The 137,284-nt window shown below is 42.9% G+C and overlaps 2 protein-coding genes across 4 annotated transcripts in view; one reads left to right on the forward strand and one right to left on the reverse strand.

Annotated features, from left to right (window-relative positions):
- The window catches only part of SYPL1 (synaptophysin like 1), a 9,917-nt gene extending 1,673 nt beyond the window's left edge, over positions 1-8,244 (forward strand). For both annotated transcript variants that reach the window (XM_038418705.2, XM_043497153.1), the window contains exons 3-5: positions 1,339-1,543; positions 5,164-5,352; positions 6,823-8,244. In XM_038418705.2, coding sequence (XP_038274633.1) covers positions 1,339-1,543; positions 5,164-5,352; positions 6,823-6,954 — 526 coding nt within the window. In that variant the 3' untranslated portion in view covers positions 6,955-8,244. The remainder of the gene's footprint in view (positions 1-1,338; positions 1,544-5,163; positions 5,353-6,822) is intronic.
- Positions 8,245-35,993: 27,749 nt separating this feature from the next.
- On the reverse strand, positions 35,994-108,673 carry CDHR3 (cadherin related family member 3). 2 transcript variants are annotated; one of them, XM_038373993.2, is made up of 21 exons: positions 108,602-108,673; positions 102,304-102,506; positions 99,444-99,612; positions 94,550-94,641; positions 87,490-87,584; positions 87,275-87,379; positions 82,367-82,515; positions 75,020-75,209; positions 71,365-71,533; positions 69,010-69,109; positions 68,765-68,863; positions 64,824-65,050; positions 57,824-57,995; positions 55,100-55,344; positions 49,836-50,008; positions 48,111-48,124; positions 45,742-45,773; positions 43,657-43,705; positions 41,490-41,590; positions 40,220-40,268; positions 35,994-36,934 (listed from the first exon to the last, which is right to left on the reverse strand). In XM_038373993.2, exons 1-21 carry the CDS (start codon positions 108,669-108,671, stop codon positions 36,546-36,548), a joined length of 2,892 nt encoding a protein of 963 aa, XP_038229921.1. In that variant the 5' UTR covers positions 108,672-108,673; the 3' UTR covers positions 35,994-36,545. The 2 variants fall into 2 exon arrangements, with proteins under 2 accessions (XP_038229921.1, XP_043353094.1); XM_043497159.1 differs by lacking the exon at positions 40,220-40,268 and having other exon boundaries at positions 35,994-36,833.
- Positions 108,674-137,284: the final 28,611 nt, after the last annotated feature.

Consider the following 137,284-nt stretch of genomic DNA (forward strand, 5'->3'; position numbering starts at 1 on the left):
TGGATTCACTTGTTACCCATGATAATATGGAGGAATCTGCCTTTTTTTTAAAGTCATATCTTATGCTAATTCAAACATCCTGCAATGTATAGTATGTTTTTGAGAAATCAGGGCACTAACTACTGAAAGCATGTCTGTCTCCAGCTCTATGCAGATTATGTGGCTGGGAAAAGAAATTATATTGCCAAATGGATATGTACACCTTCTGGATGACTATCATGAGCTGAAAGCATGTACTTTAGTGGTGTATGAATCATTAAACTATCTCTAGACTCTTAAAAAAAAGGTTACCCTTAATGTTGTCTTCATTTTATCTCAATACTAAAGTACTGCTGATCCTTTAAACAGAATTTTAAGGGGATTCTAAAATCTTTAACAGATGCTTTCTATTTATCGAATAATTCTAATTCCATTGAGGAATCCAATTTAGACTTTAGGTGTAGCATTTTGCTTAAGTACTGAATAGAAAAGCTCACCTGGCATTATGTGCACCAGCAGTTGATTTCTATATGAATATGATAAATTAAACTTGGTAGTTGCCCATAACACATTGCAGCAAAGACAGAACAATATTTCTGTGGGAATATAAGAGGGAGACTAAAAAACACTTGACTAGAATCCCAGCCAAATATAAACAGCAAGGTTCAGAGAAAAATAGGGAAGGAAGAAGAGTGACGCTTCCTCCTCTTTCTCAGCATCCAGAAGGGGCCCTAATAAACATAGGCCTCAATCCTGTAAACTGCTCGACAGGTATCGAGGGCTGTAGCTGCGCAGAGCAGGCTATGGGATTGGAGCTTTAGCAGATGGTGAAGGCTAGTATAAAAGATGCAGGACTCCCTGCCCCAAATCAACATCCAGAGGGGGCAAATCTATTGTGCTGTCCATTCAGTCCACTAGAGTTGAGTTGAATCTCTCAGCAGAACTATTGGGAGCCTAAATATTTGCATTTACCTACAGCTAATGATGTAACCCTCTGGCTGGCAAGCTCTCATCTAGCTGTTTTAGCTTAGGCTAGCACATTTAAATTAAGTACAGTTAAATTAGGCTTGTTTCCAAGTCTGAGTGGCTTAAACTTCAACTTCCAGGTTCTGAGTTAGTCTTCATTTGTAACTTCTATTTAAGTGTGGCATGCCTTGTGGCAAAATCTAAGTCAAGGTGGGGAGGGGAGTATAGAGAGAGTATTATGCAACTTGAGTTACTAGTCAACGTATTCATCTAAAGAATGCCTTATGCAGTGGGAGTGTTGATGATATTTTTCTCATAAAATGCTAAGATACTGAGGTTTCCACTTGTGCAACAAAGTCTTGCTATGGAAAATGCACTGTCTTTCCCCCACAGGTTGAATACAGCTGTGTTTAGTGCACCAGATCCAACCCGATGCGGTGGCACTTGGACTGACTTTCACCTTGTGGGCGATTTCTCCTCTTCTGCACAGTTCTTTGTAACTTTTGCAGTCCTGGTATTCCTTTACTGTATTGCTGCCCTTGTACTATATGTTGGGTACATGCACCTGTATCAGAACACTGGCAAAATCCCATTGATTGTAAGTAACTAACACTAAGCTATTTTCGTCTTTTGTTTTTAAAACCACTGAAAGGAAAAATGATTTCTGCTCAGCACAGACCTGTTTAAGTGACAATTAAACTTAAATTGTCACATTGTGGTGCAGTGTGGAATGGTTTAAAATCACTTGGGTTTATTAAAAATCACTAATTAAAAAATTTATCGAGTTGCTGCTTTGTAAAATTAAGTTGAAAACTGTTGCCACTACAACTTTAGATTAAAATATAAACAAACTAAATTTATAAATGGTATGGCATTTTAAAATGATATTTACTGGAAGGGGTTTTTTATTAAACTTAACAAAACCAATGTAAGCGAAAAGGAAAACCAAAGATGAAGGCACAGATCCTGCAAACTCTTTAACTGGTGTGTAACTTTACTCACATGAATTCCACTGACTTCAATGGGACTGCTCATGTTAAAAGCTAAGTATGTGCATAAGTGTTAGATTTAGCCCTTGACACTGCCATCTTCATTAACTTGTAGTGGCAGAAAATATTGACGCGGTGGCAGCACTAAAAAGTTACTTTCAATAAATCAATGACACTATTATGAATTGTGTACAGAAACAGGCAAACACAAAAATAGGAGCCTAATGTTTGCTTATAAAGATTTTGTTTTGGGGGAGGGTTCTTTTGATTTTGGGGGCAGGAGGTGCTAAGTGCATTAAAACAAAAGACACACAAGTAACAACGCAAGTCGCATTGACTTCAAACTACAAAACAGGACAAAGGAATGTAGCCTGGTCAAAGCATTTCAGATTTCTTGACTTGTGGAAGTTCAATATATTGAAAGGAGTTGTTCGCTGCAGACCAACTTTATTGCTTATGAATCTTGTCTCTGTTTATCAGAGTAAGGACGTTAGCGAGGCCTGGGCTTGTTTCAGCACAGATGAGCACTCTACAAATTTTCTTATTAAGAAGTTTCAAATATCATTTGAAATTCTAACAACTGGGAGACAAGTAAAGAACTTCCACTCTACCTCCTTTTTCCATTTTACAGTCTTAAATTACTAAAAAACTAACGTAAATAAAATCTTAAGCCAATTTTAGTTTAAAATTATTATCCTTCTTTGACTGAAATCTTCTGACTAGTCAGGCGTAATCATGAATAGGCATTAAACACTTTAACAGATTGGGAATCTTAATACAAGTATGGTTCACAGAAAACAGGCATTTCCTATTGATTGCTGCAGATTTAAATGACTAAGAATATAGGACCTTGATTCTGCAGTTGGGTCTACCTTGGTGGCTGGGTGGAGACAATGGAACTTTGTGGTTTCCAAAGTTTGCTTGTACAATCTGATTGCAAAATGTAGGCCTAAGTCTGCAGTGTGAAATACATGCAATAAGTTTAGACACTTATGTTTTAAATGTGCTTGTGAAGGTCATCTGATCTTTCCTTTCTTTGCAGAATGGCTATAATTGGACTCTTTGGTTTTTTGGATCTTGCTGCTTAAAATAGCAAAACTAGTAAATTAATTCTTAGTCTAAAGGATCACAGTCAATTTAAATCTCACTTTTAAATATGAAAATATTTCACCTACTAGTGTTACTTTTAACACCTAAAACTACAGACAAATATTTGGGGTAACTTGACAGCTCTCTGAATATTGTCAATTCTGCAGTTTCCTCTGGGCAGGCTTTTTTCACAAGGCAACAAGAGATGCAGTTTTGTTTTGTGTGTTTTTTGTTTAGGGGCAGAAAGATTTAGGGGTCAGATATACCACCTAAAACTACTTATTTTAATTTAATGTCCATATTTTAATTTTTACTACCCAAACTCACAGTTTCCAATTTGTCAAAATGGCATTTTAAGACACAGTGAAAGTCTCCCAGGCCACCAAGTCCTATCTGTAAAAGACTATCTTGTGTCCAAGGGCTAAACTAGAAAGGGCTATGTTAGTATAGTTAAAATGGCAAACCTCCTCACCTATTTCCATGTGTGGATGCAATTTTAACTGTATAAAAGTACTTCTATAGGCATAGCTTTTTTTTTTTTTTCACTTCCCAAAATGGAATAAGTTATATCAGTATAAGGAACCTTTTAAACCAGTAACATCATGTTAGTACTTATACCAGTATAACTGCATTAATGTTTAAAAAATATTATATATACACCACAATTGACATGCTGTTATAACTCTTCTAGTGGTCAGGCCTGGGACTTGGCTTGGAACCCGGATATTAGCTTTTCTGTAGACTTTCTGAGTGACCTTAGGCAAGTAACTCTTTTCCAGCCTCATGGGGATTTTATGAAGGTAGTCACTACTGTATAGACAATTCTCTGAATAGTTCAGAGTCTACGTATTGGACAACTTAAAAACTGCAGCACTTCAAACAGCAGAATGACACTTTTTTTGGCTGTCAGTGTACCAAGAGATTTAATATTAAAAAATATCAGTACTGCATTCTCAAGCACAACTTGATTCTCCTGAGCCTCTTTGCCAATTCTGGGAGGGTGGTGAACATTTAGGATAACTTATCACACTGAACTGTACCTAACATTCTGCCCATGTTTTAAATAACTTTTGGGGAGTGCAGGCCTTCAGATTAGAGAGGTAGATTTCTTCTATCTGAATTGTGTTGACAAATTGTAGTAATTGCTTGACTACATTTGGTTAGTTATTTCATAATGAAATATACTTAGACTAAATAACCAGTATCAGTCAGGTTTATTAATGTGGTAGGTACAGGAAAAATGTTCTATACAACACCAATCTCCCCAGAGCAGTCCCGTGCAGCGATATTATGTTCACCTTACACAAGGTGTGCTCTAAGTTGTACGTTTCAGCTGATATTATTTGACAAGTTACACATTTTTTTACACGTCACTAAAATCCAACCCATCAGTTTTTGTTCCAGTTCCCTAACTTGTTTTGTTCCTTATCTTTTGGATACTAGCATTTCAGGCACTGATAGTGCAAGCTACGAAGGAAGTACCTTCACATAAGATACAGAATGAATGTATCTTGATTTTTACAAGTTTCCTGTCTGCTTATTCCAAATGCTTACTTCAGCAAATGCAAGGTGTTATGGGATACTTGGCATAAGTGAATAGGATTATGGTATAGGCAGTTCAGGCTAAATTACTGTTAGTGTTTGTACTAATGCATACTAATATATGGTGTGGATAATACCCACTGTATTATACTATCTTTATATGCTAGCCAGCATATTTTAGTCATCAACTGCTAAGTTGAATGTTTATAACCTTTTTAGCATAGAAGGGGTGTAGACAGTTCCAGTTACAGTACTGTCTGTGTAACTTTTATATTGTGTTCACAAAGAAAACTAGTATCTGAGACTGCTTAACTAAATTGGCTTAATATGTTTGCACAGGTAAGTCAATAGCTATGGACCTGAAGAAGAGCTTTGTTTAGCTCAAAAGCTTGTCTTTCACCAATAGAAGTTGGTCCACTAAAGATACTGTCTTTATCACTGTCTAATAGTTACCTCACTCACTGTCTAATAGCTACATATGCCAATGTTGTATCTTGACAGCAAGTCTGATGCATTTTTTCACTTTTCCCTTAACTGGAAAATGTGTTTAATTCTGTTGTGGAAGTGGTAATTGACTGACAGTTGTTTTTTGGTATAGGACTTGGTTATTACTGTCATGGCAGCTTTTCTGTGGCTAGTCAGCACTTCAGCCTGGGCTAAGGCACTTACTGATATAAAAATATCCACCGGTCCCAGCATTGTTCGGGAAATTGCGTCCTGCAGATTACCAGGATCAACTTGTTTGTTTGCCTCTGTTACCAGCATGGGAACTCTGAATGTGTCCGTGGTACGTATGTCAAGACTTATAGCATCCTTGCTTGTATTGCACCTGAACTTACAATACACACTTAATGGTATTCTATGTAGCACCCATTTTTAGTTTTACTGAAATTCCATCATGGGTTACCAGTCACCCATGATGCTCATCCTAAGGCAGATCACTCAGAGGCGGATTAAGGTTTCCTAGGTCCCTGGGCCAGAGCAAGTGGGGGGGCCCCTCCCCACCCCTTCCACATGTGGTCTTACCTCTATTTTGCATCCGATCTAGCCCTTGCACATATGACCTTGCCCATGGCACCTCTTTATGCCCCTTCCCTGGGGTCCTGCCCATTTTGCCCCCAAACTGTGGCCCCAAGACCAGAGAAGCTCTGTTCCCCCACCAGAGCCCCAGGCTACAGCAGGTAGCAAGAGCTCCTCCAGTCCTAGGGCTGCAGCAGGGATCCCTGTTCTGGGGCTTCCCTTGCTCCCCCTGGCTTCTGCTGGGGATGGGGGTGCTAGGAGCTTCCCCTGCTTCCACACCTGGCACAGCTACCAGGGAACAGGGTTGGGGGCATGGGGGCTTTTCCCACCAGCCCAGGGCTCTGGGGTCCCCCCATTGGCCAAGGCCCCTGGGCACAGGCCTCATAGGCCCAGTGACTAATCTGCCGCTGAAGGCACTAACCAGAGCAACAGCTGTTTCCTCTTAAACCTGTTCTTGGCAAATCTGTGTAATTTAATTTGCAGAAAGATGCCTTTCAAAGTCATTTGGGAATCTCTCTTCCAGGCACCTTTCTCTTAAGCTTCCATATTGCTTCTCTCCATAGCCACTCTCGGCGAGTGCGATTTGTCCAGTAACTTTATTTAAGTTCATGTGGGGTGTCTTTGGTAGGAGTAAACTAGCTACTGCCTGACATTTATTTATCGAACCTGGCCTTTGTAGTAACTGTTAACCTTCATCGCATACCCCAAAACAAAGACTTAAGGAAAGCTCTTTTTAGGGGCTGGGAATTGCACGGTATTCTTGTGGTGATAGATAACGGGCTTCTCCCCTACTCTCCCCCTTTTACTAAAGCATAAGGAGTGTGGCAAAGAGTACTTTGTATTCAACTGTAAGAATCTGGGTTCAAAAGTGATCTTACACTTGCTCACTAGGCCAGTGGAGATCACATGCTTAATCCCTTAATGCATGCCTGCAGGTTCCATCTAATGAATGGAGGAACTTCATAATTCCTTGCATATCCATGACTGTGGTCCTACATCTCTATAATGAGGATGTTCATTTGCCATAACTCTCACTGCTAACTCATGGAGAAATGGACCTACTCATTAGTAGATCCCTGTGAAAAGAGGATCAATTAACTTAATATTTAAAGCACTTTGCAAGTATAAATCTCTAAAGGAATGTTGCAAGCCAAACTGTTTGGCTTGCTAGTTTCAAATTTGTGCGCTACAAGAGTTTAATTTATATAATCTATTTTTAACCTGTCCCCCCCACTAGGTTTTTGGATTACTTAACATGATTCTGTGGGGAGGAAATGCTTGGTTTGTATACAAGGAGACCAGCTTGCATAACCCATCAAACTCAACTCCCCAAAGCTCAGGAATCTATCCACCTACAACAGGAATATAATTAGTAAGATGATGATGTTGATACTTCATAAAGAGCATCCATTTTGCATCCTACAGCCAACAACTTGGAGTCACTGCAGTTTATTTTTGTAGTAACTAATAGTTTAAACAAATTAGTGGGTAAACTTCTGCTTTGTACTTAAAGCATGTCTCGCATAGAAATATGGATGTAAATTTTCAAGTGTTTTACAGTGAAATATATTATGACTCTAAAGTGAGTGCAGTTTCTTCATTAAAAATAACATTCTTCAGATCCTCCTAAGACTCTTGGCAAATACACTCATGTGCACACCTTTTCAGGAAGTGGTTCAGTTAACATTTGTGGGAAGAGACTGATTTGGATTCTGTAACATGACTGATTTCTCAATTGAAAAGACTACTTAGCTTAGGATGTTTGGAGTTCCAATATTACATTTGTCATTCAGAAGTTGCCTACTAATAACTTTGCACAGATAAGCTTTCTAAAAAAGTTTAGTCATCTCTGGTAGCATGATTCTGGCATTCTGTAATTTTCTTGTATATTGTTGGGTTTTTTTGGAGGGGGAATCTAGTATAGACACTTTCTAATGTTGTACTTGCAGATAGACACTTAGACTTGTTGGGTGTTTATATGTTCATTGTTACTACTTCATGATTCGGGACAATCTCCAAAAACACTTAGTAAAGCTGCAAGTCACACTTCTGTGGCATAATTTAAGAATAGAAGAGTTAAGAAATTAGGTAGGGTGGGGGTGTTTAAGTGCATCTGAGCTACAAAGCATTGTTGTAAGTTTGAGAGATACTGTAGATGCTAAAGCTGACTCCATCAGTAAACTTATTGTTTTCGATTCAGGTAAATGAGTCCAAGCAGAGCAATGGGAGGTGCACAGGACTTACCTACCTAGTGACACAACAGCTGGAGATGTCTGTCTCTTTATATATAAAATCTTGTTTAATAGTCAAATCTTGATCCCACTAAATAGACAATCTTCTCATGAGATATTTATGTATTCAGACATCTGACTTACTGTTACCTCATTTATTTCTCTATGTGAATTGTCCAACAAATATGTCTGTCATGGTTTCTGCAAACTTAATAAATATTTAAACAGTTACTGGGGCTATACTCTCTAAACAGCAAATATTTCTATAAGCTTTCTTTCAAAGCTGGGACAGGTGTAATGGTACATACATCTCTTGATCTTTCAGTGTCTTAAGTCTCTCTTTCCAGCTGTAAAGACTTAAAAATAAAATAAAACAAAACAAATTTACTCTTGCAAAAACAGTCTCTAATAAAGATGGATTGCTGTAACTTTTAGTCTATATACTCATTTTTCTTCCTTGCTTGCTTCTGTGAGCAGACTTCCCTAGCAATTCTACCTCTGGCTGTGTAGAAGAGGAAGCCGCCTGATGGAATGTAGCAGTAAGAGCAGGACCTTGGCCTGGCTAAAGTGAGATACCGTAGTGTGGGTGGATGGAGAGACCTAATTGGTAGAGCCCCACAAATCTGCAGATATCCGCTTTATATTCATGGATAGCCATATCCACAGACCATGTTTGTGGATTGCAAATCAGAGGCCTATTCAAATTTTGTATCCGTACAGGGCTCTACTAATTGGGACCCAGCATGTGCAGAACAAACTGGGATAGGGTGAGTAAAGAAACAGGAACACTGAGACTGGACTCTTGCCTCCTTCAGAGTATAGGATGAACCTAGTTTAGGGATGAATGTGAAACACCCAGATACCATGGGGATAAGCAGCAGATAAAAGCCCAGCAGGAAATCAATAATTCTGTCTTCAGAGTGGAATTTGAATAGTGTGCAATAAATAAGATGTGACAACCCCTCCCCCCCCCACACACACATTATTTACTCTCTTTGACATTTCACAGGTGATGGTCCTGTCTAAGCCACTTTACATATAGGAGAATGAAAATGAAAGCTTGGGCAGAGTGTAGGGGAAATCACTTTATCAACACAGCTGTGGCTCTTTGATTCACTAAAAGAAAGCTATTCAATGGCTATAGTTATTTTCCCAAATAGAACTATTTATTGACTGCAGAAAACCCTAGTCAGACACTTCTCTAAATCAAACTGGGCTATGTTTGAAGTAATCAAGTAACCTAAGCCAAGGACTTGACTTTTCAGCAGTTATTAGTTCAGGCTCACTGCCAAAGTTTACTGTATATACCTATTAAATGTTTGCAGGTTAAATGTACTTTTTCAACTTTAACCCAAATTCTCTTTGTAATATATATAACTTTTTTTTTAAATCTCCCTCTACAAAGCCTAGCACAATAGAAAAGTGGTCATGAATTTACCTTAAAAAGATTCACAGGAGAAGTTTTTTAAAACAAACGTTCCCTGGACATCTTTACACCTTAAGCAGTGTAGTATTCTGCTGGTAAATGAGAATGTACTTATATTTTTTGCTTAAACTGATAATGTACACAAAGGAAATAAAGAGTAGTATAAAGGGTGAAAAGTGAAGTCAAATTTTTAAATTCTTTGTTTCAAGATTTTATTTACACTGTAAGGAAATTTTGTTTTCTTAGGATATATTTTTTTTACCCTGACTGCGTCCCTGTAAATTTAATTCCCAGCAAGGGCCCAAACCTGCGAACACTTATATATGTGCTTAACTTGACAATTGTGAATAGTCCTATTGAAATCAATGCTCATGCTAATGCTAATCAGGGCATGATTACAAGAGTGGGTCACAAGGAAGCAGGATTTATTAAATTAGTGCATGCATCACTGGAATTTTGGAAATAATCCACAAGTGGAATTAAGCTGAGTGTCCTGTGTTGATTCTTTCACTGTAATGAAATATGGGAAAGAAACTTGCTGTAACTTTGTTTTAAAATGCTTCCCTAAAGAGTCATTATTGTTTGGCAGTAGCACTCACCATTAGGTGGGCTCTTTTCAAATATAAGAGAAGACATGTTCTAAAGAGTTTGCATACTGAATGATGGACAGACAAAATGGTAGAGGAAAAGGCTTAAATAATTATTTTTGGTAAAATAAATGGATTTTCACTAAGTGCCCACAACCTAGCCTTAGTGGGTTGTAACAAAGTGAAATAATAAATGTTCTTTTGGCCTCAGACATTAACTGCTAAATACAATGCAATTGTCAAGGAATCCCTGGCACCAAGTAATTCAACTGCCTAAGTTGCTTATTTTATTGTTAAGAAAGCCAGTTCATTTTTAAACTAATTACTTCAGGACACAAGTTTTATACAACTAAATGTCAATAGGTTGTAGTTCCCACAGACTTTGACTCTGGGCTGCACTGAAGTCCGCTCAGTGTGACTGAGGTATTCCAAAAAGAAAAGGAGTACTTGTGGCACCTTGGAGACTAACAAATTTATTAGAGCATAAGCTTTCGTGATGCATCCGATGAAGTGAGCTGTAGCTCACGAAAGCTTATGCTCTAATAAATTTGTTAGTCTCTAAGGTGCCACAAGTACTCCTTCTCTTTTTGCGAATACAGACTAACATGGCTGCTACTCTGAAACCTGAGGTATTCCAGGGTAAATAAGACAAGTTTTTAATAGAGGCTCTTATATAACAGGGGTAAGTGGATCTGAGTCACTCTCCTTCCTAGAATAAACATCAGCTGCTTCCCCTTCCATGGCTTTCTGTTCCCCTACAGAGGGGAGTGTCTGATGTAGAACACTGCTTGCACTGACCTACCTGATGGAGTCCTGCAAATTGAGGAGGAAGAATTCAAGGCACCATGCCACAGTAGCAGTCAGCTTCTGCAGGGCTGCTGGATGGAAAAGGAACTGCCCTCATTTGCTCAGGAAGCTCACAGGTGGTAGGAAGCCAGTCCTTGTCATTTTGCTTTTGAAGTTACATCACCTCTGTGCTGGCAGCTGTGAAATGTTTTTGTGTCTTGTTTATGCACTTGTAAAAAGGACCCTCCACTGGCTGAACAGCATTTTTTCTGACTGCACAAGAAGCACTGAAACTAATAGGAAATGTATAGAGGGCCTGATTGTATCATTCTGACAGAATAAAAGAGCTGGAAAGCTGCCAGATCTCTCTAGGTAAGATTCTCTCAGCATAGGGTATCTCCAGCTGGCAGCAATTTCTCAACCTCTGTCAGGGAAGCTTTTTTTTTTTTTTTGGTCAGGAGGGTGAAAATCCTCTTGCTCATCACCTTTGTTCCAGCTTCCTCTAGTGAATCATCATATTAGGGAACTAAAGCTTATTAAGAACCTTTTAAAGAGTGAAACAGAAACCTAAGGTATGAAAACACTTCAGAAGAAAGGGAGATTGGGGTGATGGTTGTAGAGGGGGAAAAAAAGAAACTCTGCGGTCATTCATTAAAGATCTGGGAAAGGATGGATAGTCTTATGAATGGTATCACCTATTTAGGGAAGGGAGCCTTCTGTGGTTTAGAATGTTCCTACTATTGATCTGAGAGCTGGGCCTGTCCCAAAATGATTAAAAATGCACCTGTCCCACTAATTGATTTCCAGAAGAGATCCCTGGGCCTGCCTCAGCTGTGGGACCAGTAAAGCCTGTGTCTCTAAATTGCTGGTTAAGATTTTTGCTACCATGCTGCAGGCAGTGTTGCAACAGCTTAGCCAAGGGAGATTTGGCAAGGTGAGGTTACCAGTTGCCATTTCAAGGAAGTTACTAAATGGAATCCAGTGAGATAACTGTGGACAGGCCCCCTGCATTAGTCAGACCTCTCACCCCAGATGTATAGCAGGGAACTCTAAAACACCCAGCAAAGGGCCTGTGTTAATAGCAGTTATTTATTTAGACCTATTCTGAGTGGTGTTTTATGACATCGTGATAAAATCATCTGAGCTTGGTCTACACATGTACTTCCGCTGTTACTACCACCAGTGAAGTTGCAATGGTGGGAGATTTCCTAAGAAAGGTTGGTGTAGATACAGCTAGGGGGGCACTTGCCTTCCTGACATCATCTCCTAATGCCTTACTCGAGTCATGGTCTCCAACACGGTCTCCTGGATGGAAAACCCTGAGAGGGTACAACCTCTTCCAGCTTGCCCCTAGATTGGATCAGGCTTCTGCTGCCAGGGAACTCAGCCCTGCTGTGCTGAACTACGCTGCCTGCGGGTGCACAGCGACCCAGGATTTGGTGCCAAACCCAGCTGCAGAATCCTGGGAAGCTGAAAAGAGAATATACCCCTTGAGGTGGTATTAAGAGAATCACTAGCCTTCACAAATGACAGATTTCAGAGTGGTAGCCGTGTTAGTCTGTATCTGCAAAAACAATGAGGAGTCCTTGTGGCACCTTAGAGACTAAAATTTATTTGAGCGTAAGCTTTCGTGAGCTAAAACCCACTTCATATTTTCCACTCTGCATCTGATGAAGTGGGTTTTAACCCACCAAAGCTTATGCTCAAATAAACTTGTAATCTCTAAGGTGCCATAAATACTCCTGGTTGTCTTCACAAATGAGTGAGTCTAAGCAAAGCTGTTATTTCCCAGTTAGACATTCTGCTGTTCCACTGAGTTTATTCTCTACTTCATTTCTTGTGTCAATATTTAGTCTGAGTTCATTTCTAGCCATTTTGCATTGCCCTGTATAACCTAAAACAGATTAGTTATTGCCATATGTAAGGACAGTCCTTATTATTAATCATAATTAAATATTAACCTGAATCATGATAATGATTCAGGAAAATGTTTACACAGGAGCATTGTGTTCCCACGGTTAGGTGTTCTGTTGTGGAGGCAGTGTTAGGGTGACCAGATGTCCCTATTTTATAGGGACAGTCCCGATTTTTGGGTCTTTTTCTTATATAGGCTCCTATTACCCCCACCCCCGTCCCGATTTTTCACACTTGCTGTCTGGTCACCCTAGGTGTGTAGGTTCCTTCAAGTCTCAAAGCCAACACTAGGGAATAGGTGACACCTTTCTTTTTTACTGTATCAAGTATGTTTCAATCGTATTGGTAAAGTGTACAGACACACACACACACACACACACACACACACACATGTGTTCTAATGGTTATAACAGGAAACTAGGAGTCAAGATTTCTGAGTTCTGTTCTGAAATAGCAAGTTTCTTTCAGTTTTTTGGATGGGGTGCCAGTTCCAAAGGATTTGCCAGAATTCATCAGGGCTCTTTCTACCCAGAAGATTTGCTTTACATCACACGTTTCATTATGAAATCCATCCAGAGCCAGGAAACACTGCTTTAAAACCTTTGTGCTCATCTGGGGACAGCAAAAGCCTTTGTTTTTAATTTCACCAACAGGATTATGGATCCCAAAAGAGTTGTACGCTAAACTTGGCTAGTTGCATTTCCATTTCAAACCCCAAACTAGCAGAGCATCGTGTGGGTTGGAGTTTTTTGAAAGAGTCCTCCAGTCAAGGCCTCTGGCCTCTTTTTGAGACTGCTCTAATGTGTAACAAAGAGGGATCTCCTGCTGCAAGAGAGAAATTAAATTATTACATTCTAGAAGAACCCATTTTCTATAGAAAGGGGGTATCGCACACATCCCCAGGTACAGGAGGCTTGGGTAGAAATGGGCCAAGACAGAGCCTGATTCACTGTTCCCCTGCACCTGGTGTGGTCATCTTGGTCTAAATCAGAGCAGCAGAATTGTACTCTCTCTGTACTGGTGTAGAGGACTGCACAAAGCACAGGGCAACTGCCAAATGCTTTTGCAATTTTTATGGCTCGTTTTGATTGCATTTCCCGCGGTCTCTATCTTCCAGGAGAAATAGTTTCTCTTTCTTTTATTCAATTTTTTTATATTATAGTTTGCATCTGTGAGGTTCTAAAAATTCCCCTATATAGTTGCTGGTGCTTTTTGTTATGACCAAGGAAGATCTGCGGGATTGTTTTAAGCCACCACTCATCCCTCCACAGCTTCAAAAGCACACATTTCCTTCTGTTGTAAATCAGTGGAAACCACTCATACGTTGCTTTGTTGGGTCAATGCACCAGGCTGCATGAAGATGATTTTGTAATTAAATATTAAGGGCCAGATCCTCAGCTAGTATCAATTGGCATGGCTCCACTGATGTTGGATTGATGCTTGCTGAGGATCTGGCCTTAAATATTCTAGTTCAAGCAAAGCATGGAACTGGGAAAGCAGTAAAAAAAAACCCATACCAAGTAGCTGGAAAAAAAACATATTTGCTGATGCTGTGCAGTGTCTCCTTTGTCTATAAGCTTGCCCTGAATAAGAGTTTTTCGTCAGAAACATCCTTATTAAACCTGGCATTCTGGTTTGGCTCCATCTGAAGAAATGTTATGCATGGAACTCCTTGCCTGAGCAAATCTAATAGGCCCCTGACTATCAGATTTGTGCAAATCTAATAGGCAGCTTAGTGGGCTGAGCTGTACAAAAAGATGCTATTATGACTTCAAATTCAACTTGTCATGTTCCTGCACAAACATTTATTATAATGTTGTGCAACAGCAGCTACACAGTTCAGAAGGGCTTAGGAAGTTGCACAGATGTGAAGTAGTTAATAGTCTCACTGGAATAAGACATATTTTGCATCATGAAAACAGCATGTTATTAAACTGCACATTTCACTTCAATGCATTTCAAACTAGATAACGGGGAAGAACTCCCTGAAAGAAAACATAGAAGTTCTGAGAAGAGATAAGTAAGCAACACACTCATAATGGATTCAACGCAGAACCACAGAGCTGAGACCCTTTGAACTCTGGGAAAGTTCAGGTCTGAACTCCTGATTATGTTTCCAGTAGTGTCCACAATGTGATAGGCACTTTCAAGACACAGGCTAGACATATCACTGAATGCATTTTTGGAAGATGCTCAGACCACCGTGATGGGTGCAGTATGAAAACCTGAATAGAATAAAATAGGAGGCACAGTCCTTTCCCTAAGAAGTTCACAGCCTTAAAACGGGCAGATGAATAGTAGTGATTGGTGGGACGGGATGTCATGTGAAAGTAGACAGATCAAGGTGGAGCTTGGCAAAATAAAGTTAATTGTTTTTTACATTTGTCACTAGTTTCCCCAGAGGCAGCACACCACAAGTGGTTAAGGAGGGACTTATATGCAGAGAAATCAGGAACCTATTAGATTTGTTCAGGAAGGGCATCCCATGCATAATATCTCTGTAAGATGGAGCCAAGCCAGAACGCCAGGTTTAATAAACAAGTTTCTAAAGAAAAACTCTTATTCAGAGCAAGCATATAGAGAAAGGGTTCATGTTCCTGCCACGTCCCAAGCCCCTGGCATCTCTTAAGTACTGAGACTTAGTAGGTCTGTATCTCATTATGAGCTGTATTGATCAGGGGCTAGAACTCTTCCTGCCTACGTAGAGATGGGTGGGTCCAACACCTCAGCAGTATTATACCCCTGTACCTAGACTGTACGAGAGCCCCCGCACAGGGACTGGATGCACAGGTGAGGAGTGAGACGGCCAGGGCAACGCTGGAGGGGACACAGCATATCCCCTTCCCACAAGGGAAGTTGCAGGGCAGCCTCTCCGCCAGGGAGCTGGAAATGGGAGGGGGGCCAGAGTTATGAAGTTACAGGGGCCACCAGACAGAAGACCTTGGCTCCACCAGATCCCCTGAACCCTCTGCTCATTCTTTGGGGTCACCATGGGGGTGGATGTCGTAGGAAGAGAGTTTGAAACATAAGCCTTTGTATCAGAGGCCTGGTATGAGGCAGGACTGCTCACAAAATCTAACAAGAATAGGGCTAATAATGCAAAAATACACATTCCTAAGAAATGCTAAGCAAAGTACTCACAGAAACACATCCTGATATCAAGTGGTACCAGAACGTACTGATATCAAGGATGGTACAAAAACATTCCCCTTCCCAGAAACACACTGACCCCTCCTAAAAGATAAGGTCAGGATAACAGTATGTAATAAAAATATTTTAAACCAACATGTACAAGGTAATCAGCAATAATTAGCCACATCAGAGGGCAGTAACTAACTATGTCAGAGGCAGTACTAACTTGTTTTTATCAGGGTATAAAAATGTATCCCAGAGAAAGTATCTTTGTCCAGCCGAGGGGGGAAATGGAAAGTCCCACCATTCACTGAGCTGCATCCACGGTCACAGGCATACATGTCTTAATATCCTCGTAGAGTCTGCCAGGTGCTATTACCGTACTTTGTCAACAATAAACCTGGCCTGGTGCCTTCGTATCTTAACGTATCTTGTGGTCATTGGGCAGTTCACCCAAGTTCAGCTGTGCTGGCTGTCTGCGCAGAGCTGGGACAGCACACAAGGAAAATACACACAGCCGAATATCTAACCACAGTGGGGAGCAAAGTATCCTCCTCCTATGAATTGATCTGGTGTTTGTACAGCCTCTAGCACAATGGGGGTCCTTATCCATGACTGAAGCACCTAGGCATTAAGATAATACAAGTAATAAACAACTCCTGAGAGGAACTCCTATAAGTGCAGGAGATCATTGCTGTTGATACACCAACATTGATCCTCATTTACCTAATAAGGAAGAGGCAGGTATGAGCCAATAGTACAATTTTGTGCATTTAATCTGAATTTTTAAAATCTATAAATTCACTGCAGCTGTCTGCTTTCTAGCATGTGGTAGAGGTGGCCTTTTCAAAGCTAATTACCTCCTCAGCTATAGGTAGTTGCAGGGCCTCTGCAGTGTGGATTCTGTGGCTTTTTTCTCCCATAGACCTTGAACCTAATGTGCCAGTGTCTACCACCATGTGCAGTCATTTATAGTGATTGTAAAGTGGGTGCAGTATGTTACCAAAGCAGAATGGCAGAGTTTACAGCCATATTTCATCAGCATGAATGACCGTGTGAGGTACAATGCTCTGGAAAATCAAGCTCTTTGTCTGTAATATGGCTGATACCATGTGTAATGCTCTACTGCTACAGAGAGTTAAAAGAAACATAATCTACCAGGCAACAAGGTAAAACCCTGCATAATTAATTAAGGTTGAGTCCTTGCTGAAGGATGTGTGGCTGCTTTACTATTTTGCTGAGTGGATAAGTTTATGCTGTTAGTTGCAGAGAGAAACTGGAATGCCCCAGTATTGTTATTCCCTTTCCTGAGTCAACAATAGTGCATGATCCTTCCACAACCAAGTGATGTCACTATTAATTGAGCCCAGGCTGTATGGGAAATCTTTGAGCATATCTGTCTTTGCTCCAGCTTGTCTGGCAGAATTCTGTCAGCAGCAGTGCCTGCTCAAAAGAGAAGTAGCTAGATTTATTGATCTGAACTATCAATGATTTTCATTCCTGGATGATTTAGTGGGCTAGATTCTTTCCAGTGTCCAGATTCTACAGGCACAACATAGGAGTGGGGGTTAACTAACTAATTCTGTGTAAAATGTCTGAGAAACTGGTGTCCCTTTAAGAGGGTTATTGTGCACTTTGTTCCCCTTGCCACAAATTGAAGTCAAGTGACGGGGATGAGGGCTTTTCTCTGTGCATGCTGGAAGGATGATGTTTATTGTATTAAATTTTGAAGTGTGTAATATTTGACTATTCCTAAACAGAAGGGGTCAATATTAAAAGGCAGGAAAGATGTACAGTCTGCAGGAAGAAGGAATGCAAGATGAGGTTAGATCTTATGGTGACTAGTGCTTTAGCAATATTACAGACAGCTAAGGTCTGGTTCTCAACTATCTTTGTCTTGTTTAGGTTATGTCTACCTTTTGTCAGTTTTCTCCCTGTGGCGGGGAAAACACCACAGCAGCCCAACACTGTAGCATTTAATTTCAGAAAGGAGAACTACACAAAAATGAAGGAGATAATTAAAAGGTACAGTGCCAAAAATGAAATCCCTGCAAGCTGCATGGAAACTTTTTAAAGACACCATGATAGAGGCTCAACTTAAATGTACACCCCAAATTAAAAAAACATAGAGAACCAAAAAAGTGCCACCATGGCTAAACAACAAAGTAAAAGAAGCAGTGAGAGGCAAAAAGGCATCCTTAGAAAGTGGAAAGTAAATCCTAGTGAGGAAAATAGAAAGGACCATAAACTCTGGCAAATGAAGTATAAAAATATAATTAGGAAGGCCAAAAATGAATGTGAAGAACAGTTAGTCAAAGACTCAAAAAGCAATAGCAACATTTTTTTAAGTACATCAGAAGCAGGAAGCCTGCTAAACAACCAGTGGGGCCACTGGACAATTGAGATACTAAAGGAGCACTCAAGGATGATAAGATCATTGCAGAGAAACTAAATGAATTCTCTGAGGAGATCTTCATGACTGAGGATGTGAGGGAGATTCCTAAACCTGAGTTGTTCTTTTTAGGTGACAAATCTGAGGAATTATCCCAGATTGAGGTGTCACTAGAGGAGGTTTTGGAGGTAACACTTACCTGGAGTGGCTCCGGGGTGGCAGCGGTGTGCACTGGGGCCAGGGCAGGCTCCCTGTGTGCCTGCCCCGGCCCCACACCACTCCGGGATGTGGCCGGCACCACGTCCCTGTGGACCCTGGGGAGAGGAAGGGCAGAGAGCTCCGCGTGCTGCCCTTGTCTGTGGGTATCTCCCCCGAAGCTCCCATTGGCCATGGTTCCCCATAGTGGTGGATGTGGTGCCGGCCGCTTCTGGGAGCAGAGCGGGGCCCATGATGCCATGGGGTGGCAATCCCATGGGCCAGATCCAAAGCCTTGAGGGGCTGGATCCAGCCCACAGGCCGTAGTTTGCCTACTCCTGTTCTAAGTAGCACCAGTGAAGCATTTGGTCAGCTTCTTGAGATGGGACTATTCTCAGTAAGTGCCTAATCAAGAAACACTTAGCTGACAAAGAACTTTGGGAGGCACCAATCCATATCTGAGCTTTCCTGGGAGTGTTCAAACTAACATGTAAACAATAGTGTCGGCCTGTAAAGAACTGAGTCATGCATGGACATGTGGCTTGCCCACGTTACTCCAGGCTACATCTTGCTGCTGTGATCATCCACAGGGCAGAGGATATAAAAGGCTGCTGCATCTCCTCCATTTTGTCTTCAGTCCTGCTTCTTGCCTCTGGAGGGACTTTGCTACAAACTGAAGCTCTGAACAAAGGACTGAATGACCCATCCCAGCTGTGGATGTACTCCAGAGACTTGATTTGAACCTGCAGTTTATTCCATCACTGCTACAAGCCTGAACCAAGAACTTTGCCATTACTGTATATAATTTAACCAATTCTAGTTCTCATCTATATTTCTTTCTTTTATGAATAAATCTTTAGATATTTGATTCTAAAGGATTGGCAACAGCATGATTTGTAGGTAAGATCTGACTTGATGTATATTGACCTGGGTCTGGGGCTTGGTCCTTTGGGATCAGGAGAACCTTTTTCTTTTACTGGGGTATTGGTTTTCATAACCATTCATCCCCATAATGAATGGCACTAGTGGTGATAGTGGGAAACTGGAGTGTCTAAGGGAATTGCTTGTATGACTTATGGTTAGCCAGTGGGGTAAAACCAAAGTCCTCTCTGTCTGTCTGGTTTGGTGTGCAAAGGAACCCCAGCCTTGGGCTATAATCACCCTGCTCTAAGCAATTTGTCCTAAACTGACACTCTCAGAAGTGTCCCACCAAAGGCAGCATCGTTACAGGGGGTCAACAAACATGGGGACAAGGGGGATCCAGTGGATATAGTGTACTTAGATTTTCAGAAAGCCTTCGACAAGGTCCCTCACCAAAAGGTCTTAAGCAAAGTAAGCTGACATGGGATAAGAGGGAAGGTCCTCTTGTGCATTGGTAACTGGTTAAAAGATAGGAAAGTGTAGGAATAAATGGTCAGTTTTCAGAATGGAGAGAGGTAACTATGGTGTTCCCCAGGGATCTATACTTGGACCAGTCCTATTCAACATATTCATAAATGATCTGGAAAAGGGGGTAAACAGTGAGGTGGCAAAATTTGCAAACTATACAAAACTACTCAAGATAGTTAAGTCCCAGGCAGACTGCGCAGAGCTACAAAGGATTTTTCAAAACTAGGTGACTGGGCAACAAAATGGCAAATGAGATTCAATGTTGATAAATGCAAAGTAATGCACATTGGAAAACATAATTCCAACTATACATATAAACTGATGGGGTCTAAATTAGCTGCTACCACTCAAGAAAGAGATCTTGGAGTCATTGTGGATAGTTCTCTGAAAACTTCCACTCAACGTGCAGCGGCAGTCAAAAAAGCTAACAGAATGTTGGGGATCATGAGGAAAGGAATAGATAATAAGACAGAAAATATCATATTGCCTCTATATAAATCCATGGTAATCCCACATCTTGAATACTGCATGCACATGTGATCACCCCATCTCAAAAAAGATATATTGGAATTGGAAAAGGTTCAGAAAAGGGCAACAAAAATGATTAGGGGTATGGAATGACTACCATATGAGGAGAGATTAATAAGACTGGGACTTTTCAGCTTGGAAAAGAGATGACTAAGGGGGGATATGATAGGTCTATTAAAATCATGACTGGTGTGGAGAAAGTAAGTAAGAAATTGTTATTTATTCCTTCTCCTAATACAAGAAATAGGGGTCACCACATGAAATCAATAGGCAGCAGGTTTAAAACAAAAGGAAGTATTTCTTCACACAGCGTACAGTCAACCTGTGGAACTCCTTGCCAGAGGATGTTGTGAAAGCCAAGACTATAATAGGGTTAAAAAAAGAACTAGATAAATTCACGAAGGCTAGGTCCATCAATGGCTATTAGCCAGGATAGGCAGGGATGGTGTCCCTAGCTTCTGTTTGCTAGAAGCTGGGAATGAGTGACAGGGAATGGATCACTTGATGATTACCTGTTCTGTTCATTCCCACTGGGACACCCAGGGCTGGCCTTACCATAAGGTGAACTGAGGCGGCCACCTCAGGTACCTGGCAGCTACTTTAGCATCCATATCTCCATCTCAAATGGATGTAACCATGCACATTCCTGAAGAAAAATGTAGATCAGAGAAGAGTGTGGTGGAGGTGCAAGAAACAGCTGCTGCTGAGTTTAGTTCCATAAGTCTAGATGATCCAGGATTGTGGACCCACTTGAGTAGTAGCCTGAGGGACCTCCTTGTACTGCATGGGTCACAGCAAGTGAAAAACTTCATTTTCCCCAAAACCAATGAAAATAGAAGTTTCCATCCGACACATTACTGGCATGAAATCCCCAATGGTGACAAAGTGGAGAGGCCATGGCTTATGTACTCAAAAACCCAGAATGCTGCATACTGTTTTTGTTGCAAACTCTTCCATTCTAATGTTCCAGCCACATTGGGTTCTACAGGAACAAAGGACTGGAAAAATCTGGTTAGAAATCTGGCATGCCATGAGAAGGCAGCAAATCACCAGAGAGCATTCCATAGGTGGAAAGAGCTTGAGATGAGACTAAGGTTAAAGGCCACCATAGATGATCAGCATCAAGAGAAGATTGCATCAAAGTCTCTTTACTGGCAAAACGTTAGATGGGGTGGGATCTGAGTTACTACAGAAAATTCTTTCCTGGGTATCTGGCTGGTGAATCTTGCCCATATGCTCAGGGTTTAGCTAATCGCCATATTTGGGGTTGGGAAGGAATTTTCCTCCAGGGCAGATTGGAAGAGGCCCTGGAGGTTTTTCGCCTTCCTCTGTAGCATGGGGCATGGGTCACTTGCTGGAGGATTCTCTGCTCCTTGAAGTCTTTAAACCATGATTTGAGGACTTCAGTAGTTCAGACATAGGTGAGAGGTTTTTCGCAGGAGTGGGTGGGTGAGATTCTGTGGCCTGCGTTGTGCAGGAGGTCGGACTAGATGATCATAATGGTTCCTTCTGACCTTAATGTCTATGAAAATGTTCTGAAAAAGCTCGTTGCCATTGTAAGAATGCTTGCTACCCGGAACCTTGCACTGCGTGGCACTTCAGATCAGCTGTATGTGCCAAACAATGGAAACTTCCTTAAAATTGTGGAGCTGATGGCTGAGTTTGATGCTGTACTCGAGGAACATCTAAGAAGAGTCACCACCCAGAAATGTACACACACCACTACCCTGGAAAAACAATTCAATTCAAAATGAGATCATACAGTTACTGGCAACAAAAGTCAAACAAGATTGTGGCAGATCTAAAGTCAGCAAGATATTACTCTGTTATTCTGGACTGCACACCTGACATCCGCCATACAGAACAAATGACTTTAATGGTGCATTTTCTAACAACAACAGAACCTAGTGAAAATGTCCCTGCAATGGTGACTGTCAGAGAGCATTTTCTAGAATTTATTGACATTGATAATACTACAGGAGCTGGTATGACAAATGTGCTTCTTATAAAGCTGGAAGATACAGAAATTGCAATAGCTGACATGAGAGGTCAGGGCTACGATAATGGTGCCAACATGAGAGGAAAGAACAGAGTGCAGATACGGATCCGAGAGTTAAACGCTCAAGCTTTTTTTGTCCCATGCAGTTCTCATTCATTGAACTTGGTGGTCAGTGATGCAGCATCAGTTTCTAGTGAGGCTGCTGAATTTTTTAATGTAATTCAAAGCATCTATGTATTTTTCTCTGCATCAACTCATCGATGGCAAATTTTTGAAGCAACATCCTCTCTGACACTGAAACCACTGAGTGCCACATGATGGGAAAATTGAGTAGAGGCAATAAAGCCTATCAAACACCAAATTGGGAAGATAGATGATGCCATAGTTGCCATTATGGAGGATAATGCTATGACAGGAACTGTTTGTGGGAGAACAGTGGCAGAGGGAAATGGAATCACCAGAAACATACATAACTTCAAATTTCTGTGTGGCTTAGTGTTGTGGCATGACATACTGTTTGAAATAAATGTTGTAAGCAAGAGACTCCAAGGTGTTGACCTTGATATATCTGGAGCAATGGAACAACTGGATGAAGCAAAGTCATACCTACAGTCTTACCGGTCAGATGAGGGATTTCAGAATGTTCTGGAGAGTGCACAGAAGTTGTCAGAGGAACTTCACACTGAAGCTATTTTCCCACCCATTCAAGAATACAAGAGTCATCAAAGAAGAGGACATTTTGATTACAAAGCATGGGATAATCCCATAAGAGACCCCCAAATAACAATTCAAAGTTGAATTCTTTAACCAGGTGCTAGATTGTGCAATACAGTCAGTTGAAGAACATTTCATGCAGCTCAAGGAACACAGCAGTATATTTGGGATGTTGTATGATATTCCAAAACTCCTCACTATATCTGAAGAAGACCTACACCAGCAATGCAGGGCACTAGAGACAGTGACACATGATGACATGGGCGATATTGATGCGAGTGATTTAGATGATGAACTGAAAGCCCTTTCAAGATATTTCAGCAGGATCAACTCCAAAGGCTGTCCTGGAATATATGTGCACAAATAAGATGACCACCCTCTTTCCAAATGCTTTTGCTGCTCTGCACATACTTCTAACGCTTCCTGTAACAGTTGCCAGTAGAGAATGCAGCTACTCCAAGCTGAAATTAATAAAAACACATATATGCTCCACGATGAGGCAGGAGAGGCTGGTTGACCTTGCAACCATCTCAACAGTTCAAATCTTTGCAACCAAGAAGGCACAGAAAGCACCTCTTTGATTATTCAGACAGATAAAAATGCCAGTGTTTACTATGCAGACAAGAAAAGTTGCATTTGCTGTTCAGGCATTTGAAGTTAAGTGTTACTTAAAATTTTTGAACAAGGCATTTTAAGTTGTTAGTTCTCTTTTATTGGGGTAGGTAGCAGAGCAGTACCATGAGAGGCGTAGAACAGAAAGAAGGCAGAACTGAGGCCTTTCAAAGTTTTGACCCAAGCAAGGAGGCATGGGGGTGTCATTTGAGCTCTCCGCCTCAGGTGCCAAAATGTGGTGGTCTGGCCCTGGGAGCGCTGGCATTGGCCACTGTCAGAAGAAACAGCAGAGTCCTGTGGCACCTTTATAGACTAACAGATGTATTGGAGCATAAGTTTTTGTGGGTGAATACCCACTTCTTCAGATGCATGTAGTAGAAATTTCCAAAGGCAGGTATAAATATGCAAACAAGAATCAGGCTAGGGATAAGGAGGTTAGTTCAATCAGGGAGGATGAGGCCGTCTTCTAGCAACTGAGGTGTGAACACCAAGGAAGGGGAAACTGCTTTTGTAGTTGGCTAGCCATTCACAGTCTTCATTTAATCCTGAGCTGATGGTGTCAAATTAGCAAATGAACTGAAGCTCAGCAGTTTCTCTTTGAAGTCTGGTCCTGAAGTTGTGTTTTTTCCCCCCCTGCAGAATGGCTACCTTTTAAATCTGCTATTGTGTGTCCAGGGAGATTGAAGTGTTCTCCTACAGGTTTTTGTATATTGCCATTCCTAATACCTGATTTGTGTCCATTTATCCTTTTATGTAGGGACTGTTCAGTTTGGCCGACGTACATAGCAGAGGGGCATTGCTGGCACATGATGGCGTATATTACATTGGTGGACGTGCAGGTGAATGAACCGGTGATGGTGTAGCTGATCTGGTTAGGTCCTGTGATGGTGTCACTGGTGTAGATATGTGGGCAGAGTTGGCACTGAGATTTGTTGCATGGATTGGTTCCTGAGTTAGAGTTACTATGGTGCAGTGTGTCATTTCTGGTGAGAATATGCTTCAGGCTGGTGGGTTGTCTGCAGGCAAGGACTGGCTTGCCTCCCAAGGCCTGTGAAAGTGAGGGATCATTGTCCAGGATGGGTTGTAGATCACTGATGATGCGTTGGAGAAGTTTTAGCTGAGGACTGTATATGATGGCCAGTAGAGTTCTGCTGGTTTCTTTCTTGGGCTTGTCTTGCAGCAGGAGGCTTCTGGGTACACGTCTGGCTCTGTTGATCTGTTTCCTTATTTCCTTGGGGGGGGGGGGGGGGTAATCCGAGTTTTGAGAATCCTTGGTGAAGATCTTGTAGGTGTTGGTCTTTGTCCTTCTGATACTTGTCAGAAGACTGGATACTGGGCTAGATGGACCTTTGGTCTGACCCAGTGTGGCTGTTATGTAAAACTTTTGTTGGTCCTTCTCCAGCCTACATACCTATCGCCACTCCTTGGCATGGTGTAATTATGCCAATAGGAGAGCTCTCTCCCGTCAGCATAGAGTGACTGCGTGGGAGACCATACAGTGGTGCAGCTGCAGCAGTACAGCTGTGCCGCTGTTAATCTGACATGTAGACATTGCCTAAGGCCTTGTCTATGCCACACGGTTTTGAAAACAGTGGAGTTGTGCACACTACAAAGCTACTTTTGGTGGCAAAACTCCACTGTTTTGCTGCCAAAACAAAACCATCTTGACAGGAGGCATACAGCTTTTTGCAGCAAAATTCAAGTGACTAAGCATCAGTGTAGATGCTGCCTTTTGTTATGTCACTATAACTGGGTCCCCCATATCCCACAATGCCCACAGCGACCACTCTGCTCACTGTTTAGAATGCAGCTGCCCTGCATCTAGCTACTCAGGTATGTGCCCAGTGGTGAGCTGGAGCTGGTTCCCACCGGTTCGCTAGAACCGGTTGTTAAATTTAGAAGCCCTTTTAGATTGTTCTGCGAGGGACAACTGGTTCGAAAAGGGCTTCTAAATTTAACAGGCCAAAAGTGACATCTTAGGTGCCAACTCCATGGGTGCTCCAGCCCTGGAGCACCCAAGGGGAAAATTTGGTGGGTGCAGAGCACCCACTGGCAGCTCCCCGCCCCATCCCCAGCCCCAGCCCACCTCCGCTCCGCCTCCTCACCTGAACACGCCGCCCCGCTCTGCTTCTCCACCCCCCGCACTGTTCACGTGGGAAGCTGGGGCAGGCTGAGAAGCAGACCGTGGCTTCCCGCTCAGGCCCAGGGAGGCAGAGGTGAGCTGGGGCGGGTGGGGGTGCGAGGAGGGCCGCCCATGCTGCAGCACCCAGGGAGTCAGCGCCTAAGGCACCACTTTTGATATGATCAGTGGGGGAGCAGCTGCTCCCCCTGCTCCCCCCCAGCTATGCTACCCCAGCCCTAGGAGCCAGAGGGACCTGCCGGATGCTTCCTGGGAGCTGCCCCAGGTAAGCACCTCCAGGACTCCCCACCTCGCCCCCCGGCAGGTGCTCCTGGCTCTTAGGGGTGGGGTGGGTACCCACTACGGTGGCCCACGAGACCCTCCTGCCCGGTTCCGGGGGCAGTCAGGGGAGGGAGGTGGATGGGGCTGGGGGCGGGCGTCAAGGAACGTGGGGGGGTTGGATAGGTCAGAAGTCCCGGGGGGGGCAGGGGTGGGCAACGACCCTCTAGTGGGGTGACGAGGGAACCCATTGTTAAGGTTTTGGCAGCTCATCACTGCACGTACCCCTCCCCTTTCAAAGCTCCAGGAAGCTTTGACATTCCTCAGCGTGGAGAGCTCACAGAGCTGCTGAGGAGGCTGTGGGAGAACTCGGAGGGAATCACAGAACCATTAATGTAGAATCCTACTCTTCCCGGCACTGGGAACATGGAGGCAGGCTGCTGGTGCAGAGACGGGGGGAGTGGGAGAGACTACTGTACTGTGCAGAGCTGGGAGCTGATGGGGGGGGGGCTGTCCCCCTGCCCCTGCCCCTGCCTCAGGATTGGTTGCTCAGGCCAGGGGTGCTAGAATAGAGGGAGTCAAGGGGCCCATCCACTTTTCACCACGGGCCAGAAACTGGAGCCCGGTCTGAGTAAGAGGGATCTTGGGGGGGAGGGGGGAAAAGGGGGTGGGGCCTCATGGCCCTCCGCCACTTTTAGGAAGAGTCCATCACCCCTGGCTCAGGCTGCTATCTAAACTTAGAGACAGCATGCCAACACACTGTCCTGCAACACACACTCTGTCTCTCTGTCACATGCACAATCTCTCACACACTTCCCCAATACACACACACTGTTTGTCTTCTCCCCCCCACACACAACCTGTAACACACACTCCCCCTTTTTCTCCCGCCACATACACTTCCGTTGAAAAGTGGCTGGCAATCTGCTAGGATGCCCCTGGAACGAAGGGATTGAGAAACCTGCATAATGTGATGCTGTACCTTCCCCATGAGGCATTGTAAACCCTTCCCAAGGCAGCCTGTGGCCAGCTGAACCAGGGGATAGCTACTCAGAGTGCACTGCTCTCTGTATTGATGCAAGAGCTGCTAGTGTGGATGTGCTCTGCAGACACAAGGAGCATAGTGTGGACATGTAACAGTGGTGTAATTAAAGCGGCATAACTTTTGTTGACAAAAATCTGTAGACCTTAGTCTTTTAACCGTGTGAAAATTGGGTGTTGAGCACTTCCATGTTGGGCCGATAGAGTTTTAACTTACTTTGCACAGATGATAAATAATTAATTGGTGGAACATAGGAGGAAACAGGCCTTTAGTCTATATATGACTTAAGGAAGGATTTGATTAGGTCTGATTAATTGGAAAGTTTAAGAGAAATATAAACACTTGTTATATCACATTAGCGAAGGTAACTCAATTTATTCTGGGGTATCTAATGAGATCACCAGTTCACAGAAGGCAAAGAAAGAATCTGTTCTACTGGCTGCCATCTCTCGGTATCCAAAGCCCCTTCATTTTCCCCAGCATTTTTTAAGAGCATGATTCTAGGCTGAGATTTCAACTCGCATGATAGCCATGGAAACATGGTGAACCTACATATTCATCACTTACTGCCCCCCCACCACCGCCACATGCACACCTTGGCTTCTCTAGTTGGGTTACCTTTCAAGGGAATGTGTTACACTTGGCATGCCTTCCATATCTAATTTTACATCTACACAATCTCCCTTTTTTTTTAAATAGAAAAATGACTGATCAGTTTTTTCATCATTAACCTGATGCACCACTAGGGGCCACCATTGTTCCATAAAACTTAAAACAACCCAGTATTTGTGGGCTCTTGCCAGTCGTTTTCCATCAGCACTTCTCATATATCTAGCAATACCACGTGGCACCCTTGGGCTACAAATTTTTAAATCCTGAGAAATGCTATGACTCAAACCACAGGGTTACTTCCCTTGAAAATAGTAAAAATCATTCTATTTCCTCCCCTTCTGCTTCAAAGAGCAGTACGTTCTCTAGAAGGGAATGAGTGCAGCAATGCACACAGGACAAGATGAATATGCTGGTAACATTAACCTGCTTTCCCTGAGGTTATTGGGTAGTTCTATCATGAAGCATTTGCTGCCTGCTTAGATGTTGCGGGATAAATGTGCTTTTACACTGAAGTACAGAGTGAGGCACATCGGTGCCTTCCAGGCTCTCAACTGGCACATTTTTAACCACAAAGACAATAAATTCTGAGATCACAGTTCACCAGATGATGCTGTGGTGGCATCTAAAGCAGCTCTGCTTTCGAAATAACAAGACTTTTCTTCTTTGACAGTTCTGAGTGAATTGTAATCTCCTGCTTGGAACAAGAACTTGGAAAATGAATCTTTACAATATGGGGATGGGAACCAATCTGTGGGACATGAAGGAAGAGTCTGATCCTGAAAGGACCTGGGTAACTCTGAAACTCCCAGGGACCACAAAAGAAGCCACACAGGTGCTGAGCACATCTTAGGATCAGGCCAAAATGTAAAAAAAGGCCTGCTACCCAAAGGCTGTGGGGAAATACTTCCTTCAAGAGTTTAAGGAATTGAGGGTGACCTGTGTGTATGCATGTGGCTAAAACAGCACAAAGGATTACAGGATATAGTGTCATAAAGGGGCGGGGGGGGGGGGGAAAGAGGTGTGAGCCATGAGTAGGAAAAGTTGGAGACACCTAAAGAGACATGATAAAGAGGGGAAAAAATAAAAATCTGGTTTTGGAAAAAGTAATTGCTTGTAGATGAAACTCACCCCTGTGGATAGGGCCAGCCGAAGGCCCAGGTTCCATACTTTGGGATGTGAAATGGTACTCGAATTTTGCATGGACGTTGGGCTGGAGCTCTGCACAGAGGTGAATTACACTTCCCTGTGTTACTAATAACTTAAGGCTTGAATCACTCTCCCCCAACACACCTCTACTCCGGGTACATATGTGTGGTTTGTAGTTTGCACGTCAATGCATTCATGGACAGCTCAACTAGGAGCCGGGAGTCAACCCTGGAAGAAAATGCCGCGGGGTTGGTACTGTGACAAACCCCCAAGTGAACTTTCCTCCACTGGGGGCCTTCAGCCAAAGTTCCACTAGTGGAATCTGGCCCTTGGACTAAGTTTTGATATTGTCAAAGCCACCAAGGGGATACAGATGTCCATTTCCCATTAATTTCCCAAATCCCCCATCTGGCTTTGAAAATCTTGGCCTAAACTAGCAGGGTATTTAAAATCTCTTCCATTTATGCAGTTTGTTTAATTTCACATTTGACTCTTCTAGGACAGCAAACCTAGCTGAGTCAGTTTATATTTAATGTCATTGAGAGAGGGATAGCTTAGTGGTTTGAGCACTGGCCTGCTAAACCCAGAGTTGTGAGTTCAATCCTTGAGGGGGCCATTCAGGGATCTGGGGCAAAAATTGAGCAGGGGGTTGGATAGTCTACCTCCTGAGGTCCCTTCCAACCTGATATTCTATGATTCATATCCCTGTGGCCTGTTCCCATGTGCTAGCACAGTGCAGCAGATATAACTTGTTCCTACCACCAGAGATTGTTAAACTCTAGGAGGTGAGGGAACTGTATGAACTGAAATGTACTCTCTTAAACAAACAAAAGACCTCATATATGTTTTTATTAAAAGCAGCTTTAATGGTACCCTTCTCAAAACCAAAACCTAACCTGTGGTCTTAAATGACTTGTGCGCATGTTCGCTTTCCCTGTAGTTCTAGTGTCATCATCAGATTTGACCATGGTTGTATTTATCCTAAAGAAACCCCCAACAAAGGAAAGGGCTGCACAGGAGCAAAAAAGATTTTTAGTTTGGTTGGTCAGAAAAATCTCCAGAAACCCTCCCGGAAAAGAGCCATGGCTAAGCCACACAGAATAGGAAGTGTCGCTGCTTGAAGAATGACTGATGCTTCACTGCTGTGACAGAAGCAGATCTGTGGACAACCACAGACTAGTAAAGACTAGAGCTGCCATGATCAGGAGTCCTGAGTTCTCTTTCTGACACTGCCAGTTACTTACTTTATGACCTTGAGCTTAGACTATCTGTGTCTCAATTTCCCTATCTGTAAAATGCAGTTCATGAGACTAACCTGTCTCATGTTTGTATTCATATTTGTATTTGTATTTCAGAGGCCCCAATCAGGGATTTGGGTCTCATTGTGCTGGGTGCTGTAAAGACATACAGTTAAAAGTAGAAGTGCAAGGTATTAAGTATAGGGCTATGTAAGATCCCAAACATCATTTTGCAATACTTGTCTGAGCCACATACAACATTGGAGGTCTTCTCATTAGCATCTGAAATATCTTTTGAGGAATATAAATGAAGATATAGTAGGACATTAATATGGCATGTATGATCCCATCATTTTAACAGGGCTAATAGTGCTACCATGTTGTGCTATAATAGAGACAGGTAAGTCAGAAAATGCATTTTCCATCTCCTGTCTGAGGCTGTTTCAACGGCAGAATGTGGCTTTGGTTTTTGTTTGGGGGTGGCTTTTTTCGGGATAGGGGGGAGACTTGCAATGTTCCTCATTAAATACAGTGGTATGTCATTGCATTAAAACATGTACGCTGTGTCTACACTATAGCCATCTGCTGGCATAGCTGTTGGTCAGGGGTATAAAGAGGTGTGATCTCTGATTGACAGATGGATGAGCAAATGCCCTTAGCGTAGAAACTGCACATTTACCGGTACAACCTGTTTCTCTCATGGGGGTGATTTTGCTCTGCTGGTACAAAGCACATCCACAGTAGAAGCACTGTGCCAGTCTAGTACACCAGTAAAGTGTTCCTAGTGTAAACATGGTCTTAGCAACCATTTGATTATCTCCAGCTATAGTCCACTGAAAGGTATTGGGGAAATAAACAAAACTCTTCAAGTGGAGTACAGCCTTGACAAGAATATGTTGTCAAAGATCAGCCTCTCTTGATTCCAGTAATTTAATTTGGGAGTCCGGTCTGATTTTTAAACACCAATGTTCACTGGGTCAATTAACAGTGGAAGAAGCATATGAGTAGTGGCCATTGGCTGGAGCGTCCCAGATGGGTGATGGAACCCCACATCAGACTATTTTATAGCTCAGTGGTGAGAGCAACCCTCTGAGAGGTGGGAGATCCCTGTTCTTGAACCTGGGTCTCGCGTATGCCAGCTAAGTCCTCTGCTAAGCTAAAGTTTATAAGGTGGGTTCCTACTCACAAGAAATGACTTAGCTTACTGAGTCCAGGAGGGGGCATCCTGGCTGTGGATCACTAAGCAGAGATATGCACCTCCCTGAAGCCTTGACTTTGGCTCCAATCTCAGAAAGGACAGAACTTATGACACATCCCTCTGGTTGGCATCTCCCATTGTCGAGTTTAGGCAGCTCCCCACTTAGCATGCTGGCTTTTGTGGATCACATTCATAGGTACCTCGCTCTCCTAAATAGGGAGCCTAGGCACTTAATTCAGCCTTTGGGGATGGTGTTCCTGTGACTTTCTAGATGCTGAGCGTTGCCATGCCTACGTCCCTTTGTGGAGCCAGGCCATCATGCTTTTCAAATGTGGACTTCCTTCTATGAAGTAGGGCCCCTGATCATTTTATGGAAGGGCAAGCTGAGCTACAATGAGGTTAAAATGATTTGCCCAACAATCCTACAGTAACATCAATAAGCCTGATAGCCAGGCCTGTGCTCTACTCCCAAGGCAGCACTGACTCTGTATTCTGCCACTCATAAGAATCTAATGAACGCTAATGAATCTGCTTTTTGGTAAGAGAGCTACATATTTGTTCTTAAGAGGACATTTAAAATTGCAGACATAGAAACAGAATGACTATTGCTGAATAAATCATAGAATCATAAACATGTAGGGCTGAAGGGACCTCAAGAAGTCACCAAGACCACTCCCCTGTGCTTTTGCAGGACCAAGTAAACCCAGACCATCCCTAACAGGTGTTTTTCCAACTTGTTTTTAAAAGTTTCCAGTGACAGGGATTTCACAACTTCCCTTGGAAGCCTATTGCAAAGTTTAACTAGCCTTATAGTTAGAAAGTTCTTCCTAATATCTAACCTAAATCTCCGTAGCTGCAATTAAGCCCATTACTTCTTGTCCTATCTTCAGTGGACTAGGAGAACAATCGATCCCTGTCCTCTTTATAACAGCCCTTAAGATACTGAAAGATTGTTATCAGGTTTCCCCTCAATCTTCTTTTCTCAAGATGAAACATGCCCAATTTTTTCAACCTTTCTTCATAGGTGAGGCTTTCTAGACTTTTTAGCATTTTTGTTGCTCCCCTCTGGACTGTCTCCAATTTGTCCACATCCTTTCTAAATTGTGGTGCCCAGAATTGTACACAGTACTCCAGCTAGGAGTACTTGGCAATTGGGAAAGATAGTTAATGTGCTCTTTTTTTTTTTTTTTAATTAGATCAGCAAATAAATAACACTAGCTATGAGGTCCAAAAGGTCACTTCTGAGTAGACTACTATGGCCAGACACATTTCAAACAGACCATGGACAAATACAGTAAAGGCATTTTTGCATTCCTTGATAACTATAGTTATTTGGCCAGCAGCAAGCTGAGATTTATCATGTTTGTATTTTAAATAGTAGTTGCATTAACCATGAAAGCTATGTATTTATGGGTTATAAAACTTTTTTTTCCTCAAGAGAAAAGACCCCAAAAATCTGCTAATATGACCACAAGCAAACTGTAAATCCTGATTTGTGCTCTTATTAGAACAACATTTGCAACTTGTATAACAAGTTTAAACCACAGTTCTCAAAGCACTTCAGCAACATGAATTAAACCACACAATATTCCTGTAAGATATCACCATACTTATCTTGGAGATCAGGAAATAGAGGCACAATGACTTGAAGCCCAGTGCAAAATTATTGTAATAAATAGCAAGACTCCTATTGACTTCAGTGAGTGTTGGATCAGACCTTGTGCATGATCACAGCAAATCACTGGTCAGGAGCTCTGACTCCCATTCCCTGCTATTCTAGCCATTAGATACCACTTCTTCTCACTATAACGTCTTGTAGCTGCAATCAATGGTATCTGTCAGAAATAAATTGTGCTAGAATCTTTCCTCCACCCTCTTATACCATATCCATTGCTGTGTATATTAATAAATGTGTAAGGAAAAAAGTGGCAATTACAATAATCTAAATTGACATCCTGCATAGCACAGGCCATAGAATTTCACCCAGTAATTCCCACAAATTGTGGTTGAGCTAGAGTATATCTTCTAGAAAGAGACAAACACTCCTGATTTAAAGACTTTGAGTGATTGAAAAATCCGTTACATCCTGAAGGAAATTGCTCCAATCATTAATTAACGTCACTGTTAAAAACTTGCACTTTAATCCAAGTTTGTTTGTCTAGCTTTAGCTTCCAGTTGTTGGCTCTGTAATATCTGAATGCCTCCCAAATAGAACAAATGCAAGGATTAGTCCAAAATGTAAACTAGATGTCTTCCTCCTCCCCAAAATATGGCTAGAAGCTTTATTACATAGTATATTGTATTATTATTAAGGTGTATACCTCTTCTCTTCATTCTACTGTCTTAGCTTTAAAACTGTTGTTGTGGCAAAGATAGGCTAAAGAAGTGGATTTTCCATTTTTTTCCCTGAAAGTGGGGAGACCCATAGTCATTCTCAACTCCTCCCAGCAGGGAGGGAGTTCCATAGCACTGGGCCAGCTGCTAGAAAAAACTCTATCCCCTTGGCATGAGGTTGACCCTTTCATAGTCCTGGTGAAACTTAGCTCCTGAAGGAACTTGGGGTTCCTGAGCAAGAGGCATTTTTATGTAGCTTGGTTCATGGTCATGGAAGTCCTTAAAGAGGAGGACCAAGTTGAAGTGTATATGGAGTGTTCCGTGTGGAGCCAGTGTAGTGAGCAGAGTACTGGGATGAGGTATATTTAGTAACTATGGTGGCTAAGGATGCTGTGTTCTAGAGCAGTTGGAGCATTATGGTCAGTTCACTTGTTCCCAAGTACAGTGAGCTGCATGGGACTCACAAAGGCATGCTTTCTGCTGTGCCCAAGTCTCAGCCCAGCAGTATGGGGCCAAACCTCAAGCCAACCTCAAATGGAAGGAGGAGTCCTGGGAGCCAGAGCTTGTAGTTTCCAGTAGCAGTGGAGGGTCAAGCAGAACCCCAACCTTTGACTATTTGGGGAATCTCTAAAAAGGGGGAGCTGCTGTTTTGGTGACTAAACCTTCAAAACTTTTATGGCTTCCACCAACACAATTCTGTCTCATTGAGCCAAATTTCAGTCTGCTGCTTTTCATTCAGTTCCTGATCAAGTAGCTCATTGCCTAGGGTGATGGTTCTATTAGTGGGGGAGGTGAGCAAGACAGAGCTGGGTGTCATCCATATTGCTGTTGCAAGCATAATGTTCCACAATTTTCTCCCTAGAATGGAGGAGTCATGTGGTTCAGGCACAGGACTAGGCACCAGGAGAGCTGATTTTTACCCCCAGCTTTGCCACAGGCTTTCTGAGTGATGCTAGAAGCTATTTGTGCCCCAGTTTCTCCATCTGTAAAAGAGGGATAATGATTCCCTACCTTTCAAGGGTGATGTGCGGGACCTTCAGAAACTATAGTGAGGAGCACCATAGGAATGCCAATCAGGGCAAACTGAAAAATGCAGGCTCTCTTCTTATAATAAGTATAATGCAATTCAAAATTTTCATCACACACAGAAATGAAGTTTCTTTATCAGTGACAGGTGTACCTGTGGGTATCTCTGAACCATGCTGATAAAAAGATAAGAGTTACAATGCCAGTACTAGTTACTGCAGCACTTCTTATTACACTTATTACAGCTCGTGCAGAAATGGGATGTATTTTATTTACATGAAACCACTACAAACAATAGTGGGCTGGAGCTCTGAATAGGTGACTAGTAATGTTGGTGCTCAAGGGTCAAGCAACACTATAACAACCAGCACAGACACAGTAACTGGTAACATGCCCAGACTGTGCAAAGGCAGTGAATCACTCTTTCCTATTTCTAGCATTGTGTTGTTAAAGATAAATTAGGCTTCTAATTGCTAAGTGAAATGTTGTCATGACTGAACTTTTCCCTGCTTTCTTCTTTTCCAATTGCAGTTGGTGTTTCCTAATAAAATAGTTCATGAGTCAAACCCCTCCCAAGCCCTCAGAAACAGCGTGCTAATGCAACACCACAAGGAACAGCCTTACAATTAGTAGGAACCCAACCAATGAAGTTGTCATAGGTCTTCCACTGCAAGGGAATGGAATCAAGTCTCGTGTGCTTTCCCCATCAGTCCTGGAAAATCAGACTGCTGTTTCCAGATTTGTATCTGGAAATAAGGATCGTCTCCCTTTAACATGGTACAGACTGACACATCGGAAAAGTTAAGATAAAATAAAATTAGAATTTAAGAGCCTCACCTAACTTAATCCCAAACATTTTCTGCTGCAATTGAGCTGATCACATCATTCCCATTGTACTCAAGAGCAGAGGATTTCTGAAAAATAATTCATTCATAAATATTTTTGTTTGCAAACTAGCAATTCCTTGCAATGAAGTAACACTTTTTTCCCTGTTTCAGTATTGTGCACAGCATAAACTTCATACATTATCACACTAGACCAGTTATATTGTAACATACATTGTGAAATCATTTTTTCTTCTGGGTATATTCAGCATGATTTTGCAAAATACAAAAAGCACAGAACATGATGAAATTGAACAATAATAAAGTTACAAAAGCAAAATAAACTATGAACTTTAACAGGAGGACCTAATACAACAAAAGAAGCTAAGGATTTTTCCATGCAAAAATATTTTCAAAACATATTAATTTCTAAGTCATAAAAGACAGAGTACAGATAAAAATCATGTGTGAAAAGCACTTCTGTTACCAATAAAATACTAGACTATTTAAACTTACATTTCTTTTTTCATGATAATAATTTTCTTTTAGCCGCTCACTCAGTTTGGACAATGAAACAAACTTGTTCAGTTTCCTTGCGTTGTTTGTTTGCGGGGTTTGTTTGTGTGTGTGTGTGTGTGTGTGTGTGTGTGTGTGTGAGCTTCACTTTGTGCTTTTTCTAGCATTTTTAAATCATTAACCTCTCACTAAGTGGTCTTAGTGTCACTAGATGGGACAAAACACCACACCCAGGATGTGTGTGGGTTACATACACGCGCATGCGTGCACACACATATACATACACAGTGTGTCAGCTGCTACATGTCCTAAGGATGTGTAGTATGTATCCCTTCTGTGGCCGTGGCCTCACCTCTTGCCCATCCTTTTTAGGGTAATTCGTGCTTCCAACTGCATTAGCCAACAGTCTTTGTGTTATGGGGAGCATGAGGATTGCGTTTATGGTTTGGGCCTATGTGGAGTGACACATAGGGGAATGGGGAAGCTCATTGTACCCTTTCCTCTTCCCCCAAGTTCATGCACCCAGGCAGGCGCAGGGACAACCTGGCCCTACATTTGGGTGCAATTGACATAGTACTGTCCATTTACCACATCCCTCACACTAAGAAAGGTGTTGAGTAAGAAGCACAAGCCCTTCTTGTCTGTGGAATCTGTTAATGTTGTACTGCCGTGGTGAAGGTTTTTCCCATGGAGCACACAGTTGGGATGGCTCCCAAAAGCTTCACACCACATTCTTTAAGGCTGGCTTTGGCTGTAACTGAGGGTATATTTTGGGAGAGGGGACTGGTGATCTGCCTGGTGAGGATGATCCCGTGCCCCCAGCTCCATCTTTTGGCTTCTGTAATTTCAGGCTATCCTGGCTAGAAGTTTCTGCCTTCCTTTCTGAGGGCTTTGTTGCCATGTTGTTCTTTGCTGCCAGCTCTCTGCCATTTGGGCTAGCTTCTTGCTTGCTCGGAGTCCCCATTCTGTCTTTCCCTTCACTGCTGTTTGCTGGGGCAGTTGAAATTACCTGTGCAACCGGATCCTTTATTCCTGGTTCAACTGTCTCCTTCGTATCTTTCCACCTTCGGGCCCCAGATTTTGAATTGTATTCATACATTTTGCCAGTGACTGGGTAGGGGGGAAAACACAAACAGTTAAACTATTTCTCCTTTAAGCAGACTAATGGAAGGAAGTTCCCCTCAGTGTGTCAGTTAACAAGGAGTAAATCTCACCAAAAGGCCAGGAAGCTCCAGGCAGTTTAGCAAGCCCAACTTCTTCATCTAAGTCCTAGATTTGCTATTTTAACTATACTGGTATAGGAAAGCAGCTAAACTGCCCTACTGTGGATGCAGTTATGGAGGTGTAGTTATAGTCCCTAGTTCCCCTGGTCCCATGTCCACTTAACAAGTAAGGAGTAATTTAGACAATAAGGTAATTACAATGGACACCAGGAAATTTCTCTACATATCCATGGAGAGTAAATGAGCTGAAGTAGTGGATGCCTGTTTCCAGTGTACAAAGGAAGAGTCACTACTAAAGTCTACTTTCTAACAAAGCACTATTGCACAGTGCACTAAAGTACCAAAGATTTGTGACTGCAGGACCTGTAACTATGAGTTCCCCCCGGCATGTAAACAGAGAGAACACATCGTCCCATTATCTTTCACTGAAGTATAGAGCATCTGTCAGGGGGAAAGCATTCTAGGCAAATTAAAAGTCAATGAATAGGCCAGATCTTTGGGGATACCAGATCTCTAAGCCTGGGGTGAACTTAGACCAACTAACCTGAGTTTAAAGGTGTTAAACGATGTCTACAATAGATGCCATGTGGTGTTTCAAATTGTTTGTTCAAATATTAGCTACTTCGAGGTAGCACACCTATCGCACACAGAATCTTTCCTAGTCTAGACAAGAGTGTGTTTTAGGGCTGGTCTACACTAGATCGTTATACCAGGATATCTACATCAGCTAGGGGGGTGGGGGTTTTTTGTTTTTGTTTTTTTTAAACCAATAAACTACTACAACCTCTAGTGTGGACACAGCTATACCCACATAAAGGTGCCTAATAGTGGTATAGCTTCTTCATCTTCCTAAACCTGGTTCCCAGCTGGAAATGTTTTTCCAGAAAGGGACTGAAGCTATAAAAAGGAGGGACAAACACCCCAACGCACCCCCTCTCTCTTCCTGCCCATCGCATTCATGGCACTGAAGTGATATAGGAAACATTCTTTGGGCACTGGAAAAAGGGATCCTGACCTAAGAAGTTTGGTCAGCAAGACTGCTGAAAGCATGTGGTAAGAACTTAACATAGTTTAAGTTACGCACCAGTGGCATTTTATCATTATTATTTTTGACTTTTGTGCCTTGTATCTTGATTATCACTGCAAAAGTTTTTTTTTCTCCTGCTGATAATAGCTCATCTTAATTAATTAGCCTCTTACTCCACTTTTTCATTGTGTGTGTGTGTGTGTGTGTGTGTGTGTGTGTGTGTGTGTGTGTATGTGTATGTGTGTGTGTGTGTGTGTGTATATATATATATATATATATATACACACACATTATATATGTATGTGTGTATGTGTGTGTATGTATATGTATATGTGTGTGTGTATGTGTGTGTATATATATATATATATATGTATATATACACACACACATTATATATGTGTGTGTGTGTGTGTGTGTATATGTATATAAAATCTTCTTACTATATGTTCCATTCTATGCATCCGATGAAGTGAGCTGTAGCTCACAAAAGCTTATGCTCAAATAAATTTGTTAGTCTCTAAGGTGCCACAAGTACTCCTGTTCTTTTTAAAATCTTTTGTAGTTAATAAACTTGTTTTATTATTTTATCTAATTCAGTGTATTTTAAATTGAAGTGTCTGGTAAACTCCATTTGGGGTGACAAGATGAATAAGTTTATTTCTTTAAAAGGAATAATATGCAATTAACTTTTATTGTCCAGGAGAGGGATGGGCAATATAGGACATACATTTCTGGGGGGAATCCTAAGACTGGGAGTGTATTGGGGGCACCCTGAAGTATAACCAAAGCTGGGAAGAGCCAGAGTGTAACCCATGTGTGTCTTCAGGCTTCAGTTACATGTAGCCCCTCTGTGTGGCTTGCATGCTGGAAGGCTGTTTGTGAGTGGCCCAGGTGGGAGCTACTTCAGCAAGGCATTGTAAGGCAACCAAGATTGCAGGGCAGGAGTGACACAGCTGCTAATTAGTCTGGATTGTACCTGGTATGTCACAGGTGGAGATTCCATAACCTTCCTAGGTAATTTGTTCCAATGCTTAACTATCCTGACAATTAGGAATTTTTTCCTAATGTCCAACCTAAATCTCCCTTTCTGCAATTTAAGCCCATTGCTTCTTGTTGTGTCTCAGTGGATAAGGAGAACAATTTATTATACTCCTTTTTATAGCAACCTTTTAGATACTTGAAGACTTTTATCATGTCCCCCCTCAGTCTTCTCTTCTCCAGACTAAACAAATCCCGGTTTTTCAATCTTCCCTCATAGGTCATGTTTTCTAGGCCATTAAACATTTTCGTTGCCTCCTCTGGACTTTCTCCAATTGGTGCACATTTTTCCAGCCTTTCTATGCATTAAGGTATAGATCTCACAATGGCCACTCGTTTAGGCAGAATATCAGTACTACAGCTTTTGACTCTATTCTTTCACTCTTCTTGTCTGTACTACTGTTTTCTGAGAGGCAGCCTGACCTGTAGGTTTCTCTGTGTTTGCTGCCTGTTAATTTCACTGTGTGACCCTTTGTTCTTGTGTTTTAGGTAAAGAAGTAATAGCACTTATTCACATTCTCCACACCTTGCATGATTTTATAGATCTCTATCATATTGCCCCTGATTCGTCTCTTTTCCAAATTGAAAAGTCCCAGTCTTATTAATCTCTCCTCATATGGAAGCTGTTCCATTCCCCTAATCATTTTTATTTTCCAATTCCAATATATCTTTTTTGCAATGGGGCGACCAGAACTGAATACAGTTTTCAAGGTGTGGGTGGGCCGTAGCTTTACATGGAAGCATTATGATATTTTCTGTCTTCTTATGTATCCCTTATTAATGGCTCCTAACATTGTGTGTTTGCTTTATTGATTATTGCTGCACATTGAGCGGATGTTTTCAGGAAACTACTCAAAATGATGTCAAGATCTCTTTCTTGAGTGGTAACAGCTAATTTAGACCCCATCATTTTATATGTATAGTTGGGTTTATCTTTTCCAATGAGCATTACTATGCATTTATCAACATTGACTTGAAATGTAACTCCCATTCTCCTTGGAAACAACAAGCCTTAAATATGTAATGCAAATATCTAACCAGAGTTAAACTGGATTGGTTACCTTATTTCAAGCCAAAGATTTAAATGCACTTATAATTTTTCTTTACCTGGGTCTCTGGCTTCTCCATCAAAGACAGGGTTTATCTTGGTCATTTCCTATGAAAAGACACACAATGTGAAATCAAACCTGTGAAATAATTAAAGAAGGAGGAGAAGCTGTGACTTGGACATTTTTATATGACCTGCATGTTGCATTAGGGGGAGTTTAATCAGAACTGACAACAAAAGCCATTGTGGCTTAGGGTGTTGCTACCAAATGTTCAGAGGAGAATTAATCAGTTCTGATGTGCTCAATGACTCCAAACATGCAGTCACAAGAGGGGCATCTCCAGTAGAGAAGAGGTTTGGGAATTCCTTATGGTAGAGCAAAGTTCAGATCAAGCCATACAGTTTTTTCCATTCTAATTCATAAAAACTTGTGAAACCCCCTGTTCATATTTATATCCCCCCATTATTTTAATGCAACCAAAGGGTGCAATTCTGCCTTTCAGGCACTGGCCCATGTTGAGGCAGAATGGACGCACGACACTTTCTGGACAGAGAGAGAGAGCGCGTGCGCGCACGCGCACACACATATATACATACATACATATATACAATGTGCCAGCTGCTATGCTTCTTATGGAGATGTAGTATGTATCCCTTCTGTGGCCAGGGGCTCACCTCCTGCCCTCTCTTTGTGGGATAGCTCATGCTTCTAGCTACATTAGCCAACAGTCTTTGTGTTGTGGGGAGCATGAGGAATGCATTTATGGTTTGGGGCTATGTGGAGTGACACAAAGGGGAATGGGGAAGCTCATTTGTACCCTTTCCTCTTTCCCCCAAGTTCATGCACCCACACAGGGGCAAGGACAACCTGGCCCTACATTTGGGTGCAATTTACATGGTACTGTCCATTTACCACATCCCTCACATTAAGAAAGGTGTTGAGTAAGAAGCACAAGCCCCTCTTGTCTGTGGAATCTGTTAATGTTGTAATGCCAGGGTGACGGTTTTCTCATGGAGCACACAGTTGGGATGGCTCCCAAAAGCTTCACACCACATTCTTTAAGGCTGGTTTTGGCTGTAATTGAGGGTATATCTTGGGTGTGTGGCCTGGTCACCTGACTGGTGAGGATGATCCCCTGCCCCCAGCTCCATCTTTTGGCTTCTATAATTTCAGGCTATCCTGGCTAGAAGTTTCTGCCTTCCTTTCTGAGGGCTTTGTTGCCATGTTGTTCTCTGCTGCCAGCTCCCTGCCATTTGGTCCAGCTTCTTGCTTTCTTGGAGTCCCCGTTCTCTTTCTCTTCACTGCTATTTTCTGGAAATTGAAATTACCTGTGCAACCGGATCCTTTATTCCTGGTTCAACTGTCTCCTTTGTATCTTTCCATCTTCGGGCCCCAGATTTTGAATTGTATTCATACATTTTGCCAGTGACTGGGTAGGGGGGAAAACACAAACAGTTAAACTATTTCTCCTTTAAGCAGACTAATGGAAGGAAGTTCCCCTCAGTGTGTCAGTTGAAAAGGAGTAAATCTCATCAAAAGCTCTGGAAACTCTGGTCAGTTTGGCAAGCCCAACTTCTTCATCTAAGTTCTAGATTTTCTATTTTAACTATACCAGTATAGTAAAGCAGCAAAACTCCCCTACTGTGGATGCAGTTATAGAGGTGTCAAAATGATTATCCTGGCTCATTAAGATGAGTAAGCTATACCACTATTAGGTACCTTTATAAGGATATAGCTGTGTCAACACTAGAGGTTGTAGTAGTTTATTGGTTTAAAAAAAACAAAAACCAAAACCCCCCACCCCCCTAACTGATGTAGATATCCTGGTATAACGATCTAGTGTAGACCAGCCCTAAAACACACTCTTGTCTAGACTAGGAAAGATTCTGTGTGCGATAGGTGTGCTACCTCGAAGTAGCTAACTATTTGAACAAACAATTTGAAACACCACATGGCATCTATTGTAGACATCGTTTAACACCTTTAAACTCAGGTTAGTTGGTCTAAGTTCACCCCAGGCTTAGAGATCTGGTATCCCCAAAGATCTGGCCTATTCATTGACTTTTAATTTGCCTAGAATGCTTTCCCCCTGACAGATGCTCTATACTTCAGTGAAAGATAATGGGACGATGTGTTCTCTCTGTTTACATGCCGGGGGGAACTCATAGTTACAGGTCCTGCAGTCACAAATCTTTGGTACTTTAGTGCACTGTGCAATAGTGCTTTGTTAGAAAGTAGACTTTAGTAGTGACTCTTCCTTTGTACACTGGAAACAGGCATCCACTACTTCAGCTCATTTACTCTCCATGGATATGTAGAGAAATTTCCTGGTGTCCATTGTAATTACCTTATTGTCTAAATTACTCCTTACCTGTTAAGTGGACAAGGGGAACTAGCGGCAGTGCCTATAATTAATTAAACATTATTTTTACCAGGTACTGTGAGACAAAAAGTCTTTTAAGGATTGGCGAGAGAAGTGGAGGTTCTATGCTATACTTAGTATTGTATCAGGATTAATGGATCTTAACACATTAGTGAAATTTGGGCAATTAAAGATAAAATTGGATCTCTCCTCACATGATTTGGCTACTTACAGATTAGGCACTTTAGAATAGAAAAGAACAGGGAATGTCTAATAGCCCTATATGTAGCTACCAGCACAAAAGGTGCTGAGGTTACAGCCTGAAAATGTGGATGTTTACATATGCTCCAGCAGGGCTTTCATGCAAGGTTTAATTATTGCACCAGTGGAATTTCCAGCTCCTCTTGAGTCTGCTGAACTAAGGACTTATGAATTCGAGTCTGGCAGGTGGGATGTTGTGGCACTGTCCCCAGGATGTACTCATTCATCCCAAAGAGCACTCGCTCTGGGAATAATCCCAGTGTGCATGGCAGTTTTCATTCTCAACCTGCACACACCTGCCAACACAGCCCCCAACCTCTTCCAGGCTGCAGGAATGCACTCCTAGTGTGCACACACATCTCTGCTGCCCCTGCAACGTTGTACTGCAGCATAACGTTTAAGTCATGGCATAGCACAAATGTCATCCCCCTGTAGTGCTTTTCAGATCTTCTGAACTCTGTAGCTAGAGCCTGAGCCCAAACAGCTTTGTATTCGTCACGTTTAGATATAATGTTTGTAGACATTGTTCACAGAGCCGTATCAGTCCCAAGATATTACAAAGACAAGATGGGTGAAGTAATATCTTTTATTGGACCAACTTCTGTTTGTGAGAGAGAGAGAAGCTTTCGAGCTACTTGGGAAGAGGAAGAGCTCTGTGTAGCTTGAAAGCTTGTGTCTCTCACCAACAGAAGTTGGTCCAATAAAAGCTATTACCTCACCCACCTTGTTGCTTTAGAGCTAAGGTAGTCAGGAAAGCCTAAAGAAAGGACATGTCATATATTTGTACACAATAGGTTGTGGGGCTGCTACAAGGTAACCAATCCAGTTTATTTCAAGCCAAACATTTAAATTCACTTTTAATTTTTCCTTACCTGGATCTGTGGCTTTTCCATCAAAGACAGTGTTTATCTTGGTCATTTCCTATGAAGAGACACACAATGTGAAATCAAACCTGTGAAATAATTAAAGGAGGACTTGGACGTTTTTACCTACATGGATTGAAGCAGATTTATATGACCCGCATGTTGCATTAGGGTGAGTTTAATCAGAACTGACAGCAAAAGCCATTGTGACTTAGGGTGTTGCTACCAAATGTTTAAAGGCGAATTAATAGGGTCTGACCTTCTAAATGACTCCAAATGTCATGTTAGAAGTACGCAAGTCTCTATTACCTGGAATTAATCACGTCATTTTGCTGCATCATATCAGAACTAAAAAATTTAGAATCCGAGTCTCTTCTCAGTTACACTGCTGCTGGTCAGGAGTAACACTGTTGAAGTCAATGAAGTTACACCATGTAAAATTGGTTTGAATGGAGAAATAGGCCTTTTGTTGTTCTCCTTCTGCTTGGCCTTTGGATAATAATCTCCTTTCTGACCCTCGTGACTCCACCTCTCTTGGGTCTGATTATAGGAGGATGGAAAATGTAGTCTGTCTGGGGAGTCCAGTCCATAGAGGTGAATGGGGGGATGATGCACCTGAACTACAACTCCCATGAGGCACCACAGTGGGATTTCTGAATAGACCATTTTCAGGTTTTGGCCAAAAACATTTTGATGTTTGGGTGTTTTTGTTTGTTTTGTTTTAATGAAAAGTCAAAATATATCACGGAAACAAAACTTTTCATGAACCGTGTTTGCTTTAGTTGAAAAACCAATTTTCCCTTCTAAAGCAACTTTGATGGAAATTTTTCGACCAGCCCTAATGACAGCATTGTGTAGCCTAAATAGCTCAAGATTCCTTATTTTCAGTGCCTGCTTTCTCAGTGTTTAATATCACACATTGTTTTTGTTTTTCCAAAGTCACTAAATAAAAACCCTGACCTGGGTTCACCCCATTTCCATCTCCTCATCCAATCCCTCCATAAATCAGAATGCCTTTCACCATAATCCTTTCCTCAGGTAGGAAGGTAACAAGCTAGATGGTTGAAAATCCTTACCCTAAAGCCCCACAAACAAATCACAGACCTAACAAATCCTGTTAAGTGTCACCATTCAGTCACTCTGCTTCCCACTGAATCCTGTTACTCACTGTATTTTGTTTGTCTGTCTGACTTGTAAATCCTTTCAGGCAGGGATATGGGTGAAATCCTGGCCCCACTGAAGTCAATTGGAGTTTTGCCATTGACTTTAATCAAGCCTGGATTTCACCCCTCCTCTATAAAACACTCAGCACACTGTTGGTGGATAAGGAGCTTCATGCTTAGTAGACTGGGCACCAGACTGGGAGTCAGGACCTGCACCCATTCCCATCTCTACCATTGACCTACTATGTGATCCTGGGCAAATCACTTCTCTCTGTATCCCTTCCTACTCTTTGCCTGTCTTCTCTTTAGGTTGTAAACTCTTTAGGGATGGGATTGTCACTTGTATATGTACAGCATCTAGCACAACAAAGTGTCAGTCTGAGCTGGAATCTGAGTGTTACTGTTATATTAATAATAATCCTACAGTCTTTGTTTAGACCAGATTCTCATTGGCTGATAAGATCTGTGGGACTAGAATCTAATATGGCATCATTGATCCATTTGCTAAAATTCCCATTAGTATTTCTAGTGATGACTTCCAATTTTCCGTCTGTATATATGAAAAAACCTCTAGGATATGTCTACAATTAAAAAATAGCACTATTCAATATTTTTCAAATAGTGGGTTTGTAGAAAACATGTATAGTGGCAGAAACAAACTATGCCAAGAATTCTATCTTGCAATCTCCATCATTGGCATCATACAAAAGTTCCACAAGTTCTGCGAACATACTTTAGGACTGGTATGGGCCAAACACTTACTTTAGTTTGTGACTTACAGTACAGTACAGTACAGTACGATGAAGTGAGCTGTAGCTCACGAAAGCTTATGCTCAAATAAATTTGTTAATCTCTAAGGTGCCTCAAGTACTCCTTTTTATTTTTTGCGAATACAGACTAACACGGCTGCTACTCTGAAACCAGTACTTACCCAAACCTCTTCTTTCTTAACTTTCTTCTTTTCTACAGGAAATAAAATGTACATTCTAAGAAATCAGAATTTTTTTGATTGTGATAAGCAGACATTAAGGCCAAGATTTTCAAAAGTGACTAGTGAGTTTGAGACACCTTTAAAACAGCCTGACTTTCACAGGACAGGTGATCAGAACTTTCTGAAAATCAGAGCCCTTTGAGATATTTCAGGTTGGGCACCCAAAATTGCTAATCACACTTGATAATCTTGCCCTAGAAGTAGAGGTGAATAATTTGCCACAAATAATTTTCCTCAATGAATTTTACTTTACCTTGATTGTTTGTTTTTTTTAACAGATTTAGAATTTGACATGTATTCTTTATTCAAAAGTGTGAATAATTTTGGAACAGTGAATAATTTGCTTTGGGGATGAAATTCTCCTCTGTGCAGACAGACAGCACTAGGGCTATGCACAATTGACCTTCCACTCAAGCCATATTCTGAGGATTCAGCTGCTCCAAAGTCCTTGCACTGGCCCTCTACTGGAGAGTAAATTTTATCTGTGGGGAATATTTGAACTAAAATGTAGCTTTCATTAGTATTTTCACTTGTAAAGCTTATGCACTTGCAAGTTCATGGAAGCCAAAACAAGAAAGTGTTGCAAACCCAATCAAGCAACATTCTGATTTGAAAAATGGATTGGATATTTGCAATCTCTTTCCCCCACCCAACCCCCATTTTTACTCATTCTGAGTTAGTAGGGAGCATAGGCGCCAACTTTCTAACATGCCTGGGGGGTGCTCCCCCGAGCATGCCCCGCCAATCAGCGCCTTCTCTCCCCCCACCCCAGCGCCTCCTGCATGCCGCAGAACAGCTGATCCATGGTGGGCAGGAGGGGGAGGTGCTTATTGGCAGGGCTGCCAGCAGGCAAGAGGTGCTGGGAGAAGGGGGAGGCACTGATAGGGGAGCTGTCAGCGAGCACTCAGCACCCACTTTTTTTTTTTCTTTCTGTGGGCGCTCGAGCCCTGGAGCGCGCACACAGTCCGCGCCAATAGCAGGGAGACTGGGCTTCTCTATAGCACAGATCCATGGATGCTGCCCAATTTCAAGGGTGCATGCTGCCTCTATATTTCTGCATTTCCATTTTTGTTCCCTACTTTGAGGCTTTTTTTAATCTCCCTTCAAACAACACCTCCAGCCACCAACAGGCTCTGGTGGTTGGTATGTGATGGCCTAAAATGTATAATTACTACAGATGGGTCTGAGCCTGAACAATTACTTCAAACCATCTTCCTTTCCCCCCTACCGCCTCAACTTTTGGGTGCTCAACTTGAGGCAACTTGAAGGGACCCAATTTTTCAGAAAGTACCAGGCATCCAGCCTCTGAAAAACCAGGCACCTCTAAGTGTCTCAAACCATGCACCCAAAATCACTTGTTATAGGTAAAAAGAAAAGGAGGACTTGTGGCACCTTACAGACTAACAAATTTTGCATCCGATGAAGTGAGCTGTAGCTCACGAAAGCTTATGCTCAAATAAATTTTAGTCTCTAAAGTGCCACAAGTCCTCCTTTTCTTTTTGCGGATACAGACTAACACGGCTGCTACTCTGAAACTTGTTATAGGTGAGAATCATGGCTTCCAAATTGGGACGGCCCAGTTGTGTGTGCAATGTCCAAAAGCTGGTTGTTGCTGAGTCAGCTCAAACTGTACTTTGGAGATTGAACTAACGTACAGTGCTAGTAAGGCTAGTTGGAAAATAGTTAATAAATTCCTGCCCCACCATGCCACAGCACTAGGCTACACCAGGCTTGTTCTTTACTCAACATTTTCATAGATTTTTTTTTTTTTTAAGACCAGAAGGGACCATTAGACCATCTATTGTGACTTGTATTGGCACAGGCCATATAATTTTACCCAGTTATCCCTGTATTGAGCTCAATACATAGGTCAGTACATGGATTATTTATCTGAAAATGGAATTACAAATTTCTCTGACTAAGGCTACGTCTACCCTACAAGCTCGGGGTGTGATTCCCAGCTTGCGTACACATACTAGTGCTAGCTTTCATCTGAACTAGCATGCTAAAAATAGTTGCATAGCCAAGATAGCATGGGCAACAGCAGTAGCACCACAAGCTCTCAGGGCTGAGTACAAACCCAGCTGATCCCCGGGAATACACTCCCAGCACAGCAAGCCCATGCCACTGCTGCCATTGTCCATGTTACTACAGCTACAGTTCTACTTTTAGCATGCTAACTCAGATGAGAGCTAGCATATGTGTACAGGAGCTGGGAATTACACCCATAGGTGCTAGTGGAGATGTACCTTAATAAGTGGCGTGCTTGTTCTTAAGAAGTAATAAAAGCATTAAAAAAGGATACATACCTGGTGTGGTTTTCCTATAATAAAAATATAAAGTCATCAATAGAGTAAAATATTCAATACCTATGCCTACAAAAATATCATATTCCAGTTCTAGCCCTAAGAAATCTGTTCTTTTTTCATTTGGCAAACAGGATATTTTCTTGTGTTTGACATTTTTCAGTTTGTTTAGTTTGGGCATGTTTGTTCTGCTGAACCTCAGCATTATTAACTACTGCTATTGAGCTACCAGAAGCAGTAAAAAAGCCCTGAATATTGTTTTTGTGACTCCCAAAAGAATGGCTGTATATATATTTTTTTTTAATCTTATCAGTAACAGCACGGTGGAGTTATACAACCCCCCAAAATTATACTCCCCATCCAATTCTAGGGCTGAGCTAATATCTTTTAAAATATTTGAAAGGTTTAAAATGTGACTTGAAAATATCAAGATTGCTTTTTAACAGGAGATCATGAGTCTCGACGAATCATTGTCACTAATTAATAAATAATAATCATATTACATGCCACTTTATCCATTTGTCATTTCTACCACAAATTGCTAAACTCCTTGCATACACCTCTAAATAGTAACAATATCTTGCAGTTCATATGTTCTCTCTAAGGCTGCGTGTCGGTCATGGAAGTCATGTACTCCGTGACTTTCCATGACCTTCGTGACTTTTGCAGCAGCCGATGCGGCTGTCTGAGAAGCTACTGAGCAACCCCTGGGCCAGCAGCAGCAGTAGTGTGGGAGGGGGCTCAGGGCTGGGGCAGGAAATTGGGATGTGGGGAGGTGCTTACCTGGTGGGGGAGGCTCCCCGGAAGCGGCCGGGATGACCCTGCAACTCCTGACCAAGGCGGAAGGGCCAGGGGGCTCTGCGCACTGTCCCTGCTTGCAGGCACTACCCCCGCAGTTCCCATTGGTTGCGGTTCCCGGCCAATGGGAGCTGCAGATCCAAAGCTCGGCAGGGGTAGTGCGCGGAGCCATCCTGGCCTCTAGGAGCTGCAGGAACACGGGGAGCAAGGTAGGGAGCCTACCAGCCCTGCCAACTGCCAAACCCACCCCCCCCCCGCCCCCAGCACCAGCATGGGACCCAGGCTGCATGCCAGCACCCGCGCCCCTCTCCCCCAGCACCAGTACAGGTCCCAGGCCAGCACCTGCAGCACCCCCAGACTGCCCCTCCACCCCCACCCCAAGCACCCACAGGCCCCAGCCCAAGTTTTAGTTTTGGGTAATAGTACAAGTCATAGACAGGTCACGGGCCATGAATTTTTGTTTACTGCCTATGACCTGACCATGACTTTTACTAAAAGTACCCATGACTAAAACGTAGCCTCAGTTCTCTCTCATTCTGAAAGATCTGAGCACAATTGGGCCATGATCCTGATTGGGACTTCTGGTGATAACAATAAATATTTAGTAATTACAATTATTATTTCTGCTAGTGATGTTCAGCTAAAGCATTTGCTGAAGTATCAGTAAATCCACCAAGAGTTTCTATGTCATTTTGAGTTGACTCTCATCTCTTTAAAGAATCAACATCTTATTCCAACAACTAGTAATGCTTATTACAGCAAATGACATATTGCTCTAAAATATTCAAAGTATAAATTCCATTAACTCTCAGAGTTTCATGTTGTCTTTATAACTAGTGGGTATTTCTCAATAGTAATAACAAAAATCTCACTATTTCTCAAGGAAACTAGTGTTTGTTCTTTTTTTTTTTTTTTTTTTTGATTACTTACAGTGGTCTTTTATTTGCTTTGGGTTTCGGTGGACAGTAGGTACGGATATATTTTGCCAGCAGGAAGGATAGGTATCCAAGCAGTAGCATGCTGCCAACAGAAATAAGGAACGGCACATACCAAGCTGATTCAGAATAAACATTTTCTGTTCTGATCAGAATCGTAATGGCAGGCTTTGGAAAAAAAAAAAATAGAAAAGGTTCTTAAATGCTGCAAACTGAATTTTGCTGACAGCTAGTGTAGAAAGTATGTTTCTGATTGTGCTCCTGTATTTTATATTAAAACATGCATGCGTGTGTTTAAAAACTTTGGATTGCCTTAGAGTATGTCTACACTGCACTCAGGAGGTGTGACTGCAGCATGTGTAGGCATATACTAGCTAACCTTGAAGCTAGCTTGAGTAACAATAAAAAGAAAAGGAGTACTTGTGGCACCTTAGAGACTAACAAATTTATTAGAGCATTTGAGTAACAATATCAGTGTGGCTGCAGCAGCAGGGATGGTGGCACAGCCCCTAGCCATTTAAATATGTACCCAGAGTCCTGGGCGGGGTGGTACCATCTTGGACTGCTGCCACCTCCACTGAGATTGTTACTTGAGCTAGGTTTGATCTAGCTAGATCAAAGCTAGCTTAGGTATGATTACCCATGCTGCAATCCTATCTCCCGATTGCAGTGAAGATATACCCTTAGACAACTATAAGTTTCTACCTCACTATCTTAGTATATGGAAGTACAGGAAATACTGCTAAGTGTTGAGGTAATAGTTTCTAGTTATCTAAGGCAAAACTGGAAAGTTTTAAAGCACTACCATTGTATGCAGTTCAATGCCAATGTAGTAGTAATATTATTACAATACATTATATTAAAAATAAGTGAAACCCCAAATTCTCATGTGACATTCCTTGGCTCTAGAAAAAAGCCTAAATACAAAGTTGTGAGCTATATCGGAGGTCCCCCCCGAAATGAGAGGTATTCAGAAACAGAGTTTTGATTTGGCCCATTATTAAGGAGTTAACAGATCCATTGTTAAGGTTGTATTTTGAAACAGGCATAACATGGAGCATAAATTATTGTTTTTTCTCTACTGCAGAGTCCTTTCCATGTGAAATTTTACACTATTCATTTTCATTGCCTTTGAGTTTTCTATATAGTTTTCATTAAATTTTTAATTGGTCTTTGCATTAAATTCATCAGGGTTTCTGGCTATTCCTTGTTGACTGATATCTTTAAAATAATGTTGAGTACCCACATGAAAACTGGAAGATACATGATTCTTGAGTAGATCTGGTACAATGTGTAGTTATGGAAGAAAACATTTACAATTAAAGGTAATCTTTTCCCATTATTCTTCATCATAAAGCTTATCAGCCAGCAGGGTTGGGCACACAAAATCTTCAAAGGTTTCAGAGTAGCAGCCGTGTTAGTCTGTATCCACAAAAAGAACAGGAGTACTTGTGGCACCTTAGAGACTAACAAATTTTATTTGAACATAAGCTTTCATGAGCTACAGCTCACTTCATCGGATGCATGTAGTGGAAAATACAGTGGGGAGATTTTATATACACAGAGAATATGAAACAATGGGTGTTACTATATAGACTGTAACACGAGAGATCAGGTAAGGTGAGCTATTGCCAGCAGGAGAGCGGGGGAGCGGGGAACCTTTTGTAGCAATAATCAAGGTGGGCCATTTCCAGCAGTTAACAAGAACATGTGAGGAACAGTAGGGGAGCAATTACCCTCTTTCAAAATGGCCACCATCTCCCACTATTCTTGATGGGACTGAGACCACAGGCTGCCCTCATTTAGGATGATCATCTTCCTAGGATACTTATTGGGAATGAGGATTTGCAGGTGCACCTGCCTAGTCTCCGGGCAGCCTCCGAGTACAGCTGAGCCACAGCAAGGCCATCTAATTGACCACCAAACTACTACCCCAAATGGACACAACTAATAGTGTTAGGAGCAGGTGAGGTAGTTCAACTCTCATGATTTCTGTTGTAAAAAGAAAAGGAGTACTTGTGGCACCTTAGAGACTAACAAATTTATTAGAGCATAAGCTTTCGTGAGCTACAGCTCACTTTATCAGATGGATGCATCCGATGAAGTGAGCTGTAGCTCACGAAAGCTTATGCTCTAATAAATTTGTTAGTCTCTAAGGTGCCACAAGTACTCCTTTTCTTTTTGCGAATACAGACTAACACGGCTGCTACTCTGATTTCTGTTGTGACTCAAGTGATTTTTGGAGCGGGTTTTTTTGCCTGTCTCATGAAAACATGATGAAAGGCACCAACTCATGAATTTTCCCTTATTCAACACGGTCGTCATCTCCTATTAGTGTTAATGAGACTGAAACCAGCAAGATGGCCACCATTTTCATACAGTCTATCTGTATGGAAAAGTGAGACTGCCCTTAATAAAGTTAGCTGCCACATTCCACTGTTTTCAGTTAGATTGAAGCAATGCCCAGGAGCAAAATGGCTTCCACTGCATGGTTCAGGGGGCTGGACAAGAGACAGTGTCTCTGCTGCTCCTCACAGCCCCTATCCCATATGTGAATGATTAAACTTGTATCAAAGTTTACTAGGAGGGGAGAAAGTCAAGACAGTAATAGGCAAACTGCCATCTATTCCCTATCTTAGGAGAGAGAAGAGGATAAGTGGAGTGTCCATTAAGCAGCCAGGGAGAGGTGCATTAAAGATTGACTTTTCCACCTGAAATTATCACACACCCATTGGCAGAGAAGTAGAGGGGTATTAAAAAGTCAGAAGACAGACTGAAAAGCTTGATTTGTTGCTTTTTAAAATCTCATAGTTTGGAGGGTCTGACTCATGATTTTTGATCTCTGAAGGCTGACAGTACTGAGTGAAAGTGGAATGCAGGAGAGAAGATGCAGGGGTAACCTGGTGTTGGGAGGCTAGTAGCATGAGGGAAGCAGAATTGGGGTTGTGATAGGTGATCTGTGGTGTGTGGTAGTTTGTGGTAATAGTAAAGTGTGTGGCTGTGGGAAAGGGGTAGAGACTAAGTACCGGTAGGCAGTTTAACATCTGATTTCTATGGTTTGGGGTGTGTGGAAATCTTAATTCATTCACTACAGGGTATTTTTGTATATTACTAGAGATAGGAGTCAGTTAGGAAGTTTGGATCCAGGCATTTTCAAAGCAAAGCTTTTGTGATTTCAAACATTCCATGTGTGAGATTCTGGGTTTCTGATCCAGGCCTGTGTCTACTTGGCTCATCTGTGGGTTTACTAATGGCACAGCATGTAAGATTCCAATCCCTCGTCCACCCTCTGCAACCTCCCCACATCTTGCTTCAGGTGCGCTGGGGAGAGTAGGGGCTGATGCCACCAAGCAGGGGGGCAGAGAGGGGTGAAGAATGGGGAAGACCCGTGGCTGCACACCCCTCTTTTTCAAAACACCAGCCAGTAGAGCTGACATGGCGCAGGATGACGGAAGCAAACTGCATCTGGTAAAGTGCTGGCACAAATTGCCTCCCTCTGAGAGAAGTGATGGAGACAGGGAAAAAATTGTGACTCTGAACCACAGTTCTTCCTGAGGTGGCTCAGCTATGGACCATCCCATATATACAAAGGTGGATTAAGGTTTCCCTGGGCCAGACTAAGTGGGGGGGGGGGCCCTATGCACCCCTTCTGTCTGCAGCCCCACCCTTTTTTGCCCCTTCCCTGGGACCACATCCTTGTTCCACCAGAGTCCCCCCCCATTCCGCCAGTCCCACAACCTGTTTGCTCTTTTCTGTCCCGCCCCCACGGCGGCCCCAAGGCAGGAGAAGCTCTGTCCCTGTGACACAGCCCCAGGCTGCAGCAGGGAGTGAGAGCTCCCAGGACCGCAGTAGGGGTCTGGATGCTGGGGCTTCCCCTACCACCTCCCACACTTCTGGGGGGGGGAAAAGGGGTGAGGCACTGGGGCTTCTCTCGCCCGGTGTTTCTGCCGGAGAGCGGGATCAGGCACGGGTGCTCCCCCTGCCGTCCCGTGGCCTCACCCAGAGATGGGGTCAGGGTACTGAGGGGACTTCCCCTGTCCCCGGCTTCTGCCGGGATGGGGGTGGGGCACTGCAGGGTTTTCCCCCACCCCGCGGCTTCTGCCAGGGACAGGTCAGTGTGTAGGGGGGGTGCTGTGGGGTTTCCCCTGTCCCGCAGCTTCTACCAGGGATGCAGTCTGAGGACCTGGGGGTGGGCTTCCCCTATCCTGTAGCTTCTGCTAGGGATGGGGTTGGGGATGCTGGGTGGGGCTTCCCCCACCCCACCCACCAGGTGGCGGAAGCCAGGGCCCCCCAATTGGCCTAGGCCCCATGAGCCCAGTGGCTAAACTCCCACTGCATATGTAGGGCATTGACCAAAGGCTCCATCCCACACTTAACATTTCTTTGCAACTTTGTGTGTTTGAAACCGAAGAAACATTGGATGAGGGTGAGTGGGATATGCTAGAGGTGTAGACAGTCACTGGGTGTAATATTTGGGTGACCCAAGTGATGGAGAAATAACCCTTCTGGCTGATTGAAAGCTAGTTTTGTGCTACCTTTTTTTGATCTTTACACACAAAAAGATTAATCTGTATTCCATCATTAGAGAAACATATAGATGTGTGAGTCAGCCAAAGCAGTGTATAGCTAGGAACCAAAAACCAGTCTCTGAGAAATGCGTGAAGAAACGTTAATATCCCAGGCAAAGGTTAACTTCTGCTCTCTCCTTATCAATGCAGCTGCCAAAGTCTATAACTTCTCAATTGTATGCTCTGCATCTGAGACTCTCTATAACAGTCTCCCCATGGTAGGCTCCACGGCTCAAGCAGGACCCATCTGTTTTATCAGGCTTTCAGGGAGAGAGGGTTAGAGGGGATGGCGTGTAGAGTATGTTGCAGAATGGCGTATTTTCAATCAATTATTTTATTATGGCTTGATATTTTGACAAGGGGATAGGCTGTTTGGGATGCTTTCTTGTATTGGCTGTGATCTTAGGTGATGGCAGGGTACCTGGACCTTTGGGTAGATGCCTTTTTTGTTGTAGAAAATGAAATAAAAAATAAACATTATGGGTTTGTATCCTGCAAGACACTGAGCTCCCTGTCCCCCACTGACTTCACTGTAAGTGAAAGATGATTACCCTTGCGTAGGATTGGGCCCACAGTAATTCTTGTGTTCTTTTGAGTGCACTTACCCTCTGTTGTTTTAATTGTCCCATACAGATCCCCCATCCAACAGCCACAGAATTAAGTTGAAGATTCAGAATTTCAGTGAACTTACTGTAGTAGTGATGGTAGTAGTTGGGTTTGGGATAACTTTGATGCTTAATGTCACTGTCCCAGTTTCAATGAGGGCTGTAGCTCTGTTCGAACTTGACAGCAAATTGTCATCTGTTATATAGATGCGCAGTCTGTAGTCCCAGATTCTATCCAAACCACTGTCATAGTCAAATCTAGAGGCAAGAATCAACTGAGAGATGTTGGAGCCAGCACTTGGTGAAAAAGTGAAATGATTATTCACATTACCTAGGAGTAGAAGCAAAAAAATCCACATAAAACAGATGCACAAAACAATGTGAAAAGGGCCACTGATTTCACTTTTTTCTGCAGTTTGTTACTAATCATTGTGCAATCATTTGGCTGTACAGCACTGCCTTCAGAAACCGCTGAAAGGGATGATGTGCTCTATCAGCATTAGCACTGGTTCGTTCTATGACATGGCTCCAGTTACTAGAAGTTGATTACCAAGACTACTATAGAAAATAATACTATAACTGAAGTACTAAAGGTAGGAAATAAGCACCTTTAATAAGACATACATCTGAGATCAGACTTTTGCGCAAGTTTTAATGCTCAACATCTTCATAAATGATCTGGATGATGGGATGGATTGTGTACCCTCAGCAAGTTCGCGGATGACACTAAACTGGGAGGAGAGGTAGATATGCTGGAGGATAGGGATAAGGATAGGGTCCAGAGTGACCTAGGCAAATTGGAGGATTGGGCCAAAAGAAATCTGATGAGGTTCAACAAGGACAAGTGCAGAGTCCTGCACTTAAGATGGAAGAATCCCATGCACTGCTACAGGCTGGGGACCAACTGGCTAAGTGGCAGTTCTGCAGAAAAGGACCTGGGGATTACAGTGGATGAGAAACTGGATATGAGTCAACAGTGTGCCCTTGTAGCCAAGAAGGCTAATGGCATATTTGGCTGCATTAGTAGGAGCATTGCCAGAAGATCGAGGGAAGTGATTATTCCCCTCTATTCAGCACTGGGGAGGCCACATCTGGAGTACTGCGTCCAGTTTTGGGACCCCCACTACAGAGAGGATGTGGACAAATTGGAGAGAGTCCAGCAGAGGGCAATGAAAATGATTAGGGAGCTAGGGCACATGACTTATGAGGAGAGGCTGAGGGAACTGGGCTTATTTAGTCTGCAGAAGAGAAGTGTGGGGGGAAGGGGGAGGATTTGATAGCAGCCTTCAACTACCTGAAAGGGGGTTTCCAAAGAGGATGGAGCTAGGCTGGTCTCAGTGGTGGCAGATGACAGAACAAGGAGTAATGGTCTCAAGTTGCAGTGAGGGAGATCTAGATTGGATATTAGGAAAAACTATTTCACGAGGAGGGTGGTGAAGCACTGGAAATGGTTGCCTAGGAAGGTGGTGGAATCTCCATTCTTAGAGGTTTTTAAGGCCCGGCTTGACAATGCGATGATTTAGATGGGGTTGGTCCTGCTCTGAGCAGGGTGTTGGACTAGATGACTTCCTGAGGTGGCTTTAAGACATCTTTTTTGCCCTCCCAATCCTGGGCTGTTCTGGGTAACTGGCTTAATTTAGGGTTTGTCTACACTTAAAACATTACAACAGCACAACTGCACCACTGTAGCGCTTCAGTGTAGACACTACCTACGCCAATGGGAGGGATTCTTCCATCAGCATAGCTAATCCACTTCCACGAGAGGTGGAATTCTTCCACCAGCTTAGCACTGTCTACATGGGGACATAGGTTGTCTTAACTACACCATTCAGGTTTGTGAATTTTTCACACTCCTGAGTGACGTAGTTCTGCTGATCTAATTTTCTAGTGTAGCCCAGTCCTTAAGCAGCATCCCTATGGCTGCACTATGGGTCTTAGCACAGCCTTGTATCTGTGCAGACCCACCAACTGACATGCCCCTTTTGCTCCCAGCTTCATCCCCTGCATGTCCCCTATACAAGGCTTTGCTCAGAAGATAGCCTTACCATTCTTTCCTCAGAGCCTGCACCAGGAGACTTCTCCCATGGCCAGGACCAGGGCTTTTAGAATCCCTTTATGCTACTCTGAGCCTTTTATGTTGTATAAAGGGACTGGAGTGGGGGTGAGGCTCTCACCCTCTCTGCTTAAGATATTTGTCTGCATCACCTGTTTAATCCATTACCCCATTCTCAGATACTGCCTCAAAAGCAGAAGTTTTTCCTAAGTTCAAATGGCTTCCTTTTTGTGAAATGAGGCAACACCAAATGTCTCAGCACCCTGGCTTATAATTGATTTTTGTATCCAAGCACATGTTCTTACAAAGGGATTTTAATGAGTACAGCATGGAGTTAGGACACAAGTTTTGTCGAGCAGTTTGGAGCAGTGCCCCAAATTCCACTCTGTTACACTGATAGAAATCTGAAATACTGGAACTTCATTAAGTCCCCTGGGGTTTTTCCAGTTTACCCTGTTATAACTGAAAGTACAACTTGTCCCTGTGTACAAGAGGAGTAGCAGTCTGGCTGGCTCCAGTGAGTCAATGTGAGTTTTACCAGTAATTTAAATGGAAGCTCTCACTAACTAATCTTTAAGTTATTTCTAAAGTGCCTGTCTATCACCATGTTATTAAACTGTAGCCAATATCAGCATTAGCATGTAACATGTACTAGACTATTTTATTCACAAAATCAAATGGACTGTCTATATCCAAGCATTTTCCCCATGCACCAGGCATGTAACAATGACATTCAAGAGTCAAACAAGTGCAGTACCTGAATTAATGAAGTACCGGAAAGATCTGGGACTAGAATCGCGATCAACACACACTATCTTGAAACCCTCAATGTTGGTCCCAACAGCTAGGTCTACCGGGATTGCCAATGAATAGGTATTGGCTGAACAAACTGGTTTTTCATCATTTACTTCTAGAACATTGATGGTTACCTGAAAGAGAGCCAGCTGATCAGGTGAGATTCTTCCAGTATGCTGTGCCAGAATATTACCAGCTCTAGTAGCTGGTAGGATTTGTTCTTCATTCTTTTTATTGACAGTAGTTTAAACAAGAGTGGCAGGGAAGGTCCATTAATTTAGTTTTTGCCTTGGACATGTTAAAGTTCAAGAGATTATGAACTCATGTTTCAGAGTAGCAGCTGTGTTAGTCTGTATTCGCAAAAAGAAAAGGAGTACCCGTGGCACCTTAGAGACTAACAAATTTATTAGAGCATAAGCTTTTGTGAGCTACAGCTCACTTCATCGGATGCATTTGGTGGAAAAAGCAGAGGAGAGATTTATATATATACACACACACACACACACACACACACACACACACACAGAGAACATGAAACAATGGGTTTATCATACACACTGTAAGGAGAGTGATCACTTAAGATAAGCCATCACCAGCAGCGGGGGGGGGGGGGGGGGGGGGAAAGGAGGAAAACCTTTCATGGTGACAAGCAAGGTAGGCTAATTCCAGCAGTTAACAAGAATATCAGAGGAACAGTGGGGGGTGGGGTGGGAGGGAGAAATACCATGGGGAAATAGTTTTACTTTGTGTAATGACTCATCCATTCCCAGTCTCTATTCAAGCCTAAGTTAATTGTATCCAATTTGCAAATTAATTCCAATTCAGCAGTCTCTCGTTGGAGTCTGTTTTTGAAGCTTTTTTGTTGAAGGATAGCCACTCTTAGGTCTGTGATCGAGTGACCAGAGAGATTGAAGTGTTCTCCAACTGGTTTTTGAATGTTATAATTCTTGACGTCTGATTTGTGTCCATTCATTCTTTTACGTAGAGACTGTCCAGTTTGGCCAATGTACATGGCAGAGGGGCATTGCTGGCACATGATGGCATATATCACATTGGTAGATGCGCAGGTGAACGAGCCTCTGATAGTGTGGCTGATGTGATTAGGCCCTATGATGGTATCCCCTGAATAGATATGTGGACAGAGTTGGCAACGGGCTTTGTTGCAAGGATAGGTTCCTGGGTTAGTGGTTCTGTTGTGTGGTGTGTGGTTGCTGGTGAGTATTTGCTTCAGATTGGGGGGCTGTCTGTAAGCAAGGACTGGTCTGTCTCCCAAGATCTGTGAGAGTGATGGGTCGTCCTTCAGGATAGGTTGTAGATCCTTGATGATGCGTTGGAGAGGTTTTAGTTGGGGGCTGAAGGTGATGGCTAGTGGCGTTCTGTTGTTTTCTTTGTTGGGCCTGTCCTGTAGTAGGTGACTTCTGGGTACTCTTCTGGCTCTGTCAATCTGTTTCTTCACTTCAGCAGGTGGGTATTGTAGTTGTAGGAATGCATGATAGAGATCTTGCTAATAAGCGATGGTCACATAAACACCACCCTATATCGGAAACCTACTGACCGCTATTCCTACCTACATGCCTCTAGCTTTCATCCAGATCATACCACTCGATCCATTGTCTACAGCCAAGCGCTACGATATAACCGCATTTGCTCCAACCCCTCAGACAGAGACAAACACCTACAAGATCTCTATCATGCATTCCTACAACTACAATACCCACCTGCTGAAGTGAAGAAACAGATTGACAGAGCCAGAAGAGTACCCAGAAGTCACCTACTACAGGACAGGCCCAACAAAGAAAACAACAGAACGCCACTAGCCATCACCTTCAGCCCCCAACTAAAACCTCTCCAACGCATCATCAAGGATCTACAACCTATCCTGAAGGACGACCCATCGCTCTCTCAGATCTTGGGAGACAGACCAGTCCTTGCTTACAGACAGCCCCCCAATCTGAAGCAAATACTCACCAGCAACCACACACCACACAACAGAACCACTAACCCAGGAACCTATCCTTGCAACAAAGCCCGTTGCCAACTCTGTCCACATATCTATTCAGGGGATACCATCATAGGGCCTAATCACATCAGCCACACTATCAGAGGCTCGTTCACCTGCGCATCTACCAATGTGATATATGCCATCATGTGCCAGCAATGCCCCTCTGCCATGTACATTGGTCAAAATGGACAGTTTCTACGTAAAAGAATGAATGGACACAAATCAGACGTCAAGAATTATAACATTCAAAAACCAGTTGGAGAACACTTCAATCACTCTGGTCACTCGATTACAGACCTAAGAGTGGCTATACTTCAACAAAAAAGCTTCAAAAACAGACTCCAACGAGAGACTGCTGAATTGGAATTAATTTGCAAACTGGATACAATTAACTTAGGCTTGAATAGAGACTGGGAATGGATGAGTCATTACACAAAGTAAAACTATTTCCCTATGGTATTTCTCCCTCCCCCCCCCCCCCACTGTTCCTCAGAAATTCTTGTTAACTGCTGGAATTAGCCTACCTGCTTGTCACCATGAAAGGTTTTCCTCCTTCCCCCCCCTGCTGTTGGTGATGGCTTATCTTAAGTGATCACTCTCCTTACAGTGTGTATGATAAACCCATTGTTTCATGTTCTCTGTGTGTGTGTGTGTGTGTGTATATAAATCTCTCCTCTGCTTTTTCCACCAAATGCATCCGATGAAGTGAGCTGTAGCTCACGAAAGCTTATGCTCTAATAAATTTGTTAGTCTCTAAGGTGCCACGGGTACTCCTGAACTCATGTTGTGACCAATGTTTCTTTAGAACTCAGATTCCTTAAGGCAATTATGTGTTAACATTGAACTTTTTTTTATGTGGGACTTTTGATTTTTTTGAATTGCCTAAAGTATGTCATAGTCAGAATGGAAAATAATACTTTACACTTATTAGATCTAGCCAGTCAAGTTTCTCAAAGTGCTTCACAAATGTTAATTAAGCTTCTTGGCATTTAATAATAATTCAGCGACTGAGGTTTTTACGGCCTGGTTTGACAAAGCCCTGGCTGGGATGATTTAGTTGGGGTTGGCCCTGCTTTGAGCAGGGGGTTCGACTAGATCAATGGTTCTCAAAGCCGGTCCACCGCTTGTTCAGGGAAAGCCCCTGGCGGGCCAGACCAGTTTGTTTACCTGACGTGTCTGCAGGTTTGGCCGATCACGACTCCCACTGGCCACAGTTCACCATTCCAGGCCAATGGGGGCTGTGGGAAGGGTGGCCAGCACGTCCCTTGGCCCGTGCTGCTTCCCGCAGCCCCCATTAGCCTGGAGCGGCAAACCGCGGCCAGTGGGAGCCGCGATTGGCTGAACCTGCAGATGCGGCAGGTAAACAAACCAGTCCGGCCCGCCAGGGGCTTTCCCTGAACAAGCAGCAGACCGGCTTTGAGAACCACTGGACTAGATGACCTCCTGAGGTCTCTTCCAACCCTAATCTTCTATGATTGTATGACTGTTCCATTCATGAAGGGAGCCCTTCTCATGTAGATCAACCCTTCCCCATGTGGAGATGAGGGGCAGTGAGAAGGTAAGCATTCTCCCCCCAACCCTCCTTGTTCCTTCACCAAGCAGTTATTGGCTGGAATGGAAAATTGGGTCTAAATTCTTGGAGATAATAATTTTTTGAATAGCAAAATCAAATTTAATGCAAAAATGGGGTAAAGAGATGTTAACCACTGAAGGAAACAGTTTATATGCACAGAAGTTTGGTGTTCTCTGAAACATATAAGGAGTGAATGTAAGCTTATGTCTACACTTACAGTGGCGTGTACAGTACACAGGGCCATCCTTAAGCATACACAACACACGCAGCTGCATAAGGCACCTGAAAATTTGGGGCACCACTGGGTCTTAGTGTCGACATCTCTGGCTTTCCTATCCCTTATAACATTCAAAAACCAGTCGGAGAACACTTCAATCTCTCCGGTCACACGATTACAGACCTGAGAATGGCTATCCTTCAACAAAAAAACTTCAAAAATAGACTCCAACGAGAGAGTGCTGAATTGGAATTAATTTGCAAACTGGATACAATTAACTTAGGCTTGAATAGAGCCTGGGAGTGGATGGGTCATTACATAAAGTAAAACTATTTCCCCATGTTATTTCTCCCCCCACCCCACCCCCTACTGTTCCTCAGACGTTCTTGTTAACTGCTGGAAATGGCCCACCTTGATTATCACCACAAAAGGTTTTCCTCCTCCCCCCCCCCTTCCTGCTGGTAATAGCTCATCTTAAGTGATCACTCGCCTACAGTGTGTATGATAAACCCATTGTTTCATGTTCTCTGTGTGTATATATAAATCTCTCCTCTGTTTTTTCCACCAAATGCATCCGATGAAGTGAGCTGTAGCTCACGAAAGTTTATGCTCAAATAAATTTGTTAGTCTCTAAGGTGCCACAAGTACTCCTTTTTCTTTTTTGAGAATACAGACTAACATAGCTGCTACTCTGAAACTTATCCCTCTTCTGACTCTTCCTGCAGGCTCCCACAGCTGGCTGTTGCAGCCTGGTGAGTCTTCCATGGGAGGGGATCTAGTATTTAAAAGTGAAAAAGCCTCCAGCCTACCAGACCTATTAGCACAACACTCAAACTTGCATAATCACAGGTACTCCTTTTCTTTTTGCGAACACTCAAACTGTTAAAGAGCTATTCAAGGGGTAATGAAGCCATTTCACAGGCATTTGCCAAACCCCAGGTATATACTGCCAGTTTCTGAATTTACTGACAAAAACAGTTGTGCATTACTGTAATATTTAGTCAGAACATGTCAGTCTGCAGGACCTTTAGTTTAAAATTTGCTTTAAAAATATTTCATTAGTGAGTTGGTGAAGATTATAAAATCACATCTCTAAAAAATCCTTGCATAGATTTTTAGATGCACAATCATCTTTAGCCTTAAATGCTTGGGTCTTCAGACATATAGTTTTTTAAATAAATCCTTAAAAGACCACCCTTATCTAAAATACACATTTTAATTACTATAGTAAAAAAAAAAAAAACTTGCTTGGAAAGTCTGTGTCCTTCCCTTTCTCCCGTCACCCCCCCCCCCGCTTCAATTGAAGAGAGTCCTTAAAGGAAGAACACCCCTTTCCTTCCAGATAGGGAAACTCTTTGTCCAGTTTTCTTTACTTCTGATTATCTGATGAACTAGTTTTAAGAGAACCCTCCAACAAAACCTTAGTAAGATATAAAATCCTTGGTTATGCCTAAAATCTTTGGAAACTTAAAAAAAAAAAGTTGGTGAAATTTCATAAACATGTCTATTGTTATGGAGATCACACAAAGTAAATTAGTGTATTAGCGTTCCCTTTTTCTAAAAGCAATGAACATTGTTATGAACACCCTAAACCTTTGTGACTGATTAATTTAAAATAATGACTTTGTTTCAGTGAGTTAAATATGTAGTAATCTGGAATGAATACTTTATGAAGGCTTAAGAGTACATTTAAAATATAAAATCAGTTTAGAAATACTGATTAAGAAAATGTAAAACAGAAGAGCTGCATCATGTATTCCATAATATTTAATTTTGTGTTCAGCAAGACAGCTGACTCGCCCTTACTACAAAGTTTTTGCAAATAAATGTCTGACAAACTTCAGGGCATATCAAAAAACCTGTGACTGACATTTTTTATTCCCAAATTTAGTGCTTTTAATTAGGTACCTTCTGCATGTCCATCCTGCGTGAGGGAGAGGGTACGGGCGGGGTCTCTGTGGGGAACTGTGATTCTCCGCCACCGTGAGGCGGGCCGGGAGTCTTTTTATCCTTTTGCTGTCTCGTCCCACCCCCACCTCCCCCCTGGGCTGTGAGCTCAGGCTGCCATTGGGCATGGGGCACCAGTTTAATAATACTGCGTAGGGCCCCATAAATCCCTAAGAAGAAAAGGAGTACTTGTGGCACCTTAGAGGCTAACAAATTTATTTGAGCATAAGCTTTCGTGAGCTACAGTTCACTTCATTGGATGCATGTAGTGAAGTGAGCTGTAGCTCACGAAAGCTTATGCTCAAATAAATTTGTTAGTCTCTGAGGTGCCACAAGTCCTCCTTTTCTTTTTGCGGATACAGACTAACACGGCTGCTACTCTGAAATAAATCCTAAGGACAGCCCTGACAATACAGGTACTACACATGCAGGTATACGCCACAGTGAAAGGCAGGCTGCATCCATACTTGTCACTGTGCTGTGTAGCCACATGTGGCCATGAAAGGCACCAGCAGTGAGGAAAGGATCCAGCAGCTCCCCACTGCCAGAGTTTTTCACTGCATCCAGGAATGGCTCTGGAAGGTGGGAGACAGCAGAGAGAGGCTCGGGCAGCAGGAAACTGCTAGCGCCTTTCCCCATTGCTGCAGCCTTTCACTGTGGTGGGGAAAGGCTCCTGTAGCGGGGAGACACTATGCTGCTAAAAATAGCAATGTAGACATGGGAGGCATTGCTTGGCCATGTAGGGTGTATAGCCTAGATATCAGGAGTGCTGGGCACTCTACTCCCCTCACTTAAGCTGTGCCTCACTGTCTACACAGCTATTTATACCCGTGCTAGCTGGGTGTGCAGTATCTGTACTCAACATGCTGCTGTAAGTGTAGGCATGCACTTTACGGCCTTTGTGGATACACAGAAAGCTCTTTCGCTGCCCACCAACAATATCAAGAATGAATAACAGGCAGATAAAAGAAAGTGTTTAAAGGAAAAAAAACAAATAAAAATGTTGTTTGTTTGTTTGTTTTTTAATGCCAGGACTCCCTGCTCACTCCCACTGTATTCTCCCTTTGTGTGAAATTCAGCTCTGTGTAGAGAGCCGGCCCACAGCCTTAATATCACTTCTGTGGGAGTCGAGTGGTGCATAGGTCTTGGGATGACCATGGACATAGGCTAAATTTTGCCTCAGGTGGGGGTGACGTTTGCAAAAGTGGTATAGTTTTACTCACGGACACTGTAGCAAGCTTCTCTGCATCAGAAGCTTGCACTGTGAGAATGTACTTCTGTGTTGTTTCATAGTCTAATGTAGCTATAATCTCCAGATTTCCTTCATTTGGGTCGATCCAAAATATATTTGTATAAGAAAGGGTACCTCCTCCAGCTACAATGGAATATGTAATTCCAGTAAATGGTAAATCCTTGTCTGTTGCACTCACTTTTCCAATGCTGGATCCACCTGAAAAGAAGAGTCATGTTATCTTAACTTTTAAAAAAGTTACATACAAAATGAAATGTACAGACTATAAGGCTCCTCCTAAGTGAGTTTCTTAGTTCAAATGATGTAGGCAGATTTTGTTGTAACTCTAATTTAGGACTTGTCTACACAAGTAGTTATTCCAGAATAATAGTCCCTTATTCCAAATTAGCTTATACCATTTCCAAAGGTATTCTTATTCTGGTATGTGTGTGTCCACACCAGGACTTAATCAGGAATAAATGCTGTGCTTGAAGTTCACACGCTACCTTAATCTGAATTAACTTCTCAGTATAAACGAGTCCTCAATAGTTGTTTGTTTTTTTTTTAAACCAACCCCCTCCCTCTCCCAAAAAAAAGAGGAGAGTGAAGAAATCCAAAAGTTTCCCACATTTTGGCTGTCAGTTTCCCCATATATATGATTTTTCATATATGATGCTAGAGTGACTTCTGTGTAGGAGTTAATTTCACCCTAAATTCATATTTAAATAACCAGCTTCTTATGAACTATAGGCTAAATGCTCAAAGTGAAGCAGGGAGGGGAGGTTGAGGAGCTGTTGTCACTGAGGCCATCAGCATTTCATATATTTCTCCTCCTGGCTCTGTGAATTCCAGCCCTGCTGCAGATTGCTAGCTCCTAGTTGGTGTGACACCACCATGCTTTCTGCTAGCACTACCCCAACCCCAGAATCCCATTAGAGCCCACATCTGTATTTTCTCCAAAACTGTGTGCTGTTTTGCAAAGGGTTTTTAAAGCAACAGTATTTAAAGGCTTACATTAGCACTCGTTTAACTCCTATAAGCATTCTGCAGAATCCAGCAAAACTCTGTGATGGACACAGAGGTTTATAGTCACGTGTGTTTTTCATAGATTTATTTAAATGATTACATTACAAAGGTCTGAATCACACAGGTGGGAGGAGGGAAGCGCATGCAAGACAGGAAACTCCATGAGGTTCCCCATATTGTGCCTACAGAGAGGCAGTGTATGATGTCTAGCCTCACCCCTACACCCTGGAACTAACAGGTCTCCAAAACCAAAGCATTCCTGATAGCTGCATGAATCTAGGGAAAACAGCTGAAGATCAGGGCCCTGGCCTCCACACTATGTCTCTGCTCTCCTGGATTCCCATCAGCAACTTGACATTTTAGCTCCTGCAGAAGCCATACTGCCAGGGAATACTAGCCTGCCAAGCCACCAGAAAGCCCTCCTCTTCTGAGGAGACAGGAATTGAACCCACATCTCCTGAGTCCCAGTCCAGTGCCTTACCATTACACCATCCTTTGTTCTGTGGTTTTGCTTGAAAAGCATCACTGAGCTCAAACAGGTGCTTTCAAACCACACAAAGCTTGTAGAGTTTCAGAAGCAGCCTCAACATGTTCCCCCCTGAACGCAGGCCAGGATTTGGTAGGTATTGCAGGCCCAGTCATATCTTGCAATTTTGCTGTAAGCCTGCCATACTTTTTTCAAGTGATGGTTCTGTGCATTGTCTTTTTTTTCTATCTACAGTTGTGGCCATCTTCAGATGATGTGACCCCTCCCTTGTTGGGAAAAGGTTAATGACAGCCTGTGAGCTCAGTCAGCCCCACCCATTAAAACCTGCCAGAAGTGTCAAGCCTGAAGGGAGGAGTCAAAGAGGAAAAACCCAGCTCAGTAGTGGCTGACCAGGAGAAGGATTGGATCTCTTGAGCTAAGCCCTTAAAGGAAGGCCTGGTTGAGGCCAGAGGAAGCCTAGAAGCTGCCCGGAGGAAACCTGGCCTGGGACCCAGGGCCTATCCAGAGCCTCTTAGATACCAGAGCCTTCCAGGGTAGATAGGGACCTTTCAATTTGCTTTGTTCCTTGTAACTGATCTGAGTCACGAGAAGTAGACCAGGCCTTCCTTGAGAGGTCCACATCTCCTTCTGGTCAGCCACTAGTGAGCTAGACTCTTTCCTCTTAACTCCTCCCTCCAGGCTTAGCAACTCTCACAGGTGTAACAGCACAGGGCTGACAGAAACAATAGGCTCTCATCAACTCCTTCCCAGCCTGGAGCAGCTGTCAGTAGGAGACACCAGAAGAGAAGACCCTGCTGCACAAGCTCAGCTATGAGGGGGTACGCTGGTGGCGAGTTACCGTTCTGCTTTACTGTATATTTAGCCAATGGGTAATGTGTGTCTCAATGCTGTTAGAAAAAATATCAGGTTTCACAGTCTCAATATATGGGTCATTTTTTAAAATTCAATATGGTGGTGGGGAGGGAGGGAAACACTCCAGTGGGTGGTAGAAGAGTGGATTTTAATAAAGACTATAGCTTATATTTTGGGGGTGAGTTTTCACTTTTACATTTTTGCTGCCTCCAATTTAAGCTTGGTTTAATAACATGTTATAATAGGAAAGTTCCACAGCCAATGAAAATTGGTTAATGAAACTATGCTGTATGAACTAGAAAAAACCTGGCCCTTTAAACCCAGTGAAAATGCCTGCAAAAGACTAACTTCCATCTAGGAGGGATAGCTCAGTGGTTTGAGCATTGGCCTGCTAAACCCAGGAGTTGTGAGTTCAGTCCTTGAGGGGGCAATTTAAGGATCTAGGCCAAAAATTGGGGATTGGCCCTGCTTTGAGCAGGGGGTTGGACTAGATGACCTCCTGAGGTTCCTTCCAGCCCTGAGATTCTATGATATCTTTTATCCCCTCCTTCCTAAAAATCCCTCAAATTCCTGATGAAATTCTGTCTGTTCCTCTCAATTACTGTACACTCCAAGTAAAAAGATTTTAAAAGCTGGAGTTAAATGCAGCTGCAGGTAAGGGACATTGTAAACACACAGTTGGCAGGCACTCTACACAGAGGAAGAAAACACGGCTAACACTGCAAAGAAGTTGCTTAGGAATAACTGCAGAACAAAAGGTGCTGTTAGAGCAGAGAGCAAGCTGGAAGGTCTGTGGAGCAGGGAGAAGTGGAAAAGGCAGTGGGCGACCACAGGGGAGGCTGAGGCACATGTAAAAGCTGTGCAAAAAATTCTCAGACAGCACAAGTGGAAAAACTCATGCTTGAAAGTTTTTTGCCAAATTGTTTAACCTGCAAATTTCTGCTACTGCAAAAATAGGTTCCTCACAACAAATGCGTTTTCCCCCACCCCCAAGTGAGTGCAAATCTAACTCTGTTTCCTTGTATATACTACTCTACTAGGCAGGAATGGACAGTCTTATGCTTAAAGTATTGCCCTGGGATTCAGGGGCATGGTGACACACCCACTACAACAGAGGCTTCAAGGGGTCCTCAGAAGGCAGTTTTATGGCTGTCATTCACAGTGCCAGAGACAGAGGAATCATCCCTTAGCTGAACCAAGGCTTTTTGGACCCATTTATGCTCTTTTACATAGTATAAAGTGGCCAGAGTGGGAGTGAGGATCTTGCCCAAGAGAGGTGTGTTAGCAATTCTGTGGTAGAACCAAGAACTGATGTAACCTTTGGCAAGTCACTTAATCTCTCTCCCCAATTTGTAAAAGGGGGCATAAAAATACTTCCTTTCTCCCATCCTTTGCCTGTTTTGTCTATTTACAATGTAAACTCTGTACTTTGAGGTTGTGCAGTGGGGTCCTGATCTTGGCCAGGGCTTTGAGGCACTATTGTAATATAAACTAATATTTTTGCTCCAAGATGATTATTTTACACTGTAACAACTTTACACCTGTAGGACAGCCTTTACTTACTGTACCTCGGGTAACTTCTGAAACATTGAATACATATGATGGATTATTGAAGCCTGGGAAGAATTCATTCACCGGAATTATTTTGATGTAAATGTAGATATTATCTGGAAATATAATGGAAGATTAACTAATGGTTAAGTATGGCTATGAAAACATCTGTTGAATATAAATATATTTTGAATAACATTCCTTCTTCTATGCAGTAACAGCATAGAAAAAAATCTCAAAGAAGAATAAAAGGGATACTTGCTAGTATAGTAAGGCTGAGCAATATCTTGCACCACAGCTGTCAAAGTATATTCCTCAACTGCTAGATTATCTGGATTTTCGAAATCCAGATCTCCAATCAACTAGATTAAAAAAAGGAAACTGTATTTATACCTTGTTACATAAAGTCACAGCACACACCAAACAAATGATGATTTCCAGTGTTCTATCAAGGTGCTGGCTAAGTACATATATATCTGCCCTCTTTGAATTATACAAGCAATTAATAAATTACAGGACTGAATACACTCAATTCCTAACTTAATTACAGCCAAGAAGTTTCATTCTCCTTTAGCTAAAGTTGTAGGTGGCCCGTGTTACCTGTAGCGGAAAGTCTTGATCTTTTTATCTTTGAGTTCAAAGTGTGTGTAACCGGCTGGCTAAGTGTAACCAGTCCCTTGTCTCATGTTTGGTCCATAAAGAGGAAAAAAGCTGCCTACTACCACCACCACCAACTAACAATGTTGATCCCTTCGCTCAGAGGTTCTGAACCAGGGGCCTGGGGCCTCCTGGGGGCCACAAGCAGGTTTCAGGGGGTCCTCCAAAATAAACCAGAGAGTAAGGCTGGCATTAGTCTCCCTGGAACCCAGGGCAGAAAGCTAAAGCCCAAGCCCCACCGTGCAGGGCTGAAGTCAAAGCCCAAGCAATATAGCTTTGCAGGGCCCCCGGCAATTGCCCTGCTTGCTACCCCCTAATGCCGGCCCTGGTATTTAATCTACTGGATATGCTGAAAAATAGTTGCAGTGGCATAGGTTGGCCATGGAGTTTATCTAGAATGTTGGAGGAGCCTCAGAAAGAAAAAGGGTGAGAACCCCTGCTTTAGATCATGGGGTATAGGCCTATGCTGAAGGTCTCGGGTTCAGTCACTGATGATAATCCCTGGGGAGAGTTGTTACAAAGTGGTTGCCCAAATGGGGAATTAAAACCCAGTCTCTTGCATTGTGCCATCCTTTGTAGCACCCTTACTGGGGTTGTCAGCACTAAAGCTCAAGTCTCTACCATTTGAATTAAAATAGTAACTCCTTCAGCCGGTAGCGGTAGTAGGCTCTTATCCTCTATGAAATAGCCAATGGAGGGGAAATGGCACATTTAGTCAGCATGTTACATTATACAGCCATGGTGAGCAGAGGAGATTAGGACCATGAATCCTGTGTTGTCATGCAAATGTTTCTTAGCCTTGTAGATGAGGAAGTAGTTTGCTGTCCATCAACATCTATCATGCTTCTGCAATGTACTCCTATTTTGAATAGTATATCTAGGTGCTTGCTGGTTTGTGTATCTGCACTGTTTTTATCCACCAGACAACCAACATTACACATGCCAAGCAATGGGACAGAGTTCTTGTAACTGCAGATCTGACTGATATCAGCACAAGGAATCCATTGTTCTGTCATGTGAAATAAACAAGTGCAAATCCCAACGTGCATTTGTATGAACTGACCACCTTGACAGGTTTCAGAGTAGCAGCCGTGTTAGTCTGTACCCGCAAAAAGAAAAGGAGTACTTGTGGCACCTTAGAGACTAACAAATTTATTTGAGCATAAGCTTTTGTGGGCTACAGCTCACTTCATCGGATGCATGCAATAGAAAATACAGTGGGGAGATTTTATATACACAGAGAACATGAAACAATGGGTGTTACCATACACACTGTAACAAGAGTGATCGGTAGCTCTACAATTCTTATCAGTCAGGAGGCGGTTTTGAGTTTGGGATTTCTGTGGTATGTCAAAAAGAAAAGGAGTACTTGTGGCACCTTAGAGACTAACAAATTTATTAGAGCATAAGCTTTCGTGAGCTACAGCTCACTTCATCGGATGCATTTGGTGGAAAAAAATGTCAGTCTTTCTTCTGAATAGCCAAGATCTCATGTAGTATTTTACAAACACTTGTGTGAATTGGGATTAGTCTGGCACTGTTTAAATTGCCGAGACCTGCCCCTGGTTGCTCGTGTTATGCTTCCATATCAATGTTAAACAATGAATGTCAATATAGTGCTTTGAAACTCATTCCTTTGTGCTCCCACACTCCTTAGAAAGGAGATTTCAAACAAGTCTATGGCTTTGGTTTTTTTCCCCAGTTTTAACCATTCTTTCAGATTTTAGAATAAAGAGCAATTGTGCATCATGATCTCAAGACTCCATAAAGAACATTCTCACACACGCAAAAAATCATGCATGCATTTCATCAACAGTTTCAATAAACTTCACCCTAGCCCAATGTGAATAACAATTTTTCCTGAAAGGATAATGAATGCAGAGTATTAGAAGATACCTTAATTAGATTTAAGAAACTGCCATCTTAATTGAGACTTCCTAAAACAAAACAATTAACTAACCACAATTTTTCCAGAGCCAGATGGATTCAGTGTAAATTTGTTACTTCCTAGTCCGGTCAGTCCAGTGAATTTAAATTCATTATTTGGTGGTTCAACATCTATATCCTGGCAGTGATCTCGTAGGTCAAGGAAGACTGTCCCAGTGGTGGCTGTTTCAGATACCTCAAGTCTGTCAAAAAGAAATGTTTCCCATCATGCCTCTTTACAACATTCCTCTTAACAGCTTTTGAATTGTACTGCATATTGACTTCCACATACTTTTCAAACCAAAATCCCAGATTCCAACACCCCAAACTTTAGGAGCAGAACAGGAATCTGATCTATATTTTGTGGCTAACCCCTTTCTCTCTCTAATGGGCTGAACCAAAACCCTTAGACAGAACCCAAACAAGTGCTCGGAACACCCCTTAACTTTGGAACCAGCATCAGATCTCAGTTTGATCCACCTCTAATTTCAAATGAGTATCTTTTAAAAATCTGCATTTCAGTACTCTATCTACATGCTGAGACATGCTACTTCATTTGCCCCTCAATTGATACTTGGCCTAGGTTTTTCTTCACTGAACAAAATACTTAAGTATATGCTTAATTTTACTCATGTGAGTAGTCCCATTGAAGTTGGTGTGGGACCAAAATCAATTAGACTACTTGCATGTTTAAAGTATATGTTTGTGCTTTGTTGTATCGAGGCCTATGAGGGCATAAGGTTGCTTTCAAACACTGAAATTAGTTTTTATTCTTTATCTTTGAATAGCGTGTGATATATTTCAAACTAAACTACTTACAATAACCCATGATCTGTCAGCTGAATCTGATATACCTCAATCAAAGCAATTCTCATTCATCACATCAGATTTGCAGAACTGAAGAGTTATTTCCTCCATGAATGGAATAGTAGACAACCATAAAGTTGGAGTGAGTTCCAGATGTTCTGTTTTGATGGTCGTCATCTTGACAATGCCATCTTCTATTGATGAAAGGCTCTGATACCCAAATTATAATGCAATGTCAAGAACCCGATCCAGAACTATTTTGCAGCTTTCTGCAATTCTATTTCCCATAGTATTTCCTCCATCTCCCTACTTCCTTATTGCTTGCAGGGATCAGGTGGAATCATGACCACTCCAGTCACTTCACTCAATACTCCTTGAGCAGCCTTGTATATGTCAGGCAAGATGGGAATAGCTTGTGCTTTGTCTGAGACATAGACTCCTGGGGATTTATTTACAGGATGTGGGGTTCTATCCTGAGAAGCAGGGACCTTGAAAAAAGACTTCGGGTTTTGGTAGATAATAACTGAATATGAGCTCCCAATGTAATGCTATGGCTAAAAGAGTTAATGTGATACTTGAATGCACAAACAGGGGAATCTTGACCAGGAGTAGGGTGAATCTCCATATTTGGCACTGCTTTGACCACTGCTGAACATGGTGTCCAGTTCTGGCGTCCACAATTCAAGAAGGATGTTGATAAATTGGGGAGGGTGCAGAGCAAAGACATGTGAATGACAAATGGATTAGAAAACGTTATAGTGATAAATGCTAGGAGCTCAATCTATTTAGGGTAACAAAGAGAAGGTTAAGGATGACTTGATTAGGTGGTAAGTACCTACATGGGGAACAAATATTTGATAATAGGTTCTTCAATCCAATGGCTGGAAGCTGAAGTTAGACAAATTCAGACTGGAAATAAGGTATAATTTTTTAACAGTCAAAGTAATTAACCATTGGAGTAGTTTACCAAGGGTCATGGTGGATTCTTCATCACTGACAATTTTAAAATCAAGACTGGATGTTTTTCTAAAAGACCTGCTCTAGTTCAAACAGGAATTATTTCAAGGAAGTTCTATGGCCTGTGTTATGTAGGAGGTTGGACTAGATGATCAAATGAGTCCCTTCTGGCCTTAGAATCAATTAAAAATGTCCCAAAGAGCTACAGGTTAAGGATCATGATGTTTAAAAACTCAGGAGAAGGAGATTCTTCATAACTACAGGATTTCTTCCTAACTGGGTGCTTTGTGCCATCCTTGGAACCTAAAGTAAATTGTTCAGATCAGTTTAATAATTTCTCAATTTAGAGAGAAACACTTTCCTGTCACTAAACTAATTTTTGCTGGGCTGATTTCCTATCTCACTTAATGCTATTCTGTTTTTTTCAATATGCTTTAATTAGAGAGCTCTTCTCTCATTTCCTGAAGAATGAATAAATATCTAGGAGTTCAATCTAATCAGACGTGACTGGTTTAAAGTGAGTTTCTTGCCTGTCACTTTGATTCTTTTTTTTTTTTTATTAAATCTGTACTGTAGTTTTTTAAAAACAAAGTGCTTAGGGCTCAATCCTGCTCTCAGTTACACCAATGTAATTCAAGAGTGACACCCCTGAAGTCAATTGAGTTAGACTGATATAAAACTGGACATGAGATCAGAACCAAGCCCTGGGATCCAACTCTGTAGTCCTTGTTCAATCACAGATCCCATTGACTCTCTCTGGAGTTTCACAAATAGATGGGTTACAGGACTGGGTCTTTTAAATGTGAATTGAAAAGATTTGACAAAAAATACATCCAATGGGCCTTACAACTGGAGCTGTGTGACTAACTGACTTTTTGGTTTCCTGGTAGTTCTGAAACATTGTGGAATAAAATGCAGTTTGTATCAAACTGAAAAAATTCAGCAAATCAAAAGTTTTAGTGGCTGGGGGGCAGTCCCATATCTCAATGAGTACCCTAATCACTGGGCTAAAGATTAAAAGGGAATTGCCTCCCCCTACAGCATTTTGTGAATGGTGCCAAAGCCTCCTTGTCAATCCAATTCTCCCCCTCCCTCCATTCTTTTTTTATTAAAACTGGAAAACTCCTGTCCAATTTGTGAATAGTTTCATGCTGACTAAAGTTGCATTTTGGGGGGGGGAGGGGCAAATAAACAGTGTGAAAAATTTCTCCCAGCTCTATTGACAACAGCACAAAAATGGAATAACACCATGGTCAGCCCCATGAACTGTGAAAGATTCTAAATCCTTCATGTCACGATGCCACCTATCCTCCCTTTCCACACACATACAGTCTGAATGATAGTTGTCCAGCAGAAAATAGCAGGACTGATGGTAATCGATAGTGCTTGCAACTGCACACCAACTGTGTATAATGACAGAATGGTCTATGCCCTGAAGAGTTTGCAGGCCAGGAACATGAAGATAGCAGACAAAGGAAGGGAGTTGGTAAAGGAGAGAGCAAAGGTTAAAATTAACAACAGCCGGAACAGTCTGAAAGTCAACCGCTTAGCATGATCCCATTTAATAAATTAGCATGAAATGAGAGAGGTGAAAAGTCTGCCCCCGTTCTGGACAGAAATGATGCTACTTTTAATTATATACAGTCTATGGCCCCTCGATGCTGTGGTGATTGGCATCTGAATGAGAGAAAGAGATAAATAAACGCCTGATTTGGCACAGATGTTTGGGCCCAATTTTCAAACCTGAGCCAACAGGATGTTTGAGCCCTGCATCTTAGCACACACAGTCAACACTTACCAGTAGGAGCCAATAGGGAGTGCCCATTTGAACACACATATGCAGGATTTAGGTGCCTAACTAGGGTGGCCTACATCACATACTGGCCCTGTCATATTGGTGAGAGACACTGTGAGTGGCTTAGTACCTGAAGTTGTACAAGCTACATTCTGGTGGGTTGTCATTGAGATCCTCAATAATGACGGTTATCTCTATTTCATTCGTTTGCCCACCACTGGGACTGTCCTCCACATGAATGACCAATGAGATGTTAGGATGTAGATGTAGGGGAGCAGCATCTCGATCTATTCGCATAGCCACGTAAATCACACCAGTGACTAAGAGGAAAAGAGTGAGACGTTAGATACTACCGGAAAGGAAATGACAAGAATTCATATTTAACTGTATTGTTCTCCTTAAGGACTTGATGGCTCAGGGAACTGGTGATAAATATACAGCCTTCCCTACCTCCACTTCACAGCTGTTTGTTTAGTGATCTGAAATAAACTGATGCATTTTATGTAACCCTTAGCAGATAAGTGTCCACAGCACAAAAATACTATGATGGCTGACAGCCTCAGCAGAGAAGCCAATAAATGACCAGGCATGGAGACTGGCCTACCCTCTCACCCTAGTAGGGGTCTTTGTAAGTCAGGGGTGAGGTATATTGGCAGAGTAGTGTTGGGAAGCGTGCACTGCTAATGTTCATGCTGTCCCTGCTCTGTGGCTAAAGACAGAACTTCATTTTCTAGTGCTCTCAAGGCATCTCTAGATCTACGTATAAGTAAGAACCATTCTCAGCTATGATGTAGTGAACATAAGAATGGCCATACTGAATCAGACCAAAGGTCCATCCAGCCCAGTATCCTGTCTGCCAACAGAGGCCAATGCCAGGTGCCCCAGAGGGCGTGAGCTTAACAGGTAATGATCAAGTGATCTCTCTCCTACCATCCGTCTCCACCCTCTGACAAACAGGGGCAGGGACACCATTCCTCACTGGACTAAATCTCCATGAATTTATCTAGTTCTCTTTTAAACCCTATTATAGTCCTAGCCTTCACAACCTCCTCAGGCAAGGAGTTCCACAGGTTGACTGTGCGCTGTGTGAAGAAGAACTTCCTTTTATTTGTTTTAAACCTGCTGCCCATTAATTTCATTTGGTGGCCCCTAGTTCTTATATTATGGGAACAAGTAAATAACTTTTCCTTGTTCAGTTTCTCCATACCACTCATGATTTTATATACCTCTATCATATCCCCACTTAGTCTCCTGTTTTCCAAACTGAAAAGTCCTAGCCTGTTTAATCTCTCCTCATATGGGATCTGTTCCAAACCCCTAATCATTTTAGTTGCCCTTCTCTGAACCTTTTCTAATGCCAGTATATCTTTTTGAGATGAGGAGACCACATCTGTACACAGTATTCAAGATGTGGGCATACCATGGATTTATATAAGAGCAATAAGATATTCTCCGTCTTATTCTCTATCCCTTTTTTAATGATTCCTAACATCCTGTTTGCTTTTTTGACTGCCGCTGCACACTGCATGGACATCTTGAGAGAACTATCCACGATGACTCCAAGATCTCTTTCCTGATTAGTTGTAGCTAAATTAGCCCCCATCATATTGTATGTATAGTTGGGATTATTTTTCCAATGTGCATTACTTTATATTTATCCACATTAAATTTCATTTGCCATTTTGTTGCCCAGTCACTTAGTTGTGTGAGATCTTTTCGAAGTTCTTCACACTCTGCTTTGGTCTTAACTATCTTGAGCAGTTTAGTATCATCTGCAAACTTTTCCACCTCACTGTTTACCCCTTTCTCCAGATCATTTATGAATAAGTTGAATAGGATTGTTCCTAGGACTGACCCTTGGGGAACACCACTAGTTACCCCTCTCCATTCTGAAAATTTACCATTTATTTCAACCCTTTGTTCCCTGTCTTTTAATCAGTTCTCAATCCATGAAAGGATCTTCCCTCTTATCCCATGACAACTTAATTTATGTAAGAGCTTTTGATGAGGGACCTTGTCAAAGGCTTTCTGGAAATCTAAGTACACTATGTCCACTGAATCCCCCTTGTCCACATGTTTGTTGACCCCTTCAAAGAACTCTAATAGATTAGTAAGACATGATTTCCCCTTGCAGAAACCATGTTGACTTTTGCCCAACAATTTATGTTCTTCCATGTGTCTGACAATTTTATTCTTTACTATTGTTTCAACTAATTTGCCCAGTACTGACATTAGACCTACTGGTCTGTAATTGCTGGGATCACCTCTAGAGCTCTTTTTAAATATTGGCATTACATTAGCTATCTTCCAGTCACTGGGTACAGAAGCTGATTTAAAGGACAGGTTACAAATCATAGTTAATAGTTCTGCAATTTCACATTTGAGTTCTTTCAGAACTCTTGGTGAATGCCATCTGGTCCCGATGACTTGTTACTGTTAAGTTTATCAATTAATTCCAAAACCACCTCTAGTGTATCAAGTTCTGTCTTCACTCATTCACTTCTTGGTTATATACCCTTTCATCTGCCGCTGTTCAAACAGGATAACTTGTCAGCCACATATTACTATAGGTAAAGAGCCAGAAGAGGGTGACAGAATGTGTTTATACGCGGTCTGTGTTTCATAGTGTACTAATGGGGAGTGTAGCACTTTAAGCCCAAAAGGCATAGGGAATCCAAAGCATTTAGCAAGAAGAAAAAGTCACTGAGCCTGATTCTGTACTGTCCTGTAAAAAGAAAAGGAGTACCCGTGGCACCTTAGAGACTAACAAATTTATTAGAGCATAAGCTTTCGTGAGCTACAGCTCACTTCAACGGATGCATTTGGTGGAAAAAGCAGAGGAGAGATTTATATACACACAAACACACACACACACACACACACACACACACACACACACACAGAGAACATGAAACAATGGGTTTATCATACACACTGTAAAGGAGAGTGATCACTTAAGATAAGCCATCACCAGCAGCAGGGGGGGGGAAAGGAGGAAAACCTTTCATGGTGACAAGCAAGGTAGGCTAATTCCAGCAGTTAACAAGAATATCAGAGGAACAGTGGGGGGTGGGGTAGGAGGGAGATATACCATGGGGAAATAGTTTTACTTTGTGTAATGACTCATCCATTCCCAGTCTCTATTCAAGCCTAAAGTTAATTGTATCTAGTTTGCAAAATTAATTCCAATTCAGCAGTCTCTCGTTGGAGTCTGTTTTTGAAGCTTTTTTGTTGAAGTATAGCCACTCTTAGGTCTGTGATCGAGTGACCAGAGAGATTGAAGTGTTCTCCAACTGGTTTTTGAATGTTATAATTCTTGACGTCTGATTTGTGTCCATTCATTCTTTTACGTAGAGACTGTCCAGTTTGGCCAATGTACATGGCAGAGGGGCATTGCTGGCACATGATGGCATATATCACATTGGTAGATGTGCAGGTGAACGAGCCTCTGATAGTGTGGCTGATGTGATTAGACCCTATGATGGTGTCCCCTGAATAGATATGTGGACAGAGTTGGCAACGGGCTTTGTTGCAAGGATAGGTTCCTGGGTTAGTGGTTCTGTTGTGTGGTTGCTGGTGAGTATTTGCTTCAGATTGGGGGGCTGTCTGTAAGCAAGGACTGGTCTGTCTCCCAAGATCTGTGAGAGTGATGGGTCGTCCTTCAGGATAGGTTGTAGATCCTTGATGATGCGTTGGAGAGATTTTAGTTGGGGGCTGAAGGTCATGGCTAGTGGCGTTCTGTTGTTTTCTTTCTTGGGCCTGTCCTGTAGTAGGTGACTTCTGGGTACTCTTCTGGCTCTGTCAATCTGTTTCTTCACTTCAGCAGGTGGGTATTGTAGTTGTAGGAATGCATGATAGAGATCTTGTAGGTGTTTGTCTCTGTCTGAGGGGTTGGAGCAAATGCGGTTATATCGTAGCGCTTGACTGTAGACAATGGATCGAGTGGTATGATCTGGATGAAAGCTAGAGGCATGTAGGTAGGAATAGCGGTCAGTAGGTTTCCGATATAGGGTGGTGTTTATGTGACCATCGCTTATTAGCACCGTAGTGTCCAGGAAGTGGATCTCTTGTGTGGACTGGTCCAGGCTGAGGTTGATGGTGGGATGGAAATTGTTGAAATCATGGTGGAATTCCTCAAGAGCTTCTTTTCCATGGGTCCAGATGATGAAGATGTCATCAATGTAGTGCAAGTAGAGTAGGGGCATTAGGGGATGAGAGCTGAGGAAGCGTTGTTCTAAGTCAGCCATAAAAATGTTGGCATACTGTGGGGCCATGCGGGTACCCATCGCAGTGCCGCTGATTTGAAGGTATACATTGTCACCAAATGTGAAATAGTTATGGGTCAGGACAAAGTCACAAAGTTCAGCCACCAGGTTAGCCGTGACAGTATCGGGGCTGTTCCTGACGGCTTGTAGTCCATCTTTGTGTGGAATGTTGGTGTAGAGGGCTTCTACATCCATAGTGGCTAGGATGGTGTTTTTAGGAAGATCACCAGTGGACTGTAGTTTCCTCAGGAAGTCAGTGGTGTCTCGAAGATAGCTGGGAGTGCTGGTAACGAGGGCCTGAGGAGGGAGTCTACATAGCCAGACAATCCTGCTGGCAGGGTGCCAATGCCTGAGATGATGGGGCGTCCAGGATTTCCAGGTTTATGGTTCGTGGGTAGCAGATAGAATACCCCAGGTCGGGGCTCCAGGGGTGTGTCTGTGCGGATTTGTTCTTGTGCTTTTTCAGGGAGTTTCTTGAGCAAATGCTGTAGTTTCTTTTGGTAACTCTCAGTGGGATCAGAGGGTAAATGGCTTGTAGAAAGTGGTGTTGGAGAGCTGCCTAGTAGCCTCTTGTTCATACTCCGACCTATTCATGATGACGACAGCACCTCCTTTGTCAGCCTTTTTGATTATGATGTCAGAGTTGTTTCTGAGGCTGTGGATGGCACTGTGTTCTGCATGGCTGAGGTTATGGGGTAAGCGATGCTGCTTTTCCACAATTTCAGCTCGTGCACGTCGGCGGAAGCAGTCTATGTAGAAATCCAGGCTGCTGTTTCGACCTTCAGGAGGAGTCCACCCAGAATCCTTCTTTTTATAGTGTTGGCAGGAAGGTCTCTGTGGGTTAATATGTTGGTCAGAGGTGTGTTGGAAATATTCCTTGAGTCTGAGACGTCGAAAATAGGATTCTAGGTCACCACAGAACTGTATCATGTTCGTGGGGGTGGAGGGGCAAAAGGAGAGGCCCCGAGATAGGACAGATTCTTCTGCTGGGCTAAGAGTATAGTTGGATAGATTAACAATATTGCTGGGTGGGTTACGGGAACCATTGTTGTGGCCCCTTGTGGCATATAGTAGTTTAGATAGCTTAGTGTCCTTTTTCTTTTGTAGAGAATCAAAGTGTGTTTTGTAAATGGCTTGTCTATTTTTTGTAAAGTCCAGCCACGAGGAAGTTTGTGTGGAAGGTTGGTTCTTTATGAGAGTATCCAGTTTTGAGAGCTCATTCTTAATCTTTCCCTGTTTGCTGTAGAGGATGTTGATCAGGTGGTTCCGCAGTTTCTTTGAGAGTGTGTGGCACAAGCTGTCAGCATAGTCTGTGTGGTATGTAGATTGTAATGGATTTTTTACCTTCAGTCCTTTCGGTATGATGTCCATCTGTTTGCATTTGGAGTGGAAGATGATGTCTGTCTGTATCTGTGCGAGTTTTTTCATGAAGTTGACAGATTTCCACTCTATACGGCTAAATTCAGTGCCTTGCATAATGACAGGTTTCAGAGTAGCAGCCGTGTTAGTCTGTATTCGCAAAAAGAAAAGGAGTACCCGTGGCACCTTAGAGACTAACAAATTTATTAGAGCATAAGCTTTCGTGAGCTACAGCTCACTTCATCGGATGCATTTGGTGGAAAAAGCAGAGGAGAGATTTATATACACACAGACACACAGAGAACATGAAACAATGGGTTTACATTGGCCAAACTGGACAGTCTCTACGTAAAAGAATGAATGGACACAAATCAGACGTCAAGAATTATAACATTCAAAAACCAGTTGGAGAACACTTCAATCTCTCTGGTCACTCGATCACAGACCTAAGAGTGGCTATACTTCAACAAAAAAAGCTTCAAAAACAGACTCCAACGAGAGACTGCTGAATTGGAATTAATTTGCAAACGGGATACAATTAACTTAGGCTTGATAGAGACTGGGAATGGATGAGTCATTACACAAAGTAAAACTATTTCCCCATGGTATTTCTCCCTCCCACCCCACCCCCCACTGTTCCTCTGATATTCTTGTTAACTGCTGGAATTAGCCTACCTTGCTTGTCACCATGAAAGGTTTTCCTCCTTTTCCCCCCCCTGCTGCTGGTGATGGCTTATCTTAAGTGATCACTCTCCTTTACAGTGTGTATGATAAACCCATTGTTTCATGTTCTCTGTGTGTGTGTATATAAATCTCTCCTCTGCTTTTTCCACCAAATGCATCCGTTGAAGTGAGCTGTAGCTCACGAAAGCTTATGCTCTAATAAATTTGTTAGTCTCTAAGGTGCCACGGGTACTCCTTTTCTTTTTGCGAATACAGACTAACACGGCTGCTACTCTGAAACCTGTACTGTCCTGTGCTTTTAGTCGTCATTTACAACTGTGCCAATCAGATTGAAAGTGCTACCAGCTTGGAAGGGTAGCATTCACTGACACAGCTGTAAATGACTTAAGGAGAGCCCAGTGTGCATGAGCAGAAGGCAAATAGGGGGCAGAAGTGTTTCTCTCCTGTTATATAAGCTCGTCAAGTCTTCTGAGATGTCTCACCTGGAGGAAATAATGGATTTTAATTACAGGGCTTCTGTAGGTCATATCCTGGGAGGGGATTCAGCCTGCACCATGAAGGACATTAAAGTCCCAGTCCTTAGCCCCCTGATCTGACCACGTTGTATTGCTCTCATGGTTCAAAGAGGCATAAAACTGCCCTAAGAAGGCAACTGAGGAGTCCTCTTCTGTAGAGGAAACCCAGGCTGCCATAAAGTTCTACATCACTCCCTCCCAGCCCACCGCTGGCAAAGTACGCATGTTGCAGGCAGGACTGGAAGTGGCTGGAGTGTGTCCTGAAAATCTCCAGCCCGCGCAACAGCCCCTTAGGGAATTTTGCAGCCAACATGGATTAGGAAAATGGTGGGGCTGCACTAATTTATTCTGGAGGTGCCAGGGGGGAACAGCTCTAAGGATCAGATGAGTTTAAGCCACTTTTGCCTTCCCCCCACATTTTTCACTTCCATGTTGAGCACAGCTCAGCCAGACCCAAGGACCTGGCCCTAAGAATGTATTAACCCTGTATAAAGTATGCTGCTTCTTCATACGGGCAGCGATAGAAGGAAATAAGGTAACTTAAAACTGGAGCCAAAGGAGTTTCTCTAACCTAGATTGCTTCTTTTCTTTGTACCAAAAGGCACGTTTGGTACAGATAGATTGAAGGACAAATAGTATTTTTGTTTGTCTTACATGGATTTATGGCAAAATGCATATTAGGTGGACTGATGCTGTAGACAAGTCTGCTGATAATCCCTTCATCATCTGGATCTTTAGCTGTTATATTGGCAACAACAGTTCCTGGGCTTTTTTCCTCTGGAATCCTGTAGAGTCTCTCTTTCCTAGAGTAGACAAAGAAGTTCAACAGACGTAAATAAATATTCCCCCATGTCCCTTGCTAAGTGTCAATATTGCTTGAGAGTCATAGAATTGTAGATGTTGAAAATAGAAGAGACCTGTTATATCATCCAATCCATCTCCTGGCAAATGGATTAGCTGTTTTCATTCCATCCACATGCAGGTTAAAAAATAAAAATAGCGGCAGCAGTATAAGGAATCTTGCTACAGAATAAATACAGTCACTGCTGCCAGGACAATATTATTGTAAAGAGCTTGTCTCAGTGGTGCAATGAACTTTTTAAATGACAGGGTCTGCTTTCCCCTGACTGAGCATTCCCAGAACTCCAGGCAACGTTTGATTCACTTTATTTATAAAACCAGCTCAACATATTCACCCTGGTAGGGCCAGATTACTCCTGAATGAGTTTATGGCCCAAGCATTGTTTTACATGCAGATTTGCATGGTTACTTGTGATTATTGCAGCTGTATGTACAAATGAGTATTCTGATGTGCAATTGCAACCACTGCATGTGCAAAAGTAGGCATGGCAGAGCGTGCGCAAAACTGTGCAAGGGCCTCAGTACTTCCCTAATGGAAATCTGACCTATTCTATTGAAAACAATGCACATATCTTAGGGCCCGCTGTGGCAAGGTGCTCACTGAAGTCAAAGGGAGTGGAGGGTGCTCAACACTTTCCAGAAGTGCTCAGCATCTTTACTGACAAACGTCAACATTTCAATGAGCTTCCCATGTCATTACTTAACTAGTTAATCATTCCATAGTCCATGGCCCCCAAGGAAAGCAGGGGGCCATATATCATACTCTGAAGGACAATAGACATGGGATAGCTTTGACCAGCCAGGGAAGTGAATTACAAAGCCTCTTTCATCTGTGGAGGATATCGTGCCTCTGGTCCCCAGATTTTCGAATGTAGGAACTGTTAGGGACAGCACCCAAGCTGCCCTAATTGTTACATCAGCACACAGGGAGAGAGGAGGGAAGCCACATAGAGCTTGACAGATCAAAGACAACCTGAATTTCACCTAGAAGCAAACAGGAAGGTAGTGAGGTCTATGGAGAATAGGCACAATAAGTTCCAACTCATTTAAATTCCAATTTTTAAAAAATTGCCCTCTTTGTGACTGGAACCCACAGCACCTACCCACCCCCACAGACAGGCCTAGCAGTGCTATAGCACCTCTAGCCATGACATGGAGTGGTTATTCTGCCCTCCACAGGATCTTGCATGGAGAGAGAGGAAGCTCCTGAGCACACTGCAGGTAGTGCTGAATGCCCACACCACTGTGCCATGGGTTTGGCCACTTCCTTTTGAGATATATCTAGACTACGTGCTGTTGCTGATCTATCAGCCTCCTGCCAGTAGCTTTATATAGGATGCTTCAGGCAATGCCTTTTAGACAAAGAGACTACAATGTAATTAAGAGAGAAACATGTTTGCTTTCTTGTCTCCTCCTTTGGTTTCCCATTCTGAGGAGAAGATTTTCAAAAAGTTGGCTGCTGATGTAGGATTTTGCACACCAACAACTGATGTGTTTGCATATCTTGTGGGCACTATTAAAAACACCCTTTGAAACTTTCGCTCTAAAAGCTTTGATCAGAAAAAATGAAAACAGGTTTGTAAACTTGTCAACCCAAACTCCCAGCACAGCTCTAATCATGATAGAGTCATGAAGTTCAAAGCCCAGGCATGCAGCTCACATGTGGTTTTTTATGTGACTCAGTAGTGATATGGGAGGTCAATTAATGAAGTATCATTTTATCTTTGGTTTCAGAGTAGCAGCCGTGTTAGTCTGTATTTGCAAAAAGAAAAGGAGTACTTGTGGCGCCTTAGCGACTAACAAATTTATTAGAGCATAAGCTTTCGTGAGTTACAGCTCACTTCCTCGGATGCATTTGGAAGCTCAAGTTCTTAACAAACAGCTTGAGCTGTGCTTTTTGGTTTGAAATACAATAGAAATCCTAATTCTGAATAGGAAGAGACCATTTCATTCATGGATCAACCAGATACCAGTGATTCTCTGTTCTATATTAATATTGTTTTTTACATCTAAAACACAAAGTCCTTGCTATTATTCATTAGCTTAGGAAATAGTATGGTTGAAAAGGTAGCTAGATATTTAGCATAATACCAGTAGTCTCTCCAGTCTCCTGGATAAAATAACAATAATGGCTATTTTTGGAGGGGGAAAATCAGTCTAGAAAACTATATGGTCTTACAGGTACAAATGGTGGTTCTGAAATGTAGGCTCCTCCCGGTTGTATATGACCAGCCCAGTAACGTGGGGCATTTACATTTAAACATCTCTCTGCTAATTGTTTCCTTCATGCATTTCAAGTATCAAATAGGCAGGAAGAAAAAGCCACATTTCTATTTATAATACTTTGTTCTTCTAAGTCACCAGACATCTCAGGCTTTACAGATCATACCCAGATCCTTGGCCCCAATTCCAGCAGCTTTCCACTGCTCAGGCAGCACAAAGCAGCCAGTGGAGCAGCTGGAAGTCTCTTGGCATAGTGATAAAACATTGTCACTGGCTTCTCCCTCCTCTGTATAGAGGACAGGGCTGAACCTCACTGCACTCCGGCTGATCTTCACAGGCATAATGGCCTGTGGTGGGACATTACAACCTATCATGAATTAGATCAGCCCTTGCTGTGCCCTAACTTGTGCCAGGTTGCCACCAGGATCAGGAGAAGAATTAGAGCCTCTCTCACTGAGTTCTGTGCAAGTGAAGATTAAGGCCCTTAATTCTAACACTGCTTTGAGGTAGATAACCTCTATAAAATGGATACAATACTTCAGTGATTTGTCCAAGACCACACAGGCAGTCGTTAGCAGAGTCATATCACGAATTTGGGAGTTCAACCTACCAGGCATCTGCTCTAACCATTATAGCTCACATTCCTTTCCATTGTAAAATAACCTTGTTGGCACCAAAACTTGCTCAGGGTGGCTGCCGGATCAGGCCCTGCAAGGAAGATAGGCAGGTGAATGCCTGTCTTTCCTCAGTTCATGGATCGTGCTGGGAGTTAGGCAGGAGACAGGTGTCCAGACCCCTAGAGGGAGGCAGCAGCACACATGCCCAGAGGCAGAAAAGTAGCTAGGAAACTTACTGTAAATGTTTAGGTACCTAAATGTGGTACCTGAGTATGGGGCTTATGCATTGCAGTGGACCCTAAAATTGGGACTTAGAGCCCGGATCCATAAAGATATTTAGGCTCCTAACTTCCAGTTTAAATCAATAGCAGTAAGGATCTAAGTACCTTTGTGGATCTGGACCATAGACCTTATTTTGACCTTCTGCACAGGGGTGAGTTTCAGCCAGACAGAGTGTATGTCTCCATGCTTGACTTAGCATCAAACACAAGCTTTGAAAATTAACTGTAATAACATATTTCAGAGTAGCAGCCGTGTTAGTCTGTATTCGCAAAAAGAAAAGGAGTACTTGTGGCACCTTAGAGACTAACAAATTTATTAGAGCATAAGCTTTCGTGAGCTACAGCTCACTTCATCGGATGCATTTGGTGGAAAAAACAGAGGAGAGATTTATATACACACACACACAGAGAAACTGGACAGTCTCTACGTAAAAGAATGAATGGACACAAATCAGACGTCAAGAATTATAACATTCAAAAACCAGTTGGAGAACACTTCAATCTCTCTGGTCACTCGATCACAGACCTAAGAGTGGCTATACTTCAACAAAAAAGCTTCAAAAACAGACTCCAACGAGAGACTGCTGAATTGGAATTAATTTGCAAACTGGATACAATTAACTTAGGCTTGAATAGAGACTGGGAATGGATGAGTCATTACACAAAGTAAAACTATTTCCCCATGGTATTTCTCCCCCCCACCCCACCCCCCACTGTTCCTCTGATATTTTTGTTAACTGCTGGAATTAGCCTACCTGCTTGTCACCATGGAAGGTTTTCCTCCTTTCCCCCCCCTGCTGCTGGTGATGGCTTATCTTAAGTGATCACTCTCCTTACAGTGTGTATGATAAACCCATTGTTTCATGTTCTCTGTGTGTGTGTATATAAATCTCTCCTCTGTTTTTTCCACCAAATGCATCCGATGAAGTGAGCTGTAGCTCACGAAAGCTTATGCTCTAATAAATTTGTTAGTCTCTAAGGTGCCACAAGTACTCCTTTTCTTTTTGTAATAACATATGCAGGGATAATGGAAAGAAACTGGTAAAAACGTCCAACAAGAGACTAAGAAGTCATAACAAAATGAAAATAGCATTTTAGCAACAGTTATTATAATAGTTATTAATGTTTTCCAGAAGCTGGGAATGGGTGACAGAGAATGGATCACGTGATGATTGTCCTGTTCTGTTCATTCCCTCTGAAACACCTGGCATTGGCCACTGACGGAAGACAGGATACTGGGCTGGAAGGACCATTGGTCTGACCCAGTATGGCCGTTCTTATGTGTTATCATTAGTTTATTATTATGTGTATGGTCGTGGCACCTCAGAGCCCCAGACATGGAGCAGGATGCATTGTGATAGGCTCTGAACAAAAAGATAGTCCCTACCCCAAATAGTTTACAGTCTAAGTTTAAAAAAGATGGATATAGAAAGAGGGAGAAGTACATGGAAACAATGAGACATTGTATCAGTTAATGGCTATACTATAGAGTCTCCCAAAAGGTTGAACCAATGATGCTGGAGCTGAAAAGTCTGAGAACCATTTGTATTTTTAGGGTGCAAAGTGAACGTTTCACTTACGTGGTAAAGTATGGCATTTCGTCATTGGTGTTAATGATGTTGACTATCACTGCCCTGGTGGTGCTCAGCCCTAGGCGGTCTGTCACTGTTATGTTTAACAAATATCTGTTAAATAAAAACAAAATCAAACCAGAATCACACCTTGTATTACATGGAGTAGGTCTCTGTTAACAATGAACAACGAGAATGATCAGAGGATCAAAATGGACACTTACGGATGTGGATCTCTCTCAAAATCAAATTCTTTTGTGGAAGAAATGGTTCCAGTTTGAGAGACAGTGAATGACTGTGACACAGGGGTACATGAATACTGGAATAAAAGGATTATGAATTAGCCTCTGTATCTTTTTAAAACCTCCAGCCATTCATGCACGGGCTTACAGAATGGATCAAGGAAACATATGCCCCACATTTACAGTATTCCCAGAACTCTGTGTATGGAAATGTATAGGCATTGTGGTCATCAGCAGGATCAAACCCAGGACATTCATCACCAGAAACACAAGCCACTGTCACTTGAGCTATAGAAGCAAGTCTGCTGGTAAATAGCAAGCAGGGCATGACAGTGGTCCCCATTAGAAAGAGACATGGTCACACACCAAGCTAGTCATTGTGTCACATTTTTATCAGAATAATTCTCACCCCCTCTGGTATCCTAATCCATGAAAATAATGTAATTTACTGGCTGGTGTGTGTGCACGTGCCAATACTCATCTAGTGGTTGGGCAGCAGGAAATACTTAAGCAAGTCTGACATTTTATCCAGGAGAGTAGTGGTGTACAGTTATTTAACCAGCACAATACAATCTCCATGTCCAAGTTAGATCACCTCTTTCTGCATTTAACTACCATTCTATATGCCAGTTGAGATGCTCCTCTACACTGTTACTAACAACACACTGCCCAGGTCCTCATCTGGTGTAAATCAGCATGGATCTATTGTCTTCAATGGAGCTATACTGTTTTTTACAAAAGTTGAGAATACAGCCATTATCAAGATAGAGCAGATATGCAGGGAACCCTTTGTAGGACAGCAGTTGCAAATCCTTTTGCTCTTCATCTCTTCGAGGTCCATGCAGGATAGATAGAGAAGAGAACACTGACACACAGTGCAGTTGTACAATGACTTTGTGTTTTTAATTCAGGAAACTGCTCCCAGCTTGCCTGCCTCAGGGACATATCATACTTATTCTGGTTTCTTTTCTGCTCCCTTCCTTTCAAGTGGGCCTAAGAACTGATTCTGCTACCCATCGGCCATAATCAGTAATCCTGTGAAGATATCATGTCTACACTACAAAGTTATGTTGACCAAAGTTATGTCAGCATACAGCCACCACCGTAAGTACTTCGTTTGTGCATATGCATACTTGGCTCCTGGTGTCACCAGTGCGTGTCTTCACAGGAGCTCTTGTACTGATGTAGAGTGTGGTGCACCAGGGATAGTTATCCCACAATGCAACTTGCCACTGTCCAGTACAGAGTCTTTTGGGAAGTTTTTGCAATGCCTGATGGAGCCAAAACAAATTGTGGAAGGGTGACTGGGAGCATGGGGTCAACTTCCTATAATGAAGTGTTCTCCATTCCATAATTTCATCTGCATAACATAATTTTCATGCCTTCTTTTCAAAATCCCATAAACCCCCATATCTCCCCTTACCATATGCCATCTCTGACAGATGCATGGAGCCTGCACAGTTCTACACTGTTGTCATGAGCATTGCAAGCATAGGGTGCATGATCTTGAGGTATTGTAGAATCTCAGGAGGAGCTGCAGGGAACAGAATTCCTTGGAGGCTAGATTGCCATGGGACATAGAAAAAAACAATTCAAGATTGTTGGTGGCATTCATGGAGCAGCTGGAGATGGTAAAGTGCTGGTTCTGGGACCGAGAAACGAGCACTGACTGGTGAAATTGCATCATCATGCAACTTCAGTCTGATGATCTGTGGCTGCAGAACTTTTGGATGAGCAAGGCCACATTCCTAAATCTGTGTGCCCCAGCCATCCAATTCAGGGACACCTGAGAAGCAAGTAGTGATCGTACCCTGGAAACTTGCAATGTCAGATGGCTACAGCCAGTTGGAAATCAATGTGGAGTCAGGAAATCCACCACAGAGGTTGTTGTCATGCATGTGTGCCGGGTCATTAACCGCCTCCTGCTATGCAGGATTGTGACTCTCGGCACTGTGCAGGACATAGTGGATGGTTCTGCAGCAAGGGGGTTTCTGAATTGTGGTGGGGTGATAGATGATGCCTATTCCTTTTTCTGGAGTTAGACCACCTTGCCACAGAGTACGGCAACAGAAAGGGCTACTTTTCTATGGTTAAGCAACTGCTGCAGGATCACTGGGGATGCTTTACTGACAGCAGTGAGGGCTGGTCAAGGAAAGTGCATGACACATGCATCTTTAAGAACAAAGGACTGTTCAGAAAGCTGCAAGCAGGGACTTTCTTTCCCAACCGGCAGATTACCATTGGCACTGTTGAAATGCCAATAGTGATCCTGGGGAACCCAGCCTATCCCTTGCTCCTACAGCTCATGAAGCCATACTCCTGTCCTCTCAACAGCACCAAGGAGCACTTCAGCTACAGGCTCAGCAGGTGCAGAATGACAGGGGAATGTGCCTTTGGTCATTTTCAGGGTAGCAGGCATTGTTTCCTTACAGGATTGGAACATAAGAATGGCCATACTGGGTCAGACCAAAGGTCCATCCAGCCCAGTATCCTGTCTGCCGACAGCGGCCAATGCCAGGTGCCCCAGAGGGAGTGAACCTAACAGGTAATGATCAAGTGATCTCTCTCCTGCCATCCATCTCCACCCTCTGACAAACAGAGGCTAGGGATGCCATTCCTTACCCAGCCTGGCTAATAGCCATTAATGAACTTAACCTCCATGAATTTATCTAGTTCTCTTTTAAACCCTGTTATAGTCCTAGCCTTCACAACCTCCTCAGGCAAGGAGTTCCACAGGTTGACTGTGCACTGTGTGAAGAAGAACTTCCTTTTATTTGTTTTAAACCTGCTGCCCATTAATTTCATTTGGTGGCCCCTAGTTCTTATATTATGGGAACAAGTAAATAACTTTTCTGTATTTACTTTCTCCACATCACTCACGATTTTATATACCTCTATCATATCCCCCTTTAGTCTCCTCTTTTCCAAGCTGAAAAGTCCTAGTCTCTTTAATCTCTCCTCATATGGGACCCATTCTAAACCCCAATCATTTTAGTTGCCCTTCTCTGAACCTTTTCTAATGCCTGTATATCTTTTTTGAGATGAGGGAACCACATCTGTACGCAGTATTCAAGATGTGGGCGTGCCATGGATTTATATAAGGGCAATAAGATATTCTCAGTCTTATTCTCTATCCCTTTTTTAATGATTCCTAACATCCTATTCACTTTTTTGGACTTCAGTGAGAAAAATATCCCAGTGGCTATAGCTGCCTGCTGTGTCCTGTGAAGCAAAGGGGGAAAAAGTTTCCACCAGGGTGGAGGTGGGGCAGCTGTCTGCTGAATTTGAATAGCTAAGCTCAGGGAGACTTTGAAAGACCATTTTAATAATGACCCAGAATAGTGTGTGTTTGCTGTAGTGTGCTCCACTTGGCCTTGCTCTTTTGTGGCCCAGTATGAATTTTGTAGTGATTTCTATGTATTTTGGAATATAATTTTGTCAATACACCTATTTATATTGTTTATGACTGGTGCTATGGGTTGTGTGACACTGTGCAGTAACAGATAATTGGTTGCTGTCCGACCTACTTAGCACCATCAGCATATATTGTGAACTAATAAAGATTAATTTCATTACCAAAAAAAAAAATCTTATTCTGTAATATGAATGGGGCAATTAAAGAAAACCTTTTGAAATTTAATAAAAATTAAAAAATTAAGGGAATAGAACTTATGATGTGGAAAAAATATAGTCATGTCCATTTTAGGTACACATACACCAACCAGGGCTTACACGGGTCAGTGTATATGAAGCTGTGATTGTCTTTAATGTCCCTTGGGGTGGAGTGATAAGGGTAGTGCACTGACCCCTGATGCAACATGGAATGTTGAGTGGGGACATAGGAAGGTCCCAATCAGGGGGTGAAAGTAACTTAAAGGTTACTTACCTTTAAAGTAACTTACCGGTACTCCAGAGTCCTGAGCAGGGGGCATGGCCTCAACCAGAAGAGGTGTGGTCTCAACTGGAATAGTCAGGGCCTTTAAATACCTGGGCCCTTTAAATCTTGATTTAAAGGGCCCCGGGCTCCAGCCACCGCTACCGCAGTGGAACTCCAGACCCTTTAAATGATCACCAGAGCCCTGCCGCCACTACCCCGGGCTCCGGCAGCGGGGCTCGGGTGGCGCTTTAAAGGGCCCGAGGGCTCCAGCTGCTGCGGGGAGCCCGGGGCCCTTTAAAGCGCCAGCCTGGGGAAGCTGGTCTGGTCCAGCACAGCATACTGGCTTTTGCCAGTATGCCGGACTGGACCGGACCGGCTTACTTTTACCTCTGGTCCCGATATTGAGTTCTCAATGGGCTGCAGCGGGAAACGAGCATGGAATTGTTGAACCTGCAGGCCCACCAGAATCTGCAGCACCTCTGTTTGCTGTCTGAGAAGAACAAGCATGTCCTGATGCACATCCCCTCTCCTTTTCCTGCACCTTTGTCCTCTCCACTCCAGCCCTCTCCAGGTTACCAGCAAGGGTCATCCTCCAAGCCCTGTGCTCATTCTCTGATGCAGCACTGGCTTGCAGGATATCCTGGAACACATCATCCTTAGTCCTCTTTTCCTCCTCCATATCTGGCTCCGTGAGTGGGGATGGGGAGACCCTACAGCTGCAATGGCAGCAGCTGCAGATACAACACACACAGGTACCTTTGTCAGCGTATTCATGATGGAAATCAAAATGTACCATGTGGAACTCACTTCCCTTGCTCCCCAAAAGTTGTAAGTGTTGCATTCTCACTTCTGCTTGGGACTGATAGAGCATGGCACCAGCCATGCTGAGGATGGCCCTCCAGCAGTTGGGAAAATGAGGAGGGAATTGCTCTGTTGCGTAGTTCTGGTTGTATAGGGCGATGGAACTGCATACTGGCACCATTTCCCCCAGGGGGTGGTGATTTTAGCCGATATCTCATTCCTGAGGGTAACAGAGGCTCTTTGTAATTTCAAAGTAAACTGCACACTTACCAGAGGTTCCTTCCCCTGCGTCAGGCTCGCCTGTGCTCTACAGTCAGGACTGGCTGGACTCCAGTGGAGTCAAAACCAGGTCCTGGCTCACTGAGCAGCTAGATCCCCCGGTCACTTGCTCCTCCTCCTCGTCCACTCCTCCTCACTGTTCATGGCAGGGGCCTGTGATTCAGGTTCCTCAGAAGTATCAACAGGACTCTTGGGGGTAGTGGTGGGGTCTCTGCTGAGGATGGCATGCAGCTCTCTGCAGCTCAGCACCAGATTGATTGTTGGCCTCCCTGGCCTTCTGGTACACCTGCCGCAGCTCCTCGGCTTTCACATGGCACTGGCTGTTGGTCCCTGTTGTAGTCTCCTGCATCTGCTAAGCAACCTGGATATCATAGATATCCACATTTCTGTGGCTGGTTTAGAGTTGTGCCTGCAGATCCTCTTCTCCCAGAGACCCAGGAGATCCACCACCTCCTGTCTCCTCCAGGCAGGACCGCGCCTGGAGTGTGTAGCCAGCACGGTCAGCTGCACTCAACAGTGGAGAGCTCCTAGGGTGTGCTCACCAAGCCAGGCAATCAGGAAAAGAATTTCAGAAGTCATGGGGCTTCCCATCTACCTGACCCTGGAGCAGTGGAGTTCACAGCAGTAACCAGAGCGGACACTGTGGGGCATTGTGAGACAGCAGCTGGAGGCTAGTAAAGGTTGATATAAGTAACAGAGTGTCTATACTCACATTGCGTTGACCTAACTACGTTGACCCTGACTCTATGTTGCTTGGTGTTATTAAATCAGTGTAATTGGGCACTTAAGTCATCAGGAGCCAAATTTAAATGAAGAGACATCCACAGCTAGGTTAATGTAAGGTGCCTTGAGTCAACCTAACTGTGTAGTGTAGACCAGGCCTAACTTAACAAGTGATATTCTAGAACATACAGCATCAAATAATAAGCTAGGTGATCAGTAAAGTGTTCTTAAAAATGCTACAGCCTTCTGAAAGGCCTGCTCAACTGGTGCTACTCCTCTTGTGTTACTTCTTTGACAAACAGAAATGAAATAGAACCAAGTGTAACCACAACTCATCTCTTATTGTGATATGTTTAACTGAAATTGCTGAAAAAGTGGCTGAGTAATCTAATCAATTAAGCTAACAAATTCTTGTCAATAGACCACTCTAGTTTTCCTGCTGGGAATATTATTGTACCAGCAGTCCATCATTTCTGCATGTGCATCTCCTTATTATGACTGGGATCTATCACAGGTTCAAAGACTTTTGCTTATGAAGAATTCACTGCAGTTATTTTTCTCTTTCATTGGCAATAATCATTAATCTAGAGCTAAATCCTGAGGCTTTTACACCTTTTCTTATTCAGTCAAACCCACATTGACTTCAGTGGGAGTTTGACTGAGAAAAGACTGAGTAAGGAGATCAAGAATGCAGCTCCTAAAATGTAATTGCCCTTTTGAGTAGTGCTACAGGCTGACGTAACACCTGAAGTGTCTGTTTGTGATCATGTTGTATCTTTCACCAGTTTCTCAGGTAAATGCAATTACCTTTTAAAGATCTGCAAAAAGTGACTTTTCTGAAATTCCTGCTGATATCCTGAACCTTTTCATTTTTTTCAGCTGTTGGCCACAAATCACACTGTATTGCTTTCCAGATGGCTAAATGCTGAGGTTTCATTGCATGAAGAGTTATTTCCCCAATGTTTCATTTAAAAGAAACTTCAGTGTAACATAAAAGATTAAAAGCCCCATTTAACCATTACTCTGAAAATGCATTTTGGAGACAGTTTGTAAGAAAGACCCCGTTACCTGCTATATCTATGGTGGGTCTTAGCAAAACCCTGTCTCCAAACTCTAACTTCAGGATGTTCAAATTTTAAAACCTACTCCATACCCCAGTGGTGAGGGATAGGTCTCTTCTTATCAAAAATAACATTCTGCTATTATAGCTTATTATTTAAAATGTTTCATTTCAACTGACAATATACCATTTTCTATATACCTGATGAGTGAGTTCAGAGGAGAAAGTTCCTGGGAATTAGTTATACTCCAGATGCAGTGGATTGCATTGTCTCTCTCTCTTTTTTCCTTAATTAAACTTACTGTGAGTTGTGACTGTTCAGGATCAGATGCATCAATCTGGTAAATAACTCCAGGAGGTGTTCTATTTCCCTCCAAGATATAAATCATCACAGCTGGATGAATAGAAATATAGTCAATGTTAATTTTATCTTTAAAAAAGACACAGATATACTGACTATATCAGAACACGTCTTTACCTGATGCATGTACTCACTCTGCAACTCTGTCTAATTCCAAAATAAACAAAATACCCAAACACGCACCAAAACAACACACAGCTGGGTCAAAAGAACATGCCCCCATGCTGTAAATAGACAACCATCAATATTTGTGATTATGAAGCTTACATCACTGACAGACAGAGCATATCTTGAACTGGTCATTGGTAAATGGCCTGGGCTAGCTTGAATTTTTATGTCATTGAGGGATTGTGACCAGTACCACCCACCTGCTGGGTCAATGAATGGGTAACCTGGTGGGGCCAGCAGCAATTGGATTAGGCCCGGTTGAATGTGGAAAGAGAACATGTGCTGAGCGGATGCAGGGGTGCCCTTCCCCTTCAAAGTCTCTAGTCACTGGTTGGCAAGCTTGGGGAGGAAGGGATCTGATTGGTCCCTCACTCTTCTCTTTCATTAATTTAAACCCTAGCTTCGGCCTCGTGAAGCCTCTTGCTTTTTGCTCCATTCTAGCAGCCTCACCCTCCCTTCCCTGTACTAGCAGCTGTGAAGCTGTGTTTTGTGGATGCTGTGGCTCTGATTGTTTGCCCATTGTAGGGTCAGGAATGAATTTTTTTTCTTCCTGTAGGGGCCAAACTGGCAGAGGGCTGGGGAGTTTTTTGCCTTGCTCGCAGCATCCTGGAGGCACAGTTAAGTTAAATAAGAACAGAGTTTAATAATTAATATTCAATAAGGATGTTATTTCATCGCAACTTGCTGCTAGTTTTGAGTGTGGTTAAAAGGATAAAAGAGATGGTTCGCAGAAGTAAAAGACCTGGGATTTTACTGGCGGGCCTTGTTTTCATGGGATAGGAGGAGACCCTGAGGCCTTTGTGGGCTGAGGTTCCCCCCTTTTCATACCCTTGGTCCCCCTTGGGGGCAGGAGTAGGACTCAGAAAAGCGAACTGAGTCCAAGGGGTAAGATGAAGAGAGCCTACACGAGTTGTGGGTTATTGGGTAGGGAATCCTTTAGCCCCCCACACTGGAACCACTTAAAATGCCTGGTTGGTGAGAGTATGGCTAACAGGATAGATAGCAGCCCTCCCAAGTGTTAAATGTAATAAAGTTGTGGCCTGATGCTTTAAAATCCATCCCTGTGTTTATCCTTTTTCTTCACTGTGTCTATGTCAATTCAGTTCATATCATGAATTGCTAGGACTAGGATCTCATGTGCTACATCACTGGAAACATGGGAATCCCAGTTTTCCTAAGATGTACAGAAATTATTGCTAGTATGGGCAGTTAATGAGTAAGCGGGCCTTTAACTCATTATTTGCTGTAGACTTTTTCATGTCTGCTGTATCCTGTGCTTATAGAACATTAATCTGTCTCGTGACCCTGACTGGCTGCTTGTGCCCAAAGGAGCAGCAGTAATCCCCAAACAGCAGAATGAGGATTCCCAGATGACGTGATATGAATACGAAATTTAATGAGAAACAGACACATTTTAATAACCAGTGAATGTGCCATCAGTGTTAATGGCAGCTGGTATTGATAACTAACCCCACCCAGTTAGACAACTCAGATGTCTGTGTTCACTAATTTACTGCAGCTCTAGCTGAGTGTTAAACTGATGCATTTATTTTTAATAAGTTCCCAAGTATAGCATGTTTCATGCTGCGCCCATCCCCTGAAGTGTCATCATGTCAAAGCTAATTATTATTTTTTACAGTAGCACCCACAATATGTTAGGCACTGTCCATGCTCTGAAGACCCAGGTCCTTCTCCAAGCAGTTTATTTTATCTCTTGTACAAAGTATAGTATAGACGCAAGAATGCCAGGGATGCTTACATATTATTTGTTAAACTGGCTGTTTTCCAGCTAGAAATGGGCCTGAACCAAAACCTGCACTGGCTCTTAATCCTTAACTTTGGCAGGGATCAGTATTTAAACTTGGATCCAAACTTCACCACTGGCCTCTGCCAGTGAGCCAAAACCCTGAAATAACATTGCCATTCTCCTAACTATTGAGGACTTCATAAACTGGATCCATATTTTGTGGCTCTGGCCCATTTGTATTTTTGGGTAGGAAAAAGAAATCTTTGAAAGTTTAATAATTCATTGCTGTTCCATACAAACACACACACACACGTGTTAGAACACTGAAGTTTAAAACTGAAACTTTAAAAGTCAGGAAGTGACAAAATTATGATTTCTCTTGTAACCTTAATTCTGCCCCTTTATATATGTATATGTTATACAGCCTTCAGTTACATGATGTCATGGTATAAGTTCTGCAAGTCCCCTCATTACTGAGTGAGCTAGATAGGTGCTCAGTGAGCCAGGCAGCTGTTTGATATTTACTTTTATCCTCTTTGAGATGTGGGGCCATGTACTGAACATATACACTGCTCTTCTTCCAAACCCCACCCTGAATGACAGGTTTCAGAGTAGCAGCCATGTTAGTCTGTATGAGAAAGGGATTCTGTGAACTTCAGCCTCATTCTCAACATCCTGACCAATTGCTGCAGCAAATGAAGCAGAGGTGCTCCAAGTTCCCACACATTGCACACCCCCCCCCACCCACACACACACACAGCTGGGCCAATATCACCGATCACATGGAGATAGTATTTTTTGGAACCCTCTTTCCTTATGCACTATCACAGATCATAATCCCCATGGCCTTACATTTAATACTGATTTCCCACTTAAATTTCTCTCACACACATGCAAATTCATTGTACTGCTGTACACACTGGCTGAGCACTAGCTTTATTGTCTTTCAGAAACTATTGCACATGCACAAAGTACATTTATTTAGGAGGGATAGCTCAGTGGTTTGAGCATTGGCCTGCTAAACCCAGGGTTGTGAGTTCAATCCTTGAGGGGACCATTTAGGGATCTGGGGCAAAAATTGGGGATTGTGCCTGCTTTGAGCAAGGGGTTGGACTAGATGATCTCCTGAGGTCCCTTCCAACCCTGATATTCTATTCTATGATTCTCCAAATCCAATTCAGTTTTCAACAAGGCACAAAACAGTACGTCCATAACCAAGTGGCTATGCCTGGTTCCATAAAAGGAACTCAAATGTCGAGACACTCAGCATCACAATGCCTAACTTTTAGGTGACTAAAAACACAGGAACAACACTGCAATCTGAAAGGCCTGGGTTAGCCACTAGACTCCTATATGAGGAGATAGATAGGTGCCTCAGAATGTGATCCACAAAAGCCAACAGGCTAGGTGGGGATCTGCCTAAAATAGCCAATGGGAGATGCTGATGGGGGGTGGGGGGACATGTCCTAAGCCACACACCCTCAGGTCAGATTTCCATGCCTAAACTTCTGGGCTGCTAGGAGGGGCCTATCTTTGCTTGTGACTTACAAACTGGGAGAAGGTGGATGTTCGGCTACCTAAGTCACATGCAGGGAACAATCAGAGGCTGCCTAAATCCACACCCAACAGCCAGGCATGGGCAGGAGAAGGAGCTCCCTTAATATTTAACCCAAGGGTTAGGGTACTCGCCCAGGATGTGGGAGACCCCTAGTTCAAGTGCCCAATGAGGAGAAGGGATTTGAACAGGGATCTGCCACGAGGCTATAGGCTCTTTTTCTGGCCCAATTAATATTTAATCGTTCAATTATTTAAAGTGGAACAACCTCAACAGGAGAGACTGAGGGAGACCGCATAGCCTAGGGCACTCCCCTGAAGAGGTGGCAGATCCCTGTTCAAATCTCTTCTGCTCACAGGCACCAATTTTTCATTTTTCTGGGTGGATGTTCCACCCCCACTCTGCCCAGAGGCCCTGCCACTTCCCCCAAAACCCCACGCTCGCTCTGCCTCTTCCTGGCCCCACTCCGTCCTGTCCCCCCCGCACCTTCTGCTCGCTGCCAAACAGCTGATCGGCGGGTGAGCACTGAACACCCACTATTTTTGTTCCGTGGATGCTCCAGCCCCAGAGCACCTACGCAGTCGGTGCCTATGCTTCTCCTCATCAGGCAGAGAGAGGACTTAAACTGAGCATTGCCTCCATCCCAGCTCAGAACCCTAGCCGCTATGCTAAAGGTTATAAGGGAGGGCCTCTTTTCCTGCCCCCACCCCAGCTGTTTCATGTGGAATTAGGCAACCTCTAATCAGGCCCCACAAATGATTTAGGTGGCCAAACAGTTTGTCTTTCCCCTGGTTTGTCAATCACTGTGGGGCTTAGGTGGGAGATTGGCACCCAGCTGCGTAGAAGGAGGTTCAGATGCAGAAACTTAGATGTCAAGAGACTTTAGGTGCCTAGATGGTTAGGCGCAGCCAAGGGGAGTTTTGTGGATTGCAGTGATGCCTAAAAATAGGACTCAGATGTTTATGTACTTTTATGGATCCCACCCTACCTCCCTATCAAATGGGAAGTTTCTAACAGCTGCCACTAAGGCACATCAGCGAATCCAAAAAGCTCATAAATATTTATTGTTGTCACTAGCACTGCTTTCTTTTCACTTTTTTGATATTTGAAAATGCCTGACCCATTTTTAGTGCAAGTCTCAAGGAGGGAAGTCACTCCCTGCATAAGATCAATCATTAAATTTCAGATGAAAACATAAAACAGGTGACAACAACAGTGACCCTCTAGAATGGAAATATTTGGCCAATCTTAACTATAAGCATTGCTAGGCATTCTATCTATAACATTTAATGATTAAGGTTTAGTTTCCCAATGTTGTAATTTCAAGCATTAGTCTCTTTTGTTACTTCCAAGCAGTTCTCTTACTTTGGTTTGCCAAATTGCCACGAAACACAGGAGGTTCATTAACATCTGTTATTTGGACAGTAAGTATTTGAAGGTCACTTGCCCCAGCTGTATCACTGACATAAATCTGCAAATCAAAGCTGTTTGGCATAGTTTCATAATCTAGAATAGGATCTCCAGTGGTAACAACCTGAAATGTAACAAATTATTAGTAGCACACTATGCAATCAAATCTGTAATTATTGTATATAGGAATAAATACATATAAAAAGGTTCCATGTTGGACTGGTTAAAGACAGGGCTACAGGAAGATGCACTAACTGTGGGGGTACTGCAAAAGGCCCTGTTGGACTATTAAAGATTGAGTCCAGGGAGGACTGAAGGACATTTTGGACTGTATCCCCTGGAAGGGCTTTGCTTGTTTTGTACATGGAGAGAGTGTGACTTGGCCGGAGAGCTGAGTCACCAAAGCCTCACTTGTCAAGCGTAGAGGTTGACAGGGGTCGCCGTGAGCAGAGAAAAAACCGCAGGTATGCACACTCTCAACCAGGGTGCGCTCGTGGGAGGTGGGTGCCACTCTGTCACACTGTCTAAATGAGATTCTAGATGTTTCTAAGCAGATTGGCTCCTGCTTAATAGAAATATACCTCCAATTCACGACAATTAAACATTTTCACTGATTTCATGAACAGTGTGTTAAGCTACATATTCAGCTTTGATGCTGCTGTTTTTAGATGCCTCTCCAATGAAGAGGAAAGAGATGTTTGATTGTCATTACAGAGCACGATGGAGAAATACAACATGTCATCTGGAGGTGAGCTGGACCACTTTTTGCACCTCTGAGCAGGAACAATTCTACCTCCAACTACCGATTGCTGCTGCTAAGAGTATCTGCTCTTGCCAGCTGTGGGCCTGGAGAGGGGAAGCCTTAGCTATACACTGCTCAAAACAGGAGACTTGGTGCATGGGCTAGCATGTTCCTGCATAATGTGTGGGGAACCTGCTCTGCTGCTTTTGTTCTGTGGGTGGAGGGTAGGTAAGAATCTCCCTATGCTCTCCTCCCGCTCTCGCACCACAGCAGCAGAGGGCTGTGAAAATAGAGAACAAGTATCATCAACCCACCATCAAGGGAGCTTCCGCCAACTGATACAGTTTTCAGTTATTCCAAATGCCCTCTGCTGAATGGGAATATTCCCTTAAAACAAAGGGCTTGTCTGTGCAAACAGTACATGGGGAAGCTGGGGTATAAACCTACACTAGCATACCACACACTCACTGTCCGGGGGACCTGCTGATGCACACTAAAAGCTCCATAGTGCGATTGCACTTTGACCTAAATCTAGGTGGGTAATAGTGCAAACTACTTTGACTTTAAAAGTATAGCCTGTAGTGTGGAAAAGAAATCAAGCAGGAATGCTGCACGTAAAAGGGGTTCATTTATCAATGACTGTGGCCTCCTCAGAAATTCCCAAAAGGATCAAAAAATTGTTATCATCATAGTTTTAGGATTGTTGCAATGGGAGGAAATGGGCTTTACAAAGCAAGGTTCTAATTGTCAGCCCCCATAATTCATGCATGAAAGCAGCCTTCCCCATATCTCAGCAAAGACTTAATAGTAGAATGTAGTTCTGGGGTATCTCATTACTAGGAGTTCATTACTTTTACAAAATACAGTGCTACACGTTCATTAGAATATTATACAATAGCATAAATAATTAACACTAACTACGCTTGTCCAGTAAATGAGCTAATTACATTTGTGCTCCATCATCCTAGCTTTTTAAAACATGTTTGTTCACTTGCCTACTAGTTTGCAGAACTTAGTAATTCACAATGGAGTCATTGGGACAGATTTAAGGCACATCTACACTACAGCAGCACAGGTATGGTTCTGCAGTATAGATGCTTCATACATTTACAGAAGGGGGGTTTTCCCTTTGGGGTGACCAGATGCAAGTGTGAAAAATCTTGGAGAGGTGGTAGCTAGGGTGATGGAAGAATTCTTCTGTTGATCTAGCTGCATCTACCATGGGGGTTAGGTCGACCTAACTACATCACAGAGGGTGTGAAACTTTTCACAGCCCTGAGAGATAAAGCTAGGTTGATTTATTTTTTAGGGGTAAGCCAGGCCTCAATCTGGCATTGCTGCACCTTTCTGCTTTAAGCTAACTTCTTGTCCCTCAGATCCTGCAGCTGATCTGTACTGCCCCCCCACCCCCCAGTAAGTTAAGGAACCTGGAGAACTGCTCTAGCCTGTTCCAGCTGTGTTGCTGTGCAGAGTCCCTGCCAGTAACTGAGGATATCTGGGGCCCAAGCTATACCTCCTTTCCCCAAACATGCCATCTGAATCAGCAGCCAGGAGGGTGGCAAACCATCCCTTTGGCAGCTCTATGAAGTCCAAGGATTCCTCAGTACTGAGGGAGCCTTCAAAGGGATGATTAAACTGGATTCAGCTGTTAAGTAAGGTTGACAATCTTCCCCATTAAGGTGAGTTAGTAAAATTCTGTTATAGTGCAACAAGTTGGATTCAATGGGGGCCTGATTCTGATTTTACATTACCTAATCCACACGGGGGTAGGTAAGATCAGAATCAGGCCCCAGGTGCTTTTATTCATCTTAGCATTTTTTAAAACAATTACTTCTGTGATACATGGAACAAATATGGTGTTTGAAAACCAATTGAAATCCTGGAAGCACTATCAGCTATTCGTGTGCTATAAGAGTTGAATTTCCTGTAATAGATACCTTGATCTGCTTTTGCAACTCTTACAATTAAATGATACATGAATAAATACTGTACCAATATCAGCTCTCAGTAATCCAAAGAGTAAGCATCAGTCTACAGACTAAACACATTGCCCAAGTTGAATTGAAAATTTACCTTGTAAGTATGTGTAGCTCCAGGATCAATTCGAAAAGCTTTTGTAAGTGGATTTGAGTTTATTATTAAAGGATATCCTGATGCCACTTCAGAAGGTGATGGTGATAAAGTAACACTAAATGTATGAACCAAAACATAAGCTGAAGAATTTTCTGTCACATTGCCTGTAGCAGGCAAGCCATTAAGTGACAGCATTTTTGCCCCTGCAAATTTGAAAAGGAAAGTAAAATTACACTTCTGTGAAGGGTTTCAGAGTCGCAGCTGTGCTGCAAAAAGAACAGGAGGACTTGTGGCACCTTAGAGACTAACGAATTTATTTGAGCATAAGCTTTCATGGGCTACAGCTCACTTCATGCCCTCTCTGTGAATGTTAGCTGGGACAGAGCACACACCTTTTGCCACGTGCTGTGAACACAAATGACCTGATACCCTTCTCATGCTGATATGAATTGTGATGTTACACTGCTGTCGAACCCAGATTGCAGTACCCAGAAGTCACCTACTACAGGACAGGCCCAACAAAGAAAACAACAGAACGCCACTAGCCATCACCTTCAGCCCCCAACTAAAACCTCTCCAACGCATCATCAAGGATCTACAACCTATCCTGAAGGACGAGCCATCGCTCTCTCAGATCTTGGGAGATAGACCAGTCCTTGCTTACAGACAGCCCCCCAATCTGAAGCAAATACTCACCAGCAACCACACACCACACAACAGAACCACTAACCCAGGAACCTATCCTTGCAACAAAGCCCGTTGCCAACTCTGTCCACATATCTATTCAGGGGATACCATCATAGGGTCTAATCACATCAGCCACACTATCAGAGGCTCGTTCACCTGCGCATCTACCAATGTGATATATGCCATCATGTGCCAGCAATGCCCCTCTGCCATGTACATTGGCCAAACTGGACAGTCTCTACGTAAAAGAATGAATGGACACAAATCAGACGTCAAGAATTATAACATTCAAAAACCAGTTGGAGAACACTTCAATCTCTCTGGTCACTCGATCACAGACCTAAGAGTGGCTATACTTCAACAAAAAAGCTTCAAAAGCAGACTCCAACGAGAGACTGCTGAATTGGAATTAATTTGCAAACTGGATACAATTAACTTAGGCTTGAATAGAGACTGGGAATGGATGAGTCATTACACAAAGTAAAACTATTTCCCCATGGTATTTCTCCCCCCCACCCCACCCCCCACTGTTCCTCTGATATTCTTGTTAACTGCTGGAATTAGCCTACCTGCTTGTCACCATGGAAGGTTTTCCTCCTTTTCCCCCCCCTGCTGTTGGTGATGGCTTATCTTAAGTGATCACTCTCCTTACAGTGTGTATGATAAACCCATTGTTTCATGTTCTCTGTGTGTGTGTATATAAATCTCTCCTCTGTTTTTTCCACCAAATGCATCCGATGAAGTGAGCTGTAGCTCACGAAAGCTTATGCTCTAATAAATTTGTTAGTCTCTAAGGTGCCACAAGTACTCCTTTTCTTTTTGCGAATACAGACTAACACGGCTGCTACTCTGAAACCTGTGATTAAAAATCAAGTCAGACAAGCAAACGTGTGTGACTAAAAGGTGTTCAGAATTCTTTTGTGAATTCTGTTCTCAGCGGATGACACTCCCCTTCCCTTTCCAACATATCTTGTCATACATTAACAGAAGAGAAGGCAGGGCCAGTTCTTCAAGGTGCTGAGAGGCTCCTGAAAAGTTCAATGTAATCTCAACCCCCACAGTGTAGTTAGCACCTTGCAAGATACTGCAATCGGTTCAGGGCCAGGACCTGGGCCAACATTAAAAAAAAAAAAAAAAGTGTGATGCCATGCACCAGGTCACAATGCCACTCACTCAGATTGGGGAGGAGGGGGGCAGAGTGGGACGTAGGGGCTTCTGGGCCAGAGATCAGCCTGCTGGTGGCAGTTGAGGGCACCTAAGAGGGGAAGAGAAGGCTCAGGTGAAGGAAGAAGAGGAAATTTATGACCCCCCCACACACTTTAAATAGTGCTCTGCAGCCCCTGAGTGAGTGTGTTACATGTCCCCCTCTCTTCCCAATCCACAGAGGATGAGACTCTATTACAGCTCTTGGCTTGAGAATCTGGATCAAGCTGTAGAGGCTCCTGCTTTTAGCTCTGGAGGTCCCTTGTTCACGCCTTGGTGTTAGCCAAGATAGAGGCTGTCAGAACGGCTAGTGCAAAATCTCTGGAATGGTTGGAACCAGCAGAGAACACTGACTGGGGTTCAGAGTAACAGCCATGTTAGTCTGTATTCGCAAAAAGAAAAGGAGTACTTGTGAGTTGTAGCTCACGAAAGCTTAAACTCAAATAAATTTGTTAGTCTCTAAGCTGCCACAAGTACTCCTTTTCTTTTTACTGCTTTTGTGACATGTGTTCTAATACAAAATCTGACACTGACTGTATCTGAGTCCACTTCCTTTAAGCACACCACAACTTACTAAGGAAAAGTATTTTTAAAGTCAGTGAAGATAAATGTATTTATGTTTTCTACAGTGACAGGTGAGAGATGGGTTCCTACATTTATATTAACCTCTTACAGTTTTCATGAGTTGAATAAGAAATGTTTATTCAGGCGTAATTCTTTTAAATCAGGGTTAATCAGATTTTTCAGACCAAATTGCAACAGTGTGTGATAGGTTACTCTCTTCTTATTCATGATCCTGCTCCCCCCCATTCAGAAACCAATGAACCACCTGCTTTCCCATTTAGGAGCACAAAATATCCCTCTGACAATTACAACAATTGCTCATCGAGAATAGTAGTATTAGGAAAAAAATTAATATATGATTAGCATTGGCAACTCCAAACATTGAGTTTGGGCACACAAAAAATCACAAGACTTATTAAAAATTATAGGTTTCAGAGTAGCAGCCATGTTAGTCTGTATTCGCAAAAAGAAAAGGAGTACTTGTGGCACCTTAGAGACTAACAAATTTATTTGAGCAAAAGCTTTCATGAGCTACAGCTCACTTCATCGGATGCATTCAGTGGAAAATACAGTGGGGAGATTTATATATATAGAGAACATGAAACAATGGGTGTTACCATACACACTGTAATGAGAGTGATTACTTAAGGTGAGCTATCACCAGCAGGAGAGCAGGGGCGGGCGGGGGGTGGAGGGAAACCTTTGGTAGTGATAATCAAGATGGGCCATTTCCAGCAGTTGACAAGAACATCTGAGGAACAGTGGGAGGTGCGGGGAGGGGGGGAAACATGGGGAAATAATTTTACTTTGTGTAATGACCCATCCACTCCCAGTCTCTATTCAAGCCTAAGTTAATTGTATCCAATTTGCAAATTAATTCCAATTCAGCAGTCTCTCGTTGGAGTCTATTTTTGAAGTTTTTTTGTTGAAGAATTGCAACTTTTAGGTCTGTAATCGAGTGACCAAAGAGATTGAAGTGTTCTCCGACTGGTTTTTGAATGTTATAATTCTTGACGTCTGATTTGTGTCCATTTATTCTTTTACGTAGGGACTGTCCAGTTCGACCAATGTACATGGCAGAGGGGCATTGCTGACACATGATGGCATATATCACATTGGTAGATGTACAGGTGAACGAGCCTCTGATAGTGTGGCTGATGTGATTAGGCCCTATGATGGTGTCCCCTGAATAGATATGTGGACAGAGTTGGCAACGGGCTTTGTTGCAAGGTACCTGGGTTAGTAGTTCTGTTGTGTGGTGTGTGGTTGCTGGTGAGTATTTGCTTCAGGTTGGGGGGCTGTCTATAAGCAAGGATTGGCCTGTCTCCCAAGATCTGTGAGAGTGATGGGTCGTCCTTCAGGATAGGTTGTAGATCCTTGATGATACGCTGGAGAGGTTTTAGTTGGGGACTGAAGGTGATGGCTAGTGGCGTTCTGTTATTTTCTTTGTTGGGCCTGTCCTGTAGTAGGTGACTTCTGGGTACTCTTCTGGTTCTGTCAATCTGTTTCTTCATTTCAGCAGGTGGATACTGTAGTTGTAAGAATGCTTGATAGAGATCTTTTAGGTGTTTGTCTCTGTCTGAGGATTTGGAGCAAATGCGGTTGTACGTAGAGCTTGGCTGTAGACAATTGGTCGTGTGATGTGTGGTCTGGATGAAAGCTGGAGGCATGTAGGTAGGAATAGCGATCATTAAGTTTCCGGTATAGAGTGGTGTTTATGTGATCATCACTTATTAGCACCGTAGTGTCCAGGAAATGGATCTCTTGTGTGGGCTGTTCCAGGCTGAGGTTGATAGTGGGATGTAAATTGTTGAAATCATGGTGGAATTCCTCAAGGGCTTCTTTTCCATGGGTCCAGATGATGAAGATGTCATCAAGGTAGCGCAAGTAGAGTAGGGGCATTGGGGACGAGAGCTGAGGAAGCGTTGTTCTAAGTCAGCCATAAAAATGTTGGCATACTGTGGGGCCATGCAGGTACCCATAGCAGTGCTGCTGATTTGAAGGTATACATTGTCCCCAAATGTGAAATAGTTATGGGTGAGGACAAAGTCACAAAGTTCAGCCAACAGGTTTGCGGTGACATTATTGGGGATACTGTTTTAAAAAACCAGTCGGAGAACACTTCAATCTCTTTGGTCACTCAATTACAGACCTAAAAGTTGCAATTCTTCAAGAAAAAAACTTCAAAAACAGACGCCAATGAGAGACTGCTGAATTGGAATTAATTTGCAAATTGGATACAATTAACTTACGCTTGAATAAAGACTGGGAATGGATGGGTCATTATACAAAGTAAAACTATTTCCCCATGTTTATTTCCCCCTCTCTCCCCCCCGCACTCCCCACTGTTCCTCAGACCTTCTTGTAAATTGCTGGAAATGGCCCACTTTGATTATCACTACAAAAGGTTTTCCCCCAACCCCACCCCCGCTCTCCTGCTGGTGATAGCTCACCTTAAGTGATCACTCTCGTTAGAGTGTGTATGGTAACACCCATTGTTTCATGTTCTCTATGTATATAAATCTCTCCACTATATTTTTCACTGAATGCATCCAGTGAAGTGAGCTGTAGCTCACGAAAGCTTATGCTCAAATAAATTTGTTGGTCTCTAAAGTGCCACAAGTACTCCTTTTCTTTTTATTAAAAATTATGAATTTCTTTTAAAAAAAATCTTGAGACCTCTTGCTTTGCCTTCTGATTTCTGAGCCTTTAGGGTACACTCAAATTTGACTCTCTTGAAAGCTGAGATACCCATGCAATCTACAGATTAAAGCAGTTGGGACTTACAGGGGAAAACGCCAAATATCATGAGACTCATGAGAGTTGGCAACACTGTTTTTAAAGCAATTTAGTGACTAGAAAAAAGGAGGAGAGCCAGCAATGTGTGACCAGCCAGCTCTCTGCAAGCACCAGCCAGTGCTTAGTGGTCCATAGACAACAGTTTAAGACACCTCTGCTATAAGCAATCCATTCTTCTTTGCTGCTTGTTAGAAGATCTATTCTTTGTGTATCTGTAATGCTTTCATGCTGAACCCAAATACTGATATTGCCAAGTTAATATGCCAAGGTCTGGCTTTTGTGGGGGAGTGGTTGAGGGGGTTTGGTGGTTGATTGGTTGGTTTTTAATTCACCAACTGTTAAAGTTACCACTAACATCAACCTAAAAAAAAAGTCTAAATTCTACTGGCCTGATTCTTATTGCTTTGTACCTGGTACAGTCATTTACATCTCTGCAAAGTGGGTATAAAACACTACCACTCTGATTTTTAATGTAATGACTACATCAGTGTTTAAAAAGCTACCAGATCAGAAGAGGGTATAAAACATTACTATTTACATAAGGTTTAAGGTGGTGGAGAACTGGGGTCTATACATGTCTTTATGGCAAGGTCTTCTTAAAACTTACTACAAGCATAGGTCAGGTTCATGTCATTTTAAAATCTCCAATTTTTTTTATTCATTTCTTTTTTAAATTCAATTAACCCACAAATGAAATATGAACAAAATCTGGAGCTGCCTAAAGTGAACTGACTTTGCTTTTTTGAAAATTCACCTGCTTTCCCACCCCAATACTCTCATCTTGAATCCTGGACGTTATTCTGGAGCGCAGCATCCAGCATAATATTATTGTAATGGTATATAAATTATCACAATGGGCCAAAATCTCCAGACAGTTACACAGATGCAGCCCCATGGCTCACTGCAGTCCAGTAACAAAACACCTGTTCCTTGAATTCTTTTGTCAAAAGTTCTGATCTCAAAAATATAATTTAGGTCCCATAAGAGAAACTATAACAGACAAGAATGATTTAAATTTAGCAATTGAATAAAATAGTGTTCTTACCAGATATTCTTCCTAACAAAAACAAAAGAAGAAAAATGTTCTGCCTCTTCCCTAGAATTCTGCTATCCATAGTCCTAGGATGTGAACTGAAAGAAGATCTGGATCTTATTTGCCTCAGTCTGCTTCAGCTCCACCTAAATTTTTCTTCCTTGTCATGTTGTCCAGTAAGAAATCAAACAAAGGTTCTGCTGTATCTAAGGGAGTTTCTAAACACCATCAGCCTGTTTGCTCTTCAGTGGACGGCTCCTTGCTGACATACCATACAATATCCCTTAAACTGAAATCCTTTTAGAATGACAAAGAAGGAGGGGAATAGATAATACAATGCTGGCTTGATAATTCTGAGGCATGAGGTGCTCTCTCTCCATAGACCAGGGACAATATTGGGTGCAGCATTGCATGTTTCCCTGTGCTGCCAGTGTGTTTCACACCTGTTCTGGGGTGTCAGAGTCATTTAGGACTTGTCTACACTAGAAGGATTTTGCCACTATAGTTATATTGGTATATCCATTCTCACAAAATCCTTTAGTGTGCACTCAATATATCATTATTGCTTATGAGAGCACAGGGCTTTTCCCTTGCCTCTGTTCTGCAATGACATGAGCAGGTCCCACTCCCTCTATGTTCTGTATCATAACTTTTGCCTTTATTTTCTCTCTTCTATAAATATATATTTGAGCCTATTGGTTTGGTTCTTCCTTTGTCTGAATGCCCATACAGATCCCTTTGCCAACAATAGATCAGTGCTCATGTGTACAGTTACATAAATCAGATTTCTCCACAATCAATTTGCAAACACCTAGAAGATAATAAGGTGATAAGGAACAGTCAGCATTGATTTGACCAGAACAAATCATGTCAAACCAACCTAGTAGCTTTCTTTGACAGGGTAACAAACCTTGTGGATAGGGGAATAAGCGGTAGATGTGATATATCTTGACTTTAGTAAGGCTTTTGGTACTGTCTTGCATGACCTTCTCATAAACAAACTAGGGAAATGAAATGTAGATAGAGCTACTATAAGGTGGGTGCATAACTTGTTGGAAAACCATTCTCAGAGAATAGTTATCACTGGTTCAAGCTGGAAGGCCATATCGAGTGTGGTCCCACAGGGATTGGTTCTGGGTCCGGTTCTGTTCAATATCTTCATTAAAGATTTAGATAATGGCATAAAGAATACACTTCTAAAGTTTGCGGATGATACCAAGCTGGGAGGGGCTGTAAATGCTTGGAGGATAGGATTAAAATTCAAAATGATCTGGACAAACTGGAGAAATGGTCAGAAGTAAATAGGATGAAATTCAATAAGGACAAATGCAAAGTACTCTGCTTAGGAAGGAACAATCAGTTGCACACATACAAAATGGGAAATGACTGCCTAGGAAAGAATACTGCAGAAAGGGAACTGGGGATCATCATAGTAGTGGATCACAAGCTAAATATGTGTCAACAGTGTAACACTATGCACAAAAAGCAAACATCATTATGGGATGTATTAGCAGGAATGTCGTAAGCAAGACACAAAAAGTCATTCTTCTGCTATATTTCACACTGACTTCAGGGACAATGTGGCAGGAAAACAAGAGACTCTGGCTTAGCAAAGGAATTTCTTAACCACAGCAGCTCTGCCTTGTCACTCTCTGAGCCTCATGGTACATCTATGATAATAATGATGCCCACACTCCCCTCCACTCCCACCTGCTCCATTAGACCCCCCCATCATCCCATCAGCCCCCTGCTGTGATGGGACACACCCCCATCCCACTGACAGCTAGCCTAACAAGTGTCCCTTCACTCAGGCAGTGCCAATTAGGCACACCTGTAGAGGATGCTCTACTTGGAGAAGGGGAGCTTCAAAAGGTGAAGTGGGTCACAGACCATGTGGGGAAGTTTGCCCAAGAAGAGAGGCTGCTGGAGACCACTAGCGAGTCCAATAGCCAGGAGAGTCCAGCCCAAGACAGTGACTGGCTTTTCCTTCCTGCCCCCTCTTAGAGTAGGGCAGACAGACACTGCAGCCCTGAGAAGGGATCTGATGTCCACTTTCTGTCAGTTCCCTGTAGCTGGACCTGAGGAGCGGTGCCAAGAACAGGAGGTAATTAGAAGCAGAAAGGACCCTGCAAGTAAGCCCAATTCCCGCTGGAAAAAGTGAGCTTGCTCGGAAGTGGGGGTTCCAGAAAGGACCCTAGGGCATGAGTTTTAAAGAGATGATGGCTGAGCCCAAGCTGCGAGCCAGCTGACTACAAGTGGTGGAGAATATGGGCAAGATGTCCTATGCCTGATACAAGGCCTTGAGACAGAAACAGGTTTCACACCAGTCCTTGGGGAGGGATTATCAGTCAATATGGACCCTAAGCACTGGTGTAAGTGGATGGTAGAATGACAACAGCAGCAGGCCAACCAGCAACAGCAATTTCAGCAGCAAATGTTGCAACAGTAGATGATCCAGCAGCAGGCCCAGCCAACACAGCCACAGCAGCTTCTGAAGGCGATTATGACCCACCAGCAAGAACTCCAGAGTATCTTTCTGCTGCAATTTAAAAGCACTTTTCCCTGAACAGGAAGGCCTAGCATGGCCCAATATGCCAAGAGGAGCGCTGCTATCTGTGGCACTGAAAATGGGCCCAAACCATGATCCAGAGGCATTCCTCAGCTCCTTTCAAGGCTAGTGTTGGCCTCTCAATGGCCTCCAGAGCACTGGGCATTAGTTTTAGCTCCCTACCTGACAGGACAGGCACAACCGGCCTAAAATAACCTTGATCTAGAGCAAGCTAGAGACTACCATCAGTTGAAGACAGCTATTTTAGATTATCTGGATATATGCGAAGAGACACATAGGTACTGCTTTAGGCTGGAGACCTACCCCAAGGCACTCCTGCAAGTGGTGATGCAATGTTTAGAAGAGGACTGCTGATGGTGGCTTCACCCCAAGGAACACACCAGGCTTCAAGTTGCAGAATTGGTCCTCACAGAGCAATTCTTTTCTATACTTCTGGTGAGGGGCCAAGAGTGGGTTTTCCGGCATTGCCCTGAGTCATTGTTGGATGTGGTACAACTGATAGAAAATTTTCTCACAGCCAAGGGGTCGCTGGAGATGGGATGCACACTGCCGCCAGCTGCTCACCAACTAGGGCAGATGCTGCACCCTGGGCATGAGAGAAAACATGTACAAACCCCACTGCAGCAACCTGAGCTACTTAAAATCAAGGCCCATCAATGTACCATCCATTAACTGATGGCCTGGTGGAAAGATTTAAAAAGATGTTAAAAGAGATGTTCAAGAGATTTGTTGGGACAGACACTGGGACCGGCTCCTCCCACCACTTTTGTTTGTCATGTGAGAGGTACCCCACCCCTCCACAGGTTTCTTTTGAACTGCTCTATAAATGCCAGCCCCAGGAATCTTGGATGTGTTGCTAGAGGGATGGAAGGAGCAAGGTGAAATGTGCTTGAGGAAACCCAATACATCTTCTGATTACTGGAACGTCTGAGGAAGTTGAGCACTTTCGCAGAGGAGGACCTCATGCAGGCTCAACAGAGGCAAGAACATCCACAGGGCGTACTTACAAACCTTCCACCCCAGAGACAGGGTGTTGCTCCTGTTACCATTCTCTGAGGCAAATGGCCTGTTTGATTAAGAAATCAAGCTAGCCAGCAAGAGGAAGGAGACAAAGATTTATCATGTACATTTTCTCAAGTCATGGAAGACTCGGAGTCCTCCTGATAGATCCATGGCTGGCGAGCCCTGAACTAGGACCTGAGGTAGCTGCTAGCCCAGAGTCTGGACTCAGGCCGTTGACTGGGGCCCTTGCACTAGAATAGAAGGCCTAGTTTTTGCAAATGATCTGAGACTTCAGTACGGTGTTCTGCAAAAGCCTGGGGAGGACACACATCATACAACACCATCTGGAGGCTGCACCAGAACAAATGGTTAAAGAAATCCTCGGCCCTTACCTCCAATCCTGGGGATTCCACAACCTCCCTTGGAAGCCTATTCCAGAGCTTAACTATGCCCTATAGTTAGAAAGTTTTTCCTAATATCTAACTTAAATCTCCCTTGCTGTAAATTAAGCCCATTATTTCTTGTCCTACCTTCAGTGGACATGGAGAACAGTTGAGCACTATCCTTTTTCTAAGAGCCCTTAACACATTTGAAAACTGTTAACAGGTCCCCCCGTCAGTATTCTTTTCTGAAGACTAAACATCCCAGGTTTTTTTTTAACCTTTCCTCATAGTTCAGATTTTCCAAACCCTTTATCATTTTTGTTGCCCTGTTCTGGACTCTCTCCAATTTGTCCAATTTCCTAAAATGTGGTGTCCAGAACTGGATACAGTACTTCAGCTGAGGCTTCACCAGCAATGTTCCCTCTAATTTTTTCTACCCATGTTCAGACTAAATATTGTTATGTGCACCAACGTAATGTGCGGATGTGCGCCACCAGTAGAAACAAAAAACTTAGATATAAAATATATTTTTAAGAAATTACCAGTAGGGATAATTACTCCAGCCAGGACAAGGAAGACATTTTAGAACTCACTACTCAAAGAATTAAATTTAAGTGGGAGAGCGAAATAAAAATTATGAAATGAATAGACCAGTCAAAAAACTCAAATAACAGCACTTTGAAATAATAAAATTACAGAGAATATATGTACATTGCAGGAAGTACCAAGAAGTAACAACAACAACAACAACAGTGTTGGGAGGTGTGTGACACAGACAGTGTGTGTGTATATGTGTCACACACTCTGTGTGTGTGAGAGAGAAACACAGACTGTGTGTGAGAGACACAGAGACAGTGTGTGTGTGTGACAGAGAGACTGTGTGTGCGTGTGAGAGAGACACACGGAGACAGTGTGTGTGTCACACTGTCTGTGTGTGACATGGTGTGTAAGACACACAGACTCTGTGTGTGTGAGAGAGAGACACAGAGACTTTGTGTGTGTGTGTGTGTGTGTGTGTGTGTGCGCGTGTGCTGGCTGCTGGGGAAGTTTCTGAGAAACACCTGTCCGCTGTCTCTTTAAGGCACACACTGAAAGCTCTCCTCTTCCTGAACCATGTCCTCCTGCCCCGCTCTGCGGAGATGGGGTACATGGGGAGGGGGAAAGACTCTGTGTGTGTGTGTGTGTGTGTGTGTGTGTGTGTGTGTGTGTGTGTGTGTGAGAGAGAGAGAGAGAGAGAGAGAGAGAGAGAGATGGTGTGCTGACTGCTGGGGAAGTCTCTGAGAGACTGTGTGCTGTCTCTCTTTAAGGCACTCACTCACCTGAGGGCTTGTTCAGATCTCAGAGCTGCTGCGAGTCCTGAGTCCTGACCCCTTTACCCTGCTCTGTGGAGACAGAGTACAGGGGAGGGGGACACCCTGACATCAGCACCCTCTTTCCCCCTCCCCCCACCTGCTTCCTCCTGCTCTGCACAGCCACCAGGAGGGTCCTGGGAGCAGCTGCAAGAGCAACATGGCTGCAAAGCAGCGGGGGGTGGGTGGGTGGAGAGGGGGTGGAGGGGCACCTGAACACATGCTGCTGGCTGGATGTGTGTGTGCTTTGATAATCAGCTGCGCGGCACTTGAATCTCTGCTGGGTAGCCACCCAATTGCGCAGCTTACAGGGAACACAGCTCACCAGGGGTGAGTCAAGCAAGACAAATACCTCCCATGTCTTACATACAACATTCCTGGTAATACACCCCAGAATACTAGCCTTTTTTGAAGCTGCATCACATAGTTGACTCATATGCCATTTGTGATCCACTATGACTCCCACATCCTTTTCAGCAATCCTACCACCTTGACACTTATTCCCCATTTTGTAGTTATGCATTTAATTTTTCCTTCCTAAGTGAAGTACTTTGCACTTGTCTTTATTGAATTTCATCTCGCTGCTCTTCAGGCACTGCCGTGACACTCTGAGTCAGTTTACTTTTCTGTTTCTAAGACTACCCGAGGGAAGAGGACATTTTGTACTTGCTGTGATAATTGTCCATTGAAATGTAGGTAGCCACTGCTCCTAAATAAGTGAGAGACTTTTGTAAACTTGATTTATAGCCATCAGGGAATATTTATTATTGTTATTACAATTACAGTTTTGGTAACTTACTTAATCAATTATTATCTTCATCTCCCTCCTCTTAAAAACTGCAATTGTTTTCTACTACTCTGAGAGCCAGCACCAAGAGCTCACACAACATTTTCATTTGATTCTCATCTAGCTGAAAATTTCTCCTTGTATCAGCTCTAAATAATATGTAAAGTAAGATTGTGTCTCACATAGTGTGTCTGATGTCAATGAAACCCCACTAGGTGTTTCATATGAATCTAAATAAATATGGCTTAATTCTTTTCATATGAAAAGGAGAGAGAGAGATGCATAAAGGATTTCAAAATGATTCTGCATCCCTTCTTTTCCTCCTGCTTCTTCCTCCCTCTGTATCCCCTCTCACCTTTTATTTAAAAATATGGACTGGGGAGTATTGATTTGATTATGTGGAAGGGAACAGCCCAACCAAATGGGTTCAGAAGGGTGCTGTGTGATGGAGTATATAGACCCCACACAGACGAGGGAGGTGCCAGAGTGCCCCTGAAGATAGGGATAGTCCCCCCATCTCTGGTCCTGTTGATCATTCACAATAGGGAGGAGGCCTTTAAAAGGGAAGAAATGCAGTGGGGTGGGGGAGGAGTCAGATTGCCCTAAGCAGCAGACTTCAGGAGAGACTCCTGAAGCTGCAGCAGGAACGCCTAGCTAGAAGACCTTGAGTCTGCCCCTGAGGGGCGTACAGTGAACTCCCAGGGTAAGGTGAACAGGCTGAGCCCTGACTCAGAAGCCCAGCCAGACTAATTTCCACAAAACCCACTACATTAGTGTTGGATCACTGGCAGCACTGTAGACTCACCCTGCCCCCAACCCCTTTTGCTGGGGTTACAGGGAGGGATTATCCTTGAATGTGTTGCGGTTTGTCATTTTCATTTTGATCCCCCATCTGGAGAGACTTTAGAAAGCCCACAAAAGGCAGAGCACCTCCCTCCCCCACCATGGAAATAGTAAGAAAGTTGAGCATGTGCTGGACTCCCCAGTGTAGATAACTGGGCATGGTCAGGTTCTCCCATCCTCACAGCGAGGAACCAACAAGGATTCTGTTACACCCTGGCTGTGTTTGAACCAGCCATTCAGAGAGGTCAAGTGATACGCCCAAGGCCACACAGCAAGTCAGCAGCATAGCTGGAGCTCTTGGTTCCCAGCCCCAAGCTCACACCAGGAAGAATGCTCCTTCTAAAACACCATGAATGTAAGGGGCATGTCACTGAGAAATATGTTTCAGGAGGAGCTTCTGTCCTGGTTTCAGATTTTTTTTAAACTGTTTTCATGAAACATAAATTTAAAAATTAATCCACCTTAACTAGAACAGATGTGGCAACAATGACTTTGTGAGTTGTAGTTCTTGATCTTCAAAAAGTATATACAGATTTTTTTAAAAAATACAGGTCCTGTAGTGCACAATAAAAATATTTGACAATACACTGTGTTCAGTATCTAGATGGAATTCCCACGTCAGTCATGAGTGTGACATGATATGTGACTGATTTGTCTGAGCTGTCTAAAGGCAACTAAAGGCCTGGTCCAAAATACACTGAAGTCAATCGAAGTCTTTCCACTGAATCCAGTGGCCATTGAATCAGGGTTAAATCCATGTGACAATCCACTGTACCTCATGCTACAGCACTTGCTGCACATTACTTGTTTGTTTGTTGCTATAATTGTTTAGCCTCCTGAGCTGATAAGAATTGTAAATATACAAACGTCCCTTTGAAGTAGCGAATGATACAAATGCCATAAGGAAGAAAGTGCTGTATAATTCCTGGTACAGAAACTCTAAAGTTTCTATGTACATAAGGTGATGCATGGCATGGTCAAACAACGTCCTATACCACAAGGAACAAAATAAATAGTCTCTTCTATTAAGAAATTATATTTTGCAGGTAAAATATTAAATAGGTGGTTTTACAGGGTATTTTAACACAGCAAGAATATTTTTCTTTGTCATCTGTGAAATAGCTTGCATTGTATTTAGCAGAATAACGTGTGACCTAGTAGAGGATTGGCAGTTGGGAGTTCTGGGTTCCCCATTCCTGCCTCTGCCACAGACTGACTGTGTAACCATAGGCAAGTCACAATTTCTTTATGCCAAGTTTCTCCACCTATTAAATAGGGAGAATGATACATCACTGCCTCATAGGAGTGCTGTGAGACTTAATTCATTAATGTTTGTTAGCATGTTGGGGTCCTTGGTTGGAAAGGTTATAGAAGTGGAAAATATTATTTTTATCATAAGACCATGAAAACAAGTTCCCTTAAAATAAGTCACAACCCAAACCTTTCTCCAACCATACTAAAGGCTCAATTGTGCCTGATAGATATAGCCCTGTGTTGAAGATGGTCCAGAGCTTCATTGGCTCTGGGATGGATTGTGCCTCTTGAAGCCTCAGCTGAAAATGATATGCTCTTGGTGCCACCTTTCTACTCCTACAACTAAATCTTTTGCCCAGCTCCTGCTCTCTTGATTACAGCAAGCTTCCCCTCTGTAGCCTCCCTGAGACATGTCCTCCATTCCAACCCAGACAGAGGACTTGCTAAAGTCATCTTCCTTGCCTGTCAATCTGACAATGTCATTCTGCTCTTTGTATCCTTCCATTGGCTCCCTTTCCTCTACCACACCAAATTTAAGCATCTTGTCCTTGCCTTCAAGGCCCTGCATAGTTCTGCTCCTCCCTGCGTATCCACCCTAGTCTCCTTCCCTGTTGTACCCCAACCAGTGGTGCCACCTTGACATGAATTTCTCCTTTAGCCCCACAGCCATCTTCACACCACTCTCTGTGTACAGAAAACCCAAAGCCAAAACTCTTTCTGCATGCAATCCCACTTGAAGGCCAACTCATTTTGGGCTGCATTCTGGCCCCTTTACACCACTTTGGCAGCACAGTGGGACTGGAAAGCAGCCCAGTTTCCCCAGCACAAACAGGGGGAGAGGGGGTTTCCTGGACAGCATGCGGTTGGGTCCCTGGGCAGCGTGGGGATGGGAATGGATTTGCTGTGGGAACAGGAGACGTGTCTACAGTGTTTTGGGCTCAATTACTCTTGGACTGCTATAGCTTACGCTGAGAACTGAACCAGCTCATGGCAGGTTCCGTGGGGGCAGTAAGGCCATATTTGCCTATTTCCTCCCCTGCCCCACCCCTCGCTCTTGGGACTACGTTTCCTGAGAGGCATAGTTCAGCATCTGGGCCTACATAGCTTAACACAGTTTGGTTTGCTTTATTTTTTAATCAGACATTGTGTTACCAAGTCATGTCCAGTTACCACCTTGACCACTTCACTTGTGCTTTGTTCCCTGTTCCCCTTACCCTCTGTCTTTTTGTCTTAGCACTTTAGGCCTTGATTGTTCTTTGCCACAAGCCACCAACAAGGGGCAGCAAGTTTTCCCTTCCCTTGGAGCAGACTGGAGGCAAACTCTGACTCTCAGGACTCTGCCACTCCCTGTACTTGGTGCAGCCGATTTTCCTAAGCACACTGATACTAACCGGCATGTTGTGGGGAAGGAGCCAAGATTTCGCCCACTGCATGGCACGTCCCACCTATTTGCACAAGGAGGGTAGTGGGGATGTAACAGCCCCATGGAGGCCTCCCTGTGCTGCCACTTGTGATCCAGGTAACTAGTGCAAGGAAATAAGGAGAGAACATTACACTCTATTGTGCTGCTGCACAATCCAGGCCACACACTGGCCATTATATTGTAAGGTCTCTGGGCAGGACTGTGCCTCTTCCTATGAATGCTAACAGATTGTGTGTCCCTCCGGAAACAAAGAATATGCCAGCTCTCATTAGACTGATAGACTTTAAGATCAGAAGGGACTGTCATGATCATCTAGTCTGAACTCCTGCACATTGCAGGCCACAGAACCTTGCCAACCCACTTCTGTAGTAGACCCACACTCTCTGGCTGAGTTACTGAAGCCTCAAATCATGATTTAAAGACTTCAAGTTACAGAGAATCCTCCATTTGCATTAGTTTAAACCTGCAAATGATCCATGCCCCATGCTGCAGAGGAAGGCAAAAAACAACAACAATCCAGGGTCTCTGCCAATCAAACCCAGGGGAAAATTCCTTCCCAACCCCAAATATGGTGATCAGTTAGACCCTGAGCATGTGGGCAAGACCCACCTGCCAGATACCTGGTAAAGAATTCTCTGTAGTAACTCAGACCTCTCCCTATCTAATGTCCCATCATTGGGATAATGGAGATAATTTGCTGCTAGCAGTCGTAGATCAGCTACATGCCATTGTAGGCAGTCTCATCATATCATCTCCTCCATAACTTATCAAGATCAGTCTTGAAGTCACTTAGGTTTGTTGCCCACACTGCTCCCATTGGAAGGCTGTTCCAGAACTTCACTCCTTGGATGGTTAGAAACCTTTATCTAATTTCAAGCCTAAACTTGTTGATGGCCAGTTTATAGCTATTTGTTCTTGTGTCCACATTGGTGCTTAACTTAAATAATTCTTCTCCCTCGCTGGTATTTATCCCTCTGATGTATTTAATAGATACATTGAGGTCAATGACAAAATGCAACTCCAATGGGAGCAGGACTGGACCCTAAAAAAGTGATCCGTAGGGAAGTAGAATCTTAATTACATAAAGATATGGAGATAAGGACAAATGTGAACACTGCATCCAACTTCCTTGCCTACAAAGTCCATGGCTAAGGTTCATCTCTAGAAATACAGTCCAGAGGGATCTCTGACAAATTTGAAAAGATTTGGTCTAACTTTTTATGAACCTTTGATTAATTCATAGCAGATGAAAATCAAGATGTCATCTTCCTTTCCTCTTTCCCCTTTCTTTACTTTTTCTGTTCTTTTGACATTTTTTCTGTTCTCCATTTATTCTTGGGGAGAAAAAAATTCAATTAAATATATAAAAAGAAAAAAATGTCTGCTCTTAATTACACTGGTGTGAATACAGAGCTGCCTGATGTTAGTCAGTGGAGTAACTCTGATTACGCTGGTGTAACTGAGAGCAAGTCTGAGTGAAGAAGTGATCCAGGTTTAGATGACATGAGGCAAAGCTCTACTGAAGGAGTGAGTGTGACTTATTCCATCTCTAGATCAATATTTAAAATGCAGCAGGAAAGCAAGAGTGATATTCTAGATGCAGACATGCCTGTCCAGTGGCAGGTTTTGGTGCAAATATTATGAGACCAAGCTTTTGTAATGAAACAGCAGCTCTTATTGCTACAAACTATTTGTTCAAGTAATGTTCTGAGAGTTGTAAAATCTGAAGCTAGATGAATGAATATAAAGAAACAGGGAAACCTCTTTGGACCAGATTCTGATATCACACATAAAACCCCACTGGTGTAACCAGAACTGCCTCAGCGTAAATGAAGGCAGAATTTGATCTTGTGCTATACCCTCTTCTTGCCATGATTCTGTTTTTGGAGCTGAGGGAATATTGCCATCTAGTGCCGCACAGAAATCCAACACAGAAAAAATAGTCACCCTGTACATTTTAGACAAATGTTACAGATCACATTAAAAATGCACCAGAGACAACATTGGGCTTAGAGTCCTTTGCATAAAGATCTTTGTAGAAAGTTTTACACTTTTCTTATTTAAAAAATGTACACCAGGTAATTGAAGCTGAGAGAGAACGCATTGCAAAAGGGACCAGTGTGATTTCTCAGGTGTTCTTCAGCCACAAATCCCTTGAGTTATTAAAACATAAAAAAACACATAAAACGTTAGTAAATTGCATTGAGAATTATATGAGCCTGACCTTTCTGTGGCTTGTTTGACACAAAGTCTATCATTTACTGATCATATATCTATATTGTCCATTGCTGGGTTTGCAATTGTTCTCATGGGTCTGTTTATTGGTAGGTAAAATATATATAACTCTGTTTTCTGGAAAGCTATGAATTTAACTGTGTCACCCTCCCTCGTATTGGTGAGCATTTATTCACACAAGTAGACTCATTGACTACATTCAAAAAATAATTACACACATATATAAATATTCTGCATTGCATTTACCGTTCATGAAAGCTGCCAGAGTAAGAACACTAGCATTTATACAGAGAAAGAAAAAACACCATGGGCAGCAGCAATATAACCTTCCCCACACTGTCCCACCAATTAGATCTGACCTAAAGAGATCCCTTGTAAGGGTGAGATGGTATATTGCCTGACATAAGGGCTGGACTAGATAGTTTGGTGCATTCTGAGTGGGTGGCAGAGGATTTTTGACATTGGTTCGATTTGTTATGTAATTGGGGTATTTAAATGTTTGTATATTTGCTTAGAGCCTGATCTAGCACCCAGTGAAGACTCTCATTGACTTCACTAGGCTTTGGATTAGGGTCTTAGAGAAATATGGGGGCAGACCCTCAGCTTATAGAATGTGTCATAGCTCCATTGAAGTTTACATCAGTTTATGATCTGCCACAGGATATGTACATTTTTATAAAGCTAAGAAATAAATGTAATGCATAAATAAGTTTCCCATCTCTAGTGAAAATGGAGCACTTGTTAAATGTAATGCTGCATCTCTTCTCAAATCAAAAGAGACTCCACAATGTTCAGCCAACTGGATTGCTCTATTGGCTGAACTGTCTTCAGTGCAGGCAAAAAAAGATGTTCTATACCGTCATAAAAATAAAGGGAAGGGTAACCACCTTCCTGTATACAGTGCTATAAAATCCCTCCTGGCCAGAGGCAAAAACCTTTCACCTGCAAAGGGTTAAGAAGCTAAGGTAACCTTGCTGGCATCTGACCAAAATGACCAATGAGGAGACAAGATACTTTCAAAGCTGGAGGGGGGAAACAAAGGGTCTGTTTGTCTGTGTGATGCTTTTGCTGGGAGCAGCCTCAGAACTTCTGTTAGTTAGTAAGTAATCTAGCTAGAAATGCATTAGCTTTCCTTTTGTTTAATGGCTGGTAAAATAAGCTGTGCTGGATGGAAGGTATATTCCTGTTTTTGTGTCCTTTTGTAACTTAAGGTTTTGCCTAGAGGGATTCTCTATATTTTGAACCTGATTACCCTGTAAGGTATTTACCATCTTGATTTTACAGAGGTGACTCTTTTACCTTTTCTTTAATTAAAATTCTTCTTTTAAGAACCTGATTGTTTTTTCATTGTTCTTAAGGTCCAACGATTTGGGTCTGTGTTCACCTGTACCAACTGGTGAGAATTTTTTATCAAGCCTTCCCCAGGGGGTATAGGACTTGGGGGGATATTTTGGGGGAAGACGTCTCCAAGTGGGCTCTTTCCCTGTTCTTTGTTTAAAACACTTGGTGGTGGCAGCATAGGGTTCAAGGATAAGGCAAAGTTTGTACCTTGGGGAAGTTTTTAACCTAAGCTGGTAAGAATAAGCTTAGGGGTCTTTCATGCAGGTCCCCACATCTGTACCCTAGAGTTCGGAGTGTGGAAGGAACCTTGACATATACATAAGGTACTTACCACCATAGCATCTAAGAAAACCCACTTCAATTGTTGCTAATGCAGGACATCATTTTGTCAAATACTTTTAAAAAAGTAGGTGTACCCGTAGCTGCAAAACTACTGAAACATTTCAGGCACAGGTATGTAAAGGATCTGAGGTCATGATTATGAGAGTCGAGGGACAGGCCACAAATTGGCATTACTGTCTTATCTATGATTTCAAATATCAGAGGGGTAACCGTTTTAGTCTGGATCTGTAAAAGCGGCAAAGAGTCTTGTGGCACCTTATAGACTAACAGACGTATTGAAGCATAAGCTTTCGTGGGTGAATACCTACTTTTTCAGATGCATATAGTGGAAATTTCCAGAGGCAGGTATAAATAATAATAATAATTAATAATAAATAAATATTTATACCTGCCTCTAGAAATTTTCACTACATGTATCTGAAGAAGTGGGTATTCACCCATGAAAGCTTATGCTCCAATATGTCTTTTAGTCTATAAGGTGCCACAGGACTCTTTGCTGCTTTCATCTATGATTGTTAACCTGCAGCTTCTGCTATTGCCCTCCTTTGTGGGGAAATACAGGAGTATACCAATGTCTCTGGATTTCAATGTAATTCTCAAAACCTAACGTATGTTGTACCCTTCCATTTAAATGGGACTATATGCTCTGTGAATTATTATGAGGGTTAGTGATCATCCCCCAGCTAAACAGTTTGTTTGATATAAATTAGATTCCATTCTTAAAACACATGAGAAAGAATTTACTCAAGTGGGAGAAAGTAACTCTGTCCTCCCAGATTAGCCAGATTGCTACTGGTAAATTGAATCTGTTGCCAAATATTTGTTTTCAAAATTTCTGTTTTAGGGATGCATGAGCTACATGAAGGTTTTGCCATCCTCTTGAATATACATTTTTGACTTTCTAAAATTATAGTTAATTAATATTTTCCCTCAAAATGTAAGCCAATTTTTTTCATGTAATTTAAAAAATGCTTAGTTTGTTAGGGGAAGATGCATTTACACACACACACACACACCCACCCTACCTGCCCAAAATGAAACTATGCTCCAACAAGTAGTGCCCTATATCTAGTACATATTGATTGTATTTATTTGTTAATTAGAACTTACCTCTCCCCTTCTCTGATTTCTGCACAGTTCCTCCTATATGGAACATAGAGCCAACAAATTTGAGTTGAATGAACTTTCAAACCCGTGAGACGTTTGTAATTTCTAAGCTAAGCAAAATAAGTTAACTCCCCCCCAATGTCTATAAAAATGTAGCTATTCCTGACAAAGCAGTGGGAAGAATCCATTTTTTGTCTCCTTCTGTGGAACATATACCAGATGTGTTCTTTTGAAAGCCAACGTGGTTTCTGAGCAGAATATTGTATCATAAACATGATCTTTATTCTCCAATAACTTCAGAAAAGAGCATGTGAACAATACTAACCGCTATAGGTGGCTTAAGTTGATCTAAAGCTTGTGAGCATGTTGTGTCATCCTTTCAGGAAGTGCTGCCTAGATAGGCTTGTTGCTATCATCCATTCATTCCATCAGGATATGTCTGAAAGGATCGGTTACAGTGGTGATCCGTCAGATCAGGACAGATGTCAAGCAAGGATGTGTGTTTGCACTTTACCTGTTTCACTGCTGCAGTTAATGCTGAATCCACCAACAAGCTCCAGGTAGAAAACGACATTCATGTGCAATAAGGTAAATTCTCCAGTATATCATGCCTGAAGGAAAAACTAAAGTTTCCAAACAGCTCGACCTCCTTAGGATGCTGTTCTTGTTGCTCAGTCTAAGCAGGAACTCCACACATTGGTAACTCATTTTAATATAGCAACAATCAACTTTCTTACTGTTAGATTAAGAAAAGACAGACTTGCTCTGACAAGCTCCATCTGCCCATCCCTTCACTGAACATGAAATTTTCATCAGTGATACCACTTGGGAAGTGTTGAATCTGACAATGCTTTTTTGTATGGATGCTGAAATCACCATCCAGATTAACAAAGGATACATTGTCTTTGGCAGGTCCATCAAATGTGTTTAAAGAAAGATCTTGGACATCATAAGTACACCAGCTTTAAAGAATATCAGGCAGTCATGCAAGCCATGTTGCCTTGTGGTTGTAAATCTTGACTCTGTAAGTGTCAAAGAAGCCAGTGTAATGCCTTCCTTAAGAACATTTTCCACATTAGAACTGTAAAGATTGTATTTACTATTAAAGGTTTTGATCATTCAAAGCTACCATGTACTGCTGCTATTTTTGATTAAATTAAACTGCACTGGTACATCTTTCCAAATATTCAGGGTGCATTTGAGCAATAGCTCCTATAGTCAACTATGGAAGGTTCATATTGACATGGTGGATAAGCTTCTCTGTTTTCAAGACAGCCTCAAACAGTTACTTAAAGATGCTAACACTGCAGCTAACACCTACAAAATCCTGGCAGCTAGCCTAGATGAGTATCTTCTATACTTGCACAGTGTCAAGCACACTCCAGTACTGAATAAATAATAATCCTAAAAACCTATAGGCAGTCAGGGAATGTTGGAATTTGCTCCATCCCCATGGATGAGGAGTTCATACTGGGAAATCTGAAAATGAACAATTATCTTGTTATAATTCTGGGAAAGCTCTTCTCCTTTTCCTTTTCATTCATTGACCTGTTTTCCTCAATAACAAGGGGTGATGGTGATGATAAAGGTGCCAGAAAAAGAATTTCTTTGTAATATGATATATCCCCTCAAGCAGGAAATTTAAGATAACATCTACACCAGTACTGTCATACATACATAATTCGTGAGATCATTGAACAGACTAGTACGTAATAATTCAAACTTTTGATTCCAAGAACCCATTTCTAATTTAAATAAAAAAAATAAAAATGGAAAGCAAATATTTTATACTGGGGGGAGGTGGGGCAGAGAATCACTGGAAAATAAAATTTCACTTCAATATCTTCTTTTAGAAAATGTGAGGATGAAAGCAACGTTCTCCACTTCTGGTGAAAGTTCCCAAAACACAAAGGTGCTAGTTACAAATCTTTGAATTTATTGACAAAATTCATGGGGGGATTCAATCATCAATTCTATAAGAATGTCAGTAAAAGTTAACTTACTTCTGTAAAAAACTTTTTTCTTCCTGTTTTTGCTAATGCTTATCTAATTCAGACTCCTGACAAACATCTGTAAAAAGACCTTTCTCTGAGAAAAAATCAGTGCTGCCTCCTCTTCTATTGAGGGGTGAAAAACTACCCCACTCTGCTCCCTTAGTAGACATAAAGTAATTCAAGATTTAAGGGCAGTTAAGAACTGGAATAAATTGCCTAGGTAGATTGTGGAATCTCCATCCCTGGAGATTTTTAAGAGCAAATTAGACAAACATCTGTCAGGGTGGTCTACATAGTACTTAGCCCTGGTCTACACTACGAATTTACGTCAAATTTAGCAGCGTTAGATCAATTTAAACCTGCACCCGTCCATACAACGAAGCCATTTTTGTCAACTTAATGGGCTCTTAAAATCAATTTCTGTATTCCTCCCCGACAAGGGGATTAGGGCTGAAATTGACATTGCCGGGTCGAATTTGGGTTAGTGTGGACACAATTCAACGGTATTGGCCTCCAGGAGCTATCCCACAGTGCTCCATTGTGACCGCTCTGGACAGCATTCTCAACTCGGATGCACTGGCCAGGTAGACAGGAAAAGCCCCGCAAACTTTTGCATTTCATTTCCTGTTTGGCCAGCATGGCCACCTGATCAGCACAGGTGACCATGCAGATCTCATCAGCAGAGGTGACCATGGAGTCCCAGAATTGCAAAAGAACTCCAGCATGGACCGAATGGGAGGTACTGGATCTGATCGCTCTATGGGGAGACTAATCTGTGCTATCAGAACTCCATTCCAAAAGACAAAATGCCAAAATATTTGCAAAAATCTCCAAGGGCATGAAGGACAGAGGCTATAACAGGGACCCGCAGCAGTGCCGCATGAAACTTAAGGAGCTCAGGCAAGCCTACCATAAAACCACAGAGGCAAACGCCCGCTCGGGGTCAGAGCCCCAAACATGCCACTTCTATGATGAGCGGCATGCAATTGTAGGGGGTGCCCCTACAACTACCCCACACCTGTACGTTGACTCCTGCAAGGGAGACTCACGCAACAGGGATGAGGATTTTGGGGATGAGGAAGATGAGGAGGAGGGCGAGGTTGAAGATAGCGCACACCAGACAAGCAGAGAAATTGTTCTCCTTGACAGCCAGGAACAGTTTATCACCCTGGAGACAGTACCCTCCCAACCCAGGCTCCCGGACCTTGAAGGCGGAGAAGGCACCTCTGGTGAGTGTACCTTTGTAAATATAATACACTGTTTAAAAGCAAGCATGTTTAATGATTAATTTGCCCTGAAGACTTGGGATGCATTCACGGCCAGTACAGTTACTGGAAAAGTCTGTTAACGTGTCTGGGGATGGAGTGGAAATCCTCCAGGGACATCTCCATAAAGCTCTCCTGGATGTACTACCAAAGTCTTTGCAAAAGGTTTCTGGGGAGGGCAGCCTTATTCCGTCCTCCATGGTAGGACACTTTACCATGCCAGGCCAGTAGCACGTAGTCTGGAATCATTGCAGAGCAAAGTGTTGCAGCGTATGGTCCCGGTGTTTGCTGGCATTCAAACAACATCCGTTCTTTTTCTCTCTGTGTTACCCTCAGGAGAGTGATATAATTCATGGTCACCTGGTTGAAATAGGGTGGTTTTAGTAAGCGGACATTCAGAGGTGGCCATTCCTGCTGGGCTGTTTGCCTATGGCTGAAAAGAAATCATCCCCGCTGTTAGCCACACGGTGGGGGGAGGGCTGAAGCCATTATCCCAGAGAACTGGGTGTGGGGCTGGGGGTTAGTTGGGTTTGTGCTGCACATTAATCCGAAAACATCAGCTCCTTCTTTTAAATGGCCAATGTGTCTTTTTCAATTATACTCTCCCTTTTTTTCCTCCCACAGCTGTAAATGTTTCAACGCTGCGACTAGCTTCTCCATCCCAGAAGCTAGCACAGATAAGAAGGCGAAAAAAATGCATTTGTGATAAAATGTTCTCGGAGCTCATGCAGTCCACCCACACTGAAAGAGCCCAGCAGAATGCATGGAGGCAGACAATGGCAGAGTCCAGGAAAGCACAAAATGAACATGGGGACAGGAGGGATGCCGAGAGGACAAGTGACAGGAGTAACAGGAGAGGTGTTGGGATCAAGAGGCAAGGTGGCGACAGCATGATGAGAGGAGGCAGGATGCAATGCTGAGGCTACTGGAGGATCAAACTGATACTCTCCGGCGTATGGTTGAGGTGCAGAAAAGGTACAGACCGCCATTGCAGTCCCTGTGTAACCAACTGCCCTACTCCCCAAGTTCCGTAGCCTGGTCAGCCATGAAACTGGTTTTTAAAGCTTCTCTGATGCGCAGCATGCCCTGCTGTGCTCTTCTAACTGCCCTGGTGTCTGGCTGCACGTAATCAGTGGCCAGGCGATTTGCTTCAACCTCCCATCCCGCCATAAACGTCTACCGCTTACTCTCACAGATATTGCGGAGCGCACTGCAAGCAGAAATAACAATGGGAATATTGGTTTCGCTGAGGTCTAACTGAGTCAGTAACCTGTGCCAGTGCGCTTTTAAACGTCCAAATGCACATTCTATCACCATTCTGCACTTGCTCAGCCTATAGTTGAACAGCTCCTGACTACTGTCCAGGGTGCCTGTGTATGGCACTCTGGGTCCCTAAGGATAACTATAGGCATTTCAACATCCCCAACAGTTATTTTCTGGTCTGGAAAGTAAGTCCCTTGCTGCAGCTGTTCAGACAGACCAGAGTTCCTGAAGATGCAAGCGTCATGTACCTTTTCCGGCCACTCCACGTTGATGTTGGTGAAACATCCCTTGTGATCCACCAGTGCTTGCAGCATCATTGAAAAGTACCCCTTTCAGTTTATGTACTGGCTGCCTTGGTGATCCAGTCCCAAATAGGGATATGGGTTCTGCCTATGGCCCCACCACAGTTAGGGAATCCCATTGCAGCAAAGCCATCCACTATGACCTGCACATTTCCCAGAGTCACTACCCTTGATAGCAGCAGGTCAGAGAACGCGTTGGCTACTTGGATCACAGCAGCCCCCACAGTAGATTTGCCCACTCCAAATTGATTCCCGACTGACCAGAAGCTGTCTGGCTTTGCAAGCTTCCAGAGGGCTATCACCACTCACTTGTGAACTGTGAGGGCTGCTCTCATCTTGGTATTCTTGTGCTTCAGGGCAGGGGAAAGCAAGTCATAAAGTTCCATGAAAGTGCCCTTACGCATGAGAAAGTTTCACAGCCACTGGGAATCATCCCAGACCTGCAACACTATGCAGTCCCACCAGTCTGTGCTTGTTTCCCAGGCCCAGAATCGGCACTCCATCGCATGAGCCTGTCCCATTGCCACCAGGATGGCCAAATTGCTGGGGCCCGTGCTTTGAGAGAAGTCTGTGTCCATGGCCTCATCACTCTCATCACCGTGCTGCCATCGCCTCCTCGTCTGCTTTTGCAGGTTCTGGTTCTGCATATACTGCATGATAATGCGCGAGGTGTTTACAATGCTGATAACTGCCACGGTGATCTGAGCGGGCTCCAAGCTTGCCGTGGTATGGCATCTGCAGGAGAGCAGGAGAGTAGAGTTGCAGGGAAAGCGGTGGTTGGATGACCAGTTTTGCAGACCTACTGCACCGTCTGCTGCCAGGACACAACAGCTGAGCGGGCTGCATGCTTGCCATGGTAAGGCGAGACAAGAGCAGCTGAGCAGAGTGGCAGCAGAAGCGGTGGATGACAACGGTCATATAGAGGACCTGCGAGGTGGATTCATAGCATCAGGAGAGCAGAGTTGCAGCAAAAGCGGTGGTTCGATGACGACGGTTAGCAGTCCTACTGCACCCTCTGCTGAAAGCAGTATGGTGCCCGCACGGAAAAAAGGCGCAAAACGATTGTCTGCCATTGCTTTCACGGAGGGAGGGGCGACTGATGAGATATACCCAAAAACCACCCGCGACAATGTTTTTGCCCCATCAGGCATTGGGAGCTTAACCCAGAATTCCAATGGGTGGCGGAGACTGCAGGAACTGTGGGATAGCTTCCCACAGTGCAACGCTCCAAAAGTCGATGCTAGCCTCGGTACTGTGGACGCACTCCGCCAACTTAATGCGCTTAGTGGGGCCACACACAATCGACTGTATAAAATCACTTTCTAAAATATCGACTTCTATAAATTCGACCTAATTTTGTAGTGTAGACATACCCTTAGTCTCGCCATGAGTGCAGGGGACTGGACTAGATGAGCTCTCGAGGTCCCTTCCAGTCTATAATTCTAAAGGTAAAAAAATAGGTGGAAATGGATTTTTTTTAATTGTCTGCCTTTACATATGAAAAAAGGGGCAGTAAAGGGCACAAACAAAAATGATTTTCCCCCTTTGCTGTTTGCCTTGAATGTAAATAAAAAGATGCAAAAAGAGACTCAGTGTAATCAAGTTAGTCTCAAGGGACATTTTTCAAAAGCTTGAAATAAAACATGCTGGAAAGAAGCAAATCTTCAGGACCACAGGAGAGAGAAGAATAAACTGAAAAGTGCCAAAATCACCACCTGTTGAGATGATGGAGTATCATGCTCAAAGCTGCTAAGGTGTTAATAGAGCTGTTCAGTGTTACCTTAAAGAGTTAATTGTAGATCATGGGTTTTAATTAAAAGGACTGGGGCCTGCTTTTATCACATTAACCATAGAAATCCTTTAAAACATGTACTAAACACGAAACCATACAACATGAAAATGACAAAATAAAAATATGTGAAATTTCCCTTTTTAATTTACATTTTGGACTGACCTACAAAGAGAGGAACATTGATTAAAAAGTATCTTACAGTCTTTCCTCAGGGTCAGGGGAAGAGTCAATCAGCTGTTGCAGTTTGGCTCAACAGTTATTGTTAAGATTATTCCTTCCGTTTAGGAAAACACACACCCACAAAAGGAAGAGAATGGGTAGAAAAGAAAGCAAAGGTTCTGTCTTGCTGATGCTTGACTTTTTATGTTGCAGGCACGCTAGGGTACAGCTGAATCAGTCATGATCAGATGCGCAATAGCTTTCTGACACAGGCTCACTTTTTTATCTGGCATGCCATCTGGATTGTACACACTGGTCGCCTCCATTCTTCCTACTGCAAGCTGGGGCAAGACTGGTTATGCCATTTTAACCAGTTGTGCAGATTATGGTAATAACATCATGAAATGTAATTAACTCCAGGACTGGTCAATCTTGGAATTGGTTAGATAAAAATGACAAGAAAAAATAAAATGGGGATGATATAACACACAAGGAGGGGATAACTGTAATCTTAAACCTTCATCCCAGAAATTACATAATGTAATGTACCTGCTGGACATAGTGCTCCATTGATCCCCAGTGCAAAATGCATCCCATAAAGGGAGTCATAATACTCAGAGAACAGGAAAGGGAAGTACCTGAGGTCAGCAGAGAGAGGGGATCAGATTCAGGAGAGACTTCAAAGCAGAGGTGTGAATAGAAGTTTCATTTTGTGAAGAATTTAGAGATTTCAAATTTTGCTTTGTTCTGAACTGGAGTGAAAACTGAACATTTCTGAATTGTCTGTAAAGGAAATTTCTGGACAAAAAATAATTTGGGGGTCAATTAAAATGTTTCATTTTGATAAATTTTAAATGTTTCATTTTAATTCAGATTTTATTACAATAATACAAAAATTAAAACATTTCAGAATGAAAAGTTGCTTCGGAATGAAATATTATAAATGTTCAATTCTGATAAAATTGAAATGGCGGAGAGAACATTTTGCCCAGTTTTGTTCTGAAGTGAAATTCCAGTGAAATCAACGTGATTTCGCAAAGGAGTCTGATTTTGATGGAGCCATGTATTCTGGCATAATATGATTTTGTCAAAGTTTCTCTGATCATTTCCAGGCTAAAAGCTGGATGAGAGCAGGAGCAGCAGGCCAGAGAAGCAACATGGGAACTACCTGTGGAGGACAGGCCAGAGCACAGGCTCATGAGCAGCTGTTGGAGCCTCCCAGCAGGGAGGCTAGTCCCCCCAGTCCCACCTCTTCTGCCCGAGGCCCCCTCCACGGCCAGAGCCCTGAGCTGACCCCCCCAAACAGCCGGAGGAGCCCCAAGCTAGCTGGAGCCCCACTAGCTATGGCATGTCTCCCCTCCTGAGACCCCAAGCCACTCTGTGGGAAAAGCTTGTCTCTTCCAGAAGAACCCGAGCTTTTTATATGCATCACGCAGGTTTCAGGGCAAATGAAGAGGTGGTATGTGTTACTCAGCTTCCTGGGTTCTTCAGTAATCTCCCTGGAGTCCATAATAATAATATGCATAATAATAAGCAAAAACTTCCCATGCAAATCCCGCAACTGGCATCCAACGGCTGCAGCTCTGCCAGGACAGGCTTATATTATATCTGTCACTTATGCAAAGGCTTCCTGAGAGCTGAGATTGGAACCTTTATACCCCTGAACTGGATTGCCCCAGGATCTGTGTAAGGAACTATTGTTTTAATCCTTTCCTGTAACTGTTAAAAGCAATTGTGTCTAGGGGATTTGCATTTTCTGCTTTGCCAGACCTAGTAAAGCATCTTCTGTTACTTAACATGTATGTGTGTGGGAACCCAGTGAGAGCTAGAGCCTAGCGCTTGGAGCACCTGGCCTCCAAAGTTTGGGTACACAGAGCGTGCTACCAGACACCTAGAGGGGACTATTGTGTACCACAACACCCACAGGGATACTCTGTACTGGGGTTGGTTACGTAGGCCATCCACCCACATCAATGGGTGAGAGAAATTGATGGAGACAGCAGTGAAAGGGAGACAGTCCCAGTAACAAGGGAGGGAGGCACTTGGCCAGGAACAATAGGTAGCTCCTCCCATGGGAGTCTCTGGCATCCACTGGCCAGCTGGGGCAGAGGGGTGCTGATTGGCCCGCATTCCCCAGCTCCAAGGGATTTAGCCCAGCATAGGGGTCATATGGAGCCTCTTTCAGCTCTGTTCCAGCAGCCCACCCTACCCACCTGATCTAGGAATGGGAACCCACCCTGACAGATGCTATGGGTCTAGCTGATCTCCTGTTTGGGGGGTCAGGAAGGAATTTTTTCTCCCATGGGTCAATTGACAGAGGACCAGGGAGTTTTTTGCCTTCCTTGCAGCACCTGCAAGCCACAGTGGGTTAAGCAAAAACGTGCATGATATCTAAGGAATGGTGCTGCTAACTCGTCACTACTAGTGGCCAGTTTCCACTGCGGTTAAGAGAATAAAATGAACCATTCCCAGAGGTAAAAGACCTAGGATTTTGGTGATGGGCCTTGGGCTCATGTGATTGGATGAGACCTTGTGGCCCTCGTGGGCTGAGGTCCCCACCCTGCTGCACCATCTGTCCCCCTTGCAGGGGTGAGGGTGCTAAGACTCAGAAAGAGCTGATTCCTGGGACATAGGTTGAGGAAAGCCTACCATGTCTTATGGCCATATAGTCAGAAGACCTGTAACCCCCGCGCTGGAACCAATTAAATGCCTTGAATAGGAGACTATGGGTGATGGGTGGGTAGTGCCCCTCCCTTTGTTAAAAGTTTAATAAAAGTTGCCACTTGCCGCTTAATTCCATGCATGTGTCTGTCCTCATTTTGCCACTGTGGCACATCATTAGGATTCAACTGATCCACTGGTGATGGCCTGACATTCTTATTGGTCCATTGATGTCTCAAGAGAAGTCTCCCAGTGTCCACAGGAAAAGGTGTTTAAACTTGGATAAGGTGAGGAAATTCCCCCATATTTAAGTATCTCCAGAACTCCATAGATGCCCCTTGCATTTCTTTAAAATATCTAGGAGGGGAATGGTCAGACATCTCTGCCTCAGTTGTCCAAATAAGTTCGTTTCCAGTATCCCAAATGTAAGCATTTCTTTCTATTTCAAGGAATTTGTGGTCCATTGTTATGTAAACTTATGCTTTCATAAGACTACTGGGAGGTCTTTTCACCATCATATAGCATCCCAAACAAACCTAGTTTTCACAAAGCCTTTGACTCCATTTTATGCTGGTTTATATCAACAATTTTACATATGTTAAAATGTCAAGATGACCATTTTTCCCTTTTACCAAAATTGATTAGGCAAAGCTTTTTGAAAGCATTTTAAAGCCACCACCATTATATGTTTCAACTCATACGCAGTTTCACTGCTAATGGTGCTGGAGAATTTGGCCTAGTCTGTGTGTTTATGAGCAGATTATTTTCAGTTATATTTACAATCCACTCTACAGCAGGTCTTCTGATCTCACTGGGTTTTCCTGTAGTGTGAGTTGCAATTTCAATAATATTTCTGGCTATTAGTTGGTGTGATAGTGAGGTGAAACAGTTCTCTTAGTGCAGAAAGGGAAGCTGGTATTGCACTACCAAATGATTACAGGTTTCTTGTAAATAAATATGAATTAAAAGCAATGTTACAGTTCACACTGAGCACATTTCAATATACACAAAATAAGAATTCAACAACTCCACATGAGGGAGCAGAGATGTTTGTGTTTAGTAACTTGGCAGAACTTGATTATTTTGATTTGAAATTATTTTTATTATTTAACTGAATTAAACATACACGAATAGAGGGAATCTACTGATGCCCACTGTCTCTTAAAGGAAAAGCATATTTTTTGTCTGCCAGTTAAAGGAAGTTTTAAAAAACAACAGCCAGTACTGGGCTGAATGCTACTGTCATACACATGGGCACAACTCCAATTGATTTTAAATGTATTTGACAGTAGAACTGTGCCAACAGTACTTAATTAAATACTTCATTTATAATGTTTTTGGTTGTTGTCAAAAAAATCTCCCTTGGACTATATAGTTTACTTTTTCATTAGTGTTATCTTCTGTATATACTAGATGTCACACGCCATCTTGTATACATAAAAAACTAGAATAATTTTTGTAAGAGGCTACATTACTAGATGTTACTAGCCAATTACATAATTTGATGGCCTTAGAGACACAAAGATTTCTTTGAGCCCCAGCTGGATAGTTGGTGAACAGCCTCAAGTGTCATTCACTTCATTAGGATCTGTTGACTGTGTGCTGTGTGAAGAAGAACTTCCTTTTATTTGTTTTAAACCTGCTGCCCATTAATTTCATTTGGTGGCCCCTAGTTCTTATATTATGGGAACAAGTAAATAACTTTTCCATATTCACTTTCTCCACACCATTCACGATTTTATATACCTCTATCATATCCCCCCTTAGTCTCCTTTTTTCCAAGCTGAAAAGTCTTAGCCTCTTTAATCTTTCCTCATGTGGGACCCGTTCGGTGATTCGGCACTATTGAATCAGCCCCTTTATCAGTAACATTACATTTTAATAACATGTCAGTTTTTAAATTTTCTTTTCTTGACTAAGTTTCATTTCATCCAGAGGGTCATTAGTACTGTGCAGTTATATTTTTCTGCTAGAGAAAACCAGTTCCTTAAGGATATTCAACAAACCAGTCTTTCTCAATAAATAAGCCAGTAGAGGAGGGCCTGCTTATATCATGTAAAGAGGAGGATTTCATTCAGAATGCATTATATATAAACAACTGCTTAAAAGTCAGACATATTTTTATATTTCAGTCACTTCACCTGTCAGGCACATAGTTAACTGTTCCCAAATAAACGTAAGGCATCGGCGTTCCATTCAGTTTGGCATCCAAAATTTCAGGTGCTTATCTGAAGACTATTCATTATCCAAGCCCCTTGAATCTGTAAGATTGTGCTGAGGATGAAATGATCTGGAGAAAGGGGTAAACAGTGAGGTGGAAAAGTTTGCAGACTGCTCAAGATAGTTAAGACCAAAGCAGAGTGTGAAGAACTTCGAAAAGATCTCACACAACTAAGTGATTGGGCAACAAAATGGCAAATGAAATTGAATGTGGATAAATATAAAGTAATGCACATTGGAAAAAATAACCCCAACGATACATACAATATTATGGGGGCTAATTTAGCTACAACTAATCAGGAAAGAGATCTTGGAGTCATTGTGGATAGTTCTCTGAAGACGTCCATGCAGTGTGCAGTGGCAGTCAAAAAAGCAAACAGGATGTTAGGAATCATTAAAAAAGGGATAGAGAATAAGACGGAGAATATCTTATTGCCCTCATATAAATCCATGGTATGCCCACATCTTGAATACTGCGTACAGATGTGGTCTTCTCATCTCAAAAAAGATATACTGGCATTAGAAAAGGTTCAGAGAAGGGCAACTAAAATGATTAGGGGTTTGGAACGGGTCCCACATGAAGAGAGATTAAAGAGGCTAAGACTTTTCAGCTTGGAAAAGAGGAGACTAAGGGGGGATATGATAGAGATATATAAAATCGTGAGTGATGTGGAGAAAGTAAATACAGAAAAGTTATTTACTTGTTCCCATAATATAAGAACTAGGGGCCACCAAATGAAATTAATGGGCAGCAGGTTTAAAACAAATAAAAGGAAGTTCTTCTTCACCCAGCGCACAGTCAACCTGTGGAACTCCATCCCTGAGGAGGTTGTGAAGGCTAGGACAATAACAGGGTTTAAAAGAGAACTAAATAAATTCATGGAGGTTAAGTCCATTAATAGCTATTAGCCAGGCTGGGTAAGGAATGGCATCCCTAGCCTCTGTTTGTCAGAGGGTGGAGATGGATGGCAGGAGAGAGGTCACTTGATCATTACCTGTTATGGTTAACTCCCGGTAGGGCACTTGGCATTGGCCACTGTTGGTAGATTCATAAATTCATAGATATTAAGGTCAGAAGGGACCATCATGATCATCTAGTCCGACCTCCTGCACAACGCAGGCCACAGAATCTCACCCACCCACTTCTGCGATAAACCTCTCACCTATGTCTGAGCTATTGAAGTCCTCAAATCATGGTTTAAAGACAGGATACTGGGCTGGATGGACCTTTGGTCTGACCCAGTATGGCCATTCTTATGTTCTTATGAGGAATTTATTAAAAATAGTCTTTAAATTTAGCATTTAGATGTTAGGGTCTATAAATGCTCTGTAAGTACAATAGATTAGAGTTGATTGATTTCTGGCACTTTTGCTTCCAGTCTTAGCCAGAATTACAAAAAGAACAGGCTTTCTCATGAGATCTTGACACTTTTGGTTCCTGTACAGACTAGAAATAGGATATACAATAACAGCTATCAAAAGATTTCAGTACCTGAAGCAAGGTTTGGTTTGAGTTGGCTTCTAAAAGTGGGCAAGGTCTTGGCAGGGGGTGGGGTGGGGGAATTATTTTATCCAGGTCAGTTTTGTCAATTAAGGGCCAAAACATGACCTATATTAAAACTGGTGTGTTTAGAGAGAGGCCTGAACATACATCCAGACTTTTGGGAGTTTTGACCCAAATCCAAACTTTCCAGCTATCCTCTCCCTTCTTTTAATGGGCGGAACCAAACCCCAGCTTCCTTCAAACACTGGGGAAGTTCAGATCCAAAAGCAGATCTGTACTTTGTGGCTTGAGCCCCTTCTCTAGGCTGTAGGGGGTGCTGCTTCCTCACACATCCCAACTGTCCAGTCTGGCTCTTAGCACTGAGCGGGGGACTCCTGTGACCTCCACATAACAGGGGAGCTGTGGAGCAGTTCCTGCCTTGACTCTAATGACCGCTTCCCTCTTGCTCTGAGCACCTAATTACAGGGCAAAGCAGAGGGACTGCAACCAGCCTCCCCAGCAAGGGAGGACTGGAGTGGGGGAGCCCAGAGACACCCCCCACCCCATCCCCAGCCTGGGACCACTGGGGTGGGGATGACCAGAGGCCCCCGCATTCCCCATCAAGAGAGCTCTGAGGTGGGAAGACCCAGAGACCTCCATCCCCTTCCCTAGCACTGAGGTGAGGGAGACTTGTCCTCTACTATTAGGGGATGGATGGGAGGGGAGATGCAGAGATACCCTTCCCCAGCAAGATGGGATTAAGGAAAAATGCAGACACTCCCTTACCTCTCCCCTTCTCCCTCCCCTAAACCAAGTGGAGGGAGAGGTCTTCTTCAGGTCAGGTCCTGAAAAAAGAGCTCTGTGTAAGCTCGAAAGTGTATCTCTCTCTCAATAGAAGTTGGTCCAATAAAAGATATCACT

The sequence above is a fragment of the Dermochelys coriacea genome, chromosome 1 (assembly GCF_009764565.3).
Source record: "Dermochelys coriacea isolate rDerCor1 chromosome 1, rDerCor1.pri.v4, whole genome shotgun sequence".
NCBI lineage: Eukaryota > Metazoa > Chordata > Testudines > Dermochelyidae > Dermochelys > Dermochelys coriacea.

What these genes read in the sequence shown, in the direction of transcription:
- CDHR3 (XM_038373993.2), bottom strand. Translation starts at nt 108,671, where the DNA reads ATGGATAGCAGAATTCTAGGGAAGAGGCAGAACATTTTTCTTCTTTTG. An exon ending in TGGCAATTTGGCAAACCAAA is followed by an intron (nt 94,642 to 99,443) that starts GTAAGAGAACTG and finishes CTATTCATCCAG; the next exon opens with CTGTGATGATTTATATCTTG. An exon ending in CTGAACAGTCACAACTCACA is followed by an intron (nt 87,585 to 94,549) that starts GTAAGTTTAATT and finishes CTTTTATTCCAG; the next exon opens with TATTCATGTACCCCTGTGTC.